The 144,179-nt window shown below is 35.8% G+C and overlaps 1 long non-coding RNA gene across 1 annotated transcript; it reads right to left on the bottom strand.

The window, feature by feature from the left end:
• Nucleotides 1–22,571: 22,571 nt before the first annotated feature.
• Nucleotides 22,572–140,836, bottom strand: LOC144321644 (uncharacterized). The gene is made up of 3 exons (XR_013387236.1): nt 140,747–140,836; nt 37,788–37,930; nt 22,572–23,141 (listed from the first exon to the last, which is right to left on the bottom strand). It is a non-coding gene; the product is annotated as an uncharacterized LOC144321644 (long non-coding RNA).
• Nucleotides 140,837–144,179: the final 3,343 nt, after the last annotated feature.

Genomic DNA, 144,179 nt, shown 5'->3' with positions numbered 1-144,179 from the left:
TTAGTAGATAGACTTGAATTATCTGATTTCCTTGTCGTCGGTCATATTAATGCCCATGGTGTATGGAAAAAGCAGGACCATATTTTATGTCAGTTACACACTCAATACTTAATTTTTTTTATTAATCAAGAATGTTCAGATTAGTTTGCATATGAATTTTAGCAGAAATAGTCAAACTTTGTGAGGATTCAAATTTCTTGCCACTTTCTATTTCCTTTTATTTATTTGCAAACCTGAAAGTCTTTGCCTGGTCTCATCTCTTTTTAAAAAGAAGAACAAGAAATCAAAAACAAGCATTAAAATTTAAATTTTCCTAAAATTAGAGGCTCTATAGGCACATGGTCTGTCTTTCCAATTATTATAGGCAACATTCAATCATGTTTTGTCACTACATAACAAGGGTCTCTAGCTTTCTGGTGAAGTATATCATCGTTTTCCACTCAATGCCGTATATTTAAGTTTTTTTCATGATAGTATCTCACTTTAAACTGCACATTTCTGTATTGGTTTTATCAGGCTAAATTTTAGTAACAAACTCTAAAATGTATATTGTATCAAGCATAGTAGAAATATATTTCTCATTATAAAAGTTCAAAGTGAATTTTTTAAAAAAATTTTTATTTATTTATGATAGTCACAGAGAAAGAGAGAGGCAGAGACATAGGCAGAGGGAGAAGCAGGCTCCATGCACCGGGAACCCAACGTGGGATTCAATCCCGGGTCTCCAGGATCGCTCCCTGGGCCAGAGGCAGGCGCTAAACCGCTGCGCCACCCAGGGATCCCCAAAGTGAATATTCTGATTGGCTAGCCTTTTCTTTCTATTCATTAATTTAGAACACCAGGCCCCTTTTCTCTTGTAGAGCTACCAGTCCCAAGGCATTGTCATCATCTTCATCCAACCAGGATGAAGGATGAAAAAAGGAAAGACAACCTGAAGGGATAAAAATCTTTTTAAAAATCCTGACCTGAAAATAACAGATTATATACACTTATCTTCCATTGGCTAGTTCCAGCCATGTTACCAAAACAACCCCAGGAACAACTAAAAAATATAATCTAGCTTGTGGACAGAATGACAGGAAGGGGAATCTTTGACAACATCTAGTAATCTTGCCATCTGTGTTCCTCCTGTATGGACTTCCCTTCAGTTCTGTGGGACAATGACAAATTTTTCCTACAATAGAGAAATTGTCTCCCCCCCCCCTTTCTTCTATCTGAATGCTCTTCCTACCAACTCTATGCTTACTTCAACTCTCAGCTCTATATTTATTTTCCTCAAGGAAGTCTCTGCTGAGTCAATTTTGTTATCTGTGTTCATAGCAACAAATTCTCTCACTTTTATGATACTTAGAGCAACTGTCCTCAGAGAGCTGTATTCTGTTATTGTTCAGAATTGTAACACCACCACCTCCCCCAATGTCTGAAACATCATTAGTTGTTAATTGTTGAATAAATGAATCAATGAATACATGATGTTCTTTAAGCTCGTTCTTTAGATCAATTGGCAGAAGTTATACTCATGCCTTAGTTTCAGCTCCATTAGTGACATGAGGAGCAGTGCTAGGTATATGTACAAGTAGGGACAGATGTTTCTGAGATTAGCTTTTCCTTGCACAAAGTTATAAAGATGATATTTTTTAAAAACATGTGGCTAAATATAGAGTGGGAAATAAACACAGCTGATCCTTTGGTATTGATAATTAAGGATATGGAAAATAAAGCAAAATTAGATATATTTAAGAAGGCATGAATTTAATCATTATTTTCAATACTTTGTCCACTAAAGAGTTTTCTTAGGCTGAATGGAAAAATTATTTGTTTGTATTTATATCTTTGATAACTTCCTTCCTAGTATAAAGATGATCAATACTATGCAAAGGGTCTGGGAAATGCTTTAATTACAATACAGAGTTTATGTATGCTAATAAGAGAGTAGAAATACTGCTTATAATTCAGTGTTACAGTAACTTAAGTCCAGAGAAAATTTGTCTTAAGGTTTTTTTCAATACAGTAAACCACTATACATTGAGCTATTAGACTAGATTGATCTTACTAGACTAATTGCATGTCATTTCCATATGGCAGCTGGCAGTTTGGAATATCATTTATTTAACACTTCTGGTTTGTATATTCCTGCCACTTTCTCACCATGAACCTAGGGTTTGTATATATTTTTCTCACCTAGCAACAGGAGATACTGAAATTTTATGTAATCTGGGTTTTTTTAAATTGATGTGACCAAGTACTTTAGCTTTCTCTAGAAAATTATATTTCTTTGAAAATTGCAACTATCTTGATTACACAAATATTGAAAAAAAAATTCTGAGGCTAAAGTGATCAGAGTTCAAATCTTAACTTCAGAATATACAAATAATTAATGTAACTTCTTTTATTAACTTAGGAAATATTTATTTTGCCAGGATCTGTTCTGTGTAAACAACACAGAAGCAGATTCCCTATTGTATTGAACCTAACATTAGTCATGTGTTTTTCTAGTGTTGCATATGAAATCATGTGTATTAAACATGACTAGAGGCCATGGGTATTGAACACAACTAGAGGCCAGGCGTTATGCTAAGTGTCAGCATGGGAGAGATTGAGAGAATACACTCCCTGACATCAAAGAGCACATAGGCTACTGTGTAGAGTATGTCTTCAACTAACATTCACTGAGACAATATGTGTTAAAATCAGCTTGTAAAGGATCTAAATATTTGCAGCCATGGCATTTTTTTTTTTTTTTTTTTTTTTTTTGGTGCAAAGACTTGGCCAAATGTTATCTCTGGTGAATAGTATTTCTATTTGTACTTATTTAAAAATAGTCAATCCTAAGTAATCTACCTACATGAATAGGACATGTAGAAACCAGAAAAGATCTGAGAACAAAAATTAGAAAAAATATTTCAGCACTTGAGAAGATACTGGTAGCACAGCAATGATAACTGAAAAGCATATTTATGCAAACCTAACTATATGTTACTTAATGCCAACCAGTGCTATCACCTATAAGCTAGACTTTCCTTCTCTGGTCCCTATTGCAGTTCACCTCTACCTACCTTTCACCATTAGGCTTCTATTTTGGCCTGATATAAGATAGGAGGTTAAGACATCAATAGAACTTCCCTTGAATGTGTAGAAAAGTGAAAATGAGAGTGTGATACTATTTTCTCAAGGATTATCAGAAATATTTCTGTGCCGTGTCCTTCAGAGTAACTCTTTCTTCCTCTACTCATTACTCTTAAAACTTTCTGACCCCTGTTAGTCTTCATGGCTGTACAAAAGGCTTCACATATCCAGAATAAGGGTCTAATTTAAATCCTATAGAGATGCCTATCTCTCCAAAATAATGCATCTAAATTCAGAATCTGCAAATAGATTGTGGCAGAGTAAAAATAGTATTACCCTCAAAGGGAGAAAACATTTTACAAATACTTATATAACTCTGTACTCAGGATAGGTGGTGGCTGAATTATCAGAATGTTCTGTGAAGCTCAGGGAAAAAGATGATCTGTAAATCTCAAAGTAAATTGACAGAAGTATTTTTCAAAAGATTGATCAGGACATTATTATCAATCTAGAAATATATGCAAGCTCCTATGTCATTTCATTCACTGTATTATAGATTTCAGGGTGCAAGCATACAAATCTTTCTCTTTCTCATCATACCGTGTTGCTCTTTTTTTTTTTTTTACTTCTGGATGGTCAGTTTTAGGATTCATTACACAGTCTTCCGAAATGAGGGTGAAAACCCCTGCAAGCCATTTGACATTTAATAAGCTTCTCTTGAAATTCATCCTCACATTTTAGACTTATCAGATGCCATTGGTTGGTACAGTGAACATGATACCAAGTTTTTACATTTATCAGGCCATCTTTCTTTCTGAGGCATTCTCTCCTAGAGAGAATGGATTGTAGCCTGCTGTGAAGACTGTCTGTCCTCCCCACATATGCTCCATCACAGACACTGAAAGGAGAGAAAGTAGCAGGGAGGCAATGTCCCTTTATTAGGGTACAAATGCATATAATTGTGCTCCTTCCAATCATATAAGTCTCCAGGGCTTATTCAGACTAGGGGACTGGGAGCTGCTTACCAGCCCCTTGGCCCTTGGGTCCCAGCCTGAGCTGTGTGCTGCTCCAAGAGATTGCACAAACTCCTTGATGCTCAGAGTTCCACTTTTTACCCAGGCATCAGTTGACATGAACAGACCTAGGGCTCTGAAGAATTCTTCTCTGTTTAGGCACTCAGAGACTTCAGTTCATTAGCAGCTCCCCAGGGCAAGGGCAGTTCTCAGTAGTAGAGTCATTGTCCATTGTGAGGTTGAAATATATTGTATAAATAAGCCAAAGGTGATCTCTTTCTATTGGCCCTTATGTTGTCTTTTCTGCAGGCTGAGACCACTGATACCCAACTCAAGTCTTTACACATACAACTTTTTAAAAAAATAGTTCAAGGGCAGTCCGGATGGTTCAGCGGTTTAGTGCCGCCTTCAGCCCAGGGCGTGATCCTGGAGACCCGGGATGGAGTCCCATGTCGGGCTCCCTGCGTGGAGCCTGCTTCTCCCTCTGCCTGTGTTTCCGCCTCTGTCTCTCATGAATAAATACATAAAATCTTTAAAAAATAAAAAACAGTCCGAGCAAGCAAAATTTTAGCCATTTACATTCTGCTTGTTTTACATGTTCTGAAACCTCACCTTGACAGATCACCTACTGAAAAGACCTATTGCAGTTACAAGGTCTCAACTCTCTGCTGTCCTACAGAGTTCTCTGACCCAGAGATTCCCTGCTGTCCTGCTGAGTGACATCACTGAGATGCCTAAGCCTCTCTTTGATCCTCCTCTCCCTGGGGATTTCCTTTTCTTTCCTCTCCTCTGAGTAGTGACACCGCCACCCTTCATCTCTCCCCCAACCTCTCCAACCAGAGCCATAGCCTTTGGACTTCCCCTGTATGCAAACATGTCAAAGTTAAAGTTGGGGGTGTTACTACCACCTCATGGTCAGATCGTTTTCCTAGATTTGCCCCCCAAAACTCTTGAATGCCTACAAAAAGCTATTTGCCACAGAGACACTAAAAAATCAAAAACAAAACAATAACAACAAAAAACTTCATGAAGGTTTCTGCCAGATGCTTGAAATTGTGATTTCTGAGAGGAGAAATTATAACAAAAGGCTGAGATGGGGCGGGGGGAATGGCAACCTAGGTAATAGCTGAGAAGACTTGATGGCAGGTACATGTTAAACACATCCTGTACTCTACTGGCAATGAATAGAAGAATTTTTTAGTGAAGTTGAATTCTTGCCATATAGGATGAAGTGAAAGTCAGCGAATAAACCTAAGTTACTTATAGATGTTCCATGCAATTAGCATAGTGCTTCTACTTATCAGGGTCTTTTCTGGTATGGAGAGCCACCCAAGAATACTATAAACCCAGCATCCTGGACTACTGGTTTGCAACCTCCTTAGGAGCTTCTCTGGAGTATAATCTCAAACTGGCCTCTTGACATGTGGGGCAAGGGCATAGAGGTCTTAAATGAATTCAGTCATATACAAAATCTGGATAGTTTCAACAGCACATTATTATCTCAAGGCTCTGTCCTTGGGCAGCTTCTGGCAAGGGAAAGAAGTAGAATGTACTTCCCAAGGATAGAGGAGGGGGTAAGGAGACTCCCAACTGCCTGGGCCCAGCTGAAGGGTCAAACTGGCAGTCAGATCTTTTTGATGACGTCTTCCAGCTACTGTAGGAATTTTCATCATGCAAGCAGAGCTACTTGGTATTGGATCTGTGTGACAGATTCTTGAGATAGATTTCAGGAGACAGGGCTTTGTAAACCACCTGAATTGAAGTGCAAAATGTGTGGAGACACATAAGGTACATGTCACAGAGTCTGCTGATGGTCTCATAATGTTCCTCCTCCCAATCTTCCTTAGATGTCCCAGTGTCCTTTGCAGTTGGTATGGTCATACCTTCCAGCCAATGAGATGGTAAGTGGAACTAAGATACAAACTCTGTGAGGCATCTTTAAAAGAATAGAAGACGTCCTTCTTTATCCTTTCTTCCCTCCTGCCAGCCGGAATATAGTCAAAATAGCAGGAGCTGCAGTATTTCTTGGGCCCTGAGTGGCCTTAGAAATAAAAGTCATGTACAGTAAAGTCACAAGTTGGAACTGGCTCAGTTTCCTACTACCATTTTGATTCCCAATTACCCTTGCACTACTTATCTTCAAATTATTACATGAAAGAGAAATGCTCTTTTAAATGATCTCTTTTAAGTTTGGGATTCTGTGTTTCATCTTAGCCTATTTCTCAGTGATGCAGTGCATTTATGGAGAGTTTTTCTACATTTTTCATTTATTTCTCAAAAAGACCTTGTTGAAATATTTACTAACTTCTTGACTAGTAAATCCTAATGGGACAGAAAACAGTAAAATAAATAAATAAATGAATAAATGAATGAATAAATAAATAATCTGACAAGGCTTTTTGGGGATTTGTGAGGATACTGATCATTTGATGAAATTGAATACAAGTTAAGCTAACCCATTAGGACTAGTGACTAGTCAGTCCACGTTCAGATTTCAGGAAGAGCTGTAATTTATATCTATTATGAACCAAGTACTTGGCATTTCAGTCATTTTCTCTGTGAGCTTCAATTTACTACTATCCAAGGATACTGGGACAAAATATATAGTTGTTTGCTTCAAGGCAAAGATTAATGGAAACAGGCCATTGAATTGAAGTGGCAGGGGAAGCAACTTGTAAAAAACATATGGTTGGAAGTGCACTCAAGTTTCAAAAACAGTGAAAAACTTCATCAAATTGTGAAATATTGTGGTGCGTTGGTGGCTCAGCGGCTGTTCATCTGCCTTCGGCTCAGGGCATGATCCCGGATCCCAGGTCCAGGGATCGAGTCCCCATCAAGCTCCCTGCAAGGAGTCTGCTTCTCTTCCTGTGTCTCACATGAATAAATAAACAAAATCTTAGGAAAAAAAAAAAAAACAAATTGTGGAACATTCATTTTGGAGGTACTAATTTTAGAGTGAGAACAACTTGTGAGAAAAAGGGAAGTGGATTAGAATATGATAGTATATATGATGGATATGACTAGTATGTGGTTAATTAGCATATGATATTCTGTATTTTCCTTGGCTAGTATTTCTTCTTTGGTATTATTATTATTATTATTATTATTATTTAGCATTTAGCTTTAATCAATTATTGAGGGTATTGTGAATATGCTTGTATTATACTGAGTGCTAGTCTTATTGTGTAAATTTTCTGTGAAAGGTCCCCTACTACTAAGTATAACTTTATTAACATTTGAGAATCTGATATTTTTCCTGGAAGAGTAGTTCTATTTTGAAATGAATGCTAGTAGGAAATCACATTGAACACATAAAATAAAGCTACATGTCATAAGCTTGTGAAAATAAACATGAAACACTAAGTCAAGTACATGGTACATACATGTACTCTATAGATATCGGCTGTTATTGTTATTACTAGTTGCTATAAAATGTCATTTGTAATAAGAAACTGATACTCATATATCTTGCAATTATCTCTTTAGCAGTAGACTTCTGGATAAAATATTACATTTCAATTTCTAGAAATTTTGAGCTAAAAAATCAAAATAGGTTATTTGTATAGTAGATATTGATAGCTAAGAACAAAGTTTTATTAATCAAAATATAAAGGTATATGCACAAAATACCAACAATTCTGTGAAACTCATAGGACAACTTTTCCTGCCTAAAATTATTAAATAATTTATAGAAAATACATGTAGGTGAACAGTAGAAAAAATCAACCAGCTGATTCATTAATAACTACTGTGAAAATTTCATGTACATATAGTACATAATTGCATATTGTCAAATGGGTTATGCTATTACTTTTTAAGTAGTATTAGTTTGACATTATGATATACCTTGAACATTTTTCATTACTATTCAACAGCATTGTTTTATTTATGTATTTATTTTTAAGTAATCTCTACACCCAGCATGGGGCTTGAACTCAATAACCAGAAATCAAGAGTTGAATGCTCTACTGACTGAGCTGGTTAGGCACCTTAAGAGCATTACTTTGGGCAGCCTGGGTGGCTCAGCGGTTTAGCACCACCTTTGGCCCAGGGTGTGATCCTGGAGACCTGGGATTGAGTCCCACATTCAGGGTCCCTGCATGGAGCCTGCTTCTCCCTCTGCCTGTGTCTCTGCCTCTCTCTCTCTCTCTCTCTCTTTCTTTCTCTCCCTGTCTCTCATGAATAAATAAATAATATCTTTTTTTAAAAATAGCATTACTTTAAAAGACAGCAAAGCAACTCCTAATATGTGCAAGTTATAATTTACTTAAGTCCTTGAATTCGTCATTTAGGTTATTTGCAACTTTTCCCTGATACACAATGCTGTAACAACATCTTGCATTAAATATTCATATAATACTTAATTTCTCTGGTGTTAATTCCTAGAATGTTGATATAAATACACATACACAAAATATATTGTATGAACTGAAAAATTTTGTTCCAGACATCTTGGGTCAATTTCTATAGCCCTCAACATTGTGTGACATTACATGTTTAAATACATTGGCTAACAAGGAATAGGAATGTTCCTTTCTTTTTTTCTTTCCATTGCATATTCTTTTCTTTTTCCCTGTTATCCTCCTTCGTCCCTTCCTTCCTTTTCCTCCTTAATCTTTTCTCTTTCTTACTTTCTCCCTGCTCATCCTTTTCTACCCTCCTTTGTGTTTTCTTCTCTTTTGCTAACATAATAATGAAAAATATGGCACATTACTGTTTTTAATTTCATTTAAATTATTAGAAAGTTTGAACACCTCTGGCATTCATTACTTACCTATATTTTTTCTTCTGTGAATTGTTTGGTCAATTATTGATACTTTTATTTTTCTAAAGCTCTTTAAAATTAAATATTTGAACACTTTGCCTGACAAGATTTTAAAAAATTTGTCAGTCATTTCTAACAATTTTTACTTTATAATGCCTACTTACCAATTAAAAAGATTTTGAAGGCTCATCTGTAGTTCCTTTCAGTATTTTTTAGTTTTTTTTACTTTCATTTTTTTTTTTTTACTTTTTTCTTACTTTAATTTTTTTAACTTTTGTTACTTTCATTTGTCTATATTTTCCCCAATGATTTTAAATGCTACCCTTCTTCATATTCTTAATTCTTGCATTACCAAGATGTGTTTTCAGGCTGTCTTTCTCTCTCTCTCCCTCCCTTCCTCCCCTTCTCCACTCCCTCCCTCTTTTGCTCTCTGTCTCCTTTTGGTTTACCTGTCTGCCTGTGCCCATACTTGTACAATACTTTTTAAATTACAGTATCTTTATGTTTTAAAGTTGTCAGAGTTAGTTACCAATTATTACTCCATTATCATAGCCATTCATACTCATTTATAAAGTACATAAATTAACCATTGAAGTAAAGCTCAAGATGACAAGGTCAAAAATTTAGTTTAGCTTGGGTGGCCCAGTGGGTTGTGCCTTTGAATCTTGGTTTCGCCTCAGATCATAAGACCCGAGCCCTGCGTCAGGCTCTGCTTGGCATGGAGTCTGCTTCAGATTCTCTCTCTCTCTCCCTCTGCCCCTCCCATTTGTGCTCTCTCTAAAATAAATTAATTAATTAATTAATTAATTAATTAATTAATTAAAAGATTTTATTTATTTATTGATGAGAGACACAGAGAGAGACCAAAGACATAGGCAAAGGGAGAAGCAGGCTCCCTGCAGGGAACCTGATGTGGGACTCAATCCCAGGACCCGGGGGATCGTGACCTGAGCCAAAGGCAGACACTCAACCCCTGAGCCACCCAGGTGTCCCTAAATAAATAAATTTTTAAAAACAATTTAGATTAGTTCAAATTGTAACATAACTGAAAATTTAATACTCTGTGTTTGTAGAAATATAAAATGAAATTAAAGGTCTTATACATATTTAAACACTCAAATTGTTACCTATTTTGTATATTAGTGGACATACTAGAATCTCCTATATGTTCTGAGCCTGCATGTGCATTATGAAAATGAAAGCAGAAAATTTATACTGGACATTGAAATTTGCCTATTACTAGCATATAGATTAATATGCCAAGAATGATTTCTTACCAAGTTTTAGGTGGATTTTAATGATAATTTATGATGCAGTTACTAGAGCAGAAAAAATAAATGAATCGTTATACTCAGTATATGTCACAAAATGTTGTCAGCTATAATGCAACCATTTAAATAAATGGGACTAAATTAAAGTTTGCAGCCAACCTTTTGGTGACTTAAATCTTCTATTGCTCTAACTTTCAAAAAATGCACCATTTCTCCTTAGCACAGTTTCTGTCACCAAAAGGAAAGGTTTATGTTAAATAAATAGGAGAAAGTTCTTTGGAAGTTAAAAAAAAAAAAAAAGCAAGAAACTTCTCATAATAGCAAACAGATTTTCCCTCTAATATTCACCATATTGAAATCAGAAAAATCCTTATTAGAGCTGTTTTAGTATTTTTCAGTCTTTAGAATAATCATACTATTTAAATAAAGGACTGAAATTTTTTCAAAACTGAAGATTTATAAGAAATATTATGGCTGTCGCAAGAAGTACAAGATTTTTATGAATTTCAAAATAAAAGTTATAAGTCATTTCTTTGCCCTATATTTCAGCTCGGTGAATATCAATAACAATCACTGATCACAATTTATGTGTAAAAATTGATGGGTTAATAGAGATCATAATACTTTACAATTTACTTTACTTCACAATTATTTATAACATGAAAAAGAAAACAAAAACAAGTAGAGGAAGAAAAAACAAAAAGAAATAACAATGATTAGTTTCAAAAGACAAAAATGTAGTGAAAATAAACCTATAATAAAAATGTTATGCCATATTATGTTCATTTGCTTGGGTTCCTACTATTGACTAATGCCACATTTCTACCTGCACAAAAAAATTTACCATTTATTCTGTTTGAGTTACATCAGTAAGAAAAAGATGCAGACAGTTTCGGTTTCTGGTGTTCATTCTGGTACTGTTCATGTACTATTTGTTTACTCTCAGTTGAATTGGGTTTGAAAAGAGCTAGATTAATTGCCCTGTAAACATAGCCCTGTGCCATTATGCAGTTATATTCGTCTAGTTTAGTTTTGTTTTCTTGAAATAGGCTGTTGGATGGAAGACTTGAATATATATTATATATAACAAAGCTGTGACCCAATGTAGAATCTCACTATTTTCTAACTGAAGAGTTCTTTAGATAAGAGGGAATATATGTTTACGTTTTCTTAATGTTTACTATTAGATATAACCAGACACTCTACATCAAGCAAAATGGCCTTTCCTTAGCCCTCCAGAAAACAATTCTCCATATGTCTGCATTGATGTGTTTTGTCTTTTACTGGGTCCTTTTTTCTTACCGCATTTCCTTTCTTCTCTTACTCTATTCTAGTCTTTTTATCCTCAAATCAGCTCTGGTTGTTGTCGGGTTTTTGGGTTGTTTGTTTGTTTTTAATTTCCAGGAAGTATTATTTATTTAAGTCATAGCCAGTTTTGAATAATTTTTATTATTAGAGCCATTCATCCCATATCATATTAAACCTGCTAAAATGTATCCACACTCCATAGTAAATGTAATTTATATATAACTATAAGGGAGTTCAGTAATGATATGTTATAGATACTTAAACTTTCATTAAGTTTAATTTCACAGTTTTTAAAAAAAGATATTATTATTTATTTGAGAGAGAGTGAGAACAAGATGGGGGAGTGGCAAAGGGAGAGGGAGAAGCAGACTCTCTGCTGAGCAGGGAGTGCAACACTGGGTTCAATCCCAGGACTCTGGGATTATGACTTGAGCCAATGGCAGACGTTTAACTGATTGAACCACCCAGGAGCCCCCAATGTCATAGTTTTGTTTTTGTATTTGGAGCTAACACTTTTGTTCAAATATCAAACATTTTTGTAGGCATTGGAAAAGAAAGCTCACAGAACATAAACACTGTGTCTAATAGATTAAAATGGACTGGAGGCAGCCCGGTGGCTCAGCAGTTTAGCGGTGCCTTCAGCCCAGGGCGTGATCCTGGAGACCCAGAATTGAGTCCCATGTCGGGCTCCCTGCATGGAGCCTGCTTTCTCTTCTGCCTCTGCCTCTGCCTCTCTCTCTGTGTGTGTCTCTCATGAATAAATAAATAAAATCTTTAAAAAATGGACTGGAATTTCATTACTGATGGTCCCTATCTCTCCCAAATTATAGCTATCCTGAAATAGCTATCATTTTGGTACTTCATCCTGTTCCAGTCACCTTCTATTCACCTTTTTGGTGGAGGAGGGATCCTTTGTTCTAAATAATAAGAAAAGCCTGAAGGCATGACATTTGACACTGAGCAGATGACATTGGCAGCAGTTTATTTGTCACATATGCTCACAGTGCATAGGAAAAGGACACTGCAGACCATGCAGAGCCACATGAGGGGTGCACTGAGGAGCAAAGTGAACAAGTAGGTACTGTGGGAGGCAGGCTTTGTAGTGGCAAGAGGATTAGGTGACTCTTAATTTCCTCAGGATCACATGATTGGCTTGTTTGAATAGTTCTTTAGCTTACAGGGAGTTGAATCCCATTTGACTGAAGGCCACATGGAGTAAAGATGGTCTCGCTTGTAGAGGAATGAGCCTTTCCTGTTGGGTGGGGGACATATCTGGTCAGAGCAGGGCAACCCATAGCTAGGCTTTTGGGGATCTGTGAAGGTCAAAGATGTCAAGGCAGCGCATGGAATTACAAATGTTATAAAACATATTTACCTTCCAGATCTTTCCCTTTCCTCTCTGCCACCAAATCCTAGTGCCCACAGAACCCTGGTCAGAAATTAGACTCATAGTTAGATGGTCTGTTCTAAATTACTGTTCACCCTAGTAGGACATCGTTTTTCTTTTCTTAAATGATGAAAAAATGGGCTGTCCAAAGAGACTAGTTAAGCAAAGTTGACCAAATAATGAAATTTGATGTTCTATGCTTTTAGTTCGTATGTGTCATAAGTGCTAGAGTCACACCCTTGTCATCTCTGAATCTTCTTTTTCCTGGTTTATGTCTTTACATTTAGCCTCCTATAATTTTATACATCAGGTGGAAGGCTATTGGTGAATATCTAATTTTTATGTAATTATTGAAGTTTTAAAATAAACATAACCTTTGGTTGTTACTGATACTTTGTATACTATATTAATTTCTTAAATTAGTAGTATATTCATTTTCCACAAATATATTGAATGCTTGCTTTAGGGGAAAAAAAGGAAGAAAAAATTATAAGAGGCCATTCAGAGTATATGTTAGATTTACTTTTGGTGTTATTTCTAATACTAGAAAGGGCTACTTTGTTGTTGTTGTTGTTGTTGTTGTTGTTGTTGTTGTTTTCCTAACAAGAATCGAATTGCTAAGAGAAGGCAAATGGAGTAACAGCACATAACACACAGCAGATAAGCAGCAAACCTGCTTCCTAGTGTATTTCATGAATAATGAAATTAAACCCCTCTCACAATATATCGTAAACTTAGAGTGCCTGTACTTGGATGGCTCAGTTGGTTAAGTGTCCAACTCTTGATTTTGGCTCAGGTCATGATCTCAGGTTGTTGAGATAGAGCCCACATGAGGCTTTGTGCTGGGAGTGGAGCCTGTTTGAGATTCTCTCTCTCTCCTTCTGCTCCTACATACCTCTAAAACAAAAACAAAAAAAAAATCAGCTCTTGATCAAACAGAGACATGATATTGAAAATACTCTCCTAGTATAGCACAAGCACTGACAATGGCAGTCTCTGCTCGGAATGAACTCAGTCTGTTTGGGTCAAAAGAAGGTTCTATGGACTCTTGAAGTGTGATGTGTGACACTCTGAGTTGCTAGACTATGAGGTTGTGAGGGTAGAATGCCAGCGGAGTGAACTGGGGTGACCTAGGGCGACCTGGGGTGAGTGTGTGCTCAGTGTTTGACGCTTGGAATGTCAGCCTCTTACCGACTGTCATGGAAACATTTTAATAATTGAATGACCAGCCTGGTGCATAATGGTTCAATGTTTGCAGCTCTGCAGTGGTAGAATAATGGTAAGAGACTACTCTTGAATATTAAGATTTAAATAGCCAGATATTTTCCTTCTACTTTGTGGTCAGCATTTACTGGACAGTGGTTTGTACTCCTAAGTTTGGGACTTTAAATCATGTTATTCTAGGTTTTTATTTTATTTTTAAGGATTTTATTTATTTATTCATGAGAGACACACACAGAGAGAGGCAGAGACCTAGGCAGAGGGAGAAGCAGGCTCCCTGCGGGGAGCCTGGTTCAGTATTTGATCCCAGGACCCTGAGATCACGACCTGAGCCAAAGGCAGATGCTCAACCACTGAGCCACTGAGGCATACCAATTCTAGGTTTTTATAAGACTAATTATTTACCCACATTTAAAGGTTATTAAAGAGGCATATTTTGACTAGCTTAATCAGTCCTTCTTTAGAAATTCATTTCTACAGATGAATGAAATAGATACTATACTCGTCTGCCGTCTCTTTTGCAAATCTGTTTTATTTACCTCAACACTTAAAATTTGGTACTTTTAAAGCAGAATGGAAGAACTATCATATATCAAGACTGGAAGACTATACCTTTACTTTAAATGCCTCACCATTTTTTTGCTATGTGATCTTAGTGTTGGATTTTAATTCTGGACTTAATCATGAGGTCTTCTTCAGCTATTAGAGTGTAGATGGGAGTGAGAATGTACCAGTTCTGTTCATTCTTCTTGTACTTCTACATTGGCATGAAAAGAATGTTACTTAGCTGTCCCTTTGCTCCAAGGGACTTGAGAGACACATGGAGCAGAATTGGATCCAACTTATAGCTTGTAGCCCAGGCCAGCAAACCAACAGATACATGAGAAAAAAAATAAGTTATTGTGGTTTTAAATTATAGAGTTTGTAGTATTTTTTTAAAGCAGCATGATTGTGGAATCCCTGGGTGGCTCAGCAGTTTAGTGCCTGCCTTCAGCTCAGGGCATGATCCTGGAGACCTGGGATCGAGTCCTGCATCAGGCTCCTTGCATGGAGTCTGCTTCTCACTCCTCCTGTGTCTCTGCCTCTCTCTCTATCATAAATAAATAAATAAATAAATAAATAAATAAATAAATAAATATTTTAAAAAATAAAAATTAAAAAAAAAATAAAGCAGCATGATAGTGACATTACTTGCCAGGCGCATAGACTTCTCAAAGCACTATAGCAACTGAAATGGCATCATAAATATGTGGCATTATAAACTTTAATATATTAAATGCATCAAAAATAAACCATGGCCAAATATTCTAGAAATTAAAGGATTAGCTACTATAAACAATTCATCTTGTAAATAATACGCTAGCAGGAGAGGCTTTTCCAACTGCATCTGTAGATCTCAAGTAAACTTCCAGAAAATAGGCAGAATATTTTGAATCTTCCTACAAACTACTGAAATTTCAATAAACCAGAATTTCTATAAGAAAGCATGACCTGTTTGAGTGTTTATGCAATTTAAACCCATCCCAATGAAATTCATCGCCTGTCACAATAATTGATACTGCTTAGGACTGTGTGGTCTTCACTATTCATATAACCAGTGTAGCCCAGAATTAAGTCTTATCAACAGGAACCAGGAAAACATTATTATGGATTTTGCAGTATATAATATCCTGGTATTTGCTTAAGATCAGTGTTAAAACTATAGTGGTGGTAAAGTGACTATAGTTACTAATAACAGTTTACCCTGAAAGTTGCTTAGGTAATAATTGAGAAAAATACGGATCTGGAGAACAAGAGCAACAGGATTTATTTTCCGGGATGTTATTATTTTTTGAAAATGTATCATGCATGCTACTTTAAGAAGGAATCCAGGGGGATCCCTGGGTGGCGCAGCGGTTTAGCGCCTGCCTTTGGCCCAGGGCGCGATCCCGGAGACCCGGGATCGAATCCCACATCGGGCTCCCGGGGCATGGAGCCTGCTTCTCCCTCTGCCTGTGTCTCTGCCTCTCTCTCTCTCTCTCACTGTGTGCCTATCATAAATAAATAAAATTAAAAAAAAAAAAAGAAGGAATCCAGGCTTTTTGGGGAAAAAAAAAGTTTCTAATGCCTTCATAAACATGAGAGGTAGGGTGTAAGTCAGACATAGAGATGAATAAAAGTTATCTCAAATTCTAGGAAAATAAAGTGAATCACTTGAAGCAGAATTTCCAAAAAGAGTGTATATTCTTATCAGTGAGCCTTTAATCTTTTAGTGATCAAATTCATGAAGGAGAAGGTTCTGAACAGCTTAAAGATGTTTGCTACCAAAGTAGAATGTGTTCCATTAACAGTTGTCATCCATGGTCTCCTATCTCCCCAATAAAATGTTGTTTAACCCATGGCATATTAAATTGATTGAGGTGCCTGGATCCTTTTTAATACGGCAGTGATGAGTATAAAAATGCTGGTTATTTTGACCATCTGGAGACAGGCGAATCCTCACTCCATTCTGAAGGATATTTCCTGCTTCACTAAACTACTTACTGACCCAGAAAAAACTGCTTCATAACAACCCATGATTTTTTTCCAAGCTAGGAAACATGCATTTAAAAATAGTGCTAAGAAAATCATTATGGAGTAAGTCTGAACAAGCTATTTTCTGAGCACTGCAGGTCTGATTTATGGAGGTGTGACATAACAAATTTAGTTTTAACAAAAAGCATGTGGTTAAGGTTTTACAAGATCTCTGCTTTGAAAGATATTCTAATTCCGTAATTTTTAAGTCTTCCTAGCTAGATAAATTATTTACTTTAAAAAAATTGTTTCCTCCTTCCAGTTTATTTTTCTGTTTTATATTTGTATTTCAACAGTTCTCTAGAATCCAGCAGTGCCTAAAAGCTTGTTTTTGTTTTTTGGTTCTTTTCTTTCTTTCTTTCTTTCTTTCTTTCTTTCTTTCTTTCTTTCTTTCTTTCTTTCTTTCTTTCTTCTTTCTTTTTCTTTCTTTCCTTTCTTCCTTTCTTCCTTCCTTCCTTCCTTCCTTCCTTCCTTCCTTCCTTCCTTCCTTCCTTCCTTCCTTCCTTCCTTCCCTTCTTTCTTTCCTTTTCTTCCTTCCTTTCTTCCTTTTTTTTTTTTTTTTGGTCAATGAGATAATTTTCTCATTCTTTTCTGTAAAATTTGGATGTAAGTTGAGGCCATATCTGCATGCGCTGATGAAATATTCAAATTGTGGCCTTCATTTTAGGGTTCAAATGACTAGTAGAACCTTGGACAGAATGTGAATAGTAGAATCAGCCCATTATTGGCTTGGTGGAACAGATTTGCAAGAAGAAAGGTTACATTGTATTATTTTCTTTAGGGCTGAAAACTAAGGCTAAATTAGCTTTCACTGTGACAATTAAGTGTCTAAACAAGTTTAGACTTGTTTGGAAGTTGGAAGTTGGAAGAGAATGATATTCTCTTAATTGTGATCTTTATAATTTTAAATACTGCAATTGTATAGTTCTTGAAAAACACCCGAGGTCCCAGTAAAAGTAAAGTGGTGTGTGTGTGCGCACACACACACATTAGTTTGGGGGGTTACTATAGTGATGTTCCGTATTAATACCATGTATGTTATCTGGCGTTCTGTGGATTGATAACTTTATATAGGATATTTTAAATAAATGCCCATTTATTTCATTGGATATTAGGTTGATTTATGGTACTGGCTTTTAAGACTCATTTTAACTTGTAATTGACCTATAAAGAAAGAGTGCAGAAAAAAATAAGATTCAAAATTTAAGTAAAAAAATACACAAAATTTTTGCATACAGTGCATGAACACAAAAAGTATTACCTTAGACCCAATTAATGCCATTGATCAAGTTAAAATCTGGTGATTTGGTCATCTTATTGGCTTTATGACTAACTTAGGGTAGTGAAGCATTTTCCAGAGAGGAGGAAGAGCTGCTACAAAGTGTCTTTGTGGACTGAGGGGGTAGGTGGAAACATGAGTGTGAGGTGAGCTACCTGAGTACTTAGAAAAGTATGGATTTCCAGTACCAAAAGTAAGAGCACTTTAAGGATAAATCTCATGCCATATTTCAGTGTTTCAATACTCATACTATAGCTCAATTTAATTTTATTGGACAAACGCCCAAACATACTAATTCCTTGTGACGAGTAACAAACAATTAGAGATGCATGGTTTCTCATTCACTAGGACTAACCGTTTAAAAAGCCTTTTATTCTCTTATAGAAGAATATTAATTTTGAATATCATAAAGGACAGAAATTATGAGATTCTTATCAGTATTAACAACATATTTGTAATGCTAAATCCAATAAATTATATAAAGGTCTTTGGAACATGAAAATAAAAGTAGTGACAAAAAGATTGCATGCCAATTAGATGTACTATCCCAGTTCTTTAGCAGTGAGTGATCTCCTTATCAGCCTGCTTCGAAAGGGTTTTGAGTGATTTGAGCATAAGAAGGACTAAATGGAAACCAAAATATTGTATTAATTACATAAGCTCTTACATATTATGATTAAAAATAGAAAATCTAAATGTTTAGATTCGCTATAGAAATGTAAATGGAATCCTAGCAATGACACATACCCTCAATATCTTGAAGAAATTCATACTCATGAAGTTAATAACATGCCCATTTCACAAAATACTTAAGTAGTAAGCCCAGGATTAAAATTTGGGTTTCCTTTAGTTCAAGCCAGTGTTTCTTTACTTATTCACCTAACAGCATTTAACATTCTTCCCTCTTTCCACTTCTTTCCAAATTTTCCCCCCAAAAAAATCTCTTGCTAAATCCCAATAGAGAAAACAGTTAAAAATCCGAACTGAGGGTTGCATAGAAGACAGTAGCATAGAGTTGCACTCATCCCCCTAACTCCATCTGCATCAACCTGAGGCACAGCCACAAAATGCAGCTTGCTGTCCACCCAGAATATGTTGAGACTCACTGCACAAAAGCATCCTACCTCTCCAAATGAAGGGAACAGAAGCTAAAAATAACCATATACCTATTAATCACCAAGTGTTGAACACAATTTAAATCATGTACTTCTCAATAAAAAACATATTTTCCGTGATGCTTAAGACCCTGGCATCACATGTCTACAGTGCTCCTGAAGCACCTAAATATCCAAGAAATCATGGGCTAATTGGACTACAGAGTATTATAACATGAGAATAGCATGTAGAACCTAATAGTTGGCATATGAATAAATTGCTTCTATCATTTTATATTGTCAATGTCTCACGACCCTCCAAATGCGGGATTTGCTAGTAAAACAATGCAAGTCCCCAGGGGACACTCTACCTGCATTATCTAGTTCTCAGCCTGCATTTTTGGACTCTTCATACTCATGACTACTTAAGGAGACAGATAACTGGGCATACAATTCTCTGAATCAGATCTTCCAGCCCGAAGTATGAGATGAAGGGGAGGTGGAAAGCTTAGCTTTCTCTGAGATGAGGAAATATGAAATATTTAGGAAAAGCACCCCTCACCACACCCACCCCACCCCCCACAGTAAAATATAACCCACTGGATGTCCTGGGTTTTGAATCATGAGATCAAAACTTTCTGAGATCTGTGTTTTCTTTCCTTTTCTATGGGACAAGGCAGAGGGCCTTTAAAATAGATGTGCAACCACTGAGTGTTCCCCACCTGTCACTGTATAAACAATCTTCATTAATCCTCTTTTGTTCCCATGATCTTTTACTGGTGCATCATGAACAGAGGGTGCAGATCTAGTTCCTTCTCTCCCTTTTTTTTATGAGAGCAAAATGGTTTACTAAACATATATACAAGATTACTGATACAAACAATCTCATTATTCTCAGGCTGCTAACACAGCCTTCACCAATGAAGGAATCTAATTAGTTCAGCCTCTTTCTCCTATTAGAACCGATAAGGAGAATTGTTGAAACTTCCTCTCAGGCTCATGCTGTGCTTGGAAATGACCTGATAAAAGGACTCTGACAGTGCAGTACATAGAGGTGGTCTCCAAAAGCTATTTCCAAAATCTCTTACACTTAAAAACATTTCCTTAGATAATTCCTAGACAGCTGTGCTAATGTCAGAGCCTTTGCAATGAACCTGCACAGAGAAACACCAGGAAAAAAAAAAAAAAAAAAAAGGAGAAGAAGGAAGGAAGGGGAAAAAAAAAAGAAAAATGTGAAACACCTGGTTTTGGCAGATTTTTTTCTCTCACCAGAGGAGGCAGGTTTTACTACCATCTGGTCCACTGCCATGTTCTGCTCGTCCTTCTCCCCAGTACACTCCCCTATGGGCTGCACAGGACCAGGCCGGCAGCAGATTGCAGCCGACCCCGGCACTGCACCATCCTGGGATTTGTAGCCCTGCTTCCGGCCTCTGCCTCCAACGTGGGTCTGTCTGCAGCATCTCCTTTTGACCTTCTCAAATAGTATTTAAAACAGCAACTGCAGTGACTCTCCGGAGCCCAGCGACCAGGCCATTTAAAATCTTTTAAGTGTTTAAAGAAATTGTTTTAACAAGTTGACCTTTATCTCTACCCAGTGAAAGTAGGCCAAACAAACAAACAAACAATTTTGGCTCTGGACTAAAAAGAAAACTTGCCATCTTAGCACTTTTTCCTGGAGTCCTACATCCTCCTGTCTTTAGCTGCCAACAGTGATCACAGGAAAACAGCCAAACATTCAAATACACCAGCTGTGTATTCACTCACTCTTTGCACAACATTCTAGGTTTCTTATGTGTTCAGTGGCATTTCCTAACATCTATTGAATTACAACGTGTCCTATTTCATGTAAATTGTGTTCCCTGCTTAAGCAATTACTAATGTCTGATTTAAAAAAAAAAAAGATAAAATTTCATGTTGTGGAAGAAAGGCCCATTTCTCGAAAAATATTAGAGTTTACTGATACAGAATACCACAATATGGGAAGAAGCTCTGTATTATGCCCCGCCCCTTCATTTCAGATTCTCTGTGTCTTGTCTTTTGTTAGTATAACCTCCATGTGGCAGGCTCCTCTGGCAGCCTCCGTTTTTGTTTTCAACTTTTTTCTTTCACATTGATCTTCAGGAAGGACAAGCTCACTGTTGCAAATCCAATCCACAAAACATAAGTAATTGTTTTATATTTTATAGAAGTTTGGGGAGGGAGATGAAGAAGATAGTTTACATTTCACATCACATAGCCGAGTACTTAAAAATATCCCCATTAGACATTTCTGATCTGCTCAAAGCCTGTGTCTCTTAAATTTCTACTGGATCTCGTTTCATAATTCTAGGCCTTTATTTCTTATGGCAATCCTACCTCTGCTGTCCAAAATCTTGCATCATTTCACCCATTGCACTCCCAGAAAACAATGGAACCTCCCATTATTGATATCTATTCTCCTGAGAAGACAATGGGGATTATAAATAACTGCTTCCTTCTTTTGCTTTGCTTTTCATTCTTTTCCTTTTCTTTTTTTCTTGTTGTGCTGACATACCTTCTAGCAAATCCAGACAGAAATAAGCCTGTCTAAGGGAGCAAAATTGGTGTGAACTGTGACAGTATGGCCCCTGAGCTGTATGAAATTCATATTTTCAAGAGATAAATTCTGGCTATATCCTCCACATTGGAATACCTTCTCCCTGCAAAACATTTCTAATGGAATCTTAGCACATTTACATATTGTTTACAAAGCAATTTAAAAATAAGATGAAAAACAACAATAACTTCACATTTCTTTGTAGCTTTCTTGTGATTACAGGCAACTGGCAGTTCTTGTACACACTGATCTGTTAATATTTTCACTTTTGTGGTTTCATTTCTCAATATTCATTTATAAACTCACGTTCTAAAAGTTACACAAAGAGAAGATTCTGAAGAAGCCAAACATAAAATGAATAATTCAAGCTTGTGATGCAGGAAAACATGTTCAAATTGATTTTTTTTAACTTAAAGTAACAATGGCTCTAATTCCGATGAATTGACAGTTTTTGAAGAAAATAGGAGCTAATTCACGTGTTATGTATATAGATCATGCCGAGCAAGAGAAACAATGGGCTCTGTTCATGCTGACAGTATCTGGATAGAAGGCTCCATGTATGAATAAGACAATGATGGGTCCTCATCTTTTTGTGAACCCATCAGCAGCCCACCTTTTTTAGCTGCACACCCTGTGCACACCACAGCTCATTGTTTTGTCCTTCTTAATGCTGCTCCACAGACTTGGCAGCAGGGCAACCCTACTGCTATGTTATTGCCTATGTGATAGTCAGTGCATTTTTGTTATGAAGGATTAATGGTAGAAAGTGACCTTGAAAATACCCGAGGTTACAGACTTTGCATGTTAAAAATAAATTGTTAACTAAATTCATGATAATCAAAGTATAAAGAATTATGTTTTCTTCCATCTATCTGTTTTAATATTCTGGTCAGATAGGGTAACTGGTGTTAATTGAACTAGGTTGGCTTTGGTGCGATGGGGGCTCGCAAAGGAATTGGGGTTTTTTTGTTTGTTTTTTGAAATGTAGGTGCTAAGAGTTAACACAGAGTACTTATGGTGAGTCAAACACTGGTTCAAGTATTTTCTTTGTGTAGAGTCTTTTATTCCTCACAACAACCTTATGGGCTGAGTATCATTATTATAACCATTCTACAGATTAGAAAACTGAGGCATAAAGAAATCAAGCCTTTTGGTCAAGATTAAACTAAACTAAATCAAACTAAAAAGTGTTGAAAGTATATTTTTACCTAGACTGATTCTAGAATCTGTACCATTAACTGTATGCTACAATTATTAAAAAAAAAACAAACAAAAGCTTAAGATCCAGGGTAGCAGGCTAAGAGATCACAAATGACAAAGAAAATCTGCAAACAGAAGTGCTAGATGTTAGAGTACCAAGCTTCACTTGATAAAATAACAGATGCTTATTTTCATACAGTTCTGGAAGCCAGAAGTCCCGACATGAGTCTTACGAGGCTGAAATCAAGGCGTTGGCATAGCTGTTTCTTTCTGGGGCCCTGGGAAAGACGCTGCCCTTGCTTCTTCCAGCTTCTGGTAGCTGCCAGTATTCCTTGGCTCAGGGCTGCCTCACTCTAGTCTCTGCTCCTGTCATCACATTGCTTCTCTTCCACCACTGCTATCTTCAGTCCTGGAGAAAGAGAGAATGAATTATGAACATTAACAATGAGAGAAGTCACATGACAGATTTTTTAGAGAAGAGAAGAATAAGGAAGGATTATGAAAAATTTTATACAAATAAAATTGACATCTTTGATTGAATGGGTGAATTCCTTGAGTGACTAAAACATGAAGGCTCTCTCAAGAAAAAATACAGATTATTAATTTTCCTACCAAAGTAATTGAATCAGTGATAGAAAATGTTCCTACAAAGAGAACTCCATGTCCAGATGGCATCAGTGGTTAATTTATCCAACATTTAAGGAATCAATAGTTACATAAACATTTTCAGAAAGTAGAAAAGGAGGGACTGTTTCCCAAGTTATTCTGAGATCAGCACTGCCCTGAAACCAGAACCTAACAAAGACATCACAAGAAAAAATAATTAAGTTTAATATCCTTCCTCTATGAAAATGTATCCAAAAATTCTCACAAAATATTAGAATATTGAATCTAGAAATATTAAGAGCAGTAACAGAGCTTGACCAATAAAGGGCCAGAAATCAGAGTAGGTTTAAGATTTGAATTTCAACAAGTGTACTTTATTTAAAAGAATGAAGAAGGGATCCCTGGGTGGCGCAGCGGTTTAGTGCCTGCCTTTGGCCTAGGGCGCAATCCTGGAGACCCGGGATCGAATCCCACATCGGGCTCCAGGTGCATGGAGCCTGCTTCTCCCTCTGCCTATGTCTCTGCCTCTCTCTCTCTCTCACTGTGTGCCTATCATAAATAAATAAAATAAAATAAAAAATTAAAATAAAAAATAAAAGAATGAAGAAGAAACATTTACTTTTTTAAAAAAAGATTTTATTTATTTATTTGAGAGAGAGCATGAGCTGGGGAGGTGGAGGTAGGGAATGCAGTGCAAAGGGAAAAGGAGACACAGACTCCCCGCTGAGCTGGGAACCTGATGCAGGGCTTGATTCCAGGACCCCAGAATCAAGACCTGAACCAAAAGCAGATGCCCAACCAACTGAGCCACCCAGGCACCCAAGAAGAAACATTTAAAACTTAATATAGTTTATTATACTAACAGAGTACTATATTATATAGTGTAGTGCTACTATACTACTATATAATATTTTATTATGAGAGGAAACCATACAGTTATCATTGAGATATGTTGAAAAAAGAAGAAAACTTGTATTTTATATTTACATACATATTTGCCATTTCTAGTACTCTTCATTACCTTTGAAAGTGGCACAACAGCTACCTTGTTTTCTTTAAGTTCAAGGATTGGAACAAGGCTTCAGGTATTGTTGCAGCCCATGAACGTGGTTGCTTATCTACTAATTCATCTGCTTGCCTTGGAGTAGCAATGGGGTACTTGACAATTGTGACACCTGTTAGATCTTTCTTTGGCTTTTCCAGATCCTGTCCCAGATGGGGAGTTAGCTCAGGGGTTAGCAAATTATGCACTGATTTTGTAAGTAAAGTTTTATCATAACAAAGCTGCATATTATCTGTGGCTGCTTTCATACTACAGTGGCAGAGGAGATGTGACAGAGACCATATGGCTGACACAGCCTCAAATATTTGCTCTATATGACCTTTTACACAAAAAGAAAGCTTTTTGTGTAAACTCATGGTTTAGTTCCATGATGAATGGTACCAGCATCTGCTGCAGGACGCTTTCATCACTGAATTCAGGTGTTTGGAGTTGGTGGACATTGATGGGAATTCCAGATGTCTTCAGTGGCCAAGGGCTTACCAGGATCCGTACTCTGCTATGCTTTCATCCATCTCTTAAAGATCTTTTATGATCCCTAGAGTCTCACAAAGTATTTCATGAAAATGGTTCTATTAATTTATAGTTCTCACTTCTCAAACAAAATGAGTTCAAATGCAAACCAGTGGTGCTGGGCTTCCTATCTTCTCCATGATATGGAAACAAAACTCTGAGATAGACACGTAGTTATAAACAACTAAGAGAAAAGATAGTGTATATGCTTTAAGATCTTGACCTTCAACCAAATTAGCCTCCAATGCTCTAGTTTATATGTGTGAGTGTGTGTGTGTAATCTCCCAAATGCATTAACCAATTCCAGTTCTTTGGAATACAGTTTGTTTCTTGCCAGGGCCTGTTGGCATTTACTCACCAACTCTTTGCACCGAAGTTTTCAATGAATCAAAGCTCTATGTGGTCTACTGCAAAGTGGGGAAGGATATATTTCTCCCTTTGTGTTGTGATCTGTTAGATATGGCCCAAAGCAAAACATTTTTCTATACAGTTTTAGGTGTCTGGGTTCTTTCAGGGTCATTTTTATTTGTATGCTCACTTGATTGACAGATCCTACAATTTGTAGGACCAAAAGAAGAGACCGATATTGGTTTGGCCAGGACACAAGATATGACTAACAGAACTGTTCACCCACCCAACTCTTTTCCCCCCCTTTTCTTCATGGCATTGGGTTTGCAGTGTTCTGACTTTTGTTTCTTCTTTAAGGATACTCAGGAATTTTCATGTAAACAGGCTTTTGGAGTACCTATCCTACCAATGTAACAGACATGTTCAGATTTTTCTAAATATTACTCAGTCAAGCTTGCAATATACTGAAATTCTCTTTTAAGCACAACTGACTATACAAAAAGAAAATTATGAAATAAAAATGCATGATAAACATCTTCATACCTACAACCAACCAACCAAGTAATCCTGTTCTTCAAGGCAAGACAATAAATGCATATTTCTTGAGGTCTGTTAATTAACATTTACATATCATGCCATTGTTGGATATTTTACAAAGAAACCTTTTTAAAACTCTCATTTTTATTTCTCACTGGCACCTTAATTTTCAGTTTCTCATCAACAATTTCCTTATCATTATTTCTTGTCAATATTCCATAATAAAATAAAATAGAATACAAATCATGTTTTAAACAAAAATAAATATCTTTTAAAGATTTTATTTATTTATTCCTGACAGACACAGAGAGAAGCAGAGACATAGACAGAGGGAGAGACAGGCTCCCTGTGGGAAGCATGATGCGAGACTCAATCCCAGAACCCTAGGATCATGACCTAAGCCAAGAACAGACACTCAACCACTGAGCCACCCAGGCACCCATAAAAATAAATATTTGTTACATGTTACTTTCTCAAATTTTTTTAGGGAGAGCAATTTTCCAAACATATTTCCTTTATTTGGAAAATTCCTCTCCAGGAAGATTAATATACAATATCCCTAGATTCATTCTGTCTTCATTGCTGAGTCTGCTTAGAACCATTCAGATTTTTGTTTTGTTTTGTTTGTTTGTTTGTTTGTTTGTAGAGAGAGTGAGATAGCATGTGCATAGGTGGGGAAGTGAAGCAGCAAAGGGATAGAGAGAGACTTTTTTGGTAAGAATTTATTTATGTATTCATGAGAGACACAGAGAGATAGAGAGGCAGAGACATAGGCAGAGGGAGAAGCAGGCTCCATGCAGGGAGCCGCATGTGGGACTCAATCCCAGAATTCCAGGATCACGCCCAGAGCGGAAGGCAGATGCTTAATGACTGAGCCACCCAGACGTCCCAGAGAGCGACTCTTAAGCAGGCTCCACACCTAGTGCAGAGTCTGATACAGGGTTGGATTTCAGGACCCTGAGATCCATCACATGAACCGAAACCAAGAGTCAGACACTTAGCCCACTGCACCACCAGGTGCCCCAGAACCATTCAGTTTTCATTACCCAATGGAATTGTCACATCTGGGGCACAATTTCCTGCCTGCTTTGATGAATTGAGATATTTATACACATTCACCAATAAAAACATTGAAAATATAAGATGCTTAGGTGTATTCTTGTTGTTTTTATATTACTAGACTGGTTACCTTATGAGACTGTTTCTAGCAATGATCAAGGGGCCACTTGTGGAGCTTTGTCACAATGTCTTTGGATTAATGAAATATGAGTATTAGTTCTTTGTCTTGGTGTCTCAAATCCGCTCAATAAACAAGAATGGTGATTCAAATACAATGGAGGCATAAAAGTAGAGAATATAAATCAGCTCCTTTAACTTGTTATTTACTGTTTTTTTTTCCCGTATAGTTAAAAACCCAAAATGGCAGAGAGGATTGATGGAGACTTGATCTGGTATGTGACTTATGTATTGACATGTCTATTTTTCAGTAGAAAACGGGGGAAGAGATAGTCATAGTTGAACTTTGAGTGAAGCAAATATAAAAATTCCAGGTGGACTTCATTGAAGTTTTAGAATCGTCCCATCCCAGATTAGCATGCCATGTGAAAACAATGATTCAACATAGAAGAAGGGAGAAGATGAGAGAGAGGCAGGGATAGGGAAGGAGGAGGTCGTGGGGAGGCAGATGAGAGTGGAGGTTGGAGGAATAAGGCAGGAACAGGGAAGGGGATGGGAGCTCCACAAACAGCATGAATCTTCCTCTACAACTCCTATTCACTTGGTTCTTACTATATTTCTCTCTCCTTTTAATTCCAGCTTTCAAAAAAAATAATAATTCCAGCTTTCAAACCAATTGACATATTTTTTCTTTACATTTTTTATTGGCACTAGAGATACACAGATGAAGAGTTCACAAATATTTTCAATGTAATCATTTTTTGTATAGATACATAATGGTAAACAAGAATTTTTGTAATTATTAAGGTTATTTTGAGGGCACAAGGCATATCTGTCACCTATTTTAAATAATAACTAGTACTTACTATCTAAATATAGTAGCAAACTTATGTCTGAGGCACAGTATTTTATGTATTTTAATCTAAGTACTTTTATTCTAAGTGTTTTATTTATTTTAACTCATCTTCACAGTGTCTTATAAGGACGATAGTATTAATATTCTCATTTTATAGATGAGTAAACTGATATAGAACGGTGGTTGAATAACTTGTTCAAAATTAAGTAAAATTATTATTTATGAATAATAGACATATAGAAATGTGGGATTTGAACCCAAGGTGTCTGCCTCCAGAAACCTTGAGCTTTACATTATATGGCCTTATTCCTCATTTTAGTAGTTAAAAGATATTGCCTCCTGCCCTTATTTTAGAGCGATAATTTCAAAAAATGTGCATTATGAGGGATAATGGATGGAAGATTTCCTGCTGTATTGAATATTATGGTTTAGTGTAGGGAGACATATATCTTAACAAGATATTTTTTACAACTCAACTAAAACTTCCGTGAAAACTTCTACTGAAATACAGTCGCCTACCTTCTGTTACTTTCATGTTTACTGGGTTAGTGGAACCTACAATTTGGGCAATTAACAAGTAATGAACAAATGACTAAATATTTGTGGAGAGTTGCCTATTATTCTAATTTGTGGGTTATTCAAAAAAGAACATAAATAGATAAATATAACCATAACTGTTAAAAACAACAATCTATAGTATCTGTCCTTTCAAAAATATTGGAAGACTTGCACATAATAAAACACAAGGATATATGGAAACTGGAATTGAACCTAGCAGCCTATACTAAATAGCAACTATCAATATAGTTAAAAAATAAATTTACTGTTAATCCTCCAGCAAGTTATCAGAGAACAATAAACTACACAAGGGAAACCTCTTAAATTTTCATTGTCTGTGACAGATGTACTTAACCCTTCTTAGTCACAATGGTACAAGTGAAACCTCTTAAATTTTCATTGTCTGTGACAGATGTACTTAACCCTTCTTAGTCACAATGGTACAAGTGTAAGTGTACAAGCACAGTTAAGTTGCAGGGATTGGTTGGCTGATTTCAGGTCGGAATGCCTCCTACTTTCCATCAAAGGATACTTGGGAAAATTCTACAGGAAACTAATTTTTCTTGACTACTTAAAAGAATCACTGAAAAACCATGTATTGGATTAATCTTCATTTATTGCTGTTGAAAGATCATTTTCAGTACTATAAACTGTTTTAGACATTGGGGAAAGAGTAGTAAGCAAAGCATACAAAACCTATGCCTTTGGCAGCCTGGGTGGCTCAGCGGTTTAGCGCCACCTTCAGCCCAGGGTGTGATCTTGGAGACCCGGGATCGAGTTCCACGTCAGGCTCCCTGCATGGAGCCTGCTTCTCCCTCTGCCTGTGTCTCTGCCTCTCTCTGTGTGTCTCTCATGAATAAATAAATAAAAGCTTAAAAAAAAAATCCAAAAAACCCACCTATGCCTTTGTGAAGCTTATATTCTGGCACGTGAGATAGGAAACAAATCAATAAAAATATATGCTATATGATAGAATATAAACAATATATCATGTCAGGTGGTGTTTGGTGTCAGAGTGAAGGATGGAATAAGAATGCATACAGGAAGACATTGTTAAGGAGTTCTCCAGGAAGGCTTTTTTGAAGGGTAATATGTGAGAGAGAACCGAATGACGCAAGAAACCATGAGATGATGTTTGTGGGAAATAGAATCCCAGGCTGAACGAATGGTAAATTGAAAATTCTGAAATTGGAATATGCTTGGTATGTTGGAGGAATAGGTAACAAAGAGGCCAATAAGAAAATGGTATATATGATAGTGCAGAAGAATGCTTATTGAAATGGGGAAATATTTGTGATTAAGTAAAAAAAAAAGAAAGAAAAATACAATGTAGTATGTAGAATGTTATGTATATAATGAATTATAAAAATCACTAATTATAAAAAATAAAACTATAGCACAAGTATGTTATATATAGATAGAAATATATAGAGGTAAGTAAAAGACTGTAAATACGTAGAGTAGACATATCATGTACCACTGTGATACCATGTATCACTGGTACATGAGTCATTTTTTTCTCTGCTTTTCTGTATTTTATTAATTTTGATGCAATATGCACAGATTACTTTAAAAAGTCTTAGCTTAAATTTTTTTTAAAGATTTTATTTATTTATTTAGTCATGAGAGAGAGAGAGAGAGAGAGGCAGGCTCCATACAGGGAGCCCAATGTGGGACTCGATTCCAGGTCTTCAGGATTATGCCCCGGGCCAAAGGCAGGTGCTAAACCGCTGAGCCACCCAGGGATCCCATCTTAAAATTGATCTACTTAATACACAAGATCTTTAAGAGCTTTGTTCTGCTGAGTCATTTAACCTCTGCTTTGATATTTACAAGTGGCTTTCACATGACATCAAAAGTAGAATTAGAGTATTGAGATAGGAAGCTTGAGTCAATTGGATGATTCAAAATCACAGAATTAAAAAAAAATAAATAAATGGACTGGTGCTAAATACAATAAATAAATCTAACATTTAGAGAAATTACTTACCATATAAAAGCCAAACATGGAATAGAGAATGATATAATGAATCCAGTAAAGAATGACTCTGGGGACTCAGCAACGTAGAAGTGGCTTATAGCATTTTGATGGATAATCAGGCAGGACCTTAACATGATTGCTGACATTAGCTTAATAGTAATACAAAGTTAATGAAACATTTAGCAGAAATTTAACATCCATTCATCATTATGTATTATCTTTAATCAAAGGCATTTTTAAAAAGAACATTCTGTGAATTCATAGGCTAAGTGTTTTCCAAGCGAGAGTTAAATCTCCAATATTTTAAGGGCCATCAAATGAATGCATTTCTTTTATTCAGACACATAAGGTTGAATTATGGAAAAATAAGAAAAGCTTTAGCCTTAGTGAAATAGCCTTTTATCAATCAAGCCAGAAGCAGTAGCCAATGTTTTTAGTGTTTATTTACTTGACTTGACACCAATCAGACTTGCATAAAAAGAAAGACATCCATGTGTATAAGTGATTAGGATGCCTTTGAGTCAGGATACTACTCTCCAAAAAAATGGAATTTTATTTTATAGTAGAAATAGACGGCAGGCAGTTAAATGGCCCAGACTCCTTCCTACTCGTGCCATTAGTTTTGTTTATTACCTGAGGAAAAACAATTTTATTATCTGTTAAATGAAGAGAGTAGTAGTAGCCTCTGCCGCACAGAAAGAAAACACTGATGACCATTCAATTCTGCCACGTGCATCAATGAAAAATTAGCTTTTCATCTTTATAAATTGTGCAGTGTTTATGTGGCTTCCATACTTTCCCACCTCCAGATACACGTGTAGCCTTTCTCATAATAAGTATATCCATCTTCATAGCTATTAGAAGAGATGCACAGAAGATAATAAATAAAATTTGTGTGGGTATATATACCATGCACTGTCAGTGTCACCAGGGTTTTCCCCCCCTGGTGTGGTTTTTCTCTTGTTTGCTCGTTTGTGTTTTATGAGATTTATGCATTACGTATATATCACCAAATGTATTAATAAAACGACCTTAGAGTTAGCACAGATGTAGATGCAACTTGCAAAAATGAGTGCATAATAGAGGCACAGCTGCTACCCCTTCTCTGGATGTGCTATTTGCATCTTCTCAGGGGGTGTGCACCTGTGCATTGTTGGCCGAACTTCATTCCAGCATGTTACTTTTGCATTCAATCCCAATATTAGAACGGTGTAGTTCTGTGTTTTCTCTAATAAAGTAGAAAGGTCTCTGCCCTTGGAGTCATGGCTTTGTATTGTTCTTTGTCCTTTCACTTGCTGTGTAACCCAGTCTTTCTAGGATTCTTTTTTCTAATCACCTCTACTGTGTGACCAAACATTTAAAGGGTTGTTATAGAGGGGCACCTGGGTGGCTCAGTAGTTGAGCATCTGCCTTTGGCTTAGGTCGTGATCCCAGGGTCCTGGGATGAGTCCCACATCAGGCTCCCCACAAGGAGCCTGCCTCTAACTCTACCTCTCTCTGTGTCTCTCCTGAGACAAAATCTTTAAAAAACGAAATCTTTAAAAAAATAAAGGGTTGTTATAGGGACTAAATAAACTAGGTTATGTAAAATCAGTCTTCAAAATGCAAATCGTTATCCCAATGTATAAGGAAAATACAATGATTTTAAATTTCTGATTTGCTACTGTGTCTACAGCTCTTTGATTAAGAAATAGGAGGTAAGCTCCCTACCAAGATGTAGCAAAACAATACTTTTTTTTTTGCAAAACAATACTTACATTATAATAGGAGAAGTAATACACATGTGAGAACAGTATTTGAAAAAAACTGCAAAAGTAAAACGAAGTCACTCATGAATCAATATTCATTATTAAAGTGATGATATGGGCAAAGAATACAATGAAGGTGGGAAAGGGAGAAAGGGACTTTGGGGTCAGAGGGATCTGTTAGACCTTGCAGAACTGGATAGGCAAGTTGTGGTTTTAGATACAAAGATTTTAACCAATAGGGTGGTGGCAGTATAGAAAAGAGATGTTAATTGGACTTCTCAATCTTACCTAGATATGTCTAGACTTAGAAGTGGTAATATATTTTTTTTAAGAAAAATTATGTAGTTCTAAATTGGAAACCAATCTTCTTGATGATTTAAAAATCTCAGTCTGTGTTTTCAAAAGATTATTTGTTAACAGATGAGTTTAAATTACCAGAAAAATAATGAAGTAACATATTTCATGAAGATAAATTCTACTTTATATTCCTTTAATCTTGAAGCTTAATCAAGGAAGCCAAGTGAAGAAAACTAAGTAAGAAGAAGAAAAGCGAAGAAACAAACTATCTTCCATTATATGTACTAAGGCTATTGTGTCAAGCTTGTGGCATTTGCAAGTAATTTAAAATGAAATTGTGATTGATGAGGATAAGCAAACTCAGAAGGAAGATGTCAGCAGAGAAAACATTGATCTTAATTTTGGAATGTTGAAATTTTATTCTCTAAAAGTGGTAGTTATAAGAGGTAGTGACTGTATCCCAAGAAGAATAAAATGTGAGAGGAAGATGGGAATGGACAGAATAGAGAGCAACAATAATTACCAGATTTTTTTTAGAAAACCTGAAATGTCTGAATCATTGCTTCCGTCAGCTTTTTGCTTTGCAATAGTATCTAGCCTAGATGTGTATGTGTGTTTTTCAATTCCTTATAAATAGCCAAAGTAATGTTTTTGGACAACCAAGTTCTCTGCTGTCTGGCCTATTTCCAGGTCCAGATGATTCAGCTAGAACGGTGTCTCACAGTGTCTAGCATAACGCAAAGTACAGAGGGGCTAAGCACAATAAATATTGATGGTGGTGGCATGAAACTATGATAGATTTCTCTTTTTTACTTCCTCTCTTGTTAGTCTTTCTCTGTCCTTCTCATTTCAAGTTTCCTCTTTTCCATGCAAGTTGAGTACCCATGGTGATTTAATCATCTTCCTTCCTCACTTCTACAGACAGCTATTCTTTACATTTTTATTTACAGTTTGATTTAGGAGTATATTTTAAAGATTTATTTGCACAGTGCATCAAATTTTAAATAAAACATGCCTTGAAATTCTAAGTCGTATCTCTAATATTAGAGTTATATCATTAATTCATTAGGTTTGTCACTGCCGGATGAATTATACAACTAAGTTCTCAAGTCATACAGCTGATGTGAATCCATATTTTAATCTTTGAACATAAATATCTCTATTAATAATAGCAGTTTGTTTAGAAGAACTGAACTTACATGTTAATCTATAGTCTTCCTATTTCTTAGTATATTCTTTACTCCAATGTCATATTCAAAAATGGCAGGAATGATATAGATTTATACTCTCAGAGCTTATTGTGCCTCTGTCATTTGTTCATCCAACCATCCATCTATCCATCCACTGTTCAACATTCATTGGATGCCTACTATAAAACATGCCGGACACTGGGTTTGTGATTGTGCAGAAAACCATCACAGTCCCTGTTGCTATGTAGGCTGGTCATATTAAAATACAAGCTATAGTAGTGGCGATACACCTGGGCATCTATGGCCTCAGCTCTACTCCTGTGTTTTGAGAACCACATTCAGGTTGTCCTTTGTCTCTGTCCCTCTCAAAAGAGTGAGGAGAATACAAGGCCAAGCATATGGAATGATATACATAATACAGAGAAGATCAAGCTTTGGATATCTAGGACTCCAGTACTCCATGCTCAAATGACCCAAGACCCTGCATTCAATGCCTCTCAGGGCCTCTTCCCTGGATTGTTGCTCCAAGGGTTAACTGAGCATGTGATGCTCTTCATACTTCTAGGCCTGCTGTGCTATATATTCTGTTTATTGAAGTTTTCTATTAACATACCCTACAGAATCTTTTGAATCCTTTCAGTTATCTGACTTTGTGTAATTCCTGCAGACATATAAATGCTATAATGAGTGAATTAGGATAAAGAATATAATAGAAAGAATAAACACAGTTTTGGTCTAGGGTTCATGTAAGTCCTATCTGAGGAGACCATATTTAATCTGAGACTTGAAGGATAGAACTGAGATGTATTCATGTGGAGATCATGAAGAGTGTTCAAAGAAAAGGGAAGAACAATGGAATATTTAGAGACCATTTCCAATTTAGATTGCTGGGTTTTTTTGGTTTGTTTTTGGTTTTGTTTTGTTTTGCTTTGTTTTTGGCTTGTGGGAGCTAACAAATTGAACTGATCTACAGATTGACTTTTTAAAAAACAGATTCTCATATATCTTTTTGCACTTTGAGCATTAGTATCTGTAGTCCAGAAAAGGGACACTTGGTTGCTATCGGGGTCATCTGAAGTGAGGACGATTTCCAGCTTCCAGCATTGTATGTCAATTTCCTGTAGAAGTAATCAAAGGAAATGGAACACAAAGCAAGAAACCACTTAAGAATCTAAGACTTGTCTAAAAAAAGAATACAGGAATATTTTTTACATGGGTTCATTTCTTAAAAGAGTTATTTGAGACAGTGCCTATCTCTCATATTGAAGATAATTTATTAGGTCACATCTTGTCCTTCCCTGAGAAGATTTTGTAAAAGTCTGATGTAAATAATTTCCAGTCTTATGAAATCTTGAGGTTTGAATTAATGATGTGACAGGACATTCTAAAAGCATACTAAATGTTATAATCACGAGTGCTTTGTAGCAATCAAGGACTTTCTTAAGAGTGCTATAATAATAATAAAAAAAAAGTTTTTAAATGGCTCCATTTAGATATATATCAGAACATAGACTAGATTTGTCCCCTAAACTTTTTGTTGTGCTTAGAAATAGCTCAAGCAAAAATAAGTAACATTTAATTGCATGTAAAGACATATAGCAAGAGATAGACTGTGTATAGAGTACACAAGGTGTTCTATTCAGAATTATCTGGAGAAATAGAACCAAATAGGAGAAATACATGTCTAGAATGAGATTTATTGTAAGGAATTGGGTCACAATTATGGAGGCCGAGAAATCCCATGATCTGCTGTCTGCAAGCTGGAAAGTCAGAAAAGCCGATGGTATGGTTCCAAGGTCTGACAGCCAGAGAGCTAATGTTATAGATTCCAGTCTGAGTCTGATGGCTTGAGACCCAGGAGTGAGTGCCTAGTGCAGAAGATTAATATTCCAGCCCAGTCAGTCTGCCAGAGCATGATTTCAACATTCCTCCACCAGTTTGTTCTGTTCAGGTCCTCAATGGGTTAGACAAGGCCCACCCACATTGGGGAAGGTCATCTGCTTTACTCAGTCTGCTAAATCACATGCTAATCTTTTCCAGAGATCTCACAGACACACGCAGAAATTTAACTAGATGTTTGTATGTCCCATTATCCAGTGGAGTTAACACATAAAATTAACTATCACAAGTCTATCTGTTGCCAATCAGGTATGCATATGCATCTCTTAAAACCATAGCTAATCTCAAAATGAAGAAAATAACAAGATCATAATCTGCCTCATGTGACATATCTTGTATACAATAGAAAATTTTAAGTAACTCTCTCTTTAAAAGAGGAGGTAAAGTCCTTGAGTATTGTTTACTCTTGTCTCTGGCATCCTATAACTTAAATACTGTGATGTAAAATCAACAGTATTTAAATAATATTATACTATATTAATATATCTGGAGCACCTGGGTGGCTCAGTGGTTGAGCGTCTGCTGTTGGCTCAGGTCATGATCCTGGGGTCCTAGAATCGAGTGCCGCATCAGGTTCCTCACAGGGATCCTGCTTCTCCCTCTGCTTATTTCTCTCCCTCTTACTGTGTCTCTCATGAATAAATAAGCAAAAAACCTTAAAAAAAAAAAAACAAAGTTAGTATATCTTAAATGATAAAGAAATAACAGAGGGAAGAAAAGAAAAATATCTGAGATATATATGTATTTATTAATGTATATATGTGTGTATATATCTAGTCTACATGTGTGTATACACACACACACACAAGAAAGTAAGGAGGATTACTCATGACAATTATAGTTCTTGTTTGTGTAACTGGTCATATGGTCATAGCTGGTATTTGTAACAACTTCTTTCCACCATCTATTCATCTACCCTTTGCTTTCTGTAAGCAGCTCAGCTGGACATAGTTCTCTATGCAGTGACCCAAATCTTTATTCCTGAAGGATCTGGCTCATTAGTTGCTGGATCAAGTTGCTGCCTTTTATGATTCAGAGGCATGAGGAAACCAAAGTATCTATCTGGATGGCAATCTTAACTTCCAGTTCAATGGAATCATTGTTGCGCCTTCTGGTGGAAGCATTCTCCCTTTGGAACGGAGGCCTCTAGGCCAGCAGAGCATTAAGTCACAGGAACAGAAATAGGAATTTTGCTAGTGAGTTTCTTGGGGTAAATAGTGAGTGGTGCCACTCTCATTTTTACTCCTTGATTCCTGCATCTGGTAATCTGGCTGTGAGAGAAATAGCAGTGTATATTGAGTGCTGATTAGCACCAGATATATCCTTGAGAACCTTACCCCAGTCCTGCAAGGTATTGGTACATAGCTGGTGTTCTATGTGAGGCTTCCAAAGGCCATTCCACCATTCTATCAAGGCTGCTTCTTCAAGATGGTGAGGGAACATGGTAAGAGCAATAAATTTCATGAGCATGAGCCTGTTGCTATACTTCTTTTGCTGAGAGAAGAGTTCCTTGATCAGAGGCAATCCAGAATGGAATAAGGTGGTGGATAAGGCATTCAATAAGTCCATAGATGGTAATTTTGACAGAAACATTGACTGCAAGGAAGGCAAATCTGTATCTAGAGTATGTGTCTATTCCAGTTAAAACAAAATGTTGCCCCTTCCATGATGAAAACAGTCCAATGTAATCAACATGCCACCAGCTGGCTGATTATTCTGGAGATTAGGGCCATATTTGGTACTCATTGTTTCTGTTGTTAGCAGAGTGGGTACTCAGCAATGACTAGATAGCTAGGCCAGCCTTAATGAGTGGGATTCCATGAACCCATAAATAACCTTCATCCTTGCCATCATGTCAATTTTGTTCATGAGCATTGGTTGATGACAGGGGTGGCTAAGGAAAGGGGCTGACTGGTATCGATAGAACAGGTCATGCTATTCACTTATTAAAATCCTCATCTGCTGCGGTCACCCTTGGTGAACACTTACAGAGACACAAATATCTTTACTTCTTTCCCATTCAGAGAGCTATACACATGTACCTCTTCCCCAGATATTTTTTGTCACCCATTTTTCAATCATGTTTCTTCTATATCTCTAATCATCCAGCCAAACCATTGGTCACAGCCCATGAGTTAGTATACAATCACATATCTGGCCATTTCTCCTTTTAAGCAGAGTAAACAAGCAGATACTGCTGGAAGTTCTACACACAGGGAAGATTTCCCCTCACCACTCTCCCTCGACGATGTCCCAGAGTAGAGCTAGAGTGCTGCAGCTACCCACCTTTGGGAGCTGCCAAAATACCAGGCAGAACCATCTGTCAACCAGGCCCAAGTTTTTTTCTCTTCTGTCACCTGATCTTAGGGACCTCCACAGGGGGCCATCGGTGCAGGCTGGGAGAGAGAGCCATAGTTGTGGGGTTGACCCTATTGACAAGAATGGAGGAAAAGTAATTTGTCAATCAATAGCTGTATACCAGATGAGTGTTAATTTGCTCAAGCAGTGAAAGCATATCTGACATAGCTCCTGCAATTGGAGTTGCCATCTGGGTTATCCACTGTGACTCTCTAAAATTTATTTATTTTTGACACAGGTGAAATAAGCAAGCTGAATAGAGCTGTGGTGGGAATCGCTACCCCTGTCTGCATCCTTCAAGCCTTCAATGATGGCACTAATCTCTATAATTCCCTCAGAAATATGGTATTGCTTTTGATTTTCTATTTTCCCAGGTAAAAGCAGCTCTAGTGGCTTCTGTTTGTGCTTTCTCACCTTAATAGCCCTCATTGTACAGATCAGGGAATCAATGTAGGGATTCTGACAGCTGCTGAGTATATCTATTCCAATCATACATTCCAGAAGTAGGGAAATCACCATATGATGGGGATGACCAGGTCCACTGTGGGATGGAGTTGAGCAAATACTTTCTCGATTATTTGACCTCCACTAGCCCATCCCTAGACTGATGGGTCACAGCGGTGTTTGGGGTCTCATGAACTAAGTGTCACTTCACAGTCACTCTCCAAGAACTTTTTAGGGATAACCTGAAAGATGATTATTTCCTTTCTTTGAGTGCACAGTTATCCTGGCAGGAGGAGGTAGGTGCCTTTGTGGAAGGCCAAGATAAAGATTAACAGTATAAAGTTTGGGGAGTATATGAAGGTCCTTCCTCAAGGCCACCCAGGATCCCTTACATCTGAGGAGTTCTGAGTCTTTAAGCTGGCTCGATTCTGGGAATTGAATGAGGGACTGTGACTCTGCTTTTATGATGCAGGTTAGACTTTTAGTCACTTAGCCTAGATCTTTTCTGCCCATACAGATCAAGTTAAGAATTTAGCAAGCTTCCTATTTATTTTACTTCTAGGAACACCATGCTCAACTAGTGCACACCAAAGGCCTATCTGGGCCAACTTATTCTGATTGGTGCTTTGACTTTGCTATCCTATACGATAATTGCACCCACCTTGCCTTTGGCAGTCCAGGGCTTCTACATGGTCCCTTCCACTCAGTTTCCAATTACTCTTATTGCTTGTGAGTTTCCCAAGTCAGCGACTCCAGTCCCCACTGTGAGGTTTGGACTACAGAGAGGAGGATTCTCAGAGCTCCTCAGAGGCTCTGGGCCTCCAGGCCTCCTATCACAAATTTATTTCTCACAGAACTGGTGAAAAGTACATTTTCTGGACCCCTCCTAGTGCGGATGAGGAGATCTTTACTTATTTATCTTTTAAAAGTGTATTTACCTTTATTTATGGCAGCTTTCAAGGAAGCTCTAGGCCCTGATAAATGAACGTATGAATTTCTTATACCATGCATTATGAAGGCATGCTTATAAGGCAAGCAAGGGTTCTAGTGACAATTATATGAGGGATTTTACTACCCTTGGTTGGCCTTTTAAAAACTATTCATTTTATTCAATGACTTGTAAACTTGGCAAGTTTGGCTGGTTTGCTTTATTTTTCCTTTGGTTATTTTATTTCTGTTCTCTGACTCTAAACCTGCTGAGAAGAATCCCATGCTCATGGAATTTTGAAACTTTAAGAGCTTTGTTTCTAAGGATGTTGAGGCTTTTTAGAGGATCTATATATTTTTCTCCACTCCCTGGTCTGTAGTTAAGGGGTTCAGCCTGCTTTGTTTATACCTAGTGTCTCATTAGAGAGGATCTGTCACATTTACAACACAAGGACATTAATCATGTTCCCCTCTGTCTCTTAAGCATTCTCTTTAGGCTTCAGAAATTGAAGGAGGAGGATATATTCTATTGACTAGATTTCCGTGTTTTTTGTTTGTTTGTTTGTTTGTTTTGGAAGAAGGTTTTCATATACAGGTTACATAATATGATTACATTGCATGCTACTTTTTATTTCGTCCATTATTAGCTTTATTAATTATATATAGGACTATTAATTCCATTTTATTCCAAATCAGTAGCAAATTAGTTATACTGATTTGACTTCTTCTTAATGTTGACTGGTGGTGATTGCTGAGCACAATACTCGGAAAATTCATTCATAGAATGATCAAAGATAATTTGCATTTGTTGCTGCCTTGGATTTTCAACATGTGTTGTTCCTTAAAAATCACCAGTCCTTTTTTATAACTTCATATTTTCCTCTTTTAGTTCACAAAACATTAAAATGAAAAGTTCTCAGCCAATTAACTTTTTTTTGTTATTTATTTTCAGCTAGTTTCTTAAGTAACCAGTACATATTCCAACTGAGGGCCGTGACAAAAAGATATTGTTCAATTTGTTCTCAAAAAGCCACACAAATACCAATGATAGGATAGTTTCATTTTCTTACTTGGAATAATTCTGAAATTTTCAGGGTCTCAGGGATCTATTCTTGAAGCCTAAAGATATATATATATATATATCTTTATGCTATCTTTTTTATCTTTAAATATATATATATATATATATATTTTTTTTTTTTTTTACGAAATGTGAATCTGAAAATGGGGGGTGGATAACATAAGGGAAGGCAGAGAAATGAAAAAATAAAGGAAAGTACTCTAGAACATCAAGGAGAGGTCAGTTCTATAAGAGGTCAGTAACTATAAGGAATGAAATAGATGAGATGCCTGGGTGGCTCAGCGGTTTAGAGCCTGCCTTCGGCCCAGGGCGTGATCCTGGAGTCCTGGGATCAAGTCCCACATCGGGCTCCCCATATGGAGCCTGCTTCTCCCTCTGCCTGTGTCTCTGCACCTCTCTCTCTCTCTCCCTCTGTGTGTCTCTCATGAATAAATAAATAAAAAATATTTTTAAAAAAAGGAATGAAATAGATGCTGGAGAAAATTTAATTGAGATACATTATTGAGTGGCTTCTGCACAGGCTTTTTTGAAGAATACTACTGTTGAAGCCTGCATATCAGAGAGGAAAGAGCATGGACTCTGTTTTTTGTTCTTGTTATTGGTGGTGCTGGTTTTGTTTGTTTGTTTTGTTTTGTTTTGTTTTGTTTTGTTTTGTTTGGACTCTGAAGCCAAGACTGTGAGGCTGTAAATCCCTGTGCTACAAAGTATCAATTGTGCAATCTTTGTGCATCCCTTTCCTCAACTAGAAAATGAAGATACTATTAGTACTTGACTCATAGAACTCCTGTAAGAAGCAAATGGACTGATATGTGTGAGGTGAATAGAGGAGTATCTGGGATCTGGTAAATATTTCAGCTACTAACACAGGAGGTTTGGTGGAAGTCTTGGGCTAGTGTCCTTAGTACAAATGAGTCATGGCTCCTCCTACTTTTGTCTCCGGTATATTTAAGGGCTATGTCTGACACTCACTATAATAATGCATTCTTGCTTGCATCATAATTTTTAGAGGCGTATTGTATGATTTGAGTGGAAAGAGAGGAAATCGATTCTTCTCTGGTATCTGCTTCTATTCTTGTTCTTTGTTAAATATGATGAAACAGATTAGTCTTTAGATAATCTGCTTCCACTGCTATATACTGGGATTCTTTCACTTTGTTTCCTTTGTAACAATTTAGCTTTCCAGTGAGGGTTTTTATTTGGTTTGTATAAAAAGGACCACGTTGTAAAGGCTGGTCATCTTTGGATTCCTAATGTATTACTTTGTTCTTATGAATCACTTATTGGTAACTAATCTATATAACCTCCTATTTAGTCCAAAATGAATTTTCATATTAGGAGAGAAAAATATTATTTAGAATTGATTACTTTTGAAATAAATGTTAGCTCGTGATTAAATGTATATGATATATCTAAGATTTAACTCAACTTTTGGTAATTTTAAGTGTTTTCAATATAGTTCATTTCATCATGCTAATGGAAATAAAAGTTTGTGATTATTTTGGGGGTATTAAAATTGTCCTTTTTTACACACACCTTTAAAAATACAATATTCTTTAAGAGAAATAACAAAAATATTTGTGCTTTTGCAATCATCTCTAGATATCTTGAGGTTTGAATTATAGAACAATAATTCTTCCCCTGTGCATCTAATGACACTCAGCCTGAAGCCTCCTTCCTAACAGTGCATAAAGTATTTGGCCTATAACTTATATTCTGCTGAGTCTTATTGCTTTGTTTATCAATATTTTTTGAACCTGCCTCCAGTCACCAGAAACATTATACACTCCAAGGAAACTTTCTTCTCTGACATTATTCCTATTTGAATCTGTTTTTGCATGCTTAAATATTGTCCACAAGGAATTGTAGATAGTGTAGACAGTGCAAGAACAAACGGCGTTAGCAAACAGAATATTTTGTCACAAATAGCCATCTTCCTGTCTCTTATAGCAGACAGTGGTAGCAGTTGTTAATGAGAAGTGAATTTAGTGAAAAAGGGAAGATGAAAATAGCCGTTCTAATCAAAATCTGTCGTAATTTCTCAGGTGTCTAGAATTTATGACACACCATTCAGCAAATCTCCAATGATACATTTCCATAACAGGAGTTGTAAATCCATTGGCAGTTTCATTAATCAGACAAAGAGCTGTGCAGTTATTGAAATAACTCCTCAAATAATTGCCAACTTGCCGTGCTGTGACATCACTCCTAAGAGAAGTGCTTCCACAATTGATGATACAGCCTAGGTAAATTAGCATTTCTGGCATTGAAAAATCATTATTGGGCATACCACGGTTCTGAGAAAGCACTTCCTGGAATTGTTCCTCCTCTGAAGCAGGATTTAAAAAGTGGTGGTGATCAGTATTTTGCTTGTTTTACATGTGAGGAGAAATGTACAGGCATTGTATCCACCCTGCTTTAGATTGTGGTTACAATTTTAACCATGAAACTATTTTAAAATTAAAATGTTGTTAATTTGATTGCTTTCGTATTTCTTAAGTGCCTTCTGAGCATGTGGACTGAAGTCTGCTAGGGATTTGGGACAAGTATGTAAAATAAGTAAGACGTGACACCTCCTCCCAGGTAGATTGTTACCCCTCAAGGGATGATCTGATTCAATGGAGTAAATACTGTTATGAAGGTTGTGGTAGGGGATTATAGAAGAAGGGTAAGCCAAGACTGACCATCACAATGGCAGAGAATCAGGAAAATATTTCAAAAGATGTGAACTCTTACATTAAATCTTAAAAGGAAGGAATTCAAAATATAGACCAAAAAAATTAAGTGAGAAGAGGTTTGGAATGAGAGTTAAGATGTGTACTCTACTTCAACTTCTCTGATACTTTGAATAAACCAGTTTATCTCTCTGAATCTTGATTTTTCTCTCTTCAAATATAAAGGTATTATTTTCATTTTTAAAAACAAATTCCCAGATTAAAATAAAAAGTTGAAATGGAAAGATTTTCTGGGAGATGAAAAGCTAGGGAAAAGAACCCAAAATACAGTTATCATGAATTTTATTAATGTTATATCTCAGCAAACTACACAGACAGAACTTTGACATGCTTCTGATAGTTAAAGGAAATCATATGCTACAGTCATATTTATGTGAAATAAAATACTTTCCTATAGTTATTTGTGTGAATATGTTCCTTTTAAATACTCCATATATACTCTTAGCTCATGACACAGATTTGCAAAAGACCACAGGTGTATCCAATGAACTAAAGACAGAATAGTAAAATAAAATACGCAAATGCCAAAATACAGAGTATAGCACTGTCAACTCTTTTCAATTTATACCTTAAGATCTGCACTATTTTTTAATACTTTGAATCTGATAATAGAAATATAATAATACAATACAATATTATATTGCAACCTACTCATGGAATTGGTGATTCAGGATGCTATGCATTTTGAATGGATGTAAAGATCTTAGTTCCTATGTACCAAATTACTTTACATAAAATATCTATGAAGTTTATATGTTTTTATATGTACAAAATAATCAAGTGAGGGGCACCTGGGTGGCTCAGTGGTTGAGCATCTGCCTTTCACTCAGGTTGTGATTCCAGGGTCCTGGGATCAAGTCCTGCTCTGGGCTCCCCATAGGGAGCCTGCTTCTCCCTCTGCCTGTGACTCTGCCTCTCTCTCTCTGTGTCTCTGATGAATAAATAAATAAATTTTAAAAAAGAATAAATAAAATCTTAAAAAATAGGCAAGACATCAGTGATATGACTACTCTAATTTCAGTTTCACTTAAGAGAATACTTTGTTAGTGTAAGCTGAGGAAGTAAAACATTATATAAAAATTCTGAATTTAAGAGCAGAAAATGAGAGGCTTACCAAAATATGGTGAAATATTGTAACAGAATGTCCTTTCTCAAGAACATTTAAGTAGTCAGTGTGGACATCAACTTGTTATTGACTAAAGTGAACTATTAATAGCACTTTAGCAATTTTCTGTTTATTTTCGTAATTAATGTTTTACTAAAATTCTTGTGTGTCTCGACAATGTTTGTTCACCTCATCACTACCCTCAGTGAGTACAGCTATGTCTGGCATATTATATCACCAGATGAACTGAGGGATATGTCAACAGAATAACAAATATCAAGTATGCGTAGCTTTGCCAATTCAATCAGATGATTGTGTTGAGTGGGAAATAGCTACACCCTTTCTAATTTCTGTTGTGCACCCTGAAAGACCTGAAATGTTTATTTTGCTTAAGCTTCCATTTGTTCTCACTGGTAATGGAGAAGCATAATCTTACCTAACTGATGCATTTTTTTAAAGTTTGATATTGAGGTAAATTAGGAACAGTGTGTGAACTATTATTTGGATGAATCACTTCAACTAAAATATTGATGATGATTTTAATTTTCCCATCACTGTCAAACTTCTGACAAAGGTGAAACCTAAAAGAAGAATGTGTTTCTTAAGCAAAATTATTTTTGTAGAGTTTATTGAGAGAGGGATTCTAAGAACTAGGGATTCTTACTGCTCTCTGTAAAGCTTACTGAGAAATGACTGGTCTCCACATTTGAAATTTGTACTTTTTTCCTAACACTAACTAGTTTTGTAATATATTTAAAGCAAAAGAGTATTGTGAATTTTCAATTTTCTTCTTCCCTAAAAGCGCACAATCTTCACCAACATTTCCTTTGCTCTGGAATAGCTAAAAATGGGCAAAATGTGAGTGAAAAAATACAAGATGCAACATCATCAAAATGTGAAATCTATATTGAAAACTAACCCATCATGGAAATCTGAAAAAAAAAAAAAGAAGAAGAGAAAGAAGAAAAATAAAAGAAAAAAAGAAAAAAGTAGGTCATCTACCAGTTATTTTAAGTAGTTTTGGGGCAGGTGATTACAATATCCATTGTTTGAATTTTTTTTCAGGAAAGTATTCCCCTTATCACTTTAGAAAGAAGAATCATTTTGCTTATTCCTTGTCTAAATTGTGATCGTATGACCTGTGGATGAATGAATATACATTTTATTTCTTCTTATTAAAAGCTGGTCTCACATGAAGTACTAAAGAGCTTAATTACAATATTTAGGAAAGGGAAGAGCCTGCTGTGGATAGTGTGAAACTTACTTTATTTTGTGGAATTACCGCAACAGTTACACCATACCAAATATTTTGTTCCATTTAGTGTAAGTGAACAGAACAAGACAGATTCATGCAAACAAGACAGATTCATGCAATCTTCTTTATTACAAACATAGGCCAGGCAAGCTGTTCATTGCTTCATCCATGCTTTTCGTGGAGGTTCCTATCACTTAACAGTATTCCTAGACTTTGGGCTTTAAAAACATATAGCTTTCTACAGCAAAACTGACATTTTGAATAACTTCACTGATTAATCATTCCAATTTATCTCATCCCAAGGGCTCGTGTCTTTAAATGTTTATAAACTTGTTATTCTTTCCAAAAGGACAGTAATCCTCCCTAGGACATGATTATTAACATGCCATTTTAATAGGCCATGGCAAAAAATATGATGCTAAACCTGAAATTATTTTGGATTTCTTGGTGACAAAAGTGAAAATGTAAATTTTTGAAGTTTTACATTTTTATCATATGTATCTTCACTAAATTTGGTATGGTTTGGTATAGTACCCAAAGCACATCTTCCATTTCAAAGTAAAAGAGAGAAAAGGATCCTATTCAGTGACTTTTGTTATGCCACTGAAAGTAAAGATGAGTTAACAGTGTTATCCTTTTTTGTCTTGTGTGCAAAAGATAGCAGATGCTTTGGGTGTTTGGAGCACACCTGGTTTTTATGCAAAGAAAATGTGTAATTTGTACTACCAAGTGAATAATTAATGTCAAATTAATTCAAGATACTTTCTTAAAAAATCACATGTGAAATTCCTTGCTTTCTCTAGGAAATGCTGAAACAAGCATCTTTATTCTGAGTCTCTCCACCCCACCCCCACCCCAGGAAGTTCTTTATCTCAGAGATAAAGAGCTCCTGCTGATTTCTCCTAGGAAAACAAAACAAAACAGAAACATTATATTTGCTATTTTGTTCTTTAAGAATTCATCCACTTGTGTAAAATGCAGGTTTTGTGATGTACTATAACTTTAGCTGACATAGTGCTTTCCAGAAGAGGGCTGGCTATTCCCTGTGATAGAACCACAGGGATTTAAAGAAATGCCATGTCAGAGTATCTACCCTTATTTGAAATATTAACAGCAATCCCTTAATATAAGCAAAAGGAGTTATCTTGTCATACATTTGGCTATTTCGAGTCCCAAATCTTGAAGCAAAGTCTGGGTTTAACCCCTGCCTTTCAGGCAATGGGTTGGGCCGTTGTCTGACCAGCTTTGCCGTTGAGAAATTCTGCTTTGCTTGTGTCTGCAGACAAAATGTCCTGTTTTTTCAGATAAACCATATTTATCATCAATATGTTCCCAGTCTCCCCAGGAAGACATGAGGATAGTCAAGATTTCTTTCTAAGTATTTAAGGAGAAGGTGAACAAGCGAGAGCTTAGAATAAACTTCTGTGGATTTAAATGCCAGCATTTTATTTTATTTTTTTAAAGATTTTATTTATTTATTCATGAGACACACACACATACAGAGAGAGAGAGAGAGAGAGAGAGAGAGAGGCAGAGACACAGGCAGAGGGAGAAGCAGGCTCCATGCAGGGAGCCTGATGTGGGACTCGACCCTGCGTCTCCAGGATCAGGCGCTAAACCGCTGAGCCGCCCGGGCTGCCCAAATGCATTTTAAAATAAATATTAAAACTAATTAAGGGCACCTGAGTGGTTCAGTCATTGAGGCGTCTGCCTTTGCTCAGGTGATGATCTCAGGGTCCTGGGATCAAGCCCACTGGGATCCCTGCTCAGTGGAGAGTCCGCTTCTCCCTCTGCCCCTCACCCTTTTCATGCTCTCTCTCACTCTCTCTCTGTCTCTCAAATAAATAATAAAGTCTTAAAAAATAAAACCAATTAAAAAAATAGGCATGGAAAAACTTATATGATTTAAAAGTTACAAGCAGGTGTTGTGAAGATAAACATATTTACTCCTAGGAAAGTGATGTAAATTGTACATGTTTAATCATATCAAAATAACAATTTGGGGAGTAATATACATACATACATACATATATACATTGTGTATATAAATATATACCAAACCCTGATATTGGTAGGTCAATCACATCGCACTTTTATCCTTCCCATGTTGTCCAGTAACGCTGGTCTACTGCCACTACCCCCTCTACCATCATCACACTATATAAATCTTTTTAAAGTCTTTTAATGTTAAATACCTAGTTGTTGCAGAAAACATCCACCCTATTTCCAGAGGAAGGGTTTCACTTCAGATATTTCCTCTATTTCTCCTTGTACTCTGAAATCTAACTCTTGACCAGGCTTTATCCAGATGAATACGGGTACTCTGAAATCTAACTCTTGACCAGGCTTTATCCAGATGAATACGGGTGCTGCTCTGGATCCTGCCCATAAATTTTGAGAGAAGATGGACCTTTGTCCATGTAGCTAGTGAAGAAGAGAACTTTAAATCCAGGTCAGCCCCACCAGTGGAGACTATGGGATTATTGGTGTCTACTGGTAGGTAGGTGGGTTCTCCTCTTAGATAGGCATACCTTCAAAAGCTATTTTTGTTTTCCTTAACCACCACACTAATCTCAAGTCTTAAAAAAGGTATTTCTCCTCTACTAAGGATTTGGCCTTGTCGTTTCAGTAATTAAGTAGGTATTTGAGCAGAACTTCTCAGTAACTACCTTGACAAAACTCATTCCAAATGGTAGTGTTTTCCTTTGGGGATCTCCAAGAGTTTGGTATTGATTGAATTCCTTTTATGACTCCTAATCATTCTCTGATACAAACAGGGAGAATTAATCAAAATTCGTGTAATATTAAATAAAATATTCAACAATGTTGTTACTAAATGTGAGAATAAAGATAAACGTTTCTGAATGTGTGGCAATATGTTATGGATAATCCTTCTTTAAATAGTTTCTGATCACATTTTAGATTACCCACCCAACTATTCTTTATCTTGTCATAAACTTTGTCTGAGTGGAAATAACTATTTCCACTTATAATCCTAGTTCATGGGGAACATCATTGATAATAATTGAACACTTCAAACTTCTAAGTACTTTTTCTTACTCTTGTTAAACAAGGTCAAATAAATAGTTTAAATTTTAGCAAAAGGTTTGTATATTGCCTTCATCTTTGTCATTCTCCTTTTTTCTCTCTTAAAGATGTTAATATATATATAAACATGTAAAAGTAAATAGACAAATAAATCATAAACCTATTTAACCAACAGCAGAGTTTATTAATTACAATATTTTATGGTATTTGTGTCAGTTTTTTTAGGAAATAAAATATGAGGCCTACTCTCTATTCTTCACTTTTACTGGGAGCAACTATTATCTGGAAGGATAGATACAAATGTATACACACATATATGTGTATACATATAATCTTGTCAAATGAAGAAAAAATATTTTTAGAACATACAAATGTCTCAAAAATACTACAGATTACTTTTTGTGGGTTTCTAAAATGTACATAAATTAGTCATATTGTTTGTATTATATTTCTACCTGTTTTATTCCTTAGTTTTATCATTTCAATATTTATGTGGAATATATAGAACTAATTAATTGATTTTAAAGGCTATCTGTTACATATTTAGCTTACTATTACATATACAGATTACAGTGACAGGATTTATGACCAGAGATTCAAGTTACCTAATAAACAGGTTAATGAAAGGGAATGAAATGAAACCCAAATCTAGTTCCTATGGGCCTGAGTGTCCTCAACATTTCCTAGTGCTAGTTTCCTTATATTCTAGAAGCATCTTTTAAAACTACATGCTCAGGATGCCTGGATGGTTCAGTGGTTGAACATTTGCCTTTGGCTCAGGTTGTGTTCCTGGGGTCCTGGGATTGAGTCCTTCATGGAGCCTACTTCTCCCTCTGCCTATGTCTCTGTCTTTGTCTGTGTTTCTCACGAATAAATAACATCTTTTAAAAAATAAAACTGTATTCCTGTGTTATTCTAAAATCAAAGAATCTTTTATATTTATTTATTCTGTTACATTCACTCTGATTACTAGTATCTTTAACTTTTTTCTAACGCATTAGTATTTTTGACTTAAATTTTTTTTCTTAGCTTCATTTATCTCCATTACCATTTTTCTTAAATTAATTAAGTTTAGTTCATTTTATTTTGCTTCCTTTATTGGTTTAGTTGTAATTCTGTTTTATTGTTTAAGAGTTAGGATTGCACTACCTCTGAAACTAACGATGTGTTGGCTAATTGAATTTAAATAAATAAATAAATAAGATGCAGAGACTGAAAAAAAGAGTTAGCATTGCATTATCTCATGCACATTTTGATTAAAATGCCTGTCGCTTATTATTCATACTGAATGGACGTCACATGAGAACAATATATATAGACTTAAGAATAATTTACTACTGTCTATCCCCTCATTTTACTTTTGCTTTCTCCTTGTGTTTGGTGTTCTGCAGTTTGTTTATCCTATGTGTGCATGGGTGCTCATTTCTTTCTAGTTACTCTGTTTAGGAATCTCTCTGAAATTTGGTGTGATTTGCAGGGTGGTTTTTTTTTTTTTCCCTGAATTTCATAAGGAATCATAATCATTGTCTCTTTACATATTTCTTTTCCTCATCCTCTCCATCTCTCTTCACTGATATGTTACATTTTTATATTGTGCATTTTCAATTTTTAAAATTATCATCTTTTTATATCTCTAAATTGGACTCCAGATTGTTTCTCTAGATCAATATTGTGATTCATCAATTATGTCTTCACAAGATCTATTCTCCAGCTTAAGATTTTCATTGCTCTTTCTTTTAACAATTTTATTAGTTATGTTTTCTAAAGCATTTTTCCTTTAATATATATACCATTATTTCTTTCATCATAGCAAATATTTAACTGTTGCTAAATGCTTTTTTGCCTCTATTGAGCTTATCATATGGATTTCCTTTGCTGGTTTGTTAATGGTGGCAAATTATATTTTCAAATGATTTTCAAATATTAAACCGTGCTTTGTGGAGAAACATCTCCACCATGTTATGATATATTATACTTTTAACATATTTATTTATTTACTTATTTATTTTTAAAATTTTTATTTATTTGTTCATGAAAGGCACAGAGAAGCAGAGCCATAGGCAGAGGGAGAAGCAGTCTCCCTATAGGGAGCTTGATTAGGGACTTGCACCTGGGACTTAGGGATCACGACCTCAGCCAAAGGCAAATGCTCAACCACTGAGCCACCCAGGTGCCCCACTTTTAACATATTTTAAATTTAGTTTTCAGTATTGAAGTTTTGTGTCTGGTTATATGAGACATTGTTATCTGTGAGCTGCTTTTATTGCAACAATTTTCTGGTTCTGGTTTCAAGGTACTCCTAGCATCATAAAATGAGTTAAGAATCTGGAACGGGTTTATACAGAATTGGCATTATTTTTTCTTATTCTTTTGGTCAAATTTGCTAGTGAACCTATTTGAGTTTGGATCTGTTTCATGGGAAAATTTGAACTATGAATATAATTTTTAGGTACATTTGATGTTACAGATATTATAGATTTTTTCACGATTAAAAGCTTCAGTATATAATGCCTCTAAAAAATATTCCATGTCATCTAATTTGTAAAAATAACTGGCATAATATGTCTTATAGTATTATTCTTTTTATCTCTATTGGTTCATTTTTTAAAAGATTTTTATTTATTTATTCATGAGAGACACACACAGAGAGAGAGAGAGAGAGGCAGAGGCACAGGCAGAGGGAGAAGCAGGATTTCTGCAAGGAGCCCAATATGGGACTTGATCCCGGATCCCAGGATCATGCCCTAAGCCGAAGTCAGATGCTCAGTCGCTGAGCCATCCTGCTGTCCCTCTATTGGTTAATTAATGACATTTGTCTGATAATAGTAATTCAGATCTCCTATTGATTGATTGATTGAATGAATGATTGTGAGAAAAGTCCAAAAGTTGACCAGCTCTGTTTAAAACAAACTTTGTTTCATTTCATTTATTTTACTATAATTTTCTATTTTCCATTTCACTCATTATTGTTTCTATTCTTATTCCCTGTGTACTACTTACTTTGGCTTAACTTGCTTTACCTCTAGTTTCTTAAGAAGTTTAGATCATTAGAGTCATTGAAATACACAATTACAGGGGCACCTGGTTGGCTTAGTTGGTTAAGCATCCCACTCTTGTTTTCAGCTCAGGTCATAATCTCAGGGTCATAATCTTAGGGTTGTGAGATTGAGCCTTGTGTCAGGATCTGCTGGGCGTGTAGTCTACTTAAGATTCTTCCTCTCCTCTGACTCTCCCCAGTCTCAAGAAAGAAAGAAAGAAAGAAAGAAAGAAAGAAAGAAAGAAATATACATTTACCAAAGATGCCAATAAAAGATACAAAGATGCCAATAGGAAATAGATAACTTGCATATCCATATATTTACTAATGAAATTAATTTTGTAACTGCAATCATTCCACAAAGACAACTCTAGGCCCACATAGATAGATTGCTTATACATGAATGTTCACTGCAGATTGATTGATTGATTATTATTTTTAAAAGATTTTATTTATTTATTCATGAGAGACACAAAGGGAGAGAGAGAGAGAGGCAGAGACACGGGCGAAGGGAGAAGCAGGCTCCATTCAGTGCCCGACATGGTACTTGATCCTAGGTCCCCAGGATCATGCCCTGGGTTGAAGCCTGTGCTAAACTGCTGAGCCACCCGGGCTGCCCCATTACAGTTTTATATGTAATATCCATACATTGGAAATAATCCAAATGTCCTTCATCAGGTGAATGGAAATAAACTGTGGTATACCCATACAATGGAATGCTATCCAGCAATTAAAATAATGGATAATTGATACATAAGATGGGATGGATAAATTTCAAAATATTTATTGTGAGTGAACAAATCCAGGCAAAGTACATACTATCTGATTCCATTTATATGAGAACCTAGAAAATGCAAACTGAAGTACAGTGACAGAAACCCAATCCATGGGAAGGAATTACAAAGGGACGTAAAGAAACCCAACCCCTGTGGGTAATGTAAAATGTAGATAATCAATTATTTTGATTTTCCTGATGGTTTTCACGTGTGTATACACAGGGCAAAACTTTACTGAATAGTACATTTTAAATATATAGGACTTTAATGTGTGCCAGTTGTATCTCAATAAAACTTTAAAAAGACAAATGAATTAGGTTCCTTACAAGAAAATAAATTTATATACATAAATCTTGATTTGTCTTGATTATGCATTGGCACTTCTTTCTCCATCTTCAAAACAGCAGGAAATAGTCATTCTGACTTATGTAGGTTGTGAAGATCAAATGGCATAATATGTAAAAATGATTCGAAAATGTAAAGTGCTATACAACCATTAATTGTTATTATAAATGATATGGCTAGATTTAAGCATTACAATTCATGATGGACTGTATTTACGTGTGTGTGTGTGTGTGTGTGTGTGTGTGTTGGAAGTGGGGGTTGAGATTTTTTAACTTTTTTTTCTCTTGTCCTTTTGTTCCTGGTCTTGCCATTTTTTGTAAATTTAATGATGTTCCACACTCCCTAGTTCTTTTCAGCCTGTTGGCAGCAACTCCTGGCTATATTTCACAGAAGGTTCTGATTCCTTCCTTGCAGGTTCTTTGCTTTAGTGAGAAATACAAAAAGGTAACGTAGGTGGGGGGAAACATAGAAGCTAGTATTTTCTTTGGTCAGTTGGGATAAGGAGATGAACGAAACATGATTGAATTGGCATGCAGGTTATATTTAAAAGGGTGGCAGCCTGAATGATGTAGCATGGCCATCTGGTAGATGTAGCAGAGCATCAGAGTGTCCAAAAATTTGATTTTTAAACTAACTTTGTTATTCCTCTGGCCTCAAAGTTTCCGCCTGCTTCCATACAGGGATGAATGTCTCCAAATTCCCAAATTGGTATTGTGTAAGAATTCAAAGATCAATGTTTACTTTATTGGAGCTGGGAAATATGGCTGTGAGAAAAATGAACTGACATTTTTTTCTAGCCATTACTATGGTCTGCATACAGTAGATATTTTTGCTTCTTATTTGGAATTGAATTCCAATACCGGCTGAGAAAAAAAAAAGTTAGTTTCCTTCCCTCAGGAGCTCTCTTTCTTAGCTTTGATAAAGTAAAAATATTTCTTTGAAACTTATAAACATATACACAAAACATACAAATACTACTGACACACACAAGTATAAATGAATGTCACTAACGGCCTTGGGTTGAAATATCCCCAGAAGAAAACTAGAAATAAGGTAACATGAAACAACTAGACAGAGATGGGGCAACAGCCATGATCAGATGCATATCTCCTCAATAGCAGTCGAGTAGTTTCTTACTAGAGTTGGAGTTGATAGAGCTTCCTATCTACCTAGCTGTTATGGTCTGCTTCTCCTTAGAATTTAGAGGAAGCACTGATATCCTATTTTAAATCTTTGGGCTTACTGGCCAGTGTTAAGGTTTACCTTGGTGACAATTCATAGCTGAAAATAAGTGTCTGTGTATTTCATATTCCTTTGGTAAAACCAAAGGAATCTCCTCCTGACTGCTACATAAACTACCTCCAGGATTGGGAAGAGGGAGCATTCCTGTGGAATCTGTCTGGCCAATTCCTTGTCCTCTGCCTTCCCAATAACAGAATGAGGCAGAAAGGTGATAGGGATTGGTTGGTACCTGGGGGAAGAGATGAGTTCATAAAAATGGAAACCATTTCTTTCTCCTTCCCTCACGCTTCAACTTGCAGGTGTAGAAGGGGATATATTTAATCTACTCACTTCAAATTTGGGAGTGCCTTAAATCCTCATGAAACTGGAAGGGTCAGTGTTTTATTTCCTGTCTGGTTGTTTCTGAGTCACCTCAATGCTGTCAGAACAAGAAGAAAGAAGCGAGAAAGAGGGCAGAGCAGCATAGCAATTTGGGAAAGGGCAAATATTGCTCACCAGAGTTGTCCAAAGAGCTAACTCTATATGTTCTGTGGGCTCAGGTAAGCGAAAAAAGGAGCTGAAGGCAGGGCCTGGCTGTTAGCCTTCCCATCCCCACCCAAGACTGTCCAGTGCAGGAAAGACAAAAACAAAGCATCATGAGGATGTACAGAGTCAGTGTGGCATTAGCTAAGGGAAACAGCCACATTTCTCCTGCATGATCTTTAATATTAAGCCTGTGGTAAGAATCTGCTGGGTTCCCAGTGACAAGAAAACAGGCTCTAAAATAGAGAAGAGAGGTAACCACCATAAAAGTAGGTCAGACTTTGATACCCAGCATTTGGAGTCAGCAGGGCGAAAACCACAGATAGTAATATGGCTCCCACACCCACCCAGGAACCTTTATGCATTTAAGTAGATTTCCTCATACATGCAGCCTCTGGAGCAATGAGAAAGAAGGTAGAAAGAAAGGCACAACTTCCTTTTTTTTCAAGTAACCATATAAAGTACAGCTTGAGCCAAGGCGGAGAAGTTTTGATTATTCAGAGAGGACAAGACTTGAACCAGGAAATAACTGTAAAAAATATTGAAGATACCCAGAAAAAAAAAAAAAAAAACAGGTATAACTTAAAAATCTTATCTGGGACCTTTAGGTTTAGGTGCCTATCATCCTTGCTCACTTCTCATTAGTGTAAAGAAAAGGAAAAAGTGGGATGCTTGAGAAGTAAAGTTGTTATTCACATTTACAAAATCTCTAACTCCATTAACTCCACTAACTTGAAATTATTAAAGAAACCAAATAAAATGAATATCATGCAAGCAGGACAGACCCAACATTTTCTCAAGTAAGTGTATTCATTGCCTTTCACTGTTCTTCCTTCCGTGTCCCTGATTTCAGTAAATGTTGTTACTGTCCCTATGGTTGGTCGAGGAAGAAACCCATTCCTCTTTGACTACTGTTTTAGTTAGTTTGGGCTGCTGTAACAAAGTACCAGAGATTGAATGTCTTATAAACAATAGACATTTATTTCTCCCAGCTCTGTTGGCTGAAAGTCTTGAGATCAGGGTGCCAGTCTGGTAGGGGGCTGACAAGGATATGCTGTCTGATTTGCATGTAGCTGTCTTCTCTTTGTATCCTCACATGGCAGAGAGCCAGCCGAGAGCTCTTTCTGGTCTCTTTGATGAGGGCATGAATTCCATTCATCAGGGTTCCATGTTCATGTCCCAATCATCACCCTAATACCATCACATTGGCAATTCGGATTTCAACATAAAGATTTGGAGAGGGCGATATAAACAATCAGCTCCTAACAACCAATTCCATCCAACTATCACCTCACCTGTCAGGTTTTCCTACTAAACATCTCTTAAGTGTATTTACTTCTGCTCACTCATCCCCTTTGCCATTACCTTAGCTCAGGCCTGTCATTTCTCACCTAGTTGTCTCGAGGGCCTCATAATTGGCTCCCTGCCACTAGGGTGAAAGTAATTTATTAAAACATTATGTGATCACTCAACACCACCAGCGTCCCCCATAACAGTCATTATTATGTCTTTGTTGCCTTCAATATGAGTTTTAAATTCACAGGTAATGTCAAAGATGAGCTCACAGATGAACTTCAAAGATAGTTTACAAAGTCCTTCACAGTCCATCAACTAGTTAATCTCCCTTCCTTTTGTCTTTTCCATCACACTCTAGCTCAGTGGCATGAAAACCATGCCCCAAAGAATACTAGGCTTCTACAAAGCACTTCCAGAGACTATTGAATGAGCATATGTATGCACTGCCTGTGGGTGGGTCATTGTCTTCCTATGTTGTGAGTGTGTTGAAGGGTGCAAAAGTCTTTGGGCGGAGCCAGACTTTAGGACATCTTTACAACCTCACATTCTTTCATAGTAGCTGTCTATGTGGGGAAGAGGAGAGAGTACACAGGAGTATCTCTTTAAAGAAAGAGTCCCACAGCTTCAAAACTAATCAAACAAAACAAAACCTACTTTTAAGACCACTACCCTGCCATATGGATACATTAACAGTGTCTTGGACATACAATGACATACAATGGGCATACACTTTGGGCAGGTCCATTAACTTTCAAATAATTTCATTCTGGAAGATTCCTAGACTTTTTTTTTTTTTCTCTGTCGTCATTTTATCAGGTAATTCTTGCTGATTTTTCAGCTGTCTGTCCAAAAGCCATATTTTGGGGGAAGACTTGACTGAGTTTATAACTGTCTTTGCTTTTGTTATTTTTTTAACCATCCATCAGGGCTGATTATAATTCTTTATTTGTGTCCCAGACTGGATGGTAACATTGGACATCCCAGGCGTTCTGCTGGTCTCACCATAGCATTCAGGGATCCTAACAGGAGTTGCCAGCATCTATTTATCTTCAATAAACTCTGAATAGAAAAGTTCTATTAATGAAAGCTAGTCTTGGAAAGAGGAAGAAAATTCATTTACTCCATCAACTTTCCCCCAAATGCAAATTCAAATGACACTTTTGAAGAAATAAGCAGACAAAAACTGTATTTACCACTAAAGCAGTCCTCATCTTTTGCTTTTTCTTTCTGAAGAAGTTCTTAAATTTTTTCCTTATTTTTCACTGGCCACTTCTATAGACTTCTTTCTATTTCCATATTTGAGTCTTCAGAGTTGCTGGGTGCTTTTTTGCAAGTATTTTTTTCTAAAGAAAATCTTTAATGAATAAATTATGATATTCATTCGCTTGATGGAAAATACCTCAAAGCCCTATAAATAAAGAATGCTTGTTTGTTTACTTAATTTATCTTATTCCTATCTCCTTGGCAAAAATATACTTTTCAATATTTTTAATAAAGTATCAGATGCTTCACCTTCAGTTGAAAACCATTTAAATATTTTTCTTATAGATTTATGACAAATATGTAAGTAAGACCAATAAGCAGGCCTACGATAATGTGATTTCAGTGACAACTGAGTAAAAATAAACCAAGATCACTGCATAAGCATTTGTTTTTGAATGGGACTCCATTTATACAAAGACATGAAATTATAAGCAATTAAAATGCATTCATGCTTGAATTGAAAGGAACTTTTATGAGGCAGCCAAAGTAAAGGAATGGCAGGTGACCTTTTATATATTCTTAGGGGAGAAAAAAGAAGAGAAATGGTAGAATAATTTTAGAAAGCTTCATTTAGTGAAAATGATTTTGAATTATTTCTTTTCCAGGAAATAAACAAATTACATTTCTGGGTATCTTTTAAAATGACCCAATTTATTACAATTATCCATTTGCATTTAAAGTAAGTATTATTCAGCAGAGGCCTTCCTATTTTGTTTTCGTGTCCTATATTAGGGCTTTTCAATTTGTGGGGCTCGACAAATCAAAACACCTTCAAGTATGCGATAGTCGCGAAGCAGAAAGAACATCATTCACGCACCAGGCTCTCTCCTAGAGTCACGTGACCTTGAGCAGTCTGTATCTTCACTCTGACCCCTGTTTCTGTCCATGGACAAAGAATTGCTTCAACGTGGATGGAACTGGAGGGTATTATGCTGAGTGAAGTAAGTCAGTCGGAGAAGGACAAACATTATATGTTCTCATTCATGTGGGGAATATAAATAATAGTGAAAGGGAATATAAGGGAAGGGAGAAGAAATGTGTGGGAAATATCAGAAAGGGAGACAGAACGTAAAGACTCCTAACTCCGGGAAACGAACTAGGGGTGGTAGAAGGGGAGGAGGGCGGAGGGTGGGAGTGAATAGGTGACGGGCACTGGGGGTTATTCTGTATGTTGGTAAATTGAACACCAATAAAAAATAAATTAAAAAATAAAAAAAAGAAAAGAAAATCTCTACCTCCTATGTTCCTTTGTGCTTTGGAAGCAGTAATGCATGCAATATACCAAACACAGAGCCTGACACATAGCTTATGCTCCATAGGTATTGACACTTCTCAAATTGCTGCAACAGGAGGAGGCGGTGAATTCCTGGGTGTTGTTTGCGAGTCGGAACAGTTTGAATTGTGGCTGTGATGGAGCAGGCTCCGGTGAGCAGGAAGAGAAGCAAGAGCTGTGTAAATGGTTATTTGTATATTTAGGATATTCACATTTCATAACTTGGAGAGTGAGCACTGCAAAGGAGCAAGAGTACCCATAAATAGAGATTTCTAGTTGACAGGCTCCTGATAAAACAGCTTTTACTCTAATATGAGAAGCAAGTTAAACAAACATATGATTGAAGCTACAGTGTGAAAAGGAATGCAAAGATTATGCTTGTGAAGGGGAGAGTGCCATAAGTTTGATGGTACCAGCTTAAATGAACTATGTATATACTACATATATATGTAGTGTGTATGCATCGCATGTGTACTCACATGTGTATATATAGAATATATATGTATACATACAATATATGTGTTCACACACACACACATCTATCTGTGGGTTGGCCAATCTATCCACCTACAACCCCTTGGATAGGCCCATGGTGGAGAATTAAATGAAGAAGTTGATTAAATGATTATATAGCATAAGAGTGGGACTTCAAGAAAGATTATCCCTACATAGACTGTAGGAATAGGTAGAAGAAACATCCTGGGGCTTAAATTTCTAATATTTAAACACACACACACACACATAATGTTTGAAACCAACAGTAGGTAGACAAATATAATTTAAAAAACTGAGTAAGAGAAATACTTGGATGTCATAATGTCATTAATCTTGCCTTCTCTATGTGGTATGATATTGCTGTTCACATTCTCCTTTTTAAAATTCCTCCATCATTGTTAAGCTTCTTAGCACCCAACAGTGGTGTGTTCTTTTTTATTTACAAAATTTTGACTCTCTTAATCATGTCTTATTTTTCTCTTACATCCTTAGTATCTCTTCTGGAATTCAGTCTTGAATTGCTAAGAAATATGGAAACTTCTCTACTCTCCACAAGTGGATTCTCATTCCTCATTATTTTTCCTCCGAAAGCACCTGGGATTTCCTCTCCCCAGATTTTTTTCACTTGGTGTTTGTCTCTTCATTCTTCTGTTCACTAATAATTCTACATATGCTCCGTCATATTCAAATCTACTTCCAATTCTATTTTTTAATATTTTATTTATTTATTTGAGTGAGAGAGAGAGAGTACAAGAGCAGGGAGAGGGGTAGAGGGACAAGCAGACTCCTCACTGAGCAGGGAACCTTGACATAGGGACTCCAACCCAGGACTCTGAGATCATGACTTGAGCCAAAGGCAGATGCTTAACTGATTGAGCCCCCGGGTGCTGTAATCTACTTCCAATTTTTCCATCATTCAACCTGGTTTATAGTTTTTTTCTACAAAACAATTTCCCAGACCAACTCATCCGGAAGCAAGCTCCTGTTTCTGAAGTCACTCTCTCCTTAGTTTTCAAGGCTGCATGCATGGACTTTGTGACATTGTGAAGAGGACCCTGGAGTAAGATACACCCAAATCCAAATTCCCACATGACTCTACTGATTATTTTTTCTGGAAAAGTTATTCACAGTTTCTAGAGCCTCAGTTTTTCCATTGATAAATTCATGAAAATTAAAGTCTCATCTCCTTATGTTTTAAGATTCCATGATATAATACATATGGATTTGTGGTTTAAGGTGCTTCATGTAAAATCAACACACAGATATGTAGGTAAAGCACTTTGCATGCAGGAATATTTGCATATGCACAATGAAATTATAGTATCATTATCTTTATATATAACAATCCAGTTTCTAGCATGAGAAACAGTACCTAGTTGGCATAATTATTTTCATATAATCATCATTACGTGAAGTAATACATGTGAATGCACCCAGGATAGTACCTGTGTGTTATGTAAAACCTATATGCATGTTGAGTGCCACTTCCTTCTTCAGATGCCCCTTTATAAAAAAATAGGAACTGCTTCTCTGACTTCTTAGCATCAAACTTTCTCCTTTTCATTGCTTATTAGCAATCATATCAGAAGGTGAGAAGACAGGGAGAGTGGGCAAGAGTAGTGTTAGACTATTGGTAATTGTGAACAGCTTCTGAAAATGTTTAGTGAGGAAGTTCCTCTATTGAGGAAGAGAGTTAGGGCTAGAAAAAAAAGTGGGGGAGTTTGTTTTCTCTATGAAACTCCTTTTCACAGAGGGTAAAAGTGAGAATCAGCTTATTTATAATTTTTTGTCTGGCATAATCATGCCATTGCATCTCAATTCCTACCAAGACATTGGGAAGTTCCTTGTTAGATTTTAATCCTAATCTCATTTCAGATGTAGATGCAAGTTGAGCATTTCAGTCTCAAAGAAGGCAAGGTTTATGTTAAATGTGCATGGCAGTTAAACCACACATACTAGGAAAAAAATGAGACAAAACAAAAACCCTCTTAACCCACATTAATTACATGTTTGGGAGTTTGCATTTTGAGAAAAGTGAACAGTGAAATGTTTTTTTAGGGAGAGGTGATTATAGTTTTCTTTGCTCCGCTCATTCAGTCTCTTAAGGGAGTGCCAAAATTAGGTTTTCTTCTGCCTTATAACTTTAAGATGGCAGAAAGCCTGCCAACCTGTCTTTATTCTGTTGCATTAAATCTCCCAAATACTCCCTTGCCCCTGATGATATTAAGTATCAAGGACTTTTTGGTCCTTTACCATGGTTCTCAGCATCCACCAAGCTTCTAGGAAACTCTGAAATATTGTTTGTAGCCTCCATTATAAGACCCACTAAGGACAGAGAAATGATGAATGTTATAATATAGATGGCACAGAAGTGACATCCACAGACCAAACGACTTGTGTGATATCATATCTTTTCTTCATTACCCAGGCAATGAATATTAATTTTCAGTTGAGTGCAAAACTGTTGTGATTTATTTTGTCCCCATTGGTTAAAGTCTAGGATGGGTGGGGATGCCTGATTGCAAGGTTTCATCATTTTGAAGCTATAAAAGTAAAGTGAAACTAGGACAAACAGGAATGCTGAGTACATAAATGCAAGAATGACTAGGAGAGTTAGGGATCCTTTTCACCACCAGGCAACATGAGGATTACAGAAAATGATTTTGCCTTCCAGCTTTGCCTAAAGTTACAAGATTTGAACTAGGTTAAAGGGTCACAGTGTAATAAATAATTTGCTTTCGGTTTTGTGAACATATATACTTTTTTCTCTATGTGCAAGAAGTGTTATAGTGTGCTTACCAAAAATATTAGAACCATATTCACTGCATCATTTCTCTCCTCTGGGTAGTGTTGATTTTTTCTATAACCTTGGAGAAAAACTTCTTTATGATAGGAAATTCATAAGATACTAAATATCACAAATGAAATAAAATTATCTATAACCAACCAGTCAGAAATAAACACTACTAAAATTTTGTGTAGTCATATTTTTCTCTTTTTATATATGTTGAGGGTTATATTTTTATAATGTGCATCATCTTTTAAATTTTATGCCATTATTTTCATATGTGTATATATCTGTCTACAGTATTTTTAGAGTTACTTTTTTCAATAAACATATATGTTATAATTTAATCAATCCCTCTTTCTGCATATGTATTTGGCTTCTTTTTTTTTTTTTTAATTTTTTTTTTTTATTTATTTATGATAGTCACAGAGAGAGAAAGAGAGAGAGGCAGAGACACAGGCAGAGGGAGAAGCAGGCTCCATGCACCGGGAGCCTGACGTGGGATTCGATCCCGGGTCTCCAGGATTGCGCCCTGGGCCAAAGGCAGGCGCCAAACCGCTGCGCCACCCAGGGATCCCTGTATTTGGCTTCTTATGTGGAACAATTACAAAGAATGCTTTGACTAATCTCCATAGGCACAAACAATTTGGGATGTATTTTTTTGCATTACATAAATCTCCATGCTTACAAATGATTTGGGGCACCAAAGGTAGAATCACTGCATGATGGGGCAATGGGTGATTTAAAGACTTCTGCGTATGCTTTCAAATTTCCACTCAGAACGTATATGTAACATGTGAGTGTCCTTATTAGCATGCTGAAATGCACTGCAGAAAAATCAGTGAATAAAAAGATTGTGAATAACAAATGTAAGACAAGAATTAATTTTAAAAGATTTTTAAAAATAAAAAAAATCCCCTAAAATTTTAAGAACTTAAAATTTGAGCTTGAATTTAGGAAAGTGAAAGGGCCTGGGTGGTTCAGTTGGTTAAGCATCCAACTCTTGATTTTGGCACAGATCATGATCTCAGGGTCCTGTGATTGATCCCTGCCCAGCTCCATGCTCGGTGGGGAGTCTGTTTGAGATTTTCTCTCTCTTTCTCTCTCTCTCTCTTCCTCTGCCCCTCCCCACCCCCCACCCCCCGTGTGTCTCTCTCTTTAATAAATAAAAAAATCTTAAAAAATAATTAAAGACAGGTAAAAATTGTTAGGAGTTGTTTCTATTTGTTTTTCCTCTCAAGAAAAGGACTTAGAGGACAACAGAGCTGTTTCTCTGATTAGAGACATTACCAATGCTCCTGAGAACACAAACCAATCAGCCTCATTCTCCCTTTCCAAGAGAAAAGCGGTTACTCCTGGTTTTATGAGAGACTATAAAGGGTTCAAGCATGGTACATATGTGTGTGCAAATTACAGTAAGAGCCCAGCAAAGCCTCGAGGGGAATTACATTAAAGATGGAGAGTTTTAATGAGCTAGGAAAATGTAAGGAGCACATAATTCTATCAAGGATCTCTCCTATATGTCCTATATGTACAAATGGGAATTGGTATAAGAGAACTCCACAGTCTATTTCTAAATCACATGTTTTTTTTTAAGATTTTTATTTATTTATTCATAGAGACACAGAGAGAGAGAGAGGTGCAGACGCACATAGGCAGAGGGAGAAGCAGGCTCCATGCAGAGAGCCTGATGTGGGACTCGATCCTGGGTCTCCAGGATCATGCCCTGGGCCACAGGCGGCGCTAAACCGCTGCACCACTGGGGCTGCCCACTTTTTTTTTTTTTTTAATGTGCAAACATTTGTATGTGACATGGAAGCCTGTCATATAAACTTGAGAGTGTAAGATCATTACTGTCTGAATTATTCATAAACACACATTAAATTAAAATTTCATACATGAGCAATTTATCCTTTGGAAAGGACAGAAATTTGATTTTGCTAATTGTTTTGATGTAAAAATATGCCAGTTATTACAAATGGTTCTTTTTTCCTTTAGGTGGTAAGCTGTGAAGGACCTTGGCAATCTGCATATGTAAATTCCATTCAGTGCACAGTTCTGAGTGTGTAAGTTGATAGCACAACTAAGTTGGTAGTTAAATTGTAGAGTGGGAATGCTGTAGGAAAGAATTTTATGTAGCATAACAAAGAAAAGGACTTCAAGAATGATAATTACCCTTGACAATATGGCACTATTTTATAATGGTCACTTACTGAAAGGACAGAATTTGCTCAAATTGTTAATACCATTTCCGTACTCACACTTTAAAGCCCCCATTAGGTACCACTCATTGAGATTTTTTTTATGTGCTCGTTTGAGAAGCGATAATGGCTGCAGCATCAGCAGAATCAACGGAGATAGCAATCCAAACCTCTTACAGAAAGATTAACTTGTCTCTGTCAGTTAGAGAGCTTCCTTTATGTCCTCTACTCTAGCAATGATTTTCAGCTTTCCTCTGCCCCTAGCCCACACCAGCCCCAAATGGCCTGGGACACACACACACACACACACACACACACACACACACACGGTTTAAAAGAGCAACTAGAATATAAAAGATCCAGCCCTAGAACTCTGCCAAACTGTGGGAGAGCTGCTCAGACTCTCTGTGGATCAGAGGGGTATGGAAGCGCCAAGATTTATGTTCCAGTATTTATTAAAATATGCTGAACACAGCTTTGATTGATATTAAAAATATAGGTATTAAATGTTATTTTTTCTATATGTGAATTATCATATATGTAAATATATAAAACATATATTAAGTAACTATGTAAGTAAATTATAAGTAAATTATAATTTATATATATGACTATATAAAATATATAATACACATATTAAATTATTATATATAGCTATATAAACACACTATGCAGCAGGCATTCATCCAAGAACTTTACATATGATGTCTTATTTAATCTTCTCAAAACCCTACAAGGTAAGTGCTATATTATTTCCTTCTCTTTCTTTAATATGAAGAAACTGAGGTACAAATGAGCCCAATGTCACAAATCTAGAAAGTGGTGTGCCCAAGACTCATTCTCAAACAGTTTGACATGAGCCAATACTTCTATCTCTCACAGGCACGGCTTTGTTAAACAAATTTTGTTTGTTTGTTTCCATTGCTCTGGCTGCATAACATGCCTCTAATTCAATTTTTTGGAGGGGGGAAAATTTATATAATCATAAAGAATCTTATGGTGGCACATTGTACTCTGATTCTAGCCTCACTATCATTTTATTTTTTCTATCTTAATTTCCCTTTACCAAATACCATCAATTAAAATAAGCCCTGCTTATATTTTTTGAACTCTATATATGTCTTCCAAGTTGTTCACTGATTAACTCACTTTAGGAGATGGTGGCATAAATGAAGATGTTTAGAAAATTATCCTATTGATTCCTCACAACAGCTTGTTGAGTGAGTATTAAAAAGCTGTGAACTGTGAGGCTGAGAGATGCGAAATGATTTGACAAAGACCACACACCTTTAGTTGCATAATTAGGCTGTGATTCTTAAAACACATTCCCATTCATTCAACATTCATTCAACAGATACTTATTGATCACAAACTTGAGTTCTTCTTTCATTATGCTGTGCTTCCTTTTGTTAACCAAAGTCAATTTGTAATGTTGATGTCACTCAGGTCTTTGTTCTAAATATGCATGAATAAGAACATAGCAGGCATTTTTGATGGCAGGTTCTGATGTTAGCTGTGGAGTCTTTGTCACAGGTATGCCTCATAAGCCTGTGTGCAGAGCACTGATCTCCAGGAAGCACTGGTGAAAATCATGTATGACTCAAAGCAAGGTAGAGATCTGCTGTACAATACGGTAGACAGTAGCTTCATGAGGACTTGTAGGGTGGTTAGTCCTAATGAGATATGCTGTATTTATAAATCACATACCAGATTTTAGAAGACATAGTAAGAAAAAGGAATATAAGTATATCACTAATATTTTTATGTTGATTAAAAGTTTAAAGGATAATATTTTGGTTTAATAAGATAGATTGTTAAAATTCATTTTAATTATAAATGAAGCAAAATTAAAATTAAATTCACTTATTTTTACCTTTTAAAAATCACTAGAATTTTTAAAACCACATAAGTGGCGCATATTTTGGTCAACACCAATCTAGAGCATAAAATATAACTTTTATATCATATTTCTTTCATTTAAGTATTGAAGGGATCATAGAATACAGTGACTACAGTCTGAAAACTCAACAATTTTGCAGTACTATTATTAGTTTCCATTAGGTTCTCTTAAGTTTACATATTTGTCATTGAATAGTTGGGACTTTTCAAATAGTTTGTATATTAATCTATTAAAGTATACCATTAGCAAATATTTCTACCAGTCATAACACAGTTTTTGATCCTTTAAATATCAGAAGTCTCATAACTTTTGGTTTTGTTAAAGTAGACTTCCTTTTTTTTTTTTCCTTTTGGTCAACTATCATTCTTTTCCTCTATGGCTTCTTGGTTATATGTGGTTTAGGAAATACTGTCCTCATACCAAAATAACAAAGTTAATCTTTATTGCTTTCTAATATTTTTCCTGACATTTAGCTTTTTAACCATCTAAAATTTATTTTTGTGTATGTTGTAAATCCTCTCACCTACTTTTAAAATTCTTAGTTGTATATAGTTAATAAATTATTGTTAAAAATTGAAAAGCCTAGCCTTCCTATTTTTATTTTATTTTAAATGTGATTTCGGGGATCCCTGGGTGGCGCATCGGTTTGGCGCCTGCCTTTGGCCCAGGGCACGATCCTGGAGACCCGGGATCAAATCCCATATCAGGCTCCTGGTGCATGGAGCCTGCTTCTCCCTCTGCCTGTGTCTCTGCCTCTCTCTCTCTCTCTGTGACTATCATAAGTAAATAAATAAAAATTTAAAAATAAATAAATAAATAAATAAATAAATAAATGTGATCTTTATTTTATACCAAATTTCTTTATATCCATGGGTCTATTTCTGGATTATTAATTATTTTGAATTGATCGTTGCCATGAACCAGATGCTCTCCCTGCAAAATCATATGTTAAAACAGTGATGGTGTTTAGGGGTACAGTCTGTGGGAGGTAATTAAGTCATGGGAGTAGAGCTCTCCTAAATGGAATTAGTGTCCTTATAGGAGGTAGGAGAACTTGCTAGCCCTGCTTTGGCCATGTTAAGATGTAAAAGAAATTGGCAATCAGCAACCCCAAAGGGGATCATCACCAGTACCCGACTATGCTAGCACCCTGATCTTGGACTTAAAGCTTCCAGAATTACTTAATATATGTTTCCTATTCATCACTAGGACATTAGCATAATGTTATAAAATTGCAGTATTTGTGGTCATGTTTGAGTTGTTTTGACATTCAAATGTTTTCACTATTAAAGATGATTTTTAGATTTCTAGTACCTGTGCCTTAATAAATTAAGAAAGTTTCACTCTTTCTATACTCATGTTCTGGTAGGATGCAGCAGTAGAACAAAACAAAACAAAAAACCTCCCTGATTTACCTCATTTTTACATGGAGATTTTTTTAATTAAAAGAAATACTTAAAAAAATAAAAAAAAATAAAAGAAATACTTTATTTGAGAGAGAGAGAGAGAGAGAGAGAGAGAGAGAATGGGGGAGGGGCAGATGGAGGGAAAGAGAATCTCAAGCAGACTTCATACCCAGTGCAGAGTCCTTTCTATTGTGGGGCTTGACTTGGGGCTCTACCCCATGACACAGAGATCATGACCTGAGCTGAAACCGAGAGTCAGGCACTTAACTGACTGAGCTACCCAGGTGCCCCTGGCTATTTTTTAAAAATTAAAAAAAAATTGAATTTTTAAAAAAATTTCTGACTAGAAAGAACACCATCATTGTTATTTTTAATTTAATTAATTTGTATCATCATCATTATTATTATTATTGAATATACTTAACCCCTTACATCCTTCATCAAACTCAAATTCTTCCTTCAAGATTTATCACAAATAAGCCATGTCAACACTCCCAAAGTGGGACCAGTTCCATTCTACTGTGCTCCTATAGAATCATCTTCTGTATAATTCTTATATATATTTACCACAATAGTTGCACATCTATTAGTCATGTGTCCAAAAATTATATACATAATACTTACATATATATAGTTAAAGCTGGATATGTAACTTTTTAAAAATAAATAAATAAATAAATATTTATTTATTTATTTGAGAGAGAGAGAGAACAGGGAGGGGGTAGGGGCAAAGGGAGAGGAAGAGAGAGAATCTCAAGCAGATGTCCCACGGAGCACAGAGCCCAATAGGAGGCTCAATCCCAGGACCTGAGATCATGACCTGAGCCAAAATTAAGAGTCAGATGCTCAACTGACCAAGCCACCCAGGTGCCCCTGGATGTGTAACTGTTTATATTACCTTGCTTAGCACCATTTATTGCCTCATGGAATTACAGTGGCATAAGTTTTATTGTGTAAGCCTAAGAATTTTTTCTTGAAAATTCTATGGTTTCTTTGTTATCCTGCAGTCTCCTCCAAGGCTGTTATTCTATATATTTTTACCTATATCCTTAAAGCTAAAAAAAATTATTTAAATCATTATGTTTGTAATCTCTATCATTAGTGTGAATCCAATGATCTTGAAATTCACTTCCCTTCTACACAACATAGAGAATTTTCTTTTTTATGACTCCTTTTTCCAAAGCCTATGCACTGTCATGTCTCATGCATCTTTGTGTCTTCAGCAGCCAACCCTCTCATACACTATTAAGTAAAGAATTTTTTTAAGATTTTATTTATTTATTCATGAGACACAAAACGAGAGAGAGACAGAGACACAGTCAGAAGGAAAAGCAGAGACACAGGCAGAGGGAGAAGCAGGCTCCATGCAGGGAGCCTGATGTAGGACTCAATCCCAGGACTCCAGGATCATGCCCTGGGCTGAAAGCAGGCGCTAAACTGCTGAGCCATCCAGGAATCCCCATGTTAAGTAAAGAATTTTTGAATATTTATTCTAGGCTTTTACATTTTTGGTTTCTTGATACATTGGTCAGAGTTTTATCACAGTTCAGTAGAATAAAATATATTATTTCCCATATTATAAATAATAAAAACTTCTTTCTACAAGAAATGGCATCAGAATTTTATCCATATATCTGATAGTGTTTTGGTAATTTCTAAAATAAAACTGCAGAAAAGCAAAAGAGTTGATACAAAGTAAATATTTTCAAAAGGACAGGTATAAAACACATTAAAATATAAAACAAATGGTACATTTTCTTAAAATAAAATCTAGAACATTGTAGACTCATTAAGTGTGAAAGTGGTTATTTATGCAACAGTCTTTATTTGCTTTTGTTCACTAGTTGGAGAAAATTTTAATACACTTCATTTCTAAATAAAATCGTGTTTATTTTTGAGACATGAAATTTTCACTTTTCTTCCCACATGTTCTTTGTTAATTATATAATTAAATGAACCCATTTAAAGAAAGTCCGTGACTGTTTTCCATAAAACTATAAAAAGTTTGTAATGTAAAAATTTATGGTTGTACTGGATTTTAGAAATCAGCTGGTGTTTCTCACCTAATGTACCTTTTCATAACTTTGTAATAAATTTTCAACACAATACAGTGAATGCTATGTTACCAACCTATTTTATTTTAGGTGGTATTTTGATATTCATCATTTTATGAGACATTTCAAACGAAACAAATAATTACATGGCTCTCTCAAAAATTATCATTAATGGATCATTTTGTACCAATGTTTGTCATATATTAGACTTTTTTTGTCTGTGGTCATCATTCAAGTCTCATCATTTTCTTCACTGGCTAACTTAAAAAATCCTCATATGTTTTCTCTGCCTTTGGTGCCAACACTTTTTTTTTTTAAGATTTTATTTATTTATGTGAGAGAGTATGAGATACAGGGAGAGCACTAGTAGAGGGAGGGGCAAAATTGGAGGGAGAGAATCTCTAGCAGATTCCACGCTGAGCACAGAGCCTAGATTCGGGGCTTGATCCCATGACCTGAGCTGAAACCAAGAGTCAGATACATGCTTAGCCAACTGAGCCGCCCAGGTGCCCTACATGCCAACACCTAATCTCCTATATCGTCAAATTGATCCATCAGTCCCTGGTCTAAAATGTTCCATGCCTCCAAATCATTTTAAACATAGAAGACTCTTCTTGACTTGTCCCTGCTTCCATCTTGTTTCACCCCAGGCCACTCTAACACACGCTATGCCTATCAGTTGTTATGAACTAAGTTGTACTTTCACCAACTACCCCTTGTGTCTCACTGCTGAAAGTTTTCACACGCTATTGTCTCTGCCTGCACTGCCTTTATCACGCCCATTTTATTCACCTGCACAATTCCTACCTGACCTTCAAAGTTGTTCTCAAGTATTTCATACTGGGGGATGTTTTCAAAAACATACCCCAAGTCCAAGGCTACATTAATTGCCTCTTTTGTGCTTTTATAAGATCCCATATAAAACTTTATCAAAGTTCTCATTATGAGGCATTAATATTTTAATATTAGTTTGCGTTTCTCCCTCATTAGAGTGATGTCAGATACTTCAGCTGATTAACTCCTACTCCTCGACATATAATATTAACAGCTAACACCATACAGCAAAATGCTAAAGTACATATTATCCTGTGTGTGTGTGTGTGTGTGTGTGTGTGTGTTTATATCTGGAGGGCCATACGCTTAAAGAACTTCCCCGATTTCTGTTTCTCCCATCTCTTTGATAATACGTAACTAAGGTGGAATACATTAAATGAATTGATAGTGTGGCAAGGTATTAAAACTCAGCATTGAGCAGGGGAATGAACAGTGAGAAGTAGGTACAAATCATGGATCTGTCAGTTATTAACTGTTTTAACTTGCAGATCTCATTTAAACTATGAGTTTTAGTTTCCTCATCCATCAATAGGCATAATGTCATTTGCTTCATAGAGCGATTGTCAATTTAACTGTGTTAATGTTTATAAAGTGTTGAGTGCTATGTAGGTCACATTTATCTAACTTAGGTTGTGTGAACTTCAAATTGTGGGATATAGCTACATTAATATCCCACTTTATGAATAAAATTTGAAGTGCTGTAAATCTTTTTTAATGGCCACTGTATTGTTGGTTGTTATTCTTATTATACCACAACATAGCTTTAACTGGTAAATAGAAATATCTACTGTTATTTGTTAATACCCTATAAACTTTATTATTGATAATATAAAATAGTATTTCTTCAAGGTATTTTTGTAAATATTATTATTATAATTTACAATGTTATTTGTATTCTATAATTATTTCATCCTGTTGTTTTAATTCATATGATATCATTAGTGCTGGAAAAAGCATGTAAAATCGGTAACGTTGGAATTAACAGAAATAAAATAAGAAATTAAAGAAAAAAGTCTCTAAGAAAAATGCCAAACTACCACAAAGTCAAAATGTTAATTTAGGAGATTGTATTCCTAAAAGTTAGAAGTAATGCTAGATTTTTTTTTCTTAAGTCTTAAGGCTTGTATCTTTAAGTTTGCAAAAGTCAATCTACATTCAATTATAAATAATGAAGAAATCGGAAAAAATATGTTTGTGATAGACTACAAAATAGATACTACTGGGATGCCTGGGTGGTTGAGTGGTTGAGCATCTGCCTTTGGCTCAGGGTGTGATCCTAGAATCTTGAGATCGAGTTCCACATTGGGATCTCTGTAGCGAGCCTGCTTCTCCCTCTGCCTATGTCTCTGCCTCTCTCTCTGTGTTTCTCATAAATAAATAAATAAATAAATAAATAAATAAATAAATAAATAAATTTTTTTAAAGGAAACTACCATAGTATGCCTGTAAGACATCTTATTTTTTTGTATATTAGGGCACAGAGAATTCCTGATGTTTGTGGAAAAAAATGAAAAGAAAAAATTTGCACACCAAAATTTTATTAAATAGTAAAATGCATGTTTCAAAGCAAAAGACACATTTGCAGATTTATGTACTCCAGAAGAGATTTCCCCTTTTATATATATTAATATAAAGGACTCAGTCTTGAATTAAGTGAGTTTTGCTTTTATGCAAGCAACTAACTTTTTCATTCCTGAGCAATTCCTAGAACACAGTAGACACTGAGTGCAGTATATCTAATTATTATAATCAAATTATTGATTTTGTTTTAAGTCAAAAGTTAAGTTCCCTATGAGCAACTTTTGAACTTCATTACTTAATGTGAACAGTGTCATTTCCCTGGAACCTTTTGGATGTCTGTATTATATTTAGACCTCCTCCTGCTTTTTGCTGCTCCAAGCCAACCATAGCCCTAAGGTCAGAGCAAGTGCCAGGTGCTAAGACATCCTGTCTCATCAGTTGGTTCTATTCTTTGCCACATCCATCAGTTCTCTTTTGGGACACAAGGCGGGCATGTGTGGCCAGCTCCCCTAGTGTCTCTTGGTCTAGTTATTTTCTGGAAGGGATAATTGCTTGGGGCTGAGGGTGGAACCCACATGAAACTTCTCACTATTGCTTGAAAATTAGGTGTCAATGTCTAGTTGTAATCTTGTGAAATCATTTTTGAAGCAATAATCTCAGTTATTTGTCATCAGGTATTAATAGATATGATTCTAATGACCCAATTTTTCACCATTTAAATATTTGTCTTTTAATGAAATTCTTTTTTAATAACTAAAGAGAATACCCTATTCCAATCTCTTATTCTGTGTGACAAGAGATGTATAACTTATATTTCATGTTATTTATCACTGTTTTGTACTATATGTTACCTAGTCATCTGTAGGAAAAAAGCATAGCTAAGATTTGCAGAATGAATTATTCAAAGAAAAAAAAAAACAGTCGCACTATTTAGGACTCATTAATATAACTGAACCACAGAGATCATACCTAAAGACTGCTTGATGTCAGGGGGCTGACAGTTCTTGAGTAGCAAGTATTCTTATTTGTGAAGTACTCTGTCAGTCTTTGAAATTGTCAAAAGCCTCTGTAGCTCAGAGTATACCAGAAATATAAGTGAACAGGGTGAGTTCTTATGTTCAATGTATAGAGGTAGTAAAACCCAGTTGCAGAACAAGATAAAGTACAGGGTATTTTTCAAGTTCTATTAATAGACACATGCATAAATTTCTAAGACGGTCAAATACCACTACTTATATTTCTTTTTTAAAATGCACTGCTAAATTTATCTTGGCACATTAGCATTATGAGTTTCAAAGTTTCTTCTTTAAAAATATGCTACCCATCTGCTTCTTCTGTATTTTTAAAGAGGCCATTGCTTTTGAAAGTATAGATACACTTTTTCTATCCCAAGGAAAGTTTACTTAAGTATATCAGAGTGGAAAACTGCAGCAGTTATATGGATTCTTGAGTTAAAGCATATATATACACATATATATGTATATATATATACTCTTTTTAATATATATATATATTGGGATTTTTTTTGCCAGAAGTATTTAAATACATGATTAATACTTTTGGCTGACTCAACCAACCTCACTTCCCTGGATTTATTGAGTTATAAACTGAAAGGTAAATAGTCACATCTGGGTATTAAAAAAATTCATAAAGTGAATTACATTTCAAGAGTTACTGTTTAAATATACCATAACCCTAACACTGGGATCAGCCTGCAAAAGGGGAGTTCATTGGACCATCAAAGGCTGTGATTATTTTTATTTCTGACACCAGATGGCGCTCAGAGATTTTTTTTTTTTTAATCAGCTTTGATCTTTCTTGTTTTAAATTTTTCCCCTTATCTCTCCTCTTCAGGAAGGTTTTGCTTAAAAGATTAAAGTTTATATATGTTTCCTCTCATGTAAAATGTAATTGAAGGCTTTCATGTATTGATTAAAACTCACAGCCCATTTTCACTTTTTTTTTTCTTCATTGGGCAATATTGTTGAATACTGAATATCACAAGAACAAGTGGTAAGAGTCTCTGCATTTGTAACCTGAGGGAACTGTCAATACTGTCACCACCTAATCATTTAGAAATGCAATTCATTTAGAAATTGCTCTAATTTTTAAGCAATTTTATCCGGATTTCATTCTTATAAGTATAAAAAGAAATACACTGGTGGCTAAGAGTTACATTTATCCATCATCCAGAAGAGAGCCCTGTCTATGTGCAAATGAGTTTTATATGAAGCCCCATGGGTGTCTGAAATTATTCCTCTTACAAACACTCTCTTGTTCTGCCTCATTCTCACATTTCCAGATCAGTGTCACTTTATTCCACCTAAACCATCAAACCGATAATAGCATAAAATTACGGTTCTTATTATAAAGAGCAATGGCCATTCCTGCTTTTCTTTTTCTCCCTTTCTCTCTTCCTTTGTCTTTGAAGTGATTAGGATCACTTTTTACTTGGGAGGCAAGTGGAATATCGAAACAAATCTGTTCTATATTCTGAGACATTATTTGAATACAACTTTTGCATGTAGGCCTTAAGCTCTTCTAGTAGTCTCTTCTCTTGGAATTCTGAGACTTTGCTGATTTTTTTAAAGATTTTATTTATTTATTCATGAGAGACACAGAGAGAGGCAGAGACACAGGCAGAGGGAGAAGCAGGCTCCATGCAGGGAGCCCGACGTGGGACTTGATCCCGGGTCTCCAGGAGTATGCCCTGGGCTGAAGGCAAGCGCTAAACCACTGAACCACCTGGGCTGCCCAACTTCACTGATTTGAAACAGGAATTCCCACCACTCAGAGACTGAGAGAAGCACATACTCTTACAATATATAATGTTGATAGCTAACAAAATACAAAATTGAAGACAACTTTTGGTTAGGTTTTGGAATTTCTATTCTCAATCTCTGGCTTTTAGTGGAAACTGGTGGGAAAAGGGTAAAAAAAATGATGAAATGCAAGTTATGGAAAAGAGGCAATGATGCCATCCTTTGCAGTCAGGCTCAATGTGAGAATGGAGAGCTGCTTTTTAGAAAGTTCTGTCATATTTCCTCCTGCTAAAATACAAATTACTCCTCTCATTATGATGAGCACTGTATCTAGCTCAGGATGTCACTTAGAAGCACACATTTTTCCCTGTTAAGAGTTGAGAGGGTTATTGACTTTGTTAAGTGAATGGTAGCACATAAAATGGGAGAATAGTCTTAGCACCAGAGACTTCTGTAGAATTTTGATCCTGCCCTTTCCAGGGAGGTCTATGTTATCTTTTGGAAATATTCCCACACAAGGTATTTTCTTTGATAGTTTCCCCCTTGGCAGCTGTTTGTTGATATATAGAAATTTTAGTCAGAATCAAGCTTTAAAAAAATTAAAAGATTGTTGAAAATATAGCAAGATTAAAGAACATACCAAAGAAGAGAACGCATTGGGCCATTTTTTCGACTGCCATTACATTAGGCCCTTCCATTAGTCAATCATGTACTCATTTAAGGAACTGGTTCTTCTCCAGCTTAACAGAGGTTTTCACAATAGGAGAAGTTGTTTGAGTGGTAAGAGATCATACACGATGGCCTAGCTCAACTTCAGCAGTAAAGAAACCACAGTAGAATCTGATCTGTAAATACTGAGAAGAAACTAATGATTTGCCACAGGGGAGGTAATGGGAAGGATGGGAAAAATGGATGAAAGGGACTAGGAGATACAAATTTTCAGTTACAGAATAAATAAGTACTGAATAGATAAGCATAAGGAATATAGTCAGTGAAATTGTTACCATGTTGTTCGGTGACAGATGGTAGCTACACTCATGGTATGCATAGCAGAATGTATAGAGAAGCTGAATCTCTATGTTGTATACCTGAAACTAAAGTAACATTGTCTACTTATCCTCAGATAAAAATTTTTTAAAAACTACTAAAAAAATAGTACTGTTCACATAGAGGGACTTTTCCATGTTTGTTGCAGAACCAGCATTTGAGAGAAACCAATATGCCAGATGCCTACTTACACAGTGCTCTTTCTTTATCACATGAAATTATTTAAATGGTAATTTTGCTCAAAATCTCCATGGCCCCTCATTTCCTTCAGAGGAAAAGTAATTTGCCTTTATAAATCTTATGAAGCTATGTAATGTGACCTCTCCTCATTCTGTTGCCTTTGAACTTATCCCCTCCCCCTCTATCCCACCAAATGCCTTAAAATCACCCTGTTCCAGAGATGCTGGCCTCCTTGCTTTCCCCCTCGAACATGGACCACAATGGCAAAGTTGGGATAATATTTGCCCAGATAGCTACATTGACTAAATCTGTTTAAGGCTTTGCTCAAATTTATTTTCTCAATGACATCTACTCTGACCACCCTACCTAAAATTATCCTTGCCAACCTTTCAGCAGTCTGGTATATCATTTACTTATTTTGCAGGATTTTTAATTTTTTTGGTGAGCCAAGGTGGAGATACAGATAGATAATCACAGTTTTCTATAAAAATAGAAATAATATTCCTAAATATACCTTAGTAGAATGCCTTTTTAATTAACTTTAAATATGAAGAGACGTCATCATCCTTAGATCCAAAATACCAATAGTCACTCTATAATCACAGTTTTCAATAAAAATAGAAATAATATTCTTAAATATACCTTAGTAGAATGCCTTTTTAATTAAATTTAAATATGAAGAGATGTCATCATCCTTAGATCCAAAATACCAATAGTCACTCTATATGAAAATATCTAAGGATCCAGATCTCCATTGTAGGAGATTTTCATATTTTCAAATGTGGAAATACATGAAAACAACCCAAATGAAAATAAACATAAGCTCTTTATTTGGAGCCTGCTATATAGTAAGGGAGCTAGGCACCATCGCTTGTGTTTGGCAGAGACTGAAAATCAAGCAGGGAAATAAGAAAGCTTAATAAGGAAAAACTGGGAAGACTTTTAAGTATTCTCTGATTGGAGGTTGTTAGCAAAGAGCAAGATGCCCTTCAAGTTCCCCTCAGCTTGACTGAATTTTAGAGAGGCTTCTTTCAGACTGTAGGCTTCTAACTTCTCTTTTGGAAGAGTTGTTTGTTTGTTTGTTTGTTTGTTTGTTTGTTTGTTTGTTTTAAAGAAAACTTGCAATTGTAAATTCTCTGCCTCTTTAAGATGTAAATATTCTATAACCCAAGAATATCTTTCTCAAAGACCTGGGAGCCGACCCTTTGAAATGTCATCACCAAGAAAGACAGGGACCCTGTCTCCTAGTTTCTGTGGAAGAGGAGGAGCTTAACTTTGATAAGAATTAGTAAACACAGATGGTCTAATCAGATTGGCCTACCTCCCATTAATATCCTCCAATAGTTTTCCTGTAGCTTAATCCACCATTTAAAAATCCTCATACCTTTTGTTTCAATAGAGTTCAGTTCAACTTCTCTCTTCTCTCAATAGTCTTCACTTCTACTAAAATAGTCAATAAATTCTCCCTTGCCATTTTTATAAATATTTTATTTATTTATTCATGACAGACAGAGAGAGAGGCAGAGACACAGGCAGAGGGAGAAGCAGGCTCCATGCAGGGAGCTCGACTCAATCCCGGGACTCCAGGATCACACCCTGGGCTGAAGGCAGGCGCTAAACCATTGAGCCACCCAGGGATTCCCACTTCCTTGCCATTTTAATTAGTGTCTGGTGCAAGGTTTCTTTTATAGAATAAGGAAGCTAGAGGCAGTCTTACTAGAAGCTAGGACATCCTATGTAATTAGTTTGAGGGTATATTTGGCTTTCTCTGATTGGTCCTGAGTTGGAAGCAAGAACAAAGATAGAGAAGATGACAATCATTGACCAAATCCTTACCATTCAAACACATTGCTGTAGAGGTATGGTTTGGCTTTGCGGACTAGTTGCTACAGATGTTGTGACTCAAAATTCTGTTGCCATGTATGGTCTGGCCATTGTCCGCTTATATCTTTAGTTTCTCACAAACACTGATGTGTCTGGCTAAAGTAAGAGATTCCAGTCTTAGGGCAAAGAAAAGAGGAGTGTGTGCTATGTACATGTCTATTCCTTCCATTCATCCTGTGGAATATGCAAGAGAATACCAGGTGAGAAAGAGTAAAGATGTAACACTAGGGGACTTGTGGGACAAAATTGAGAAGAATCTAGTTTATTGCAATACTCTCTTGGGGTGTGACAAGTCAAGGGTACTTCTTCACTTCTCATAAAGTGAGAACAGAAATAAAACACTTCACTGGAGATTATCATTTTACAACAAGTGCAGGAATATAGTTTCAGTGGGATGGCCAAGGCAGGAAATGACTTGCATGGCAAGTATAAGTGTGTTCTTTACAATCCAGTGGGAAACCCAGCAGAGAATGTTTTCAACATGGCTGCCATTCATGGAAGAAATCAGTGGATACCCAGTACTGTACTCTGAGAAACAAGCACAAGGCTTCGGCAATACAAAGGTGGTATCCAAACTGAACAACAGAAAGGCTTAAGCTGTGAAGCCATAATGAATAGAGTTACTTGGAACTAGAGCTGAGTATTAAAGTGGGTGATTTCTTTTTCTTTGCTTTGTCTTGATGAAATTTTAGTCAGGCTTCTCTTTCCTACAGGCCCTGAACTCTGCACAAAAATGTGGAAAGTGCCAGCTATGGACTGAATGGTTTTTCCAAGCCCCCTCCCTCACTTTATATGTTGAAATTCTAATCCCCAGTGTGATGGTGTCAGGAGGTGAGGCCTTTGGGAGATCATTAGTCATGAGGATGGAACCTCCATGAATGGGATTAATGTCATAAAAAGAGATTTAAGGGGCTTTCTTTCACTCTCTGCTCTCCTCTGTGTAAGGATATAACATGAAAGCAGCCATCTACAAGCCAGGAAGTGGTTCCTCACTATACAATAGATCTTTTGACACCTTGACCTTGGACTTCCCAGCCTACAGAGCTAGGTGAATTAATGTTTCTTGTTTAAGCTATTCATCTATGATAATTTGTTATAGCAGTCTGAACTAAGTGCCTTCTCATCAGCTTTCCCTGAGTCAACTAACCACACACCAAGACCCTTTTCTTGTCAGACCCCTCTGGTCATTTGCCCTCATTTGTTCAGTTTCCTCTCCAAAGATTCTGCTTATATATGTTTGCTTTTTCTTTATCCTATTAAATTAAAATGTTCTGTTTGATTCGAGATAGTTGCAGAATTGTAGGCAGTGTTCTCCCTGCTGCAATGGTCCTTTCCCTTCTTTGCAATAATCCTTTTGAAGAGAATTTTGTCTTTATTAAGTCCTGACTTGTTTTTCTTTGACAGAATCCATAGGAGTAGTTATAGTAACGAGGACAATCAACATTTCTGGAGAGCTTACTCTGTGACAGGTAATATCAGTATGTGCCTTACACAGATTTCTTTGTTTAAACATTCCAACAACTCTTGTGACATAGGTATCATGACTATGCACATTTCACAGACAAGGAAACTGAGGGTTGGACAGTTTACTCGATCAATGTGACATAGCTGATAGGTGGCAGAGGAGCAGTTTGACCCTGTAGCTGGTCTCTTAGTGGTCACACTCTTATCTCCAGAAAGGAAGACCTATACCAGAGGCCTTTCTCAAGAGAGTGTATCTCACTGATCCAATATAGGTAGCAGTTTGGGATGGTGAATGTTTTAGTTTTTAAAGAGGGGAGGGTAGTTTTCCCTTCTCCGGAAGATAACGGTATTAACAGAAAACTTTTCCTCCCTTGTTAGTTTATGAGACCTGGTTACAAGTCACTTCTGTTTGTTCTCAGCTCTTTCCTTTTCCTGATACGCGGTGATGAAAAGAGCCAGGGGAGTTTCTTTTGACAGGTTCCTCCTCCACATTTTATGCAGCTGTTAAAGCTCACTTCTCTGAGACAAGATCCCTCAGACTTCTCTGTCTGTGGCTGGTTGGGCATGTCTACATCTGTAGACTTGACCCCCACCTGTAATTTCAGGTTTTTGATTGTCAAAGAAGAGAAGTGGGCACAAGAAATTTATTCTTAAACCTGGATTTAAGCAGCTTTCTGCAGTGCCATTCCAATTAATCAAGAAGATTTTTTTTTTCCTTTCTGTGTGGTTCCTGGTCAATTTCTCAGTTGCTTCAAAATACTAAGGGGGATGGGGTTGTGATTAATTGATACCTTAAACGAAAGTGCTTTCCATTTCATGTTGCTTTACCAGCTTGAAAGCTTTATGTGAGGTAAGCCTCTCATCTGCATTTCTAACAGACTTCCCTCCCAGTGTGTGGGAATTTCAGGGTTTCCAAATGCAATGTGGCTAAAATTTTAGTTTTTTTAAGTTAGGAAGAGATGAAAGTGGTGCTTATGATAGAAACTTTTAGTAGAATCACTTGGAACTGGATAACTTAGAACCCATAATGGCAGAATTATTAACAAAGGGAACAGAAGATGCCATTGTATGAAATGTGCAGAGCCTATATTCTCTTAGCATAATTGTGTTATTTTCACATATGCATCTACATTTCAGCAGAGAGCCTTTTAAGGAATATAACTTATGTGGAACCATTATAGTATCAGATTGAAGTTCTTGACAACAAATGACACATACTGTGCATCTTGCATATATTCAGAAATTGGTACCTGGTTTTTGGTGTCTGATGATGATCATTGTAGTGCTTTTGTGTAGTCTGGGCATGAATATTTAATTTGGGCCACTATGAGCACACTGTAAGTCAATAATTAATTGTGCAGTAACTGTAAAATACATATAGGTAAATCCTTTCTCTTAGAAGTAGATTTCTTAATAGAAAGATACCTGGTGGTTGATCCAGGATTATGTCAGCTGACAAGGGAAGCTTTAATATTTCTAAGCCTCTCTTTAAGAATATGGTTTTGTAGCTGAAGATCTTTTCTAAGGCTAACAATCTGTTACTCTAGTCCATTGTCACTTACTAGCTAGTATCTAGTGACAAGCATAGTTTTAATCTCTCTATGTCTTGGTTTCTTCATCTCTTAAGTGAAGGTAATAATACCTGCTGTGAGTAGATGTTTATAGTTTTCATACTCAGAATCCATTTACTTGTTCTAATGCTGCCAGCTATTTCTTTAGATCCTCTCTTCTGTTCTCAGAAAAGTTGTTTGGATAAAATGGACTTTAGTTTTAGTTGTGTGGCTAAACCAGACTACTTTAGACCAACCAGTCTGTGGCAGTAAAAAAAGGATAGATGATTGTATTTGGCAAATAAGACATGAGGAGACAGTGTCAGGGCATCTGGGAAAAGTTTCTTTTCTTTTCCATAGATGTTGTGAAAAGAGATGTCCAGTGGGCCTCTAGGTAATGGGGGTGAGGATATGTTACCCAGACATAAGGTCTAGGAGAGCCACACTGGTGTTTATTAAGCTGAATAGGACCAGTTTGTGAATGAGACCAGTACATGAAAAAGTCTAGAAATGAAAGAATCACAGATACTATACTTGGTACCCTGATGAATCTTCAAAACTTGTCTGAAGCACACGTGTATCTGGACTTTTGTTTACATAAATTGATTATCTTATTATTGTTTATTTAAAGACATTTAATATTTAAGTTGTGCTTGAAATCTAAGATTCTAAACTGATACTGTTGTTCTAAGGATAAAATAGCTACTTTATATATGAGAGTTATAACTCTTAATATTGTAGCATTCCTCTATAATTATGGTGTTAAGGAAAAATAATAAGACAGAGAAAATATCTGCATCAATAATCAGTTATTTATGAAATATAGTTTAGATAGCATGTACTTTAAACAATAGTTTATTTGAGCCCACATAAAAATGAGGTTCACCTCATTTTGCCATTAAGTTAGAGAGCACACTCAAGAAAATATGTTGAATGAAATATTTAAAATGAACAAATTTGTGTAAGAAGTGAGGAAAGTAATAGATTTTGCTTTATACATTTAAATATCAGGATAAATTTTCACAAGTAGAATTGGTGACTAACAATGGACCCTCTTATTAATTTAATTCGGCAACAGCGTGTATGGAATTCCCTAATACTTTCCTATCTTAAGATAATATCTAATTTACTAGTACTTTAACACAGTGTTATCAGAATTCTCAGATTATCACCTAAATCAAAATCAAAACTTGAGTTCACGTGTTACACACTCATCAGTTGTATGTCTATCAGTCACTTTCTGACTTTGTTCTTTGTGTGATTTACATGAAGCAAGTGTAAATGTAAGGGGATGGCTTTGTTTATTAAACTGATTTTTTTAAAAGATTTTATTTATTCATGAGAGACAGAAAGAGAGAGAGAGAGAGAAAGAAAGAGGCAGAGAGAGAAGCAGGCTCCATGCAGGGAGCCTGACATGGGACTCGATCCTGGGTCTTCAAGATCAGGCCCTAGGCTGAAGGCAGTGCTAAACCGCTGAGCCACCAGGGCTGCCCCTATTAAACTGAATTTTTAAGCAAGACTTTATCTTTAAAGATGTATATGCATTAGGTTTGCATGATTTCATGACATTCACATAATTCACTGGTTTAATTAAACCAGTGAGAAAGAGAACAAACTATTGGCTCCTTACAGTTGATCCAAACAAATGGTTGATGAAAGTAAAAAATAATAGTTAGTAAAAATAACTTATAATTTTTCATGTGTTCTATCGAAAGGACCCAAGTATTCATTAGGTTTTAGGTATTAAAGTCAGAATTTTCATTTGCCCTGTTGAATATTTCTTGTATTACAGCCATAGGTTTGTCTCACCACAGTAAATGGATATTGTTTTGTCTATTGTGTAGAAAGATACTTTCAAAGATGAAATCATGTGATATAAGCATTAGAATTTAAAAAGAACTTTAGGAATACCTTGGTGAGTCCTGCAATTTGATGAGATCATCTATGACTGATCTATTTTACAGCATAGAGTTCACATACAAGAACATACAATTGTATATATAAAACTGCTCTTTGCTTCTAGGAACTAAGTTTGTGATGCTGGACACTAAAAATAGTGGAGTTGGAACTTTATCTTCCTAGATCTCATTTTAATCTATCATTTTCCCCCTCTTCATTGATGAGTATTTTAAAAAGTTTTATCAAATCTTAACATAACTGTTAAGGGTTGTGTTGTGTCTCCTCAAAATCCATATGTTGAAATCCTAACTACCAGCATCTCAGAATATGGCTTCCTTTGGAAATAGGGTCATTGCAGAGGTAATAATTTAGGATGAAGATATACTGAAGTAGGGTGATCTCTTAATCCAAAATGACTGGTGTCCTGATAACAAGGGGTGACTTGAATACAGACAGAAACACACTGAAGACATGAAGGTACATTAACACATCTGCAGGGAGATATGCATATCTATACGGCCACAGGAATATATTTTTCTCTCATAGCCATCAGAGGATACCAACTCCTCTGATACCTTGATTTTGAGTTTCCTGCCTTCAAAACTGTGAGACAATAAATTTTGCCTAAGACAATCAATTTGAGGTATTTTATTAAGAAATACCTAGCAAAACTAATACAAGCATGAAAAGAGAAGCCTTCAAAGAGGACTTCAAACAGAAATTGGCTTGTCACCATTGGCAGAACACTGATACTAAGATGGCGGCTTCTATCTTGTACTGTCTGGAAATAAAAAGACAAGGGTACAAATTATGAATGGTCTTTCAGAAGTATTTGTTTCTTTAATCCCCAATATTTATTCCTAAGGGTTCCTTTTCACTATATAGATAATGAATTAATGTTCTTAAAATATTCTGGGCTCTTTGGAGGTGCAAGGCCAGCTGAATTCATTTATAATCTATCACAGTTAATGGCTCTGATTAGAATAGTTACTATAGTTCTGGATGATTCAGATCCTTCCACTACAGGAATTGTCATTTTTCTTTTCTTTATTTTATTTTTTTTTTTTACCACGACTCTACCAAAAAAAAAAAAAAAAAAAATAGGTGAAATGCTTTCTTTACAACTAGATTTACTTTGAAGGAAATAGTTAACAGTAGATAGCCAAGAGTCAGAAATGGTGAGAGAATAGTTGTGCAATCCAGTGAGATAAGGAAGAGAAGATGCTGGATGACCTGAGGTGGAACTCTGTGGATGCCTGGACCCTCAAGTTTGAGGAGAAGCCTAGGGGCAAGTCTCTCTGGTGAGGTTAAGACTTTCTGACCTAATGAGAGTGAACAGATGAGTGTCGTGGGGCCTCATTGCCTAGCTCAATGGAGAAGGTTAGAGAATTGCTCCGGGGCCTGCTTCTAGGGGTTGGCAGCTAATGATTACTTGGAGCTTACATTTCTATGCATGTTTTCCTTCTATTATAACAACATATGAAGCCAGTACAAATAAGTTTCTTAAATGTGAATGCATCCATCAAGTGAGCAAGCGGCAAAGGTTAACACTGGTGGTCTTCAGAGTGTTCTTGTGTTCATTCTTCTGTAACCTTGGCTCACCTTTATTTTAACATGCTCCAAAACTTGTCTCAGATACTGAGCTCTTTCTCTGACACATGCCCCCATTTTCTGTAAGTGAACATTTGAGCAATAGCTTTCTTTGTTCCTATACTAAAGTTCTAACTTTTATACTAAACAAATGGTTTTCTGAACCTCTGTAGAATGTCCATGGTGAAAATAATGTCCTGATTCACAGACAAGGTCACTGAGACCCAGAAAAATACAATTACTTGGCAATGGTGACATTTGAGCTGGTTTCTGAACCTCCTGTTAGACATTGCTCAGCCCTCGGTTGTCAGTAATGGCTAGTGAAATTGGGAAGAAGATTGACACAGTTTGTCTTCAATATAACCCCATTTTCCTCCTTGAATTTCTTGTCTATTTTCCTTCTTGAGAATATTATCTTGTTCTCAGCTGGTGACATGCCAATCACTCCTAAGCTTTTACTATTAAATGTGGCGCTTGCTGACTAGGACTTACTGAAGATGGCACACCACCTGGAGACACTGCATTGGAAAAGACAACTTGATGCTGATAGTATTAAAGACCTACTGCTGGCATGGCAGGCAGTGGGATTGCTACTCCATGGGAGACACTACTCAGAAACCCTTCAGTTACATCCAGGTTTTCAACATTACTTACTTAAAGACTCATTCTCAAATGTTATTCAACCCAGACAACCCTCTCCCATGTTTAAGAGTTCAGTTCTTTCCCATAAAGGTCCCTTAACAAGCCTGAATAGATTGGGCATTTGACTGTCTATAGAGCTCTGTTACTGCTATGATTAAGTCACAGAGCTGATCCTCAATTTTCTTTGCCCTCTAGCTGCAGGAGATACGATTTATATGCTGCTAGGCAGGCCCACCAGCTCCCATATATAATCTTTAATAGACAGTTAATCATTTTCAACCTTAAATTGTCTCTCTCCCAAGTATCAGTTGTCTCCAGCAACAATCATTCATTTCCATTATCTTTATTATTGCATCTTCCATATTTTTCAAATGACCAATTTATAAATGTCTATATTTCCTTCTACAAGTATACCTTCTAGTTCACCATCAGTGAGTTTTTATAATTTTACAGCCACTTTGTGCCTACAAGTAACTTTATTTTACCTATAAGCTCTGATAGAGTAACACATTGCTAGCTGTAGCTTGGTTCCCAAAGACCCCCATCTCTAGTATTTATATTTGTATAATCCCCTCTCCTTGAGGGTGGAATAAATATACTGATTGCTTCTAAGAGAATATGGCAAGATGATGGGATGTCAGTTCCATGACTGGGTTACAGAAGACTATGACTTTCACTGGTATTCTTTCCTGCCTTCTATTTTGCTTGCTCTGATGCTAGCAGCTTATCCTAAGGTATTCTATGAAGAAGTCCTCATGAAACAGAAATGAGAAAGGATTCCAGCCAACAACTTACTAGGAACTAAGACCTTAGTTCAAGAAGCCATGAGGAACTAAATCCTGCCAACAATCATGTGAGTGATCTAGAAAACACATCCTTTCCAGTAGAACTTGGAGATAACTATGAACTATTAATAGACCCAGAGGCTGAGGATCCAGCTAAGGGGTGCCCAGATTCTTGATCAGAGACAGTGAGATAATAAATGTTGTTTAAGCCACTAAGTTTTGGAGTAATTTATTGCATAGTAGCATGTAACTAATGCACCAGCCCTATGGTGAGAGGTTATAGTAGCCATTATACAAGATGGCCCCAAATGACCCCTACCTTCTATTATTCACACCCTTGTGTACCCCCTCTATATTATACTAGGATTGCTCTCAGAGATCCATATATATTATGGATCCATAAATACTATGGCAGAAGTTTTCAATATGTTACTTCTGAGATTATGTTCTTAAAGGAGTGTGGCTTTGGTCTTGAGCTCTCACTCTCTTGGATCATTTGCTCAAAGGGAAGCCAGATGTCATTTCTTGAGGCAGCTCTGTGGATCAGCCCATCCGGTGAGGAACTGAGTTCTCCAACTAATAGCCAACGAAGAAGTGAATCCTGCCAACAAGCATGTGACAAAACTTGGAAGCAGATCTCTTAGCCCCTGTGTAGCCTTGAGATGAATGAAGTCCTGCCTGAGAGCTCAACTGCAACCTTATGAGATACTCTAATCCAGAACTACATAGCTAAGATGCTTCTGGATTCTTAACGCTGAGAATTTGTGTGAGATAATAACTGGTTTTTGTTATAAACTGCCAAGTTTTGTAGTAACTTGTTATGCAGAAATTTATGACTAATCCAGTGACTCATTACTAGAATAAAATTGTAGTGTCTGCTTGTTTTGGCCAGTCCAAAGCTGAGCTTTACATAGAGATTAGAATGCAGGAAGTTTATTGGAGAGTGCTGCCAAGATATCTATCTATGGAGAGAAGAAAAGAAACAGGATTGAACAAAGGGAGAATTTGTCTTATGGTGCCATCATAAGAAAGATTCAGATGAACCAGTAGTGCAATCTGAAATTGGGATAGCCATTCAAAATTAGTGAGCAATTTGAGTGGGGGATCAAAATTTTACCTGCATCCACAAGTACTTGGGGATAGAATATATTGGGATGAGTGCATGAGTCTTGGGTAAAGGACCTCTTTTAGCTGAGCAAATTCCCAGAAAGAACTGATTGCTGAGATCTATCGACTACTGACCTTCCTGAGAGATATCATATTACAGGAAGTACAGTCGTCAATAGAAGCATAATTCATCCCCATTAAAGGAGAAAACCAAGTAGTCATATAAAGCAAAAATTAAATAATATGATTCAATGCAAGACTTGAAGCTACATTTTTAAAGGGAAAAAAAAAAAAAACAACAAGAAAATTAATCCAGGATAGTGAAAGCTAAGAGATAGGCTAGTAAATTAAGAAAATAATAAGAGACCTTTTAAATCACCTCTATGTAAGTAACTTTGAACATCATTAAAAGGCTTAGTTACTTAGGAATATGTAATTTATAAAAACTGAGACTAGAAGTAGAAGACCCCAACTGAATGACTTCAAAGAAAGTTTCAGAACAATTCCTTTACTTCAATCAAAGCAAATACACGAGCATTTCTGAGAAATTTTACCAACTTTTAAGGAACAGATCATTCCAATGACTTAAAAATTATCCTAGCATATTGAAAAAGAAGGAAAATTTCTAATTCTTTCTATTATGTGGGTATAAAATCAATACAAAACAGGGTGTTTTCACAAAAATCAAAACTGCAGCTTATTATGAATATGAAAACAAAAAAGGTTAGATGAAATATCAGCCTCCAGAAGTGGATTAAAACAGTAATATAGTTTTAAACAATGGGTATTATTTCAGAAATACAAGGATAACACAAAATTAGGAAATGTTTTAATGTAGTTTATTAGTTTATCTAATGAGAAAAATCATGTTTATCAACTCAGATGTTTAGAAAAGCAGTAAAAATAAATAAATAAACAAACAGTCATATTGCCAACATAATAGATAAGATGCTCTGTTTTGATATTGGAATAAATGTTTTATTTCATTAATTCAAAAAATAAAATAACATTTATTAGTAATTCCTATATACTTTGTACTATATTAGACTATTTTTTTCAAATATGGTACTTAATATTTACAACAAGAATGCTAATCATTATGTCTTCAACAGTTAAAGACATTATTCTTCTTTTTATAATTGGTATACCAAAAATTAATAATGAGCAAAAAATGCAGAAATCACATCAAATTTGAGAGCTATTTTTCTTATTAAAACATATGACCAATACATTTGGAGGAAAACATTTCACTTTAAAAATTTATGCTACAATTCCTTGCTCGTTCCTCTCCTATAGTGGATTTTGAGGCATGTTTCCAAGTCACAGAGTGAAAAATGACCCAGTATGGTGGTGATACAAGGTGTGAAGAAGTGCTTATAGGATATTTCTTTCTGTACCAGCTCCTCCATCTAACAGAGACCCACTTTAAAGTCTACTCTGATAGATACCCACCCACAGAATAACAACTCGGAATAATGTGTCACAGTATCATAGGACCATTTAAAAAAAGAGCCCCTACAAGTGTTTCATGTGCACTAACCTCTAAAATAGCATAGACTCTAGCATCTCCTTTCCCACTGCATGATCTTTCTTATTTCACATCTCTTCTGATGATATAAAACTGATTTCCTTTTAGCAATAAGCAGTAATGATAAAGAAGAAAAAGAAAAAAGAAAATACGTGACTGCTTAAAGCTGCAGACAATAATATAACCTATTATATTTTATTCAGTAGTATCCAGTTTCCTTGGATGTGTGAATATTTACAAAGACAAGGTATTTTGCTCTCTATAATGTTATAATGTTATTAATTGAAATTTTGATAAATTTAACTTGAAAATATATTTTAAAATATGTTAAATATATTTTGTTCTCTTTTATATGTTTTAAAGATTTTATTTATTTATTCATAGAGGGGAGAGAGGCAGAGACACAGGCAGAGGGAGAAGCAGGCTCCACGCAGGGAGCCTGACATGGGACTCGATCCTGGGTCTCCTGGATCACACCGCAAGCTGCAGGCGGCGCCAAACTGCTGCGCCACTGGGGCTGCCCCAGTTCTCTTTAATTTGAAAAGCAATAAAACAATATAGTATCCAAGGGGAAAAAACCTGAAATCATGATTGTTTACAGCTTACCGTCTCACTGGCATTTTATTAATAAAATTAAATGGATAAAACAGAAATCAACCTTTTTTTAATTTGAAAAATATATATATAGGCTTTTATGTTTGTTTGAATAATGACTAGAAGTCATAAATTTTTACTGGCCTAAAAATGATATAAATTCTTGTTCAATTTGTGTCCTTTCTTCCCTGTATTCTTATTGCTTTAGAGCTTCAAAGAAGTATAGATTATCATGACATTTGATCAAAGAATATATTTTTAAGTATGTTCTATAGCAGAGAGCAGTAGATTTCTGCATGGTATATCTAAGCATCCATGAGTGAGTGGCATTGCATAGGACCACAGAAGTGGTCATAGCTTCTTAGAAATAAATATTTAAGTATAAACTTAATGGTTAATATCTTCATTTTGATTTGATTTGATTATATCAAATGATGTTTTCCAGTTTTTTCTTGGGTTTTCATGGAATTACTATAGTCTAAGATGGTAGGTCATAGAGGGAGGCATATGGCAGCAAAACTCCACTCCTGTCAGGCTATAGAAGATGTTTATAAATGAAATAAAAAAGAAATGACCAATAAGAAAAGTCATTCAAAACTTCTATAATTATTTTTATAGACTGATACTTATACCTGCATTATGTATAATTTAAGTTTCATGCTAATTAGTAGTTCTTCATTGTTTTTCTTAGTTGTATACTTCCTATTTTAGTTACATCAATATTATTTCATTTCCAGCACTCACTTCCATTTGCCCCAGTGACAAATTAATTTTTTTTTTTTTTTTACCAAATATGCCAGTTATTTTCTTTCCTTGGATAAGAACAGCAATCTTTTTTGGGCAAAAAATTCGTTAAGTGTGTGAAGACATATTTTCTTTCTCTACATGTATAGCCTTGACATACATATACTTTTCTTTATTTGCTGGAATATCTTCTCTAACTATATTATTCTACTAGGACACTTTATAATAGGATACTATTATCATAGTCCTGCCTACAGATTAAATATTTGTGCAATATAAATACTCTGAGAGAAGTCATAAGGAGATTTATAAGTAGAAATAAGATTTAACATCCTAAAAATATTTTTAAAAGTGGGAAATAAAAATAGACTCTCTAAAACACTCATTTAATTTTCTTTTTCTAAGGAAAATCAAGACTTTTTATTATTAAGAGTAGGGAGAAAAGCTATAGAGATTTAAAAGATGAGAAACATGATGCCTAGAAAAATTCAGTGACTGTTTCAATCTTCTTATGGAAAATTAGATTTCATTTAGGAGACTGTGTGTAATCTGGTGATACATCCTGCTTCCAAGCATCTATTGGCATGAGATGATATGCATACGGATTTCAATATTTTATTGTTTAAGAAAAAATAGAATCAGAATGGTGAGAAAGTTGTTAGGGAGACCAATTTTGAAGGGAGAAGGGGAACATGCTTGCATAGATGTTTAAAAGGAGGAAGGGGGAAATGAAAATGAAGGGACTGGTATGACAGTTGTCCCTTCCTCTCACAAGAGATTAGTGTTGAGCACCTGTGGGGAGGAAGTTACATTTTGAAACAGCATAGCTCTCTGCTCAGGAAGATTTTACAGACCTAGAAAAAAGGGTTGTATTAACTGAAAACTATAAGTATCTGCGTGCATTTTAGAAATCCACTCTGAAATCTCCCAAATTACCAAAGATACACTGGGAGATGTAGGTTGGGTTTAAATATTATTCTAGACTGGGCTACCAAACTAGTGTGATTTGAACATGTTATTTGCACTCCAAGCTGGTAAGGCTAAAGACATGCGTGTTAGTTTCACACAAAGCAAAAGTTAGTCCTAAAGTTTTCAAACCTAAGGAAAACTATAATTGATAGTTATGATAGTTACAATAAGTAACATATTTTTCTCAGTAATTTGCATTCTATGACTAGGGATTGGCACCTAACATACAAATGATCATTACATGTTGTTAAATTTCTGGTTTGTTATGGTTTACCTAAACCTTTTATCTACCTTACCTTTCACTCTTTTCCTATAAATATCTATATGTAAATCACTCTTTTGGGATTTGTGGGCAATGCACAAACATATATACATATAGATAAAATTGAGGGTAAACTCCATGATGACAAAGAAGGACTTGCTCTGCTTTGCTTGCAGTGTAATCCCTGGTACCTAGAATAGAACATAGCATTTAGTAGTACTAAATACACACTTGCTGAGACACCTGGGTGGTGCAGTCAGGAGAGTGTCTCACTTTTGGGTTTGGCTCCTGCTGTGATCTCAGGGCTGTGAGATGGAGCCCCATACTCAGCACAGAGTCTGCACAGGATTCTCTCTCCCTCTTCCTTTGCCTTCCTGCTTTGTGGTACTCTCTGTCTCTAAAATAAATAAATCTTTATTTATTTTTATTTTTTTAAGATTTTATTTATTTCTGAGAGACACAGAGAGAGAGAGAGAGAGAGAGAGAAGCAGAGACACAGGCAGAGGGAGAAGCAGGCTCCATGTAGGGAGCCCAACGTGGAACTTGATCACGGGTCTCCAGGATCACACCCTGAGCTGAAAGCAGGCGCCCAACTGCTGAGCCACCCAGGCATCCCTAAAATAAATAAATCTTTAAAAAACATGCATATTAGCTGAATGAATTAATTAAAAATATAGATTGTTTTAAAATTTTTATTTAGTGCATTCTCTCTAGAAAGTTGAATGCATTTTTCTTCATAAAATTAATGATTGTATATAGCCTTGTCCTTATAGTTGTCATTTAACAAAATGATAGTCACATTCTTCACAGTACTTCAAACTAAATTTCTTTTCTGGATAAAGACAGTATGATCAAGATAGAATCAGTAATCAAAAGCTTTCCAACAAAGAAAAAGTAGGACCAAATGACTTTACAGGTGAATTCTACCAAAATTTAAATAATAATTATTAAAGCTTTTAAAAATCTTAAAAAATAGAAGAGGGAACATATCTAAGTTTTTTTTTAATGAGGCCAGAATCACCCTGATATCAAAGCCTGATATCAAAGAAAAATGTACCATAAAAAACAAGTTGTAGGCTTACATACCCCATAAACAGATGCAAAAATTCTCCACAAGATTTTAGCGAACCAAATTCAACAACACATTAAAACAATCATACACTATGATCAAGTGGGATTTATCTCTGGGTTGAAAGAACGGTCCAACATATGCAAATCAATTAATGTGACATATAACATTAAAAGAGTGAAGATAGGTTCACCTGGGTGGCTCAGTGGTTGAGTGTCTGCCTTTGGCTCAGGTCATGATCCTGGGGTCCTGGGATCGAGTTCCACATCAGGATCCCCAGAGGGAGCCTACTTCTCCCTCTGCCTATGTCTCTGCCTCTCTCTCTCTCTCTCTCTGTCTCTCATGAACAAATAAAAAATAAATAAAATATTAAAACAATAATAAAAATAAAAGAATGAGGAATAAACTAACATTATTATCTCAATAGATGTAGAAAAAGCATCTGACAAAATCCAACATTCTTTCATAATAAAAATTTTCAAAAAATGAGGTATAGAAGGAACATACCTTAATGTATTAGAGGCCATATATGAAAAACCCACAGCTAACAATATACTTAAGGATGAAATGCTGAAAACTTTTCCTCCAAGAACTAAAACAAGACAAGGATGCTCATTCTTTTGACTTTTATTCATACATTGTGTTGAAAGTCCTAGCCAGAGCAATTAGTCCAAAAAAGAATTAAGAGTCATCCAAATTGGAAAAGGAGTAAAACTATCTCCGTTTGCAGACGACATGATTGTATATACATCCTTTAAAGTTTCCACAAAGAAACTATTAGAAAAAAATAAATGAGTTCAGCAAAGTTGCAGGATATGAAATCAATATGCAATAACCAGTTAAATTTGTATACGCCAACAATTTATCTGGAAAAGAAAACATTCATTTACAATAGCATCAAAAAATACTTAAGAATAAATTTAGCCAATAAACTTGTATGCTGAAAACTATAAAGCACTGATGAAGGGGATTCAAATAGACATAAACAAAGGTAAAAACATCTCGTGTTCAGGGCTTGAAATAATATTGTTAAAATGTCCATATTACACAAGCTGATCCATGAATTTGATGCAATTCCTATAAAATTCCCAGAGACAATAAAATAATAAAGAAAAACAGTCCTAAAATATATGTGGAACCATAAAATATCCCAATGAGCTAAAGCAGTTTTGAGCAAAAAGGAACAAAGCTGAAGGTATCACAGTTTCTTATTTCAAAATATATTACAAAGCTATAATAATCAAAACATTGTGGTATGGCATGAAAACATATAGGTCAATGGAACAGAATAGAAAGCCCAGAAATTAACCCTGAAAATATGGCCTGTTAATTTATGACAGAGGAGCCAACAATATGCAATGAGCAATGATAGTTTCTTTAATAAATGGTGTTGGGAACACTGGATCGTCACAAAAAAAAATGAAATTGGACACATAAAAATCAAGTCAAAGTGGATTAAAGCCTTAAATGTAAGATAAGAAATCATAAAATAAAACTCTAGAAGAAAATAGAGGAAAAAACTTCCTGAATTTTTCTTGGCAATAAATTTTGGGATATGACACCAAAAGCAAATGTAACAAAAACAAAGATAAACAAGTGAGGCTTACACAAACCAAAAAGCTTTTGTCCAGCAGAGGAAACAACCAACAAAATGAAAAGACAATCTACAGAATAGGAGAAAATATTTGCAAACCACACATCTAATAAAGGGTTAATGCCCAAAGCATATAAGAAACTCAAACAACTGAATATCGAAACCATTATGATCTGATTTTAAAATGGATGAAAGAACTAAATATATATTTATCCAAAGAAATACAAATGTACAATAGATGTATAGAAAAGAGCATTACTAATTAGGGGAAATGCAAACCAAAACCGCAATGAGATATCAGCTCACACTTATTAGAATGGCTTTTATTAAAAAGAAAAAAAGAGATTAAAAAAGTTATAAATAGGATGTGGAGAAATGGAACTCTCATATACTGTTGCTGGAATGTTGATTCAGCCAGTATGTAAAATGGTATGGAGATTCCTCAAACACTAAAAATAGAACTGGCATATAATCTAGCAATCCCAATTTTGCATATATATCCAAAGGAATTTAAATTAATATTTTGGAGGAGGAGGGTCAAGATGGCGGAAGAGTAGGGTCCCCAAATCACTTGTCTCCACCAAATTACCTAGATAACCTTCAAATCATCCTGAAAATCTACGAATTCGGCCTGAGATTTAAAGAGAGACCAGCTGGAAGGCTACAGTGAGAAGAGTTCGCGCTTCTATCAAGGTAGGAAGACGTGGAAAAAGAAATAAAGAAACAAAAGGCCTCCAAGGGGGAGGGGCCCGCGAGGAGCCGGGCTGAGGCCAGGGCGAGTGTCCCCAGGACAGGAGAGCCCCGTCCCGGAGAAGCAGGAGCTGCACCAACCCTCCCGGGCGGAAAGGGGCTCGTGGGGAGTTGGAGCAGGACCCAGGAGGGCGGGGATGCCCTCGGGCTCCCGGGGACACTAACAGACACCTGCGCCCGGGAGAGTGCGCCGAGCTCCGAAGGGCTGCAGCGCGCACGGCGGGACCCGGAGCAGCTCGGAGGGGCTCGGGGGCGGCTCCGCGGAGGGGGCTGCGGGGCGGGAGCAGCTCGGGGGGGCTCGGGCAGAGGAAGAGGCTCCGCGGAGGGGGCTGCGGGGCGGGAGCGCGAATCCAACAGCGCAGGCCCCGGAGCACAGGGCGCCGGGACACAGCCCAGGATCTGGCCTCCCCCGGGACAGGCAGAGGCCGGGAGGGCCCAGGACAGCGAGGACACTCCTGCCCCGAGCTGAGCAGATCAGCGGCCCCGCCCCGGATCCTCCAGGCCCTGCAGACGGAGAGCTCTGTAGCTACTGCGGGGGCTGAATCCAGGGCTCCAGAGCTGGCCCCGCCACTGTGGTTGTTCCTCCTGGGGCCTCACGGGGTAAACAACCCCCACTGAGCCCTGCACCAGGCAGGGGGCAGAGCAGCTCCCCCAAGTGCTAACACCTGAAAATCAGCACAACAGGCCCCTCCCCCAGAAGACCAGCTAGAGGGACAAATTCCAGGGAAAGTCAAGGGACTTAAAGTACACAGAATCAGAAGATACTCCCCCGTGTTTTTTGTTGTTGTTGTTGTTGTTGTTGTTTTGTTTTGTTTTGTTTTGATTTCTGATTGCTTCCCCCACCCTTTTTTCCCCTTTCTTTTTCTTTCTCTTTTTCTTCTCTTTTTTCCTTTTTTTCTTCCTTTTTTCTTTTTCTCTTTTCTTTCCTTTCTCTCCTCTCTTTTTCTCCTTTTCCCAATACAACTTGTTTTTCGCCACTCTGCACTGAGCAAAATGACTAGAAGGAAAACCTCACCTCAAAAGAAAGAATCAGAAGCAGTCCTCTCTCCCACAGAGTTACAAAATCTGGATTACAATTCAATGTCAGAAAGCCAATTCAGAAGCACTGTTATACAGCTACTGGTGGCTCTAGAAAAAAGCATAGAGGACTCAAGAGACTTCATGACTGCAAATTTAGATCCAATCATGCAGAAATTAAAAATCAATTGAATGAGATGCAATCCAAACTAGAAGTCCTAACGATGAGGGTTAACAAGGTGGAAGAACGAGTGAGTGACATAGAAGACAAGTTGATGGCAAAGAGGGAAACTGAGGAAAGAAGAGACAGACAATTAAAAGACCATGAAGACAGATTAAGGGAAATAAACGACAGGCTGAGGAAGAAAAACCTATGTTTAATTGGGGTTCCCGAGGGTGCTGAAAGGGACAGAGGGCCAGAATATGTATTTGAACAAATCATAGCTGAAAACTTTCCTAATCTGGGAAGGGAAACAGGCATTCAGATCCAGGAAATAGAGAGATCCCCCCCTAAAATCAATAAAAACCGTCAACACCTCGACATTTATAGTTAAGCTTGCAAATTCCAAAAATAAAGAGAACATCCTTAAAACAGCAAGAGACAAGAAATCCCTGACTTTTATGGGGAAGAATATTAGGGTAACAGCAGACCTCTCCACTAAGACCTGGCAGGCCAGAAAGGGCTGGCAGGATATATTCAGGGTCCTAAATGAGAAGAGCATGCAACCAAGAATACTTTATCCAGCAAGGCTCTCATTCAAAATGGAAGGAGAGATAAAGAGCTTCCAAGACAGGCAGGAACTGAAAGAATATGTGACCTCCAAACCAGCTGTGCAAGGAATTTTAACGGGGACTCTCAAAATTCCCCTTTAAGAAGAAGTTCAGTGGAACAATCCACAAAAACAAGGAATGAATAGATATCATGATGACACTAAACTCATATCTGTCAATAGTAACTCTGAACGTGAACGGGCTTAGACCCCATCAAAAGGCGCAGGGTTTCAGGCTGGATAAAAAAGCAGGACCCATCTCTTTGCTGTCTCCAAGAGACTCATTTTAGACAGAAGGACACCTACAGCCTGAAAATAAAAGGTTGGAGAACCATTTACCATTCAAATGGTCCTCAAAAGAAAGCAGGGGTAGTCATCCTTATATCAGATAAACTAAAATTTACCCCAAAGACTGTAGTGAGAGATGAAGAGGGACACTATCTCATACTTAAAGGATCTCTCCAACAAGAGGACTTAACAATCCTCAATATATATGCCCCAAATGTGGGAGCTGCCAAATATTTAAACCAATTAATAACCAAAGTGAAGAAATACTTAGATAATAATACACTTATACTTGGTGACTTCAATCTAGTTCTTTCTACCCTCGATAGGTCTTCTAAGCACAACATCTCCAAAGAAACGAGAGCTTTAAATGATACACTGGACCAGATGGATTTCACAGATATCTAAGAACTTTACATCCAAACTCAACTGAATACACATTCTTCTCAAGTGCACATGCTACTTTCTCCAGAATAGACCACATACTGGGTCACAAATCGGGTCTGAACTGATACCAAAAGATTGGGATCGTCCCCTGCATATTCTCAGACCATAATGCCTTGAAATTAGAACTACATCACAACAAGAAGTTTGGAAGGACCTCAAACACGTGGAGGTTAAGGACCATCTCGCTAAAAGATGAAAGGGTCAACTAAGAAATTAAGGAAGAATTAAAAAGATTCATGGAAACTAATGAGAATGAAGATACAACCGTTCAAAATCTTTGGGATGCAGCAAAAGCAGTCCTAAGGGGGAAATACATCGCAATACAAGCATCCATTCAAAAACTGGAAAGAACTCAAATACAAAAGCTAATCTTACCCATAAAGAAGCTAGAGAAAAAACAGCAAATAGATCCTACACCCAAGAGAAGAAGGGAGTTAATAAAGATTCGAGCAGAACTCAACGAAATCGAGACCAGAAGAACTGTGGAACAGATCAACAGAACCAGGAGTTGGTTCTTTGAAAGAATTAATAAGATAGATAAACCATTAGCCAACCTTATTAAAAAGAAGAGAGAGAAGACTCAAATTAATAAAATCATGAATGAGAAAGGAGAGATCACTACCAACACCAAGGAAATACAAACAATTTTAAAAACATATTATGAACAGCTATACGCCAATAAATTAGGCAATCTAGAAGAAATGGACCATTCCCGGAAAGCCACAAACTACCAAAACTGGAACAGGAAGAAATAGAAAACCTGAACAGGCCAATAACCAGGGAGGAAATTGAAGCAGTCATCAAAAACCTCCCAAGACACAAGAGTCCAGGGCCAGATGGCTTCCCAGGGGAATTCTATCAAACTTTAAAGAAGAAACCATACCTATTCTCCTAAAGCTGTTTGGAAAGATAGAAAGAGATGGAGTACTTCCAAATTCGTTCTATGAGGCCAGCATCACCTTAATTCCAAAACCAGACAAAGACCCCACCAAAAAGGAGAATTACAGACCAATATCCCTGATGAACATGGATGCAAAAATTCTCAACAAGATACTAGCCAATAGGATCCAACAATACATTAAGATGGTTATTCACCATGACCAAGTAGGATTTATCCCCGGGACACAAGGCTGGTTCAACACTCATAAAACAATCAATGTGATTCATCATATCAGCAAGAGAAAAACCAAGAACCATATGATCCTCTCATTAGATGCAGAGAAAGCATTTGACAAAATACAGCATCCATTCCTGATCAAAACTCTTCAGAGTGTAGGGATACAGGGAACATTCCTCAACATCTTAAAAGCCATCTACGAAAAGCCCACAGCAAATATCATTCTCAATGGGGAAGCACTGGGAGCCTTTCCCCTAAGATCAGGATCAAGACAGGGATGTCCACTCTCACCACTGCTATTCAACATAGTACTGGAAGACCTAGCCTCAGCAATCAGACAACAAAAAGACATTAAAGGCATTCAAATTGGCAAGGAAGAAGTCAAACTCTCCCTCTTCGCCGATGACATGATACTCTACATAGAAAACCCAAAGGCCTCCACCCCAAGATTGCTAGATCTCATACAGCAATTTGGTAGCGTGGCAGGATACAAAATCAATGCCCAGAAATCAGTGGCATTTCAATACACTAACAATGAGACTGAAGAAAGAGAAATTAAGGAGTCAATCCCATTTACAATTGCACCCAAAAGCATAAGATACGTAGGAATAAACCTAACCAAAGAGGTAAAGGATCTATACCCTAAAAACTATAGAACACTTCTGAAAGAAATTGAGGAAGACACAAAGAGATGGAAAAATATTCCATGCTCATGGATTGGCAGAATTAATATTGTGAAAATGTCAATGTTACCCAGGGCAATCTACACGTTTAATGCAATCCCTATCAAAATACCATGGACTTTCTTCAGAGAGTTAGAACAAATTATTTTAAGATTTGTGTGGAATCAGAAAAGACCCTGAATAGCCAGGGGAATTTTAAAAAAGAAAACCATATCTGGGGGCATCATAATGCCAGATTTCAGGTTGTACTACAAAGCTGTGGTCATCAAGACAGTGTGGTACTGGCACAAAAACAGACCCATAGATCAATGGAACAGAATAGAGAACCCAGAAGTGGACCCTGAACTGTATGGTCAACTAATCTTCGATAAGGGAGGAAAGACTATCCATTGGAAGAAAGACAGTCTCTTCAGTAATGGTGCTGGGGAAATTGGACATCCACATGCAGAAGAATGAAACTAGACCACTCTCTTGCACCATACACAAAGATAAACTCAAAATGGATGAAAGATCTAAATGTGAGGCAGGATTCCATCAAAATCCTAGAGGAGAACACAGGCAAAACCCTTTTTGAACTCAGCCACAGTAACTTCTTGCAAGATACATCTACAAAGGCAAAAGAAACAAAAAGCAAAAATGAACTATTGGGACTTCATCAAGATAAGAAGGTTTTGCACAGCAAAGGATACAGTCAACAGAACTAAAAGACAACCTACAGAATGGGAGAAGATATTTGCAAATGACATATCAGATAAAGGGCTAGTTTCCAAGATCTATAAAGAACTTATTAAACTCAACACCAAAAAAAACAAACGATCCAATCATGAAATGGGCAAAAGACATGAAGAGAAATCTCACAGAGGAAGACATAGACATGGCCAACATGCACATGAGAAAATGCTCTGCATCACTTGCCATCAGGGAAATACAAATCAAAACCACAATGAGATACCACCTCACACCAGTGAGAATGGGGAAAATTAACAAGGCAGGAAACAACAAATGTTGGAGAGGATGCGGAGAAAAGGGAACTCTCTTACACTGTTGGTGGGAATGTGAACTGGTGCAGCCACTCTGGAAAACTGTATGGAGGTTCCTCAAAGAGTTAAAAATAGACCTGTCCTACGACCCAGCAATTGCACTGTTGGGGATTTACCCCAAAGATACAGATGCAATGAAACGCCGGGACACCTGCACCCCGATGTTTATGGCATCAATGTCCACAATAGCCAAACTGTGGAAGGAGCCTCGGTGTCCATCGAAAGATGAATGGATAAAGAAGATGTGGTTTATGTATACAATGGAATATTACTCAGCCATTAGAAACCTCAAATACCCATCATTTGCTTAACATGGATGGAACTGGAGGGTATTATGCTGAGTGAAGTAAGTCAATTGGAGAAGGACAAACAGTGTATGTTCTCATTCATTTGGGGAATATAAATAATAGTGAAAGGGAATATAAGGGAAGGGAGAAGAAATGTGTGGGAAATATCAGAAAGGGAGACAGAACATAAAGACTCCTAACTCTGGGAAACGAACTAGGGGTGGTGGAAGGGGAGGAGGGCGGGGGGTGGGGGTGAATGGGTGACGGGCACTGAGGGGGGCATTTGACGGGATGAGCACTGGGTGTTATTCTGTATGTTGGTAAATTGAACACCAATAAAAAATTGATTTATTAAAAAAATAATAAATAAAGTTATCCACAAAAAATAAATGAAAATAAATAAATTAATATCTTGAAGAGATGTGTGTTCTTTCATGTTTATTACAGCATTATTCATAATAGTCAAGACATATAAGCAACCTAAATAGTTATCAATGGATGAATGAAGAAAATGTGGTATACACATAAAATGGAATATTATCTAGCCTTAAGAAAGGGAATCCTTTTATTTGCTACAACATGGTTGAACCTGGAGGACATACACAAATGAAATAGGCCAAACACAGAAGAAAAAGTATGACATGGGACCATTTATATGAGCAATCTGAAATAGTAAAACTCATGGAAGCAGAGAGGGGAATGTTGGTTGACAGGGGCCAGAGGGAGAGGGAAATAGGCAGGTGTTAATTAAAGGATACAGTTTTGGATTTGCAAGATAAGGAAGTTCTAGAGATCTATTGTACAATATAGTGTATAGTTAACAAGACTGTATTATATACTAAAATTTTAGACACGAGAATAGATCTTATGTTCAATATTCTTATTACTACTGTGAATGATAAAATAAGGGAAGCAGAAAGAAACACTGGATATAATGGATAGGTTTATAACAGATTGTGGTGATCATTTCACAGATGTATACTTATTTCTAGACTCACCAAGTTATATCCATTATTTACAATGTTCTGTAAGCCAAACCAACCAACCAACCAACCAAAAAACCCCCAGGAAACAAAACAGAACAAAAAACCAAAACACCCATGGTATGCTAGGATGGAAAGAGCAAGGGATTTTGAATGAAATAGAGTCAGGTTCAAATCTTTAACTATGTGATCATAGGCAAATTACTAGATTTGTGAAGCTTGTATTTTTCTTTTGCAAAAAAAAGAAAAGTATTATTTTGTTCATGGTGGTTATGTTAGAATTAGATTGTCATACTTATAAATTGAATTATTGAACAGAACCTGACACAAATTAATATGAATGTCTTTTTTTTTCTATCTGCTTTGAGTAAACGATGCTTCTGCCTATGGCCATATAAAGATGGGTAAATCAAAGAAGGCATAGCAAGTTCTCCAACTTACTTTAAAGGAAGCCTAAATTCAGGCTAAACTTCAGCAAGCTAATGAACTCAGGTCACCTTTTCTTAAGGTGGTTCATGTCTTAGAGATCCTTGGGCGTCTTTTTTAGCCACTGCTAAATAAAGGTGTGGAGTTGTGGCTCTGATAGATGAAACTGGTGAGTAAACAACTAACTACCTGTTCAGCCATTTATTATGTATAAATCATTTACAGGATCATAAGTTGACAAGATTTCACACTCAATCTTGTGAGTGTTACAGCTCTTGAGTAGCTTATCTCTCTAGACCATGAAAATAATTTCATCCTGATTTATCAGAAAGGAAATTTTAACATGGAAGCCCCCATTCCTGTGGTGGGGGGCAGGGGTTCTTTTAAAAGGACACCAGTGTGGTGATGACTCATTAGTCTGGTTGTCACTGGATTCATTGACTAGAGCATGATACACAATCAGATTTCTTTCTGGAATTTTACTCACAGTAGTTTGACTCTCTATTTATTAAGAGTTCTAATTTGCTGACCACCAAAAAAACAAAACAAAACAAAACAAACAAATCTCTCAGTTCTTGTGGTCTTTTCCTAGCTTTGTGCTTTCAGTCACGAAAGACACTGCCTCTATCCATTGTATGATCTAGTTAAATTACCTGGTTTGTTACCTCTTCATTTGAGAGTAGGAGGGTCATAAAGACAATCAATGGCTTCTGCCATAGAACTGGTCAGAAATAAACAAGAATTTATTCTTTACTGAATTGTCCAACTTGAAGTACTTTACAAGAAGCTGGACAGATAAAAGTGGGAGAAGGTGGAGATAGAATGCAAAATTGGATCTATGTTGCCTAGGGCAGGGCAAGGTGAGGAGAAATAACAGAAAAGAATTAGGGATGATTCTGGATCCAGCAAACACACAGAAGATTCTCATCAGTTGCCTCTTTAAATTTTTATAATAAATAAATAAATAAATAAATAAATAAATAAATAAATAAATAAAATTTCTGTCTCTCTTGCTCTCTGTCTCCCCCTACCATCCTCTTTTCTCTCCACAAATATTTGACTATCTACATTGCCTTAGGGGGTTGCTATGCAAATAACAGTCAAATAAAAGAATTTGCTTTAATTGGGAAAAATTTCATACTTGGGATAGTGTATTTTTATATATACGTGCTCAAATTTTTTTGTTTTTTTTCCACTCCTCATCCTTACTTCCAGATATTATTATTTTATTCCATGATAAGCATATAACCCCAAATATTTACTGGTCTTATCCAATATCTCAAAGCTTTAAGAGTTGGCTTTCATGTTATACATTTATTTGCAGTTCTCTGGATAAATTTTTTTTTATGTTCACCTTCTAGAAAAAAGACTAACCATTTCACTCCTAAAAGTGTTTTTAAAGTTTATTTATCCTGAGCAATTCTTACAGTTAGTTTTTATGTCAATATGAAAAAAGGCAGTAGAATTCTTTTAGCTAGAGATATATTTAACAATTAAAGCATTCTTACTTTCCACTAAAAAGAATAAAGCCAATACATTGTATATTTAGAATGGGAGAAATGCTCTTATATAAATAAAACTGAGCACTCATTGTTTTAAATTATATAGCTATAACATCTGTAACATTTGGGAGAAGAAAGGAAATAATGATTTATATACTAGAGAAAATATAAAGGAATAGGTCAGGGGTAAGTTCTAAGGAGGAAAAATTGTATATTTGTATTTACTCAATTTTTTTTCAGAAATATAATGTAGAATTCCAACTAAGCTTTGGAAGTAGTTTGGAGCATTAAAGGAAACTTTAATCACTCATATTGTACCTTCTGGAGAGGTCATTTCTCTTATGTGACTGCAGAATAAATGAAGGTGCATATTCTGGACATCTGTGGCTAGCTTAATTTTTTTTTTTTTTCTTTTCTGGTTTGCCTGAGAGATTTCTAGGTAGCATCAGCTATTGTGGATAAAAATGGAATTCTTCAATTCTGTAATATAGAGATATTTTCTCTTGTGACTCTGACCTCTTCAGTCTTTCCTTTATTGTTCCAAGCCACAGCCATAGATTTAGTCCTAAGGAAGCCTTCCCATTCCTGGTATAAGTAACTATGGGATAAATGACAGGGTACTGTGACTTTTTATTCCAACAGGCCACTATCTTCTCTGTACCATTGTGCATTTTTCTCTTAAGAAATAGTGAAGCTCTGAAGGCTCCTGGACATCTTGGCAAGTTTTTCCATCAACTGCAGCAATCAAGAAGCATTGCTACCTTAAGGAAGTAAGGTATGCATATAGAGGCAAATGTCCTTAGTTCTATTGGGAAATACATAATGGGAATTTTCTTGATTCAGTTAAAACATCTGTGGTTTCTGTGTGCTATAATATGAGATTTCCTGCTCTTCTAATATAGGTTCTCTCATTGTAGGAAGAAAACTTCAGAATCTAAAAAAAATCCAAGTATCTTTTGCTCTGCTCGTCTGCCTCTTTATTATATCATGTTTACCATTCATTGTCCTTGGACAAGCCACAGAAACTGAAAGCCTCAGATATTCATTCAATATAGGGTGATAACAATACATTTGCTTCATATGAAATTAAGATGATCAGATGATAAAACGTTATGTGAAATTATAATGAACTGTAACACTTAATGCAACTTTTTTTATTAACGCTATCAGGATAGACTCAAAATATGAGGATTGTTTCTCTAGATAGGGCTCAAAAGCAGACGATTAGGTTTGGTTAGCAATTGCTGGGTTTTATGCTTAAATTTGTTTCTCTCTTTTCTTCAAAAATTGGAGAAGCCTATATTCACAACTTTACTCCACTTTAAAAACAAAACAAACAAGCAAACAAAAAAAACCCATGATAATTAAACTTATGGGATAAATGCCACAGTGGAAAAGGAGAGAATAAAAAGCTTTTAAGAATCCCCCGAGAGCTCAAAAGATTGAAATCATTTTGAATCCAATATTCCTTTCCTTATTCTTGGGGTTGGGAGCAGAACTGAGAAAACAACAATGACATCAATGACAACAAGAACAGAATAACATTGAAGATGTATTTGAGAAAGCTATATGCCACTTTCTTGGGAGGTTCCAATTATTTATGAATACAACAAGTGAAAAAAAATCTAACCTGTTCCTATAAAAACTGTGAAGTTGTCTCAGAAGGGGGAAGGGGATGATATGTACTTTAGGAAAAGAAAGTATAACATGTATCTAAAAATAGCAACATAGTGGAGAGGTAGAAAGAAGGACGGAAAAGAGACATACTACTCTCAACACTTGGTAAAAGTTTTTTTCCCATTCTCCACCATGTAACAGCAGTCTTCTTTACAACATTTGACACCTACAATTATCCACTTATAATTAATTGGAGTAACTTGTCCTTTGGCCTCCCCACCAAAGGGCAAATTTCATGAGACTATGGGGCTGTATTTGCTTATACATGTCTCTGCCACAGTGTGAAATATACAGTGGGAGAATATCCAGTAAATATTTGTTGACTAAATCTCTGAGTGATAGGGTTGTTTGGGAAATGAAAAGAAATTCCTTTGTAAATAATAGATTAAATAATAGCTTGATAACTTTATCTATATTGTATATGTGAGTAGGGCCAAATAAAAAAAATGAACTAATGCTAATGCATTAAGGAAATGTTATTAAGATATATGCAAAACCCTAGTTCAAACATGAGAACATATATTTTAATATTTTGAATTGCATTATGATTTCAAGTTAATAATACCTTTCTCTTTAAAACTACACATTCAAAATATATATTGCCTAGTCATGTTATTTTAATTATCTGCATGTTTTTGCTTCATCCCTTAATAGGTTTAGCTGTTTTTCCTCTTTTACTTAATCCCAACATAGCAAATGATGGACAAAAAAAAACTTACTGCATGCCTGCAGAGACCAAGATGACTTTTAGTGGATTTATCCCTTTGAAATGGGAAATAAGACATGAGGCAAAACCAGAAAAGACACAACTTAGAGCAAATTTAAAGCTGATTTATTTTCCTGAGTCAGATACCTATATACACATACTCGTGTGCATACTTATTAGAAAAGTAAGACAAATTGGCTATCCCAAAGTCTGTCTTGTGTCTATAATATTGTCCAGAAATTTTAACAGTGCAGGTTTTTCATAGTAGTAAACATTTTACTTGGCTGAATCTCATAGACCATTTGCTTACTGTATCACAATTTCCATCAAAACACTTGGGGACTGGAGCACAGGGGTGGCTCAGTAAACTAAGTGTCAGACACTTGATTTCAGCCCTGGTTGTGATCTCAGAGTCATGAGATGAGCCTAACATCAGACTCCATGCTGAGCATGGATCCTGCTTAGGATTCTCTCTCTCCCTCTCTCCCTCTGCCCTTTTCCCAGTTCTCTCTTGCACACAAATAAATAAATAAATAAATAAATAAATAAATAAATAAATCTTAAAAAATAAAACACCTGGGACTTATTATCAGAGAGAGAATACTAAATCTGTTTTTAATTTTTACCTCTACTGTTTACAAATGTTAAGATAGTTTATATTGATAATATTGATTACAATATTTCTTCTTTTCCCTCAGACTAAGAAAGGAGATATCAGATATCAAAATAAAACAAAAACTCATCCTTATATGAGGACCTTGGTCAAATTCTGTATTTTCTGGTTGCCAAGCAAGCCAGCTTTGATTTTTGCCTTCCAGAGCTAGGAGACCTACTTCAAAGTTTATTTCTAGGCTTATGTGCCATGGTGTTTGTTCTTGCCAGTGAGTTGTACCAAAAGCCAGCTGGCAGTACAAGACCTAGGATATGGCCTTCATTCTCAAAGGATAACAAAAAGGGGAAAAGAACATTTGAGCTGTGCAAGCCAACTAATATGTGGAAGTAGACTATAGTCTGGTTTGGAAGATTAATGAAGAGAGAAAAAGACCAACATCCTTTCATCCAGTTGCCAAGGGCAACCACAATCTTTTTTTTCTATACTTAGCTTTCATTTACAAAGTTATTTTACAAAGAAATAACATATCAAATAATTAGCCTTTCTAATCTTTATACATATAACATCTTGGATAAATCACAAAAATATATGAAAAAATACATTTAAAAAATCCACAAAGAAATTAGATTAATTTTTATTAAGCTCAAATAAGGAAAACAAAACCTTTTAATACTTAACAACGCATAGGTAGGTTTTAAACCTATAAAAAGAAAGCAACAGTTAACGCTAGACAGGTGTCATGAAGCTTCAAGGACACCGTCAGTCTTCAATTTCTTTTTTTTTATAATAAATTTATTTTTTATTGGTGTTCAATTTGCCAACATACAGAATAACACCCAGTGCTCATCCCATCAAGTGCCCGCCTCAGTGCCCATCACCCATTCACTCCCACCCCCCACCCTCCTCCCCTTCCACCACTCCTAGTTCGTTTCTAGGAGTTGGGAGTTAGGAGTCTTTACCTTCTGTGTCCCTTTCTGATATTTCCCACACATTTCTTCTCCCTTCCCTTATATTCCCTTTCACTATTATTTATATTCCCCAAATGAAAGAGAACATACACTGTTTGTCCTTCTCCAATTGACTTACTTCACTCAGCATAATACCCTCCAGTTCCATCCACGTTGAAGCAAATGGTGGGTTTTTGTCGTTTCTAATGGCTGAGTAATATTCCATTGTATACATAAACCACATCTTCTTTATCCATTCATCTTTCGATGGACACCGAGGGGCTCCTTCCACAGTTTGGCTATTGTGGACATTGATGCCATAAACATCGGGGTGCAGGTGTCCCGGCGTTTCATTGCATCTGTATCTTTGGGGTAAATCCCCAACAGTGCAATTGCTGGGTCGTAGGACAGGTCTATTTTTAACTCTTTGAGGAACCTCCACACAGTTTTCCAGAGTGGCTGCACCAGTTCACATTCCCACCAACAGTGCCAGAGGGTTCCCTTTTCTCCGCATCCTCTCCAATATTTGTGGTTTCCTGCCTTGTTAATTTACCCCATTCTCACTGGTGTGAGGTGGTATCTCATTGTGGTTTTGATTTGTATTTCCCTGATGGCAAGTGAAGCAGAGCATTTTCTCATGTGCATGTTGGCCATGTCTATGTCTTCCTCTGTGAGATTTCTCTTCATGTCTTTTGCCCATTTCATGATTGGATTGTTTGTTTCTTTGGTGTTGAATTTAATAAGTTTTTTATAGATCTTGGAAACTAGCCCTTTATCTGATATGTCATTTGCAAATATCTTCTCCCATTCTGTAGGTTGACTTTTAGTTCTGTTGACTGTATCCTTTGCTGTGCAAAAGCTTCTTATCTTGATGAAGTCCCAATAGTTCATTTTTGCTTTTGTTTCTTTTGCCTTCGTGGATGTATCTTGCAAGAAGTTACTGTGGCTGAGTTCAAAAAGGGTGTTGCCTGTGTTCTCCTCTAGCATTTTGATGGAATCTTGCCTCACATTTAGATCTTTCATCCATTTTGAGTTTGTCTTTGTGTATGGTGAAAGAGAGTGGTCTAGTTTCATTCTTCTGCATGTGGATGTCCAATTTTCCCAGCACCATTTATTGAAGAGACTGTCTTTCTTCCAATGGATAGTCTTTCCTCCTTTATCGAAGATTAGTTGACCATACAGTTCAGGGTCCACTTCTGGGTTCTCTATTCTGTTCCATTGATCTATGTGTCTGTTTTTGTGCCAGTACCACACTGTCTTGATGACCACAGCTTTGTAGTACAACCTGAAATCTGGCATTGTGATGCCCCCAGATATGGTTTTCTTTTTTAAAATTCCCCTGGCTATTCGGGGTCTTTTCTGATTCCACATAAATCTTAAATAATTTTTTCTAACTCTCTGAAGAAAGTCCATGGTATTTTGATAGGGATTGCATTAAAGGTGTAAATTGCTCTGGGTAACATTGACATTTTCACAATATTAATTCTGCCAATCCATGAGCATGGAATATTTTTCCATCTCTTTGTGTCTTCCTCAATTTCTTTCAGAAGTGTTCTATAGTTTTTAGGGTATAGATCCTTTACCTCTTTGGTTAGGTTTATTCCTACGTATCTTATGCTTTTGGGTGCAATTGTAAATGGGATTGACTCCTTAATTTCTCTTTCTTCAGTCTCATTGTTAGTGTATTGAAATGCCACTGATTTCTGGGCATTGATTTTGTATCCTGCCACGCTACCAAATTGCTGTATGAGACCTAGCAATCTTGGGGTGGAGGCTTTTGGGTTTTCTATGTAGAGTATCATGTCATCAGCGAAGAGGGAGAGTTTGACTTCTTCCTTGCCAATTTGAATGCCTAATGTCTTTTTGTTGTCTGATTGCTGAGGCTAGGACTTCCAGTACTATGTTGAATAGCAGTGGTGAGAGTGGACATCCCTGTCTTGTTCCTGATCTTAGGGGAAAGGCTCCCAGTGCTTCCCCATTGAGAATGATATTTGCTGTGGGCTTTTTGCAGATGGCTTTTAATATGTTGAGGAATGTTCCCTGTATCCCTACACTCTGAAGAGTTTTGATCAGGAATGGATGCTGTATTTTGTCAAATGCTTTCTCTGCATCTAATGAGAGGATCATATGGTTCTTGGTTTTTCTCTTGCTGATATGATGAATCACATTGATTGTTTTATGAGTGTTGAACCAGCCTTGTGTCCCGGGGATAAATCCTACTTGGTCATGGTGAATAATTTTCTTAATGTACTGTTGGATCCTATTGGCTAGTATCTTGTTGAGAATTTTTGCATCCATGTTCATCAGGGATATTGGTCTGTAATTCTCCTTTTTGATGGGGTCTTTGTCTGGTTTTGGAATTAAGGTGATGCTGGCCCAGTCTTCAATTTCTTGACCCACATGTTGGTTACATGAATTTTGGTATATAATCACTAATTAAACTATACATTCATGCATTATGCATTTGTTTTTTGTGTGCAACTTCACATTAGAAGGTTTAATAATCAATTGTTATATCATTGGAATTTTTGTTTAAACCAATGAATTAAAAAATTCATGACTCTTAAAAATTAAAAGAGGTCACATAAAATTCTAGACAGTAAATGCAATCCCTTCAACACAGGTAATTAGCTACATAGAGACATAGGTGGTTACAGTTACATAGGGCTATAGAGTTGGAGTACTAAGAGTGGAACTATGGGTGGATGACTCTTTCATTCCCAAGTGTCTGTTTGAATACATTGATTATTCTTTTTGTTTAAATTTCTTCCCCTATTTTACTGAGACATAACTGACATGTAACATTTTATAAGTTTAAAGTGTCAACATATAATTTTATCTGGGTAAATCCATTGATTTAGTCAGGAGCTGATTATAAGAGACTTGAACCTCTGTGGCAGTGGTTGGGTTCTGACTTTTACAGATAAGGAGAACATATTCAGGATTAACAGTGAGAGAGGAAGAGAGAGAGAAAGACAGAGAATCTTTCTAAATTCAGTCTACCCTTACATTTTGGGCCTTGTGATCTGAGATATCAATCTACCAACTACATTTAGAAATATAGTATTGATATTCCAGTGACTGTGCTTCATTCATCTATTGACCCGGACTCATATGCATGCACATATAGAGTCATGTATATAATTAAGTTATATATCATCTTCACCTGTAGGACACCCAATGGCAAAGGAGAAATGTGCAATCTTAATGTTGGTAAAGCCTGTGAAAATCTAAAATTAAATTCATTCGCAATGTGGAGGATCCTGATTTGTGTAACTTAGAGCTATAACTATTCATGGTTTGTAGTTACCAATTCTTATATAAAAGTTTTATGAAGGAGAAGTAATGCATCATCTGTACCCTCCAAAAGTATACCTGGTGTTACTCACTGGCAGTCAGAGAAAGTAAGCCAAAGCAAACAGATGATTTTTTTCCCCCAAGGACAAAGTAGGGTTTGTTACCACCAAGAATAGTGCTAAACAAAATTTCAAATGAATAGACTTCACAGCTCACATCTTTCTAGTTGCCTTCTGCTCCACCATGACATACATCCACCAGCTATCCAAACCTCTTTGTTGTCCACAGTTGCTCTTAGTTTCCTTGAAAATAATCCCAGTAATTTACTTCAAAACTTCCATTTCTTGTGCTTTATGTTTTTATTATTTTACCTGATTAGAAAAACTCACTGTCACGTGTAAGTAACCAATAATTCACTTCTTCACCGTTCTTGCCTCAGTTCCCTTAGTTTCTTAGTATAGGACGTACTATATTCCTGACACTTACTCCACCTATCTCATCTCTTACCCTTTCTCTCCTTATCTCAGAATAGTTCAAAGATGAGAAAAAGAACACAATGTGTTAAGCTGACCTTCCCTAAATTTGATAGGTAACAATCTTAAACTATGTTCTACAGAACATTCATATCCCTTGATACATTAATATGTTAATGGATATCTCCAAAATGAAAAGTAATTAAAGTAAAATAGGTCATATGCACAGTGACATATTAAAATGAAAATAGATAAATAAAATTCTCTAGAAGCACCAATTAATGTTAAAACCACTCAGGACTCCAGATTTAGGTGGACTACAGCTTGAAGGATAATGGAGAATTTTGATCTTATCTTGCCTTTTTTTTATGATAATGCTTATGTTGTTCTATTCCTGGCCATTGAGTTCATGATGGGTTTAAATTGTCCTTTCTACAATCTTGGATGGCTATTCAGTTTTGGCCCCTGGGTTCCATGTTGGATTTTGGGTGAAGGTTGAATGGCCATGCAGGCTTTCTGCTGTTCTACCTGTATGTAATCCATGCTCAGTATATGATTGAATGAACAATAGACCTTTAGGTTTCCTGGACAAATCCATTATCCACTTCACAGTGATTTTTGTATCCGATTTTAGTGTCTACATTACACAAATACACATTCACACATATTTACAAATATAATGAAATTCAAATGACATCTAGACACATCTTTATTGAATCCTTATTCTTCTTATGTTTCCAAAAGGGTTTTGAAAGAATTACTGAATTGATGTTATTGACAAGTAAGTGCTTTAAGAATCAGTTAATTAAGTAATATCTGAATATATATGTTTTCTGAGAGGTTAAGTATGTCTTCATTTGGGCTTTTAGAGTTTTTTCATGTACAAGTCTAATATTCTAAATAATTGAGCTTCCATATTAGTGAAATATATAAAGTTTGCTTCAGAAACCATATCAAAGACAGAGTTTCATACAGGGTTATAAGAAATTTCCTCTAGATACAATATTAAAGTACTAAAAGGTCAAGATTTCTTTTCCAATTGTCTAAAGTTTCTACAACTTTGGGCCAAGACACACTATTTTTTTTTTGTATTAGCTATAAATTTTAATATAGTACAATATATCATACTAAGGAAATACTTACTGGGCCTTCTACATCTTTGTACATAGGCAGTTAACAATTGTTCAGTTGAACTAAAATGTCCCACTAATTACTTAAATATGAATATATATTTTTGGGAGTACATAGATATGATGAAAATACACTCTTTACAGGGACTCCTTGAAAAGTGAGGAAGAATAATGCATAAAACGTTAACGATTTCTATCTCTTTAACATTTAATACTGGTAACAATATTCATTCTCATAGTGCTTTTTTAATTTTCATAGTGCTACAAGTATAAGGCAGAGGTCTCTACATAGATAAGGAAACTGAGAAAAGAATAATTAAGTAACTCAGGTAAGGTAACTCTCATGTTGCCTCTAGGATTTTAAATCAGCTACTCTAACCTAAACTTTGAATTTTTACAAAATCTAAAACACAACTAAGAATCCTGAGAACATTACATGTGCCTGTGATTTTTTTTTTAATTGGAATTGAGAAGGTCAGTCTTTTTCAAGTGATGATTGCTGTCAGTATGTGGGTTCAGGAGCAATTGGTGGCCATTGTTCCTCACTTTGTAGAAAAAGTCAGTTTTATGATGAAATGATATACAAAGGGTAGACAGATGTAAAGCGTCCTGACAGCATTGACTATCCTCCTTCCATGAGTTCCTGAGGTTGAGCTACATGTCCATACTTTACTAAATGGGCTGTTAATCTTTCTTGGATTGTAAGGGCCAATAAATTTTTCCCTTTCCATGAGATGGGTTTGTGTCCTTGTGTAAAATCTCTTGATTAATTCATGTAGCTAACCTGAAAAGTTCAAAAATTTTGATACTACTCTCCTCTGTTCAAAATACACTCCCAATTTCTTTTTTCTTTTCTTTTCTTTTCTTTTCTTTTCTTTTCTTTTCTTTTCTTTTCTTTTCTTTTCTTTTCTTTCTTTTCTTTTCTTTCTTTTCTTTTCTTTCTTTTTTCTTTCTTTCTTTCTTTCTTTCTTTCTTTCTTTCTTTCTTTCTTTCTTTTTCTTCTTCTTCTTCTTCTTCTTCTTCTTCTTCTTCTCCTTCTCCTTCTCCTTCTCCTTCTTCTTTCTTCTTCTTTTTAAGATGACTTAGTGATTAGTTCAGCCCTACCCTGGGAGTTATTCAAAGGATGCATTTCCCCTTTTCTGGCAATTTTCATCTATTGATACTGCTCTTCACAGAATAATTCAGGTATCCAGTTTCAACTTAAACACTATATGATGCTGATAGTTCACAAAAATAATTTATTAAACAATTAAAAAATAGCTTTTTCCAAAGTAAAGATCTTTGACTTAAAAGCTAGATTACTTGGGAGGCAGATTTCCTTCAACAGAGATTTATCCAAACTCTATTACATTTAAAGTATGGGTTGGGGGTGGAGACTTGAAACTGGAAAGGGATTGTAACACAAAGAAAAAGGAATTTATCTCTTCTTATCTCAAGTTTATGTCACAGTGTTTATCCAAAAATAAGCATGACCATCCCAACTCCTCTTCCCAGAATCATAATGTTAATTTTAAAAGCTTTTAACATTCTCTAATTTAAACTGGTTTGTTATCTTTCAAGTTATCCCAAATTCAGAGCCAATTTGGAGAAGGGTCCTTGCCTTTGGTTAAAGAGAGTGATATATATATCTTAATAACAATAGTTACTTGAAATATATATTGTTTAGATTACGTTTGCACATGTAGAAATTTGTCTCTTAGAGAAGTTGCATTTGCGACATTTGTACATGCGACATGTACATCTTTGGTCTGCATACCATTAAATATAGCTTCCCTAAGTAAATGGAAAACTTGAGAGTTTCCTTAACTGCCCACAGGATGGCATCAGAGTTCTCTTCATAAATCCAAAGGTTAATGCTTTTCTCTGACATTTATGTGCTAGACTCTTAAAGTAGAAAGTTTCAGATCTGAAGATTTGAGTATTCATAACATCTTTATTATGGTTGGTCCTCATATCTCCATTTTGATGCTAATTCTGAGTGTAGTTACATGGGTGAATAATCAGCACAGCACTAAGAGGAAATATAAAACTTGGCCTGAGCAAGCTTGAATAAATGTGAGGTTTTAAAGCACACACTAAATGTAAGGAGAGGGAAATATAGTTTTCTGATGGCAGGGGTAGCAGTAGCTGTCTTGATGATTGGATGTTTAACAGAGCGTATAAATTCAGCTACAGATAGTTGCCAGGAGCAGTTGCATAATTCACATGAAGCAAGTTTGCATCAAAGTAAGCCACAGCATCCACTGCTTGCATCAAACTATACTTATTCTTAAGGAGGCAATATCTAGTTTATTCAATATTCAAGGCTATACAAACAGACGTATGAATGGACAGTTGCTTTCTCAGAATTATCAAAAGCAAACTTAATCTCAGCTCCCAAGATACACTCCAGATATAAAAAATAGTGCAAAAATATTTTTTTCCAAATTTCAAGTAAAATAAAAATAAAAATCTCTGAATATCTGGATCTCAGGCCTCTAGTAGCTGTAGTACAAATCAGATCCCTAACCAGACATCCAGATAGCTACTATTATTTTTCAGAAATGCTACATGATACTAAATGGAGTCCTATATGGGAAACAGACTCCTCATTCTGGATATTTTGCTGATCTTATACATGATGTGAGGCAAGCATTTTATTTTTTTTTTATTTTTTGAGGCAAGCATTTTAATTAATCTTTGTCTTTTTAAAAATTATTATTTCTAAATTTAATAGCTGGAAACATCTCTAAGACAGCTTTGGCCTCTCATGTTTTATGAGTCTATTTCTGTTTTCATTAATGTTTCCAAAATTCTATATTTTAACCGAAGAACACATTCTCTTAGATTATAAGTAAGTCGGCATGTAAGTTATTTGTTTAGAATTCAGTATGATCTTTTTCCATGGATGTAATAATGCATCTAGAGGTCATTTTTCCTAGTTAAACAGCAAGTACCACTCAATTTCACAATGAGATGATAGTTCGTGAGAACTATAGTAGGTAATATAAAAAGTGTTACTTAATATTATTAATTCACACTTGTAAAGGAGACAAAAAAACTAAAAACAGAGGTTCATTAGGAAATTGGAAGAACCTCTGACAAAGGGAATTTCAGCAAGTAATGAAGTATAGAGAAGGACTTCAACTATGAAGGATCAAATTGAGATGCGGTTTGGAGAAACTATTGATAAAGATTCTAGAACATAAGCAACATTTTCTGAGCAGGAACAGCTTTTGAAATTCTGGTTTTTCAAAGAAAGAGAAATGAGTTGATATGCATAAATTAGATGTGACCATTCATATATGTAATTGAATTTCTAAATCAAATTGCATAAAAGTATTATACTATTTGACAAATAATCATGTACTCATAAAACAAATTCTTACCTCACAATAAGTAAATTTTAAAAATTCATTAAATAAAATTGAATTCAAATCTATTTAAACTGCATTTCACATATATGTAGGATATTTTGTAAGACTTAACATGCAAAGATGGTTTGGACCATCTTTGCTTTTAAGCTCATTTAAAACACATTAAAATATATACTACACCGATCATGAACATATTAACAAATAATTTTAGTGCAGATGAGAATGAATGAATTAATTTATATAAGACACTGGAGAATTACAGGATCTGATTTTTAAATAGGAAGTTGGCCATATGGTAGGGGGAGGAAAATTTAGGAAGAAGGTGGATACAAAAAGCAGGGATATGGATGAGCATTCAGTGTATTGGGAACTATAAGTAGTTTTTAAAGTGAATGGTGGTAATAAAAGGAACTGTAGGGGATCCTTGGGTGGCTCAGTGGTTTAGAGCCTGCCTTTGGCCCAGGGTGTAATCCTGGAGTCCCGGGATCGAGTCCCACATCAGGCTTCCTGCATGGAGCCTGCTTCTCCCTCTGTCTGTGTCTCTGCCTCTCTCTGTCTCTCTTTCTCTGTGTCTCTTGTGAATAAATGAATAAAATCTTAAAAATATAAAAAAGGAACTGGAACAGTTGTTTTGATTAAGAAGGGTCTTGTATGGGGCACCTGGGTGGCTCAGTGGTTGAGCATCTGCCTTTGGCTCAGGTCGTGATCCTGGGATCCTGGGATTAAGCCCCACATCAGGATCCCCTCAGGGAGCCTGCTTCTCCCTCTGCCTATGTCTCTGTCTCTCTCTCTGTGTCTCTCATGAATAAATAAATAAAATCTTAAAAAAAAAAAAAAGGTTTTGTATGTTAAAGTGCAAATTTTTTTTTGTGGTAATGGTCAATCATTGGAGTATACTAAACATGAAAGTTAGATACAAGAATTTCTTTTAACAAAGATCTATCTGGAACAGTGTAGCATGAAAAAGATGAGACAGTCAGTATGCTCTGGTAATTAGCAGAATGTTCAGACTATGACAATGGTAATGCTTGGAAAAGAAAAAAAGAGATTCCAAAATATTTAGTTATAGGATTTAGTAATATGTTTTCAAGAAGAAGTCTTACTTTTGAAAGCAAAATACACTTTTGAGTGAACTATGATGGGTTCTGCATGTAGTAAACATATAGATTGGGGTGAATTATTACTTGTGCAGAGATTAAGCTTGGATTCACTTAGAAAGCTGCTAAAACAACAAACAAGCAAAGTACACTCTTGAGCTCAAAGACCCCAATGAGTTGATGCAACTTTCCCCTGTTCTTTCATAAAGGTCAACTTAAAGTACAGTAACTTCAACCTGCCAATTTAAAGTCTCAACAGTCTCAAATGGATTTAAGAATCCAACATTCAGAAAACACCAGATCCTCAAGCTTGATGACTTTTGTGTGAGTGGCTGGAATGGGACAACAGTGAGTACTTAGTGATACAACTCCTTAGCACACAAGGAATGTTTCGCTGAAGTAGGGTTAAATACTTCTGTATTTGATTTTTCACTGAATTGGCAAGCCTATGGCAGGCAGACCTAACTACGTCATGCAGAAAAATGTAATACCATACAGGAAATATTTTATTAAGTTTAGCTAGAGGCATTTTCCATTATTAGTCAGAGAAAAGATAAACATGAAGCTTCTTTATTCAAGTTTCTATATAATCTCACACGTTCCACATTGGAGCACATCTAGTAATATGCTTGTCATATATTAAACTTCTTTCTTTCTATGAAATGTTTTGTAGAAGCGTTGCAGAACATCCGTGTGCCTCACATCACACAAAACTGAATTAGAATATTCAAAATGTGCATAAATTACCCAAAGAAGTTTTTGTATGGTAAGAAGAGATAGGAAAGTGTCACAGGGGAGAATTCAAGTCACATTAGTGATGGGTGATGGTGACACAGAATTTCAATTACTCCTATATTTGTGGCAATAAGAACTGACAAGTGACTGGGGAAGGCTAACTATGGAGATAATACAAGGGTATTTCTCTACCTAGTTCAATAGAAAATCAGTAAGATCACTCCTGCTTGCAAAGTTATGTTACAGAGAGAGTAGTAAGAAATGTGTGGATGTGAGAGTATAAAACTAGATATGAAATAGTCTTAATTTCAAAAAGAAACAGAACAAACTGACATTAACTTGAGGACTGACATAAAGACTGGCTTGGAAAAATATTACATTGGAGAAATCAAATTTTACAGTTATTCTCCATGTGGCATCTATGATTTGAACAGTACCTCACAAGATGGCAGCATAGGAAGAAGCTGAATTCCTTTTCTCCCACAAACACACAAAATCTATAGCTACATATGTATCACTTCCCTCTAAAAAGGATCTGAAAACTAGAAAACTTCTTCTCTAAAATAAAGGTTTGAAAGACCACATTGAGATGGGTAGGAGAGGCAGAGACACAGTCTCATCAAAAATACCACCCTCAGTGCAGCAACACACAATAGAGAGGAATCTAACCAGTTTGGCATTTCTCCCAGAGGAGTAAGGGGTTGATGGCCCACATCAGGCACCCCAACCTCTGGGATCTGTACCAGAGAGGTGAGCTCCCAAATATCTGGCTTGGCAAACCAGCAGGGCTGACATCGAAGTCCTATAGAAAAGGAAATTCCCCGTTTAAAGGCCTCATGTGTAATTTTACTCACTCTGAACCCCAACAGAAAAAAAAAAAATAGCAGTGTGAAAAGTGCCTAGACTGTGAAGGAGATTCATTTTGCAAATCTAAAAGCATCTACTGGAGGGTGAGGAAATAGTTGAAACTCTTCAAAGACAGAAGTGCTGGCAGGTACTATTTTTGTCCTCTACTTACTCTGCTGGTGTAGGTAGGTCATCTCAGTGGTGGCACCTTCCTGAGCCTTACTAAGACAGATGGCAGGGGCAGGAGGTGAGCAGTTGCCACACTGTCCCACTGCCTTGTTGCAGCTGGAGAGTAAAGGCCATTGCAATACTCCGTTGCCCCTAGATGGGGTTGGTGTGCACAAGTGCTCAAGGCATTCTCCTGCTCCCGGCCTAAAACCAGCATGAGTGCATTGACAAGGCACTCAATCTCTCACGGCATTTCTGAAGGTCACAAGTGTGCTGTCAAGACAGTCTCCCACTGCCCTTCTGCCCATGAACATGCCCTGCCCCTTAAACTCTTTGCCTGCTTAACTAAGGCCAGTGAGAGTACACAATTCTTGTAGGGCAATGCCCTTTGATTGCTTGGTACTGGTGGTCAAGAGGGCTGGCATTCCAGAGCTTCACAGAAATGTAACAGTTAGAAAGACAGCTCTTGGCAGGCCTCATTTTCAGGACACTACAAAGACAGACTAAAGCCTAACTCCACTCTTCCTGTGAAAGTGGCCAATACTTAGCTTGGAGCTTCCGCCTGAGGCACAGTTTTCAGTTTCCCCATACAAGGCACTACCAGGGAAGATAATCAGGCAGAGACACCTTGGCCTTGCTGCAACTTGATGAGACCTCCTGGGAAGGAGCTTATACATTTGTCTGGAGCCCAGATTTTTGCAACTGTCACCCAAGAGACATCTCCAGATCTTCTGGTCAGGAGGCCAGCAGGGATTTTGATTGCAGCCTGACAGGAATGTATATATTTGCATACTTTAAAAGCTGCTCAAGGGTCTGACTTCTAATCAGCCTGAAAATAGGTGCCAAATGAGAATCCTCCCTTGGAATAGTCAAAAATCTTAATATAACTTCAATGAGAACTTACCAATAATAAATTAGATGATTTAGACAATCATTAAGATTTGAGAGATAGGGGGATCCCTGGGTGGTGCAGTGGTTTAGGCGCCTGCCTTTGGCCCAGGGCGCAATCCTGGAGACCTGGGATCGAGTCCCACGTCGGGCTCCTGGTGCATGGAGTCTGCCTCTCCCTCTGCCTGTGTCTCTCCCTCTCTCTCTTTCTCTCTCTGTGTGGCTATCATAAATAAATAACAATTAAAAAAAAAAAAAGATTTAAGAGATAACCAAACACTATGGCAACGTCAAATGAGAAACTTCACCCACTGCACAAGCCACTCCTTCAAGACTGAGAGGCAGCTATTTTGCCTAATACATAAAAACAACAGAGAGTTGAGCAAAATGAGAAAACAGAGAAAAATGTTCAAATGAAACAATAAGACAAACCTCAGAAAGAGACCTTAATTAATAGAGATAACTAGAATGGAAAGTAATCCACATAAAGATACTTATTGAACTCTGGAGAAGAATGGGTAAATGCCGTGAGAACTTCAACAGTGATAGAGAACATAAGAAAGTACCAAAAAGGATTTACAGAGCTGAAGAGTATGATGACAGAACTGAAAAATATGTTAAAGCCTTCAACAGCAGGCTGGATGAAGCAAAAGAATGGATCCATATGCTGGAAATAAAACATCTTGAAATCTATGGGATGCAGTAAAAGCAGTTCCAAGAAGAAAGCTCATGATGATACAAGCCTATATCCAGAAACAAAAGAAATCCCAAATAAACTATTTACCTTTATACTTAAAGAAACTAGGAAAAGAAAACAAATGAAGGGACACCTGGGTGGCTCAGCAGTTGAGTGTCTGCCTTCGTTTCAGGGAGTAATCCCGGTCTGGGATCAAGTCCCGCATTGGGCTCCCTACGAGGAGCCTGCTTCTACCTCTGCCTATGTATCTGTCTCTTTTTCTGTGTCTCTCATGAATAAATAAATATAATCTTTAAAAACAAACAAACAACAACAACAACAAAAACCAAATGAAATCCAAAGTTAGTAAAGGAAAGAGATAATAGAGATCAGAGCAGAAATAAGTAAAATAGAGACTAAAAAGACAATAGAAAAATCAATGAAACTAAGAGATGCTTTTTAAAAAAAAAAAAAAGGTAAACAAAATTGGCAAACCTTTAGTTAGACTCACTAGGGGAAAAAAAAGAGAGAGGATTCAAATAAAATCAGAGATGAAAGAGGAAAAGGTACAACTGATACAACAGAAATACTAAGGATTATGAGACAACTTTGAAGAACAAATATGGCAACAAATTAGACAACCTAGAAGAAATTGATACATTAAGAAATTTATATACTTCCAAGAGTGAATAATGAAGAGATAGAATATCTGACTAGTATGATTACTAGTAAGGATATTGAATTAGTAATAAAAACTCCCAAAAAAAGAAGGTCAGGACAGATGTCTTCACTGGCAAATTCTACCAAACGTTCAAAGATTTAATACTTACCATCAACTCCTCAAAAGAATTGAACAAGAAGAGATGCTTCCAAACTCATGTTACAAGGCTAGATTACCCTCATACCAAAACCAGACAGCTACCACAGAAAAGGGAATAACAAGCCAATATTCCTGAAGAACATAGACACAAAAATCCTCACAAAATGTTAGCAAATTTATTTTTAAAAATACATTAAAAGGTTTATACACCATAATCAACTAGGATTTATTCCAGAGATGCAAGGATGGTTCAACATTTGCAATCAGTATGACATACCACATTAGAAATTGCAAGATAAAAATCTTATAGTCATCTCAACATTTGCAGAAAAAGCATTTGACAAAACTCAACACCCAATTAGGATAAAAATGCTTGACAGAGAATATACCTCAATATCATAAAAGTCATAAATGATAAACCTACAGCAAATAACATACTCAATGATAAAAAGCTGAAAGCTTTTCTCCTAAGATCAAGACAAGAATGCTTACTCTCTTCACTATTATTCAATATAGTATTAGAATTACTAGCCAGAGCAACTAGATAAGAAAAACATAAATAAAGGACATCCAAATTGTATAAAGAAATAAAACTATGACGATTTGCAGATGACATGATTATATAGAGAAAACCCTATCTATAGCCTTCATCAAAAAACTTTTAGAATTAATAAATAAATTAATTAAAATTGTAGGATAAAAAATTATATAGAAAATATTTTGCATTTCTGTATGTTAATAACTATCAGAAAGAGAAATCAAGGGAAAAATGCCATTTACAATCATATCAAAAATAATAAAGTATGTAAGAATAAATTTAACCAAGGAGCTGAAAGACCTGTTCACTAAACACTGAAACATTGATGAAAGAAACTGAAGAAGATACAAATAAATGAGAAGATATCCTCATGGATTGGAAGAAATAGCATTGTTAATGTGTCCATACTACCCAAAGAAGTCTACGGATTCAATCTACAGATTCAATTTTAATGGTATTTTTTTACAGAATAAAAAAAAATAATTTAAAAATTTATATGGAATCACAAAAGATCCTGAATGGCCAACACAATTTTGAGAAAGAAGAGCAAAGCCGGAGATATTATGCTCCCTAATTTCAAAATATACTACATAGCAATCAAAACAGTATAGTATTGATGTAAAATCAGACACATAGATCAAAGGATCAGAATAGAGAGCCAAGAAATAAACCCACAGATATATAGTCAATTAATTTATGATGAATTAGCCAAACATATATAATTAGGAAAGGACAGTCTCTTCAATAAAAGATGTTGAGAAAACTAAACAGCCACATGCAAAAGAATGGAATTTGTATCTTATACCCTTTACAAAAATTAACTCAAAATGAATTAAAGAATTGAATGTAAAATCTGAAATCATAAAACTACAAACAGGCCGTAAACTCCTTGACATAGTTCTTAACAATGTCTTTCTGGATCTGACTTCAAAGATAAGAACAACAAAAGCAAAAATGAACTATTAGGACTACAGCAAACTCAAATCTTCTGCACACTGGAGAATGCCATCAACAAAATTAAAAGGCAATCTACTTTTTTTTAAGATTTTATTTATTTTTTCATGAGAGACACAGAGAAAAGTGGAGACCTAAGCAGAGGGAGAAGCAGGCTCCTTACAGGGAGCCCGATGTGGGACTTAATCCCAGAACTCCAGGATCACGCCCTGAACTGAAGGCAGATGCTCAGCTGAGCACCCAGGCATCCCAAAAGGCGAATGGGAGAAGATATTTACAAATAATATATCCAAAATATATAGAAAGAACTCATACAACTCAATGGCAAGAACAACAACAACAAAAATCCCAAAATAATTCAATTAAAAAATGGGCAGAGGAGTTGAATAGACATTTTTCCTAGAAGATATACTCATGGCCAATATTATGAAAAGATGCTCAACATTACTAATCATCAGGGAAATGCAAATCAAGACAACAATAATACAACACCTATATCTGTTAGGCTGGCTGTTATCAAAAAGACAAGAAAAAACAAATGTTGACCAGGACATGGAGAAAAAGGAACTCTTGTGCACTATTAGGGGCTTGTAAATTGGTGTAGCCACTATAGAAAACAGCATAAAGATTTCTCAAAAAAATAAAAATAGAATTACTGTGTAGTTTTACTACTGGGTATCTATCTGGAAAAAAACAAACAACAAACATTAACTAAGAAAGATATATGCTCCCCTAGGTTTATTACAGCATTGTTTACAATAGCCAAATTATAGAAACAATCTAGGTGCTCAACCATAGATGAGTGGATAAAGAAGATGTGCTATATACACAAGGGAATACAACTCAAACGCTGAAAAAGGATGAAATCTTGCCATTTGCAACAACATGAGTGGATCTTGAGTGTATCTTGCTAAGTGAAATGGGTCAGACAGAAAGACAAATATCAAAGGATTTCATTTTTACTTGGAATCTAAAACAAACAAAAAAACAAAATACAAATTCATAGATGCAAAGAACGGTGCTCACTAGGGGGGAGGAGAGTGAGGGGGGCAAAATGGGTGAAGGATATCAAGAAGTAAAATCTTCCAGGTATAAAATAAATAAGTTATGGGTATATAATGTACAGCATAGGAAATACAGTCAATTAATAGTATATATGGAGACAGATGGTAACCAGACTTATTATGATGATCATTTCATAACATATACAAATGTTGAATCACTATGTTGTATACCTGAAACTAATGTAATATTGCATGTCAGTTATATATCATTTTAAAAAAGACATAGTTTCCTTTTTTATTGAAGTATAATTGATATATTGAGACACAGTTTGGGATGCTTGGGTGGCTCGGTGGTTGAGCATCTGCCTTTGGCTCAGGGTGTGGTCCCAGGATCTGGGATTGGGTCCCCCATTGGACTCCTTGCAGGAAGCCTGCTTCTCCCTCTGCCTATGTCTCTGCCTCTCTCTCTACGTCTCTAATAAATAAATAATTTTTTTTAAAAAGGAAGGTTTTTTTTATTATTCATTTAATCATTATAAAGATGAAAATCCATTAAACCTTTAAATCCTAGATTCCAAGGCTATAAGCATGCTCATAACCTGACTTTTCAAGGTTCATAAATCTTTTCAGATTATCTAACTCCCCCATACTGCTCATGGAGCCTGAACACCTTTGTTCATATTATTTCCAGATGTCATTAGCGTATTAATGTCTTCAGCCAATCATTAATCAAAAATATTGACCATGACACAGTCAAGAATATTAATTCTATAGCAGGCCACTGGGGGCTCCTGATATATTGTTACATATATTATATATTCATTTCACAGATTTGTGATTTATATACATTTGCTAATTGATCCCCCACCTTAAGGAAGCTACTATTATCACCCTTGCTTTATAGGCCAAGAAGGCAGAAGCACTGAGAAGTACAGCAGCCAAAGTGATAAAGCCAAGATATGGTGAAGCTGGGACTCACACTAGGTGATCTGAGCTGCATGCATGGACTCATTATGAATAATGTTCTGCCTCAGGATTCAGTTGCTGAAGAGCAGAATTCCTAAGTTAGGAAACATCTGGTATAAGCCTTTAGGACACAGAACAAAATATGGAAGAGGCAATACTCTAATGAATTAAATGAAATTGATTCAATTCATACAGTTAAGATCAATGCAAAAAGCAAACTCAGTAAAAGGAAAGGAAGCAAAAGATAACAAAAAATTAACTTAATAAGAAACAATTCTAAATACCCCAAATTTGGAGGATGGTTACAGCCTCTCTTAGAGGCATTAAAAGAATATGTAATATTCTATCTACAAAGAATCTGTAATATCTACAAAGAATATGTAATAATGTGGAGATGGGCTTTTTGTTGTAATATTAAATTGAAGAAGCAAACAACTTTTTGAAACAAACAGAATAATAGCACAGAACAACTTATTTTCTTGTTTAAGTAGAAAAGAGAAGACTAAGATTCTTCAGACTGTGGAGCTTCTTGAGAGTCTGTTTGTATTACAAATTTTAGATGGAATGCAGAACAATTTGGTAGTTCTTATTTCACAGACAGTTACCCCAAACACCTTTTTTGAATACTAAGTAGGGGTATCTACTTTGGAAGATTTCAAGATAAACTAGCTATTGTTCCTACCCTCAAACTAAAAAAAAAACACAACAACAACAACAACAAAACCCCGAACAAAAAAAAATGCTGTAAATGTCCTCTATGTTGTGAAAAAGTGTCCAAGGAAGTAGATATCTGGTTATATTATAACATAAAGGAAACACTCACATCCATCTGGAGGTAGGGGATTCCTTCAATGATACTTCCTGCCTGAACAGTGAATGATGGGTAAAATTGTGATAGATTAAACTGAGTTTTAGGGGAGCGTATTTTATTAGAACACACTACATGAATAAAAGACAGGAAAGATTACTAGAAGCATATTTAAGGAGTTAAATTTGATTAAAGGATAGGTTATGCATAAAAGTGGGACATATGAATTAGTGAGAAACAAATTTGAAAAGCATGACCATACTAATTAAGAATTTGGCAGTTGGATTTATTATGAGGAAAAAGAGAAAAGAGGATAGATATGGACTATTGAGTAGGTATCAGGTAATTATGTGTTTTTATCATATCATCCTTTCTACTGCAAAGTAGGATTCCTGAATGTGAGGCTCATGTTAGTTGCTCAATATAACATACTTTGCAAGGGGTAGAACTGGCATCAGAACCCCTATGACTAACTTCAGATCACAAGCTCTTTCTATTATATTACACGCTAACATTTTTAACTCCCTCTGACAGTTGAAGCTAAAATATTTCAGAGCAGTGGAAAAAAGATTATATTCTGTGTGCAATTTTTAGTGACCCTATGAAAGGGAACAATAGCCACTGGATTCTTTGAAACAGGACGGTGGTCCACTTAGATCCTTACCTCCCGTTTTGTTTGTTTGTGTGTGTGTGCACGTGGGGTTTTTATGCTTTTTTTTGTCTTTTGTGGTCCATACAAATTTTAGGATTGTTTGTTCTAGCTCAGCTAAAAATATTGATGGTATTTTGATACAGACTACATTAAATGCGTAGATTGCTTTAGGTAGTACAAGCATTTTAACAAAATTTGTTTAAAAAAAACAATATTTGTTTTTTTAATCCATGAACAATGAATATCTTTCCATTTCTCTGTGTTGTCAATTTCTTTCACCAGTGTTTTATAGTTTTCAGAGTACAAGTATTTCACCTCTTTGGTTAGGTTTATTCCTAGGTATCTCATTGTTTTTGGTGCAATTATACATCAGATTGATTCCTTAATTTCTATTTCTGCTGCTTCATTACTGATGTATAAGAAATACAACAGATACTGATTCTGTATGCTACAATTTTATTGAATTGTTTGGCAGTTTTGGCAGTTTTTGGTGGTATTTAAGGTGTTCTACTATATAGAATATCATGTCATCTGCAAATAGTGAAAGTGTTATTTATTTCTTCCTTATTGGTTTGGATGCTTTTTATTACTTTTTGCTACCCATTTTTTTTAACCAATCACATTTCTTTATGCTCGTATCTTATATAGTTAGCTAAAAAGACTTAAATTGCTAAATAAAATCTTGCTGCCAATATTCTTATTTTGTCACCTACATACAAACTCTGTATATTTCATTTTATGATGAATTTTCATCTCAGTCTAGGGAAAATCCCCTTTCTAGGAGTGTGAGCTCCATTACGTATCTTCCCTTTCTCTTAGTGTGAGAAGAAAGAATAATGGAGTTGGATAGTTTTGAATGTGGATCTTTTTCCTAATAAAAGTAGGTAACTTCTGACTATTAAAGAAGGGCATTTTCCTTTTACTCAGTTTTCTTTTGATTAGGAAATATATTTGTTCAGAGTCTTCCTAGCATTTCCTAAGCAGGAGCTGCCACTTCTCTTTCATAACGTGCCTATTTTAAAGACCATGCTCACTGTCCAAAGGACAATCAAACATTGAATACAATATAAATAATGGTATTAAAAGATTTACACATCTCCATAAAATGTATTAAAACATTTATCCTAAATAAAACATTTAATTCATTAAAACATTTAATTCATTAAAATTTCAATTTACTCAAAATAATTATTGTTCATATACTCAATGGTAATACAAAATTGAAAGTAAATGTGTGGGATCCCTGGGTGGCGCAGCGGTTTGGTGCCTGCCTTTGGCCCAGGGTGCGATCCTGGAGACCCGGGATCGAATCCCACGTCAGGCTCCCGGTGCATGGAGCCTGCTTCTCCCTCTGCCTATGTCTCTGCCTCTCTCTCTCTCTCTGTGTGACTATCATAAATAAATGAAAAAAAAAAAAAAAAAAGAAAGAAAGAAAGTAAATGTGCAGGGCAGCCCCAGCCCCGGTGGTGCAGCGGTTTAGCGCCGCCTTCAGCCAGGGGTGTGATCGAGTCTCACGTCGGGCTCCCTGCAGGGATCCTGCTTCTCCCTCTGCCTGTGTCTCTGCCTCTCTCTCTCTCTGTGTATCTCATGAGTAAATAAAATAAAATCTTTAAAAAAAAAAAAAGAAAGAAAATAAATGTGCAGAGTTCCCTCTTTAATTTTAAATGGGTACCAATTTAGCTAACATGGATTTGGCAAATGCTTGCTCTGCTACATTGCTGACTTAAAATAGAATGGTGTGATAGTCTTCAACTTTTATCCTTTTTTCCCCAGCTTTATTAAGATAGATGACATATAATATTGTGTAAATTTAAGGTGTACAATGTGATGATTTGATACATATATATATTGTAAAATATTTATCACAATAAGGTTAACATAGCCTTTACCTCACATAATTGCCCTTTGCTGTTGCTATGGTGAGAGCAGTAAAGTTCTGCTGTCATAGCAACTTTCAAGTATGCAATATAATATAGTCACCATGCTATACATTAGATCTCTGGAAATCATTTCTCTTAAAACTGAAAATTTGTTACTTTTGACCAACATATCTTCCACTTTTTAAAGCCCTGGCAACCACCGATCTATTCTCTGTTTCTGAGTTTGATACTTTTTAGATTTCATCTAAAAAAAGTGATTAAAGTAAGTGAGATTATACAGTATTTGTCTTTATTTGGCTCTTTCACTTAGCATACCATCCAGGTCCATCCATGATATCACAAATGGCCGGGATTTCTTCTTTTTAGAGAATATATATATTCAATATATATCATATATACATATGATGGAATAGTGTTAAAACTATATTTGCCCATTAGTTCCAGCAGACTTTTTGGTGGACTCTGGGATTTTCCATATGCAAGGTTATATCATCAGCAAACAGAGAATTTTATTCTTCTTTTCCAATTTGGATGCCTTGTGTTCCTTTTTCTTGACTAATCACTCTGTCTAGGACTTCTAGTACTATGTTGAAAAGAAGTGGTGATAGTGGGTACCCTTGTAGTGTTCCTGATCTTAACAGGACAATTTTCAACCGTTAACTATTGAATATAATATTAGTTGTGGGTCATATATGGTATTATGTTGAGGTACAGACTTAAATCTAGAGGGAGAAATCTCATGCAGTAATACTGACTATCCCTGTTGAGATCCTTAACAATCTGAAACTTTTTGTTAGATATTCTCTAACATTTCATTAGATATTTTTGTCTTCTTTATGAAGGCTAGGACATTAAGAAATAATAGTATTAAATCTCAGATAATAATAAATTTCTTAATTTTATTTAATTTTATTTACTTATTTGAATTCTATTTAAATTAAAATCAAGGGATTCCTGGGTGGCGCAGGGGTTTAGCACCTGCCTTTGGCCCAGGGTGCGATCCTGGAGACCCGGGATCGAATCCCACGTCGGGCTCCCTGCATGGAGCCTGCTTCTCTCTCGGCCTCTCTCTTTCTCTCTCTCTCTGTGACTATCATGAATAAATAAATAAAATTTAAAAAAATAAATTAAAATCAAGTATCTAAAATTTCTGGAGGTAAGAAACATTTCTTATACTTGGCAATAAAAATTGTGAAGAAGTGTTTAGTCAGCAAATAAATTTGGGAACTCTAAGGACACAAGGACATCAATCAACAAAAGATGGAATTTTCATAGAACAAAAAAAAGCACATATTTCAACCAATCGAGGTAATTAACATTAGTAATAGAAAAGCAGAATGCTGAGTAGACAGAGAAACTCAAACTGCTAACCAAACTCAGGGTGCTGTATCATTATTGGTCTCAAAGCATAAACTGAGGATCCTGACTTGATCCTCTCATACTCATGTGTGATAGACATGTGCATGTCCTATTTTAGGTAAGATGGGATAGATTAAAATCTATAATAATGTGTTAAATGTTAAAGTGTGTTAAATGTCTTTTCCTGGGGTTGCCATTTTAATTAATTCTGAATTCTGTCTAGCTCAAAAGAAATATTATTCACATTTTGCATAAAAGAACATAATTATAAAGTAAACTTACAGACAGGTGTTCTGTAATGCACAAATTATTTTTTTCTTCATGTTATGATCTAGCAAGCCTCCAGTTTTCCAATTCATTAAGTAAATCTATTATTTAAAAATATAGCTAATTCTCATCCAGTTTTTCCAGCATGGTATGTTTGTTATTTTTATAATCATCTATGGAAAATCTTTATCATATATCAGATGAAAAATGTTGTTTTCATTTATAACATGAGTTTGTAAAGCCATGTGGCAAAGTAATAACAATATTTTAAATGAAAAATTCAATAATTCATAACTTCATTTGAAAAATCATGTATACCTCAGGGTGGCTCAGTCTGTTGAGTGTCCATCTGACTCTTGATCTTGGCTTAGGTCATGATCTCAGAGTCCTGGGACTGAGCCCTGTGTCAGGCTCTGAGCTCAGCAGTGAGTCTGCTTGAGAGTTCTCTTTCTCCATCTCCCTCTCTCCCCGCAACTCACTCACACTCTCTTTCTTCTCTAAAATAAATAAATCTTAAGAAAGAAAAATCATATATACTTTGAATTACCTCTATAATCAAGTTGTAGTTTACATATTAAGCCACTTGAAATTTTACCAAGTGTTTTACACCATAGTCTCATTGAAGATTAATATGAAACTATTGTAGTAAGCCATGGCACAATTTCTTGTATTTAGAAAGGCTGTTGTTCTGCTATTTATAGTTGTACTATAAATAAACCTCAAAAAATTAATAAATAAGCCTCATTTCTCATATCCAGGTAACTTACCACAGCAGACTATAACACTGTAGAAGTGCTAAAATATCTCATGTACATCTTGGTAGGATATACACTCCTGATTAGCAATGAAAATAAATACCAGTAGATTTAAATACATGTAGCTATTAACTTTAAATATATTTAGTGATTTCTTCATTTAATTAATAATATTATTTGTTATAATTTGTATTTGTTAAAGTAAAACGTCCTTCAAAATTTTGAAGTTGGATAAACCAGAATATTTCCTTTTTCGTAATAATATATTAGCTCAAGTGTTTATAGATTTTGTGGCATATTAGAAGAAGGTTAAAAAAGGTCTTTGGAAAAGATGTGTATAAAACCAGACTTCTTTCAAAATGCCTAAAATAGTACTTTTAATGTAATGGGCATTAGTTTATGTCTGTTCATTCATTCATTCATTCATTCATTCACTATTCATTATTTTTTAAATTGAATTATATAGTCTTCCAGACATTCTTTCTGCTCTGGAGACATTGTGGTGAACAAAGCAAATCCAGTCCTTCTCTTCCTCTCATGAAATTTGTTTCTGTAAAAGTAAAGCAATAAAAAAATATAGATAAAAAAGTGAATAAACCAACAGTCATATAATACATGCTATGAATAAAAATTCAACAGACTAAAGGGTAAATCGTGAAAAGAGTAGTGTTGGTGGAGTGTTTGTGCTATCATATTATTTTGTATAGGATAGTTGGGGAACCCATCCTAGAGAAAGTCATATTTGAGCTGAGACATGAATTAAGAGGAGTAACATATGCATACGTATGGGGAAGAAAAAATAGTAACTACATGGGCTCTGGACTGAGAATGTTTGCAGTATTTGAGGAAACACCAGAGGCCTATCTGGTTGGTTGAATCAGTGTGGGAAGCAGGTAAGTGATACGACATGAAGTCACACAAGTTGTGCAGTCAAGTTATGGAAAACCTTGTCAACTCTGAAGAAAACTTTGAATTATATTTTGTGTCAAGTGGAAAGCCATTGTAGGTTCCCAGAAAGCATCAGCATGACTTCACTTACATTTCATTTGGATAATTCTGGCTGGTAGGTGGAAATAAACTTATGGAACAGTAAGAGGGAAGCAAGATCAACTCAGAAGCTATCAATGTGTTGCTTAAAGGCTATTATGGTATTCAAACCCCAAATAATTCCTCCATTTATCTGTGGTTTCAGGAGAAAGGAGCAATATATTGAGTAGCCTATTGTGTTCCCTGATGATGTCACACTAATTACACTTAAAAATATGAATAATTCAAATCTATACAGTACCACTAACACTTGTAGGCATTTCAGTCTCCACATTATGAGTAAGAAAATGGAGTCGGAGAGAGGTTCCCAAAAGTCATGATTAAACTAGAATTGTTATAGAGAAGCAGTGATTGAACCATACATAAACTTTGGAGTTACACACACTTTGATTCAAAGCTAACACCTGATCTATGGCAACAGCGGAGTCAGGTCATATTGTCTTTATGCCTCAGTTTTCTTTACAACTTTCTATAAAATGAATGTAATTGAAATATTTAATCCAAAGGAGGAGTATTAAGATTTATATATTAAAATGCTTATCACCATGCCTTGAATATAAGAAGTGCTCAATTAAATTAAGCTATTTTCCTGTCAACCTCAAAACTCATTTTCAACATTAAATTCAATGTTTCCAACAGTCTCACAGTAGGTTCAAGATAAAACTGCACCATCAAATCATAAATCTGACTCATCAACATAGTCTATCAGAGTCTAGTCTTATCTTGACACAGGGACATTGCTCTTTAAGTTGGGAACATTTTGTCTATCCCTCTCTATATCCTGGCATCATCCAAATTCTTTACAGTAGAAAATCTCTTCCTTCTGGATTCCAAAAGCCTCTGCTTTACAAAGTAAAGACAGCAGGATACGTTACATCAATGTAAGAAATCTTGCTTTATATTCTCCTGGACAGATCAACACTGGTGCCATAGTCAAATTTCAAAATGTATTCTTACTCCCAGAGCACCATTCTATATGCAGAATACCCACCACAAAGCAGTATATATTTAGACCCTATACATTTTCTTATCTTTGGAGTTAGCAAGGCATGCACTTAATCCAATTAGAAAGTAAAATGGGCTTAATTACTTAGCTCAGATCAAAGAGCATAGGAGGTAAAGAATCTAATTAAAATTAATAATATAACAGGCAGCTTTATCTAATGCCTAATCTAGGGCATTTCATCTTAATTTTAAACTTAGCTCTCAAGTTCACGACAAGGTCCCATCATTGTCACTGATTGTTATGAAATCTGATAACCCTGTGACAAATCCTTCCTGTGTATTTGTTGCTCAATTCTAAGTAATAGATTTAACTCTGTTCAGCTAAGAGAGGTCAGAAAGTTCACTCCACTACATGTTTATATTGAATTTCTTTAGTTTCCTATCTCTTATTTTAGCTTGATTAATATTCTTCAGATGTTATTGAGTAGTGCAAATGATCTATGAAATGTACACAGCCACAGGCTGTGTTTACATTGAGTGGGAACAGCGCATAAGTTAATCAAGAACTTTCATAGATGCCTGGAAATCTCACTTAGAGTACATTTACAAAGTACTATTTATTTTAATGTTTGTACTAAATTGATCCCCCAAGAGAGTCCAAAGAATATATTAAAATCATTTGGTTGGCAATATGTAAAGGAAAAATCTAGTTAATTTATGGACGTACAATCCCCACTGTTAACGTGTGTCTGTGTGCATGCATGCATGCTTACACAGGCACAAAATAGGTATTACAAATCCAAAACCAAAGGAGTTCAACCTTTTACGTTGTTTGCTGAGGCAGACCTGAGTCAATCTTTCAGCTTCCAGGTAGAAATGACATATTTCTGTCAACTGTTAGTTGTCTTAAATATTAAGACAGACAACTGTTAGTTGTCTTTTTCCAGAAAGAGAAATTCAAATGTTGTACCATTAAACATATATATTGATTATAAGCTTCATTCTTATTTAGAATTTTTTAAGCATTTTGATGTCTAACCACCAGAAATTGGGTCTGCAGTCAAAATATAAAACAACTCAGTAGGTTTATAAAGCTCCATGGAGGGGCACCTGGGTGGCTCAGTGGTTGGTCATCTGCCTTCGGCTCAGGTCATGATCCCAGGGTCCTGAGATCGAGTCCTACATCCAGTTTCCCTGCAGGGAGCCTGCTTCTCCCTCTGCTTATGTCTCTGCCTCTCTCTGTTTCTCTCATGAATAAATAAATAAAATCTTTAAAAAATTAAAAAATAAAGCCCCTTACAATGTCATAGGCACTTTGGGAAAACAGCTGAAATCAGCGATAACTATCCAGGTAAGAACAAAGTGATGACAAGCAAGCTAAGAGCCACAATGGATGGCTTTGATCAGTATCAAAGTGGGAAGAAGTATAAATAGGAAAACAGCATTTAGGAAAAGTTTGCAAGTATGGGGCAGCTTGGAGTTTTCTCTTACATGAATATATATGCACTAGCCCTTTTTTGGAAGCTCTGCAGTTATGTTCTCATGGGCTTCTCTTTGTGCACCATAAAGCCAAAGATATTAAATTTCAGGCTTTCAGTATATACAGAAGCCTGTCTAAAGAGGCCAATCTCCACGGCATGCCTGAGAAGAGAAAAATAGATTGTAGAAATATTCTTTGGTGAAATAATGGCCAAAAAAGATTTCCTGTGAAGTCTGATTAAGCTCCCTTAAGAAGACATTCTTGCTTGAACTGATTGGCTAACACCTCAAAGTGATTGAAATATGTGGTTATGCACAGCAGGGTAATTCTATTGAAAAGAAAATTCATATGGTTAATATCCTTCTTGTAGTGGCACTTAAACTTAAGCACTCTCTGGTGTTCCACCTGGTTTATACAACTCCCTAAAAGCCCACATGATCAAACACTCCACCACTAGTAGAGGTTTGAGCCACAATATTTTCTTGCCCTTAGGAATGTTTCTCTTGATTGTAATGCAATCGGTTTCTGTAAGTGTTACCATGGTGGCTCTCGTCAATTCAGCAGGAGATATTTTTGGTACCTGTTGAATTAGGTGCTTTCTTGCCCACTGTGTATTAAATCAGATAAACCAAAAATCTTTAATTGAATTATGGATAAACATTTTAACCATAAAAGTTCATCAAGTTTGAGATAGATATAGAAAGAGAGAATTGAGCATACTGAACAAATTGAACATGATGGTCTGATTAAATTGTTCATACAATAAAAAAATTTTTAAAAATGAATTAACAAGACTGATGACCACTAAGAAAAATTCTGTACTTCCATAAAATTAAATGTTAAGATAATTCAAATTCCAAGTGAGGAAATGTCATTTTATTGTGACATATTTGCCATAGGGATGAATTAACCTGTAGTGTAGAGGAAATAAAATGGAAATGTTTTATTGGGCAGATGAACATTTATTATATTTTTAGTAGATATATTGTGACATTTCTATTTTTAAAAAATGCATTTGTTTGCATATAGTTAATTATGAAGACTGGAGAAAAATAATTGAATAATTTCATGGCACAAAACACAAAATCTTGTCTTTCTGATTGGATTATCACAGCTTAATGTCAAGATCATTTTAGATTAATCAAATAATATTACAACATTCAGCTTCCCGACTACTTTGACTTGGCCTTTGAGTCATCTTTGATAATACAATTGGATAATTGGAGATATTTCTGTCACTCATACTTTACCACATAAAATAATTTCAGAGTCAGCTACTTTATCTAGCACAGATTCGAGATACCTAGAACATCAAAACATGTTAATATAAAAGGTTCTTCATCAGGTTTCTATATATAGTGATTCTTCATAATTATTTAGAATGTTTGCTATGTTGTAAAGGGCCATGAAATAATGAACCTAATTTAGCTTAAACCAGCAGTTTGTGAATATTGATTTTATTCAAGGTTTTATGCCAGTCATTTTGGGGGAACAAAAAAAGAAGACACAACATTTTCTACTCTCAGGAAGCTTAGGATATAACCTATTAAATGAACGCATGAGAGCTAACAAGGCTCTTTTTTGAGGAAAGAGAGAGAAAGGATTCCTTTTTGGCTCATAAATAGGGCTGGCTCAGGTAAATCTCCATGGAAAAGACATCATTTAACTGACCTGACAATAATTGTTAGGATTTTGACAAACTAAAAGGAAGAAGAAATGTATACCAATTGTAAGCGGTTTTAAAAAGACAGGGGGATGGAAATGCAAAGTGTTCTTGCAAAATAATCACTTTTCTAGTTGAAGCCTAATTGGTATGGAGAGAAGGGAAGGAAGGAATAGGTAGGCAACAAAATGGGCCATGTCATGAAAGATTTTGATTGCCATGCTTAAGAGATTGGACTTTATGCTCCAGAATCCACTTGTCCATCACATGGCACAATGATTACAAGCAGGATTCTGGAGACAGACAGTCCTCTTTCGAATTCTAGCTCTCAACACACACCTTCTTAGGTATGATCAAATATCTAGGTAGGCTTCTTAAACAAGATGATTAACCTTTCTGTACCTTTGAACCATCTAAAAATTGAAATGATAATAGTACCAATGTGTTGCTTTGAAAATTAATGCAATTAAATCAGCTAAATAGCTTAGAATAGTGCCAGGCACATAGCAGTTGTTCCATAATGTTAGCCTTTATTAGCCTTAAACTACATTTGACAAGGTGAAGTATGGGAAATTTCAAAGACAGAGTCTTATTGCATTACTCTTCTGGAGGATTCGTTGTCCTATTAAAAATTACTTCCAACATATCAACTTTGCAAGACCACTCACTCATGGTCGCTAGCATGGAGTGTGCCTACTGAAATCACTGATTTAAAGAGTTATGAATGTTAAAAGTTATAATTTCTAATTTTTAAGAAAAAGTAAATATTTCTTTTCAGACACACACTTCAAGTAGGTTAGTGGATAAAACCAGAAGTATATAACACAATCGTTGAGGGTTTAAAAACAAACAAAAGTTAAAATGATTTTTTTAACCATGCTAAATAGAGGTAACTGTATTTTTGCCTTTATACCTCTCCAAGTTTTACTTCATCTGGAAAAAGATACTCTTCACCTTAACAAATTTTATACAAAATTATATTTTCCTCAAATTACCTTTTTATTCTCCTTCAGTTTTCATTGTTTCATATTTTTATAAGAAGTCATCTAAATGTGAGATGACTTTCATACTTTTTATTTAAAATACCTAGCATCCTGAATCTTTTTTAAGACTCTGCATTAAAAAGATATGCTGAAGAAAGAAAGAGTAAATACTGCAATATATGAGACAACTCTGAAAAATTATAGAGGGCAACTGATTTTAGTTGTAGCCTAAAAACCTACTTAAGCCAAAGAAAATCAAATATCACTTGAAAGGGATTATTGAAGCAGTAGGAAATAGTTAAGAATGCTGAGAAGAATATACCAAACCAAAAGTTAATAGAATTACTGGTATAATTACTGGTATGATAGACAACTCCAAAGTATCAGAGTTAAATAAAAATAACACATTTATTGCCCATTTATTATATGTCTGGTGCTATAATGCTCAGCATGAATTGTATTATTTAATCACTACATTAACACCAGGGCATATTTTGTGGATGAATAAAATGACGTGTAGTAATTTGTATTCTTTTACATAGTTAGAAACTGATAGTGGTAATTTGAACCACAGAAGACTGATTTGGGAAAAAACAAAAACACCCCACACACTTTACTAAATTTTACCCTGAAGAAAATCACTTAATAAAAACAAAGGATCAGAATATCTGTTCTGATTACCTATTGCTGTGCAACAAGTTACCCTAAAACTTAGAAGAATAAAATAACGACAACATGTATTTTGCTTGTAAATTTGCAATTTGGACAGAGCTCAGCAGAAATATCTTTGTTTCATTCATCAATTAGAGCAACTTGAAATCTCAAGGCTACACTCATCTATAGGCTTGATCCTTCACATATCTAGTGGTTGATGATAACTTCTATCTGAGACCTTAGCTTGGGCTTTTAACTGGAACAATAAAATATGGCCTCTCTGTGTGGCCTCTCACATCATAATGCTACTGCCTTGAAAGTGAAGTAGCATTGCTTCTGCTATATTCTGCTTCTTGAGGTAGCTAAACTGATCACCTTATTTCAAGGAAAGAGACTTTACTTTTTGACAGGGTAGAAGCAGTAAAGCTCTAGAAGAACTGAAGTGGAATTGTTGGTAGCAATGTTTGTGGCAATACAATCTGCCACAATGTTAGAGTAGAGATGAATGAAGAAAGTGAGGCACTAAAGTTTCCAATGGAAGAAGAAGTAACTCTTAGGAGGGAACATTCAATAGTAAGGGAAGTCAGTGTTGATCACTGATTGGTGGTATTGACAAAGTCAGTTCTCTGAATATGTGGAACCTGGGTTCCCATGGATAATGTGAACGGAAAAGGAAAATGTTGACAATGGAGTCTTGCATATACTTGACTCCTATCTACTTGCCTAGCCTTACCTCACATCCCATAGTGGGCTCTGCTCCAGGTACAATGACTTCTTACCAAGTCTTTGCATTGGTATGTTCCCTTCATCCATAGCATCTTTGGACATAGGGCTTCTACTTCTTGGGATACAATCAATCTATACCTTTGTTTACTTGGTTTTCTACTCTTTCTACTGATTTCATTCATTTTCTCAAAAATGATTTCTCATTTTCTCATACCAAGCCAGGTGTCTCATATTACCTTTTCCTTCAAAATAGTTCTCTCATAAATATTAATTTATTTTTGCTATTATTTGATTAACGTCTGTCTTCTTCACTAGTCAGCAAGATTTATGAGGCAAGGAATATATCTGTTTTTGCTCATCCCAAGAGCCTAGCAGAATGTATGGATCTCATTGGGCTCTTTAAATTGTTATTATATGTGTTTATGAAATAAGCTTATTTTTTTTTAAGTTTCCATGTAGCATTTAGAGGAAAATACAGGACCAAGGAAATTCACTACACAAATAAGAAAATAATTTTAAACCATCAGTGAGAAAGAATTAATTTGGTCTTATTACTTGTGTCAGTTAGGATAGGCTAATCTTTGTAACAGACCCATAATGTATATTGGCTAAACATAAGCATTTTCCCTGCTCAGTTAACAATAAAGGGCAACTCCAGGCAGACAGGAGAGACTCTCCTCTATTCAGTCACATATACTGATGATCTTCCTGCTATCTTTCACAGTGATTTCCGTAGTCACTCGTTGGTAATCTGCATATGATTCAGAGTAAGGAATGAGCATGAGGACTGCATGTTTGGAGGGTTTCATAGGCTGGTTTTAGGAATGACACCTATCATTTACCCTGAGAGTGAGCTGGATTTCTGTCAAATCACCATAACTGATCACAAGAGCCTGGGACAGATGGGCTAGTGGTATGCTCAGAAAGAAGGGAAAACCAGTCTTGAAGAAGCACAATTACTAAAGCAAATGTTATTGATTAGTCTTATAAGTCCTGTGATAAAGCAAAATGGGAATATCTCTGAAGTTGAAACTTTGTATTGGATGGTAGGAAAAAGTTCTCTAGATGATTACTGTAGTATTCAGGGGGAAAAAAAGAAAGTCCTTTCTTGCAGATTATACAAGCAAAAGCACAAGTGTCTATTATGTCTTTTATGAAAATCTAACATGACCACTTGCCTGATTACTCAGAAATACCATGTGCTATTTATCATTATATACGAAAAATAGAAAGCCTGTGCAAATGATGATTTGCAGCTTCAAAGGGGGCACAGAGAAAGGGAAGCCTAAAACCATTAGGCTCCCAAGATCATAATTACAGACTTGATTTTTGAGCAGGGAATTTCCCAGACTTGAATTTTTTAAAAAAAAAAATCTGAGTGTAAAAGAAACTGAATAAGAAAGGAAAAAAATTATCACTCATTCATTTTATTTTATCTCAAATATTCTTTCATAGAATTAAGTCTTAAACATTATTAAAGTATATAAAATGTTCTATTAAACTTGACTACTTTATGTATCTTTATATATCTATAGGGTATGACTGTTTTAAATGAGAAATTGCATTTTTAAATCCTGACAGAAGGGTTGTAAACTATTTCTACTAGTTCCTTCTTCCCTTTCTGTTCAGGGACCAATTATTTCTAAAAAGGTAGCTGAACACTTGCAGTAGATGCTGTTTAGTTAAACTTGGTGCTGGGAGACTATATCAGTCAGGGTCCTATGAAAAACAGATGGCATGTACAAAAGGAAAATAGAGAATTTAATGAAGGTACCATTTACTAAAGGGTATGTAGGACTAAGAAAGCCAAGAAGGGACTAGCAAAGACTAGGAGGGGAAAGGAGACAGGGGTTTTCGTGACCTCCTCAGAGCTATTATAAGCCTATCTTCTACATTATAAAAATCGGGCACAAATCCCTCACTCTCTCTAGACTCTCCCACACTGGTTTCCTGCCAGGAAAGGCTTTCATTGGCCAAACAAACTAAAAGGAAGACTGGTAGCCTGACGAAATCCACAGAATTCAGCCTCTTGGACTGGTGGAGAATTGTGAAAAATATACCTCCTAAAAGGACAAACAGGATATTTACAACATTCGCAAGAATGTTTCTGAGAGATATATTAATAGTACATATAATAAAGCAAGTGCATTTATGTATTCCTGAAATCTATATTTGTTTAATGAGAAGTGTGTGAATATTAGTTTTCTTCAAGGACAAATTTCAAAATTTCAAAGAGAAAAGGTTGAATCTGTAAAAGATCTCCTTATCAAAAATAATTAAGGGTTTTTGAAGTGTGTTTTTTGAGCCATTGCCTGACCAAGATGAAATAGAGCAGCATAGGAGATGCCAAAACTAACAGCCAAGGGCCCTGATGAAACATGAGTCTGTATTCCATGTTCACTGAGAAAAAGAGAGGAGTTAAAATGAGATGAAGAGATAGGATGTCTAAGTTTTGCAGTATTGACAGAATAATGGTGAAGGTACCCAGATAGATGATCAGAGTCCAGAATTCCAGCCCCACAGCATTGTCACTTGAGGCTTAATTGGCATCAGTATGGCTGAGAATGGCCATAACTCAGGATTATATACACCCATAGGTCCAAAGGGGAAAATTGGTGATGGATCAAGCAAAGAAGATAAGAAGGGATCTTGGCAGGCAGGCAGGCAGGGCTCAGAGGAACTTGGCAATAGGTAAGGATGAAGGAGTCTTATGAAATTGTTGATTGACCATTAGAGAGGTCCATTGCTGTAGCTTGATTAATATCATGCAGATGGTTGATGGATGAATAGAAATTCAATTCCAGGTCTTTTTGTCTCAAATAAAAATTCTTTCTGTTGTAACATATGGCCTACAGCAAAGAAGAAATAATTATATCATCAATTAAAATCTTTCTTTACCAAGTCTGGAAGTTTTCCTAGCAACAGAATCTCTTTCAGCCAAAGCAACAATAGAATTGTAATGCACAGTTGTAAAGCTAACAAATAGCTATAGTGGATCCCAGCATATCTTGATCCACTATGAAAAGTTAAACACTGGGATAGACTTATGATTTTAAGATGTCTATCTCAGATTAAATTTGCAAGCTAGATCTTTTTATATTTTAAAGGAACAATTTTAATTTTCTACATGCTACAGAATTGTTTTATTACCACATCTGTGACTATTTTTTTTTCCTAATGAGTGACAAGATAAACTGAATTTCCTGATTGTTAGCTGAACTAGCGTGGTAATCATTTCATAATATATGCAAATCAAACCATCATGCTCTACTTCTTAAACTTATGGAGTGATGTATGTCAATTTTTTTTTCAATAAAACTGGAAAAATTGGCATGAAAATACAAACTTCAGCTGATCCAATTTAACACCTCTTGGTGTTGCTATTTCTTTCCATGAAATAACTCTTCTACTCAACAAAAATAAATTAATTAGCTAATTAATTACTGAGCCTACTCCTCAAGATATTTTTATATCATTGGGGAGTTTTATCAGATCCATTGATTTTTACTATTATATTGGGATAGAAAAAAGGATTTAAATTTCAAAACGAAACACTTTGGTTAAAATCTTAGCTCTGTTGTAGAGTTAAATGATATTCTATAATTTGCAATTTATTTGAGCCTTAGTTTCTTCTTCTGAAAAATTGGGATATTGATATCTATTTCCCTTGGTTATTTCCTAGTCAGTCCATAAAGTCTATGAAAGTGTTTTGAGATACATGGGATTTATAGGAAGGCAAATTTCTTTTTAATAAATGTGTCATTTGCCACCTATGCCTCAAAGAACATAATAACATTCAGGCCCCTTTTCTGGATACTGTATATCTCACTGCTTTGTCATATAGGTATGATGGTGTCACTAGAAAACTTGAATGCTTTGATAAACTTTATTAATATAATTTATCTAAATTGAAGACTATTGCCTCATGCATACCTGGAGACTCCTTTCACCTTTTTCCTTTCCTTGACATACGAGGTAATAAATAATTGACCACAGAAGATATGCCAGAAGATAACAGATCCCAGGATGATGCTTCCTTACCCCCGATGATCACTATCAGAGGGATGCCATTAAACAACTTTAGAGAGTCCGATCTTTTCTCTCCAAACATTTTTCTACAGTATGCATGTTTTCCTTGTCATTCAGTTCACCTGTGTACTCTCATGTTGTTTCTTTCAACATTGTGTACTAAAAATAGTACAAAAATAATAAAACCTAAACATTTATAATACATCTAATATCCAATAATTCTTACCTTGTGCCGCTACTTGTGAGTTGGTGCTTATTCTCTCAACAGTGTTGGACCAGTGTATCAGAGTCTCTAGTAATTTTCACCCTCTGCTATGGCCACACCTACCACTTCGAAATTGAAGCATGTTATGTAGTCAAGCCTATTAGTTAAGTAAACATGATACTTACGTGTCTTGTTCAAGTGATTTTAGCTTTACTAAGTTAGGAAAAAGCCTCTTCCCTTGTCTTGATTAAGTTATAACCATATCAGAGTGTATTTATTATATAATTGTAACATTTTCCATTCCTCCTATAAAGGTGTTTTTCTTTTTTTCAATGAAAAATATATTGAGTTCAAAGTATGAACACAAAAAGCAATGATTCATTGCTTTTTTGTATTGCTCACATATATCCTTTTATGATGGGTATTCTGATGTTTTGCTTTTTTCCTTAAAAACAAATCTAGTCTTCATCAAAAATCCAAATCAAGTCAGTGGAATATGCAATGTACATTTAGACATTTTTTATAGCAATGGGACTTATTTCTCTAAAAAATTGGATAAAATCATATCTTTTATTTTTAGAAAAATTAAGCACCTTATAATTATAGAATCTGCATTTAATCATTTTGGGGGAAGCTTTATCAATCCCATATCCCGGCAGTTATATTTATTTATTTATTTATTTTATCCATGAAAAAATTGTAGCCTAAGGACTCGTTGTAGATCAAACATTAAGTCAAGAGAAATGCCACAACTAAAGTTGTGTCTACCAGTTCTCATCCAATTTTTGTTTTCCAATTCCCCACCCTAATTCAGAGCTATGTGACATTCTATGTGAATATATAATGATGATCGCAGTGATAAAATCACTGTTTATATCCAGCAGAACCCCGAATATCAGTAGAATCCCTTGGTGTAGGAACTGTATGTATAATTGTAGTAAGTGGGTAGGCTCTGGAGCCAGACTGTATAATTCAAATTTCAGTTGTGCCTTCAGGAGCTATAAGGCTCAAATTAGTTCCTCCTCCTTTCTGTGACTTAATTTCCTAAAATTTAAAATGAAATAACGATAGTATTGATTCAAGAGGGCTTTTTGAAAATTAGTTAATGCAAGTCCCTGTCAAATAATAATAGAAAGTCTTCTACTTAAATAAGGGCAAATAAGAAGCTGCTATTATTATTGCCAACATATTTCATACACAGCCACAATATTTAAGCTTTAGTTGACTGTTCTGAATATAAAATAAAATGTAACATAGGTTTTGGCTCTCAAAATTTCCTGTAAGACAAAAAATTAAGTTGCATAATTTAAATCTGAAGGAAAAATAATCTTAGCTACATTGCATAAATTAACTGACAATATGTTAAGAGTTGATCCTCGAACTGATACACAATTTTTTACTGATCATCATTTCTCTTTTCTGCTTTTATCACCCTTGTCGAAACCTGCAAATAAAAGTATGTTTACTGCTGTGTAAAAGATTTAATTGAAAGAAAGTTTGAGTGTTAGAAGACAATTAGAAAACATAACTTTAAGTAGCTTTCCAACTTAAAAAACATGAAAATCACATGAAATTGCACCTTCTGAAAATGTTGTCCAACAGGCAATCTTGCCTTCTTTAAAGATACATGAAATACATTTCCAAGGAAATACATTTGTTTTTACTGCTAGAATGTTGAGTTTATGAGTCAAATGGAGTCACTCAGTAAAACTAAATAGCAGCATAATGATGATTACAAACAGCATTATGTCTGTGTACTTCTGTTTTGCTGTAGCTCAAGGCCTTTCACTGATTGTCTTTCCAGTCTCCTTAACATGTCTGAAACATAGAAGCAGAGGGACCCAAACATCATAGTTTGCATGTGGAAAAAAATCACTGACATAAAGAGATGATTAAATTATTTTAAGCTTCTCTTCAGTGCCAAAGCTCAAACAAAAGCCTGACTTTCTGAATCTCCATTTTATTTGCTACCTTAAACATCCAGAAAATTCTCTTCTTTTCTAGCTATTTCTGAAGTTCAGCATTGTTGGAGGGGAGGCTAGGATGCATTACACAGCATAGTGGTGTCATGTTTGATCATATTCACATCTATTATCCTTTAAAACCACCCTCGAGCAAAGCTAAGGTACTGTTCATTTCTTCAGAGGACACAGAGCATCAAGCACATTTTCCCAAAATGGCTTACACTGAATGATTCATCACATTAAATAGTTTCATGAAGTATGTTCGTTTTATTTTAAATTCCCTGTAGCCTATAAAAAAAAAGGAATTCTGTTCATGGAGGGTCACACAGAGCATTTTACAGTTGAAAAATAACTTTTTAGACTTCCTTTTCCAACTCTCTGATTTTATAGATGAGGATCAGCTAGGTGATATTACTTGCGCAAGGTCACAACTTGGGTATTTTCTTTCCAGGGCACTTTCAATCAAACAGAGCACTGTAGCTGGGGTTTTCCAAACCTTTTCAGGAAGTGAAGATAAGTGTGCTTCTCTATACAACTAACATTCTTTGTCCTTTTTTTCTCATTTTTTGGCTTGTTGCTCTCATCTTTTTTAGTAGTCTTTAGGGCCAATCAAGTGATAACATAGAATACATGTGGAAGGTCAACAAAGAACTTGAAATTCCTTAAAACCACTTTTTGGTCACTTCTATCCTGGGCTTCTATCTGATCTTCCTCCTGCAGGTCTCTGGGAGAACACTTACTTATCTCTTAGGTTTTTAAAACTTTAAAACTGTTTTAAATCTGTAAATAAAGTGTTATTAATTATAAGATTTTACTAATTTTTGATATATTTACTACCAAAAACTCTCAAGTTAAAAATTAACAGTATCTCATCCCTAAATGATGTTAAAACACGAAATATTTCGGAAATTGAAGTAGCAAGGGTTACTTAGGGCCATGAAAATGTTACCTACGAACCTAGAGAAATTAAAGTAGGAAAAGCAAATAAATTAAAGTAGGAAAAGCACTACCTTTAGCATAATTTCCATTTTTGTTTCATTATTATAAGATTTTTGTGCACTCCCCCTTTTAAGAACATTTAATCAGAGGGCTGCTAGACATTCTGTGGTATAAGTGGATTATATTTTCCTCCTAAAACTGAGGGGGCTTTGTTTATGTTGTTTGTTTTGTATTTTAAGTTGGATAATGATACCTCTTTAGCTCTGCTGAATTTATATTCTGGTCAGAAGCCATGAAATTGTAAATATAAAGCACATGTCGCTTTTTTTTTTTTTTTTTTTTTTTTTTTTGAGAAAGAGAGAGAGAGAGAGAGAACAAGGGGCTAGGGGTATAGTGAGGATGAGGAGCAGAAGGAGAGGAAGAGAAAGAATCTTAATCAAGCTCCAAACCCAGGCACGGAGCCTGACATGGGGCTCAATCTCATGATCCTAAGATAATGACCTGAACTAAAATCAAGAAGATGCTTAAACAATTGAGCCACTCAGGTGCCC

Source organism: Canis aureus, chromosome 10 (genome assembly GCF_053574225.1).
Source record: "Canis aureus isolate CA01 chromosome 10, VMU_Caureus_v.1.0, whole genome shotgun sequence".
Lineage (NCBI taxonomy): Eukaryota > Metazoa > Chordata > Mammalia > Carnivora > Canidae > Canis > Canis aureus.
This window is presented reverse-complemented; position numbering and strand designations above follow the sequence as displayed.